The sequence below is a fragment of the Glycine max genome, chromosome 19, assembly GCF_000004515.6.
Source record: "Glycine max cultivar Williams 82 chromosome 19, Glycine_max_v4.0, whole genome shotgun sequence".
NCBI lineage: Eukaryota > Viridiplantae > Streptophyta > Magnoliopsida > Fabales > Fabaceae > Glycine > Glycine max.
Genome location: NC_038255.2, coordinates 45,234,412 through 45,356,340, shown reverse-complemented (window position 1 = coordinate 45,356,340; position 121,929 = coordinate 45,234,412). Strand labels below are relative to the sequence as shown.

The following is a 121,929-nucleotide window of genomic DNA, read 5'->3' as shown; positions in this document are numbered from 1 at the left end:
GTTATTGATGTATGTATAAAGTCAGAAAAATTGGTGGAGTTATTTAATTTCATCAACCTCCCCCTCATCATGTTCCAACAGCGGGAAGATTGGGACACTTCCGCACTTGCATTGCATGTTGTCATTATCGCGTTTTAAATTTCCATCCATCCATCTGCACGTGTTTGAGATCATAACCCCAAAATGCGCTTAATCAGTGTAGTTGCCATAGCCCACTATGACGAAATGGCCATGCCTTATCACAGATTTCTAGCGGCAAAATATGACCTACAAATACAATAATTTACTACTAGCCCATGGGTTTTGAATAGAAAGTAAAGTTACTTATCAAAAAGCGAAGGTGATAATTGCCTTTTTAATTTGGTTTGAATGATTATTTTGGAGACCATTATCTTAAGCGTGGAGTTGTTGGCGCTTAAGTGCCACAAGCAAGAGGTTGGCAGAGAAGAGAAGCATTTAAGCGCCAATTAAGAAGCAACCAGTTTGATTTTCATAGCGCCTAAGCATCACTCTAAGTGCACTTAAGCGCTTGTTTGCACGTGATGACTTAATTTGGCGCATGTTGTACCCTACTTAAGAGATTTTCATATTGTTGCTTTGCACTTTTTCGTTCTATAAAATTCTCAAACCCCTTTTTGCTTTGTAATAACCATGATAGTGACCTATAAAGCTCTCATGGCTTCTTCTCTTCAATTCTTCATTTCTCCATGGAATTTTTGCAACTTAATGGCTAGGAGTAGCTAAATCTAGAATTGTTGGGGTTGGATCTAGTGAGACTCGCTTATATATTGCTTGTGAACCCTAACTCTTCACTTAACATTTTGCTTTTCTACTTCCATGCTTAAATTGCTCCATGGCTTGACCACTCATGATATGAGTTGAGTTGATTTGTGATTGGATAACTCTTCTTAATGCTTGAATTGAAGTGGAACTGTCATTGAATTCAGACCTAGTCACCTAGGAATGGGTATAAATTTAACGACCTCCTTGTATGCTTATGATTAATGCAAATTCCTTTATTAACACCTCCTAAGGGATTAGGGGTTTAGTGGTGGAATTTGATTTCAATTGTCTAAGGAATTGAAAATTGATGAACTTTTGTGCATGGAGATATATCAAGTGAGTGTGTGAGTTGGCGTGATTTTATTATTGTTATGATACATGATGAATGACATCTCATGAAGTTCAACCCCGATTCCTTATTATTTCTTAATTAATTTTACTGCATATTACTTGTTCGATAAAAAGCCTAAACAGTTTTTCTTCTTTTGATTGTATTTAAATTTTGTTATTGAATCAAGGATAGAATAGTTTTAGTTTTAATCAAACCATCTTTGAAAACTCAATTCTTTATTCATTAATTAATTGTAATTGACAATTGTGAGCAAGTGTTTGATATTACTCCACTCCTTTGAAAAAAATAATACTTGAACTTTTTCTATTTTATGTTATTTGTACAATTTGGTTCATTGTCAAATATTATTAACAGAAGGCACAATAGGGTTGAAACTCTCAGGTCTAAACAAATCTTCAAGTTAAAGTGAAGGGTTGACTATTTATGAATCAACTAGTATTTCACACAAAGGTTCTCATTAAGTCATAGGAGTGTCACAAAGAATTTATACAAAATTTATTTAGATTCAGAAAAATAATTTTTGACTATATATAATTTTAGTTTATTTTAATAGTTTTTAGTAAATTCATTCATGAAAATAATTTTTAATTTTTTTTATAAATTTATAATCAAATTCCATAAAAAAAAATAATTTATAATCAAATGATTCAAATTTATTACACTAATTCTCATTTAATAAGAATTTATGAAATAAACATTTATTTACTCAAATACATGTTCTTGCCTCTTATACTTGAAGAACGAAGGATGACATATTGAAAAAAGGGAGATGTTGTTTGGTATGAACAATTTTCACAAAAATATTACAAATGAATATTAATGGTTGAAAACGTAAATAAAAGATGCAGAATAATGTAAAAATAGCATTTTATAAACAATTGGTTCATACTAAATTTTACTTAAAAAAACGTCAATCAAAGTAAAGGATAAAATGTAGCTTGTGCTTGAATTCAGCTTATTATTTATTTTTACAAAGTAATTAAGCATAGATTATAAATATTGCTTGAAGGGTTGAGCTTTTGTCTCAAATGATATCAACGATTAATAATTCCTCTCACATTTGAAATTATTTGGTACTGTTATATATGTGATGTATTTGAAGGGGTCTAAAGGAGGGTAAAAAAATATCTTGGAGCTGTGTACCTCGCCCATTGCCCATATCATTGTATCTTAACTTTCTTACTTAGTTGCTGTGATTACAGCTTGTTTATTTTATTTTTTATGTTGTTACTTAATAATTTTTGCATTATATATGCAAATCTCAAGCGATATTAGCTTATATGTATCTCAGCTTGCTGAGAATGTTACAAGAAAATAATTTGAAATTAATTTGGAATTCATTTGGTTGTTATCGTATTAGTTAGATGATTGGTAGATTAGCTACATTTTCTTTTGTATATGTAGATCATATACTAATTGTGATAACTCCTCTTATTCTATAGAATATATTCCGAATTTTTATCTTATAATTTTTTCCTCTACTTTTTTTACTTTGCCACAATTCAAACGCTCAATATCCATTGATATTTCTCTTCTCTTTTTCTCTTGACTCATTGATCTAAACTCTAGTGTGTACTGCATATATATGCTGAAGCCTTAGTTTTTCTCGTCTCTTCATGGAGTTGACTTTCACGCTTGAGAAAACACAATTCTCTAATTACAATGGGCATGAATTCAGTGACTTTGTGGAGGGAAGTGAATTTCCCTCATTTTTATATCATTAATTTAATTTGTTGGTCTATATATTTTGTCACTTGTTTTAAAAGATTTTTTTAATCAAGTTATTAACTCAATCTTATATTTTTTATACTTTAAAACCATAAAAGTATTATTAAGCATATAGATTAACTATTATATAAATTATTTCAGTTTAATCAAGTAGTCTCTAAAAAAACTTTACTGGTCATATTAGTCTTCAGTTTGAACAACATTCTCTCCAAAAAGAAGATACAGATGATGTGTAAATTAATCTACATGCTCAGTGATATTTTTTATAACTTTTAAATATATAAAATATACAAACCAAATTAATAATTAAATTAAAAATATTTTTAAAATAAATGGCAAAAACCTAGACCATTAAAAATTAATCTAATGGCCTAAAAAGGAGAAAAGTCACAGTGATTTCCCGCTTTAAAATCACTGAATCCGTTTCAATTTATAATGACCTTCCACTCATGTGAAGTATATACCACATTACAACATATGCGTGCATGTTACAATGACATTTGCATTGACTCCCACAATTATTTTTTAATTACTTGAGCATTTTAGATGAGTGTGGAAACCCATTGGTGGATATATTCACAGCCAGATCCCCAATAACAATACGTATAGTTATTTTTTTTTTATAATTCAAAAAATTAAAGACAAAACACAAAAGCCCTAGACCTAACATAAATAAAGAAAAAGATGTATCAGATTAATAAACATAAAGAAAAGAAGGCCATATTATAACTGTTTCTGATCATGTGCCTATTGCATATACTCCCATCGTTTCAAATTATATAACATTTTATAGAGAAAAAATTGTTACAAAAATTAGGTAATTTTACAAAATCAATATTGCATTAAATACATTTTAGAGAGATAAAGGATATATTTAAAAGTTACCTAGTGTTTTCTTTGAAATTCAACAAATTACATTATTTGATGTGTCAAAACCTTTAAACATTATATAAAAAGAGAAGTATTATATAATACAATAAGTCATATATGTAAAAGGACTTGCGGCTTGCCTAAAAAATAGATCCACGATTTTTATGGCTAATAATCATGTTAATCTTATGTTTGGATTAATACACCAGTCGAAGAAGAAAAAAATTGTAGCTTCTAAGATAAATATACTTTTGAATTCTTCCAACTTTAATTTAAACATGCACTATTGAGACAAGAAACATCCATGGGAATCATTGTTGGGCTGCTGCTTCCAGATCCTATAATTTTCTTTCTAGATCGTGTTAAATTAGCATTGCATTCACATCTGATATTTGATTTTTTTATTATAAAAAATTTAGGAGAATTGAGTCTCAAGGCTTACCAAGTCATGACATGTCTCAACCCGCAAGGCTCATTAAGTACTAATAGAGACACTTACTTATCGCTCACCAATAAGATTCATATATCGAAAGTAGAATGTGAACTCACATTCTTGAGATATGAATCCCGACGTTTGACTTGGCATTTAATTTTTTCTCTATTTATTAATTAAATTTATTTTTACACAAGAAATCTTATTAACTTTGGATAAAGAAAAGGGATAGGAGAAATAGGAGCCAAAACAAATACACTAGTGATTCACTTATTCACGTCTTGCGAAGCTCGTTCAATTAATTATTATATTTTAGACCCCTAATACTGAAACGGAGGCTTCCCCTTAATTTCCTTTTTTTTTTTACATACCTTTAATTTGATCTTATCCTAAAGGTAGGAAAAATACTGTTTAAAACAATTGAACAGGAGAGAGGAGGGTTGACAAGAAACCTATCAATTGGAAACAGGCAGGCTGACCTTTACCTTTTACAGGCCTTTTTTAAAGCCTTAATCTTGTTTATATAAAAGTCTGATCTGACCTGAATGTTTATGCAATCTGTTTTTGTAGAAAGGCCTATAAAACAAGGATGTGTAGTTAGCAAAATCCAATAAAAAATATTATATATATATATATATATATATATATATATATATATATATTATAAATAGCTATCAGGCTTAATAGGCTTTTATTAAGCCTGAGCCTGGCTTGATTGAAAGCCCATGGCCTACCTAACCTTTCTTTAAGCCTTAGTCTTGTTTAAAAGTCCGTTTAAGCAACCTATTTTATAGAAGGACCTATAAACAAGCCAATAGGTCTAACTGGGCCAACAAACCTTGATCCTTACATATATTATTTTTATTATAAAATTATTAATAATTATATATTAAATATAAATATATATATATATATATATATATATATATATAATATTATATATACTATTGTATAAACAAGTCAGTCTATCCCGTTTAATAGACTTTTTTTAAAGCCTACAGCTTGACCTTTTTAGTTAAAAAGACTTTATGAAAAGCATTAGCCTAGAGCCTAAATAGGTCAGGCCAAGCTGCAAGCCCTGACGGGCCATTTGACCTTTTTTCAACCCTACTCCAATTTTAGCAATTATTAATGGATAAATGATAGAAGGTAAAATTCACAAGTTTCTTAAAAGTTGAGAATAAAGTACACTAAATTATTTTGTAAGGGATAAAAATGCATCAAAAATTAAAAAGTTGAGGGAAAAAAGTGCAATAAGCCAAAATTTAAACACACTCCTTCAAGTAGACAAATTGAAGCTTTGAAGTTTAAACATTAAACTGGAAGACGTCAACCAATATCAGATAATAGGCCTTACCAAATTGGTGACGATTGAGTTCTCTGATAAGCATTTGGCATGAATGATGGGACCCACATTTCTACTTTCCATCTCACAGTTGACATCTGAATAGTTCATGTAAACGGCCCCTTTGAACATCCACTCGTTCCTTTCATGACAGTACGCATCTTCAAATAGCTCGCCACACAATACACACAGACACTGGTTTTCATCTGCTAGAACCATCGTATCCAATTGACTGCTGTCTGTTTTTTGTTCGTGTACATCAACAGAATCATTAAACCCAGACTCAGATGAATATTCTGCCTTGCCAGCAATCCAGTCACTAGACTCAGCATACCAACTTCTTGATGCCTTAATTGGACCATGTTCTCTTGTGGCATGCCACTCCAAATGTCTATTAAACAGTTCTTCTTGTTTAAGCTTAATACCACAAACTTTGCAATTATGAGGGAAATCATCCCATAATTCCCTAATTACTGATGGGTGGAATTCTCGAATTACATTAGGTCTAAAATCAAAGCCAACAAGATTTCTGATTTCCGTGCTAGTTGATTGAGGTGAGGCGAGAGAGGTTTTTGTAGCAGAATCTACCTCATCTCCGGAAGACGATACTGGGACAGCTGCAGAACCAGAAATTGATGTAACTGGTAAAGAACAACTGGTGGTAATTATTTCAGTTTGATCTTTGGATCCCTTCGGAACCTCACTTGGTACCATAGTTGGTGATTCTGTTTCTGCAGATATCAAACCCTTTGCAACCAATGAGCTTAAAAGGTTTGAAATTGGATTTAGTTTATTATTTTTGGCAGTATTTAAGGTCGGAGCTGAGGAACTGCTAATGTTAGAGGAAGCGGGTGGTTGAGTAGAAAGCCTTTGTGGTGGTTGTCCAGCCTTTCCTTGAGTGTTTTTTGGCAGTGTAGATGAGTCATTATGCAGAGGATCTAATGTGGTAGGTCTACCAGACTGAGTAGGCTGAACCCCAGTCTGAGATGGATGCTTCCTTGGATCCGGATCACAGGTAATTGATTTCTTGGGGATGACTCCACTCTTGACAGGTGCAGCTGACAAATTATTTGTGGTCAACTGTGCTGAAGTTTCTCTGGTTAAAGAAACTTTAGACTGAGACGGGTCCAGCTGCTTTTGCTGAAGCTTTGGTCGAAAAGAAGTCATGGAAGATAACGGGCCCTGCATGTCCTTTTCCTGTGATCTTCGCAAGTTACCAACCTGAACAATCGGGCGTAGCGTAAGGGAGTGATCTCTAATATGCTGAGTTATCGGACCTCCCAAAAATTGAGAGGTTTTGAGATTCTGGGGTAATTCTTGGTCAGCAAAATTTTGCATTGAATGAGGGTGGTGTACTGTTCCTGGCAGTGATGGAGACTGTTGCCGCAAAGGTGACTGCCAAGAAGGGGATTCAGTTTCCCCAGAATCAAATTGTTGTCCCACAAATTTGACCCTTCCTACTACCGAATTCGACATAAAGGATTGGTTCCCCTTCTTGACAGTCAAAGAACTTGCATTGGCTGGTAAGGCACTATGAGAGGACACAAATCCTTCTGAGTAGCCTGGCTTTAGATTCTGCAATTGCCACGATGATGGTGGATGGCCCCCCAAACCAGGTAATTGATTCTTAACAGTGGATATTTCTCTATTGACCTTTGCCCCAAAAGGGCGTGTAATTTGGAGGTGATCTTCACCTTCCTGCACATGGAAAAGATAAATCAGCCAAGTATAACCAATAATATATATATATATATATATATATATATATATATATATATATATATATATATATATATATATATATAGTTTCAGATGATTGTATTAATTTGTGATGCATCCATAATTTGAGGCTTTGTAATTAGGGATTAAGTGGTTTAATTATTAGGGTTTGAATGTTTTGGAACCGGGTTATCTTATAACAAATTAAATCAGGGTTTTTTTCTTCGTTTGTATTAGGATATTTAGAACTTTGGATTGCTCGGATTTGATAAATTAGTGTTTGATTTAATCAACAAAATTAGGCATATTATCTTAGGGAATTCAGGCAATCGGCCCTACAACGATTATAAAAGAACTTCTTTGATACAAAAGTTAAATATTAGGGGTAATTGCATGTTACCACACTAATAGTTCTATTGCACTAAGCCACTAACTACCAAGCAATTTGGCCCTTCCTTTAAAATATGATTTTCTGAAATGTCCCCATCTTTCAAGATAGGGATTGATTCTCATAATTAGAAGAAGCTTACACAAGTGACTTTTTAATGGGATAAAAGACTCTAAATGATGTTCTATCTGTGCAAAAAGTGATAAGCTTATAACAGTGGCGGATCCAGAAATTTTTTTAAGTGGGGGAAAAAAATAGTCTAATATTTTCTCAAACAAAAAATTGTATAAGCTTTATTAAAAATAGTAATAAAAAATTTAAAACAGTAAAATTAAAAAGGATAAAGTGAGTAAAATTAGTATCAATTTATTTTCTCTTTTATCTTTTACAACTATTTATATTCATCTTATTAAAAAAAATTATCTTGTGGGGACAAGACCTATTCTTTTATCGGGACAAAAAAAATATTTATTCAATATATTCAAGTAAAAGATTTACTTTGTGGGAGCAATTGCCCCCACACCCCAATGAGTGGATCTGCCACTGTTTATACCGTCTGATTAAAATTAGACACCATTAACTGGACTTAATTGTTACGTGAAAAAATTACTGGTGGGACAAGTGCTTTTCAAATCAGATAGAATTTTATTAATTTGGAGGACATGGGACACCATTCCCCCCCCAAAAAAATCATGTTAAATCAAAGAGGAATGCACTTCATTTTATAAATTAGGAGAAAGGAGAAAAACTGCAATTGGATGAATAAATGGCAAAGTGCAACTGACCCTTTCCTCAAGCTTACCAAATTTTCAACATCTGCCATCCATGTGTCCGTGCTCAAAGTTTTTGATACATTGGGTCCATGATCAATCAAACCATTGTCAATCTCATCCCACATGAACTCCTCTTCTTCAGAAGTTTTCCAGTTACATGACATCACATCGTTCTGTTTGTTAGTTATGCTTTGTCTCGGCTGACAATGTGCATCCAAATTCATGGACTTTGGTGCTTCATGATTAGAAAAACTATGCTTCAGATTGAAACCATTTCTTTGCCCAGATGTAGTATCTGCATCACCACCATCTGTTTTGAACCATGTTCTGTCATGTCCTAAATCAATGAGCTTACTTCCAGTTCTTCCAGCCCCTGAACCCAAATTACTTGAAATGACAGAACTATATTCACTGCCTCCGTATGATGACCCATCCATGCTCTTTTCAGGAACAGAATCATTAAATGCATCTCTATGTGTGTGCTGATTATTCTGCAATATACAGCACTACATTAAAAATATGACAACTGATAGAGTGAATAGTATAAAGAGGAAAAGAAAAGCTACTTCACATACAAGCATGTTAATCCTAGGATCCAGCCATGGTCGAGCAGCACTCAAAGCTCTATCTGGCCTCTCCAAATCCTCATTTGAGTTTAAAACAGCTTCAGTCATATCATTAACTACTCCTTTACTCTTCATGACATAAAAAAAGGACATGGCAAAAGAAATAAGTACAAGAGATGGTGGACCAAAAGACTTGAATTGTGAATCAGACTTTAAGATACAGTTACAAAGTGAAAACAAAAATCTAAAATATGTACATAAAAATAATATGAAGATGATGTTCAAAATATTACTTTTAACTAATGTCTAAAAAGGTTAATAGCACATATGTCACATGTCAAACCATAAACAGAACCGCAAAATCAGGATAATTCATGATTAAGAAGAAAAAAAAAGAAATTCAAATTAGTTCAATGAAAATTCCAATTCAATTACACTTATTGCAAAAATACTGTATTGTCTCATATTCAAGATTAAAAATGACATGTCTTCCAGTCCTGTTTCATCATCCAAGAAACACATGACTCTAAATTTCAGTTCCATCACAAAAGCTTCTGTATCACTGTCCAATCTTGACTGATTCCTATCAAAATGCATCATTTCAAACCTTTAAAGGACAAGTTTTGACATAATTGCACCTACCCTACTTGACTGCTGAAGACGCTGCCTTTCTAAATACTTGGGATTCACATGGATACTATGAGGTGGGCGTTGTGACTGCAAATCACTCCTGACTGTAGCAGATACTGAAGCTGAACTATTGACTGCAGGTGCAAAGCCAAGTTCCTTCTCAATCATCTGAAGGGACTGAGGAGGAAAGACTCCTTTCCAAGTTCCAAAAAGATGTTTCATACTTGAATGAACACAAGGATCAACCTGTCTGTAAGCCTTGCAGAATACCTAAAATGTAAAGTAGTAGTACCTAGTTAAAAATAGGTGTATAGAATTAGAAAACATATATTGCAGGAAAAATGCAAAGGGAAAATTTGGTTCCATTTCATTATAAATAGATTATTTATTTTTAAGGGAAATACAAGAATTCTTACAATCTCTTGATTCATGTAACTGACTTTTATCAGAATAGTTCAGTATACATTTTGATAACTTCACAATCTAAAGGATTCATCATATAAGCATATCAAAATAAAGGTATGAAGGTAAAGTGGTTAAAGATAATAAATATCTGACCTCAGGTAGTCTGGAAGCAAAATATTTTATATAATCCCGTCCAATGTTCTTCACAATACTGTCTAAGAGATAAAGAGATGGCAGTTTTTGATCACTCGGAACCTGGAAAGTCATGAACTCATTTCAATTAAACAAGACCTTTTTTCCATAATACAAAGACGCCATGAGAGAAATAAGATTTCCCTGACATATGAAAACAAGGGAAACAGCTGCAATCAACGATATCTAATCCAATTAAAAGTTAGTATCAAATTTCACCAAAAGTGGACTTTAGCACTGATTGAGATTGGAAACTTTTAGGGTTCACTTCTCTCTTGTAAATGGAAAAATCCATGTTTACCAGGATTCTCAATCCCCTGTGCATACCAAAACCACTCCCCAATGGTGCTAATTACCAGTTACACACGTAGTCAAAATACCAAGCTACCGTAATTTGGCCAAAGGACAGTATTTGTTTTTCTTTGTAACTCTGATTGGAAAACTAAATATGTTTTTCGTTCTTTTAAGGTGCAGGGCAGAGTGTACCACTTAAGAACCAATCTACATCTACAGGGCCAATGAAATGAGATGAAATTCAATTTGAACAAACTATGAATGCCCTTTTTCTGACTAGCATTCATTTCCATCTAAGTACAACACTAACCCAATTCATCAACGCATAGCATGACAAACAATAAAACTAATTGAATTGCTCTTTCTTCATTCCAAATCCATTACTATTCAATTCAATAAACTTGACATAAACAACTGCATATTTTGTTCACCTCTATAATATTAGCACAAACGGTGGCAGCAATTGCCTTGGCAGCAGACAAGTTCTCTCCAGCAATAATAGTCAAGTTGGTAATTATTGGCTTCGAATTGAAAGTGAGCTCAGCAAGCGCGGTCTTGTACTGAATCACAAGCTCTTGGTGCGGCGGAGGCTGCGGCTGATACCCTCCGCCGCCGCCGGAGTCTCTGTCATATGCTCGGAACCTCGTAGACGGCAACGTAGTAACTGCCGCAGGGCGTAGAGGTAATTGTCGGGCGCTGAGTTCCTCGATTAATCGAGGCTTCTTGGGACCGGGTTCTCTCGATCTGTCCAACGATCTCTCCATGTTCATTCGAATCAAATGCAAACGAATTTAAAACCCTAATCCTAACCTTTATTGGTTCTCGGGCCGGTTTTATTGGGGAGGGGGAATGAATCGAAGAGAAGCTCGGATTTAAAATTGTAGAGGGCGAATTGAGATAAACCCTAATCCTAATTTACATGAATTAATAAAAAATAAAAAATAAAAGAGAGAGATGGAAGAAGGTGGAAGGAGGTGGAGTGTTTATAAGTAGGCTGTGATCTTGGTTGGAAAAAAAAAACGAAGAAGAAAGAGTTCAAAAACTTATGATGGAGTTCTTATATTTTTTAACGGTTTCCTAAAGCTTGATTTTAAACGATAAAATTTTATTAAAGTAAAATAAACATTTTCTGATGAAAAAAAAATATCACTTTTTTGTGTAAAGAATATATCACGTTTAAATGTTTAAAATTAACCTTAAAATTAAATATTTTTAAAAATCTTTTTAGATTAGGAGTGTTTGGATAGGATTTAAGATGAAATAAAATTCAAATCAATCGTATTTAAATAAATTAATTTAGTGTTTTAAAGTATCTTCAGTCGATCTAAATCAAATCAATGTAATAATATTAATATTATGTTGTTTTGATACTTTAATTTCCAACATAACATATTACTTACATCCGACTTAAATATAATTAATAATAAGTTGTTTTCGTGCTAGGAATTTTATTACAGTATCAAAACACTAACATGATTTAAATATCCTCATGAGATAAGGCCAAAAAATTCCAACGTGTAAGTGATACCCAACTTCTTATTCGTGATGTCTTTGTTGATGGCCATTGGCGTTGGAAATATTTTTTCCTCCATTATTCTAATTGATGTTAAGCATAAGATGATGAACTTAATTCTTGATGAAAATAGTCATGGTGTGATCATTTCGGGGCATATCCAATCTGGTATCTACACTGCCAAGTCCACCCATGCAAATGATTGATTCACGAGTCTGCTAATCATAGTTCACTTACTGAGAGATTGTAGCAAGGAAACTCAAATATGGAGTCTTATAAATATGGATTCCAGTGTTGACTTCTTCATTGTGAATTAAGACATTTGGTTCGCAACTCAACTGAAACGACATAGAAATCTTTTTGCTTGTACTTGCTGGTTGGTTGATTTGGATATCAAGGTACGTGGAGATCTTTGAGAAACGCATTTGGTCTACATGGTACATTGTAAAAGTTACTCTAGGAATTTTATTAGCTTCCTCAACAACTACAAAAACTTCTTCTTAACGTCAAATATCTTGGATTCCACCTGAATATGATTTTGTAAAAGTATTGACAGAATTTCTCTTGGAACTAGCTGACAGGATTCTCAGTTTGTTGTGGTCACACTGCTAACATGACAACAGAGTTTATGACAATTCTTCATGGTTTACGTGTTGTATGGAATGCTGGTTTTAAAAAAGGTATTATGAGAAACAAATTCTCTCGTGGCTTGGAATTTAACTCGAGATACATCTGCTACCTGGCATCCTCATGCATTTATTCTTAATCAAATAAAAGCCTTCGCAAGGGAACAATGGCAGCTCTACTTTACTCATACCATGCAAGAAGGGAATCAATGTGCAAATTGGTTAGCCAAGCATGGATCATCAAGTGGTATTTACATGGACACTTTGGGAAACTTGTCCTCAACATATGGTAACATCGTTGTTTGCTGACGCTTCAGGCGTTATTTTTGTGAAATGATGAATGCTCAACATATGTGAAGAGTTTACTATCAAAACAAGATTACAGGATAATGTCTCCAAACACTCTGAATCTTCTCCATCCCACAAATCCTTACCAATCATTGTTGTCCTACATTCTAATTCTACCAAGCATCTCAATCTACCCTTCTCACGCCTCAACAAATTCTCTAATACATGTATTAATAACTCACAGGAACCAAGTAAAAAAAATTCTGTTCATCCTGACTCGGTTAATTGTCTGTTAGAAACAAATGTCTCTTATATCTTGCATTTCTCTCATATCTTTCATATTTATCACATGCCTTAACATTAAATACTAGATATGAATCCAACCATAAAGTAAAGAAACTAAGGAGAACAATATTCAAATTAAGAATTTGGTTCATGACTATTCGCATGAACAATATACAACTAATCTAAAAGAATGAAAGCTGGTGATTAGTGAATGAACACCAGTTACAAACCAATTTATTCAATAATTGAACCTCTGGGAACTAAACACAGCACAATATGTGCAGAAGCAGATGAAGCCCGATGGATCCATATTCTTATTATCTTTCTATTTCATCAAGTGTTGAATCATCAGTTGGGAAACTTTCTGTCGCTAAAAGTGAGTTAATATCCCACATGTCTGACATACCACTCGTGACTCCAAATTCTGGCACTTCATAATTGGTAGGATTTCCCCACTGCTCATTCCCAAACCTTGAAGGAGCGCCACTAGCATTAAAGCTGGTGTTCCATTTATCCTCTTGCTTGATGATTCTTTCAGTTTCAAGAGGTGAAAGCTCTGGAAATCCTGCCCCCTTGGTCAAATTGAAGAACTTCTTGATTTGAGCTCATGACATTTTTCCCTTTGAAAAGGGTATCTTCAAGTCCAAAGCTTGATGACTTTAACCCAATGGTGTCAGCAGTTGGCATTACCTCATGGACTGTGGCCAATTCATCTGATATCATATTCTTTGCGCCTTCACTCAATTCTTTTGCCAAAGCCTGAGAAAGGTAATTAGGAGACTCTTCAGGTGAAAATGGATACATTTCTCCAATCAGGTTGGTATCTTACAATATGCCCATCATTCAAAAAATCTGATATTCCTGTTTGGCATTGGTGCTGCTTGACAAACTTCCTTCTCACCTTAGGAGACCCTATATCTCTTTGTTCCTTCTCATGCGGAAGGTGGGTTAAAAAACTTGGCTTTTCAAATAACCTTGCCAAGAAAGAAACCATTTGTTTCTGTATCAGTTCTGCAGATTGAAGCCTCTAATTCACCTTTTTCGCACATTGAAGTGTTGTTCTCTGCTGTTGTTGCAACTCAAGCACCTCTTGCATCAACACACTCCTGTCCTTCCTTAGACTTTCTATCTCAAATTCAAGCCCAGCCTTACCTGCATCAGAATAAGGCACAATATAGCTACCAACCTGATGGGACTGAGGTGGCCCGCACCTTCGAATGTTCTTCAGAAGATGTCTCTTTCCTCGCTGGAAAGCTTCATTAAAAAACTCCCACTTATCTGTGTTAATCTTGCGGAATACCTGGATACAAATGCCAAGTGAATTAAGAATGAATGGAACAGAATAAATTTTGGTTAAGACACACCAGAGTTTAAAGTCATTAGGAGCAGATGAAAGAAGCTGTGTTGGAATTTGCAATCTGTGAATCCAAAACAAGCTTTACACAAACAAAAGGAAATAATCAAGATGGTAATAACATAATGTAAGTTCTGGCAGCATACAAACGCCCCACAGAAACATAGAAACACTGCCTGCTGAGGGTGAAATCCCTAATATAGTAGACACTCGGAGAGCATGTTGGACATTTTAGTGTAATTGATCTCTTTATTATGTTAAAATAAGAGTGCACGCTTGTTTTAATGTAATAACGAGATGCTCGGTTTAGGCAAATTTTGGAAGTTACATGGAAGTCAAATTTTGGAAGTTACATGGAAGTTATTTTTCAAGAAAAGACAGTTTTTTAAAAAGATAAACTTCCATCAACCGCCAACCGTTTTTTTTCAAAGGATAAAACTTCCATAACTTCCTTCAACCGCCAAAAACCACCTGTTCTTTGATTATAAATAATCATCCTGGTTCAGAAAGCATAACATGTGAAAAACTCACAAGACCAAAACAAAACTCTTGAATTATAATCTTCTGATTTTATCCGATTGAACAATTTTGGTTGAACCCCGAAATTTGATTCAATCTGAAAGTGTTTATACACGACTTCAGATTTATCCAGGATTATCTCGATTTTCAAAATTAACCAACAAAAGATTGAATCAAATCTTTCGAGATGACGAACGATAGTTCGAAGATGACAAGCAAGTTTGCAAAGTTGGACAAGTTTGAAGGGCAGGATTTCAGAAGATGGCAGAAGAAGATGCACTTTCTCTTGACAACATTGAATGTGGTGTATGTGCTGAGTACACCGATGCCGGTGTATATGGAAGGCGAAACTCTGGATCAAACAAGGAAGCGTTCGAAATGGGAGAACGACGATTACATTTGTCGTGGACACATTCTGAACGGTATGTCTGACTCTCTCTTTGATATTTATCAAAATGTTGAGTCTGCTAAGGAATTATGGGACTCTCTTGAATCCAAGTATATGGCAGAAGATGCCTCAAGTAACAAATTCTTAGTTAGTAATTTCTTTAATTACAAAATGATTGATTCGAGGCCTGTTATGGAGCAATATAATGAACTGCTGCGGATTTTGGGTCAGTTTACTCAACATGATTTGAAAATGGATGAATCCATTGCAGTTTCATCTATAATTGATAAACTGCCTTCTTCTTGGAAAGACTTCAAGCATACCTTGAAACATATGAAGGAAGAGTTGACTCTGGTTCAACTCGGCAGTCATTTCATGATTGAGGAGTCGCTGAGGGCTCAGGAAATTGACAAAGTCAATAATAAAACCGTAGTAGGTTCCTCTTCCGTTAATATGGTAGAGGAAAGTGGAACAGTTAAGCAAAATTACAATGCTAAAGGTAACAAACGAAAATTTCAAGGAAATAAGAACAAAGGTCCAAACAAATAGACAAAATTGTCATGTTGGAAGTGTGGGAAACCTGGTCATTTAAAGAGGGATTGCCGGGTGTTCAAAGGAAAGAACAAGGTTGGTCCAAGTGGGTCTAATGATCCTGAAAAGCAACAAGGTCAGATTGTAGTGAATAATTTTAATTCGAATACGAATTCAAATTATGTATCACTAATATCTGATGCATTCTATGTGCAGGATGACGACGTTGCTTGGTGGTTTGATTCGGGAGCAACAAGCCATGTGTGCAAAGATCGTCGTTGGTTCAAGGAATTTAGACCAATCGATGATGGCTCTATTGTGAAGATGGGCAATGTTGCAACTGAACCAATCCTAGGATTAGGTTGTGTGAATTTAGTTTTTATTTCCGGAAAAAGTTTGTATTTGGATAATGTCTTATTTGTACCTGGTATTCGTAAGAACTTATTGTCTGGTATGGTTTTAAATAATTGTGGTTTCAAGCAAGTACTTGAAAGTGACAAGTACATCTTGTCAAGACATGGTTCGTTTGTTGGATTTGGTTATCGTTGTAATGGAATGTTTAAATTAAACATTGATGTTCCTTTTGTTCATGAATCTGTTTGTATGGCCTCGTGTAGTTCTATAACTAATATGACAAAATCAGAAATTTGGCATGCTAGATTAGGACATGTTCATTACAAAAGATTAAAAGATATGTCAAAAACAAGTATGATTCCTCCTTTTGATATGAACATTGAAAAATGCAAAACTTGCATGTTGACCAAGATCACTAGGAAACCTTTTAAGGATGTTAAAAGTGAGACTAAAGTCTTAGACCTTATTCATAGTGATTTGTGTGATTTGCATGCTACTCCATCATTAGGTCATAAAAAATATCTTGTTACTTTTATTGATGATGCATCAAGGTATTGTTATGTATATTTATTAAATACAAAAGATGAAGCTCTTGATAAATTTAAAATTTATAAGAAAGAGGTAGAACTTCATCAAAATGGGCTAATCAAAACTCTTCGTACGGATAGGGGAGGTGAGTATTATGATCCGGTTTATTTTCAATCTACTGGAATAATACATCAAACTACAGCTCCCTATACACCACAACAGAATGGTGTAGCCGAAAGGAAGAATAGAACCTTGAAAGAAATGGTGAATTCCATGTTATCATATTCGGGTTTAAGTGAAGGATTTTGGGGTGAGGCTATGTTGACAGCCTGTTACTTGTTGAACCGAATTCCTAACAAAAGGAATAAGGTTACCCCATATGAACTTTGGCACAAAAAGACACCAAATTTGAGTTATCTCAAAATTTGGGGATGTAGGGTTGTAGTCAGGCTTACAGAACCTAAAAGGAAAACCATAGGTGAAAGAGGTATAGATTGCATATTTATTGGATATGCTGAACATTCTAAAGTATATAGATTCTATGTGCTAGAATCTAATGATTCTGTTGCTGTGAACTCGGTTATAGAGTCACGGGATGCTATCTTTGATGAACAAAGGTTTACATCTATACCTAGGCCAAAGGACATGAATTCCATGTCGAAAGTCTCAGTTAATATTGAGGATATACCTTTAACTAGTACTGAAACTAGAAAGAGTACGAGAGTAAGAAAAGCTAAGTCATTTGGTGATGACTTTCAACTCTATTTGGTTGAAGGGTCAAGGAATGATATTGAATTTCAATATCAATATTGCCTTAATGTTGAGGAAGACCCAAAGACTTTTAGTGAAGCAATGGCTTCAAGGGATGCTGTATTCTGGAAAGAAGCAATCCAAAGTGAGATGGATTCCATCATGCAAAATAATACATGGAAATTGGTTGACTTACCTCCTGGATGTAAGCCATTAGGATGTAAGATGATCTTTAGGAGAAAGATGAAAGTGGATGGTACTGTTGACAAGTACAAAGCCAGATTGGTTATCCAAGGCTTTAGGCAAAAGGAGGGTATTGATTTTTTCGATACATATGCTCATGTTGCTAGGATATCCACTATTAGACTGTTGTTAGCACTTGCTGCTATCCACAATCTGATGATTCACCAAATGGATGTGAAAACTGCATTCTTAAATGGTGAATTGGATGAAGAGATATACATGAAACAACCTGAAGGGTTTGTTATGCCAGGAAATGAAAATAAGGTGTGTAAACTGATGAAATCTCTTTATGGCTTGAAACAAGCGCCTAAGCAATGGCATCAAAAATTTGATGAGGTTGTGTTGTCTAGTGGTTTTGTTATAAACCAAGCAGATAAATGTCTATACAGCAAGTTTGATACTCATGGCAAAGGAGTTATCATTTGTCAGTATGTAGACGACATGTTGATCTTTGGTACCGACCAAGATCAAGTTGATGAAACTAAGGCATTTTTGTCTTCTAAGTTTGATATGAAAGATATGGGGGAGGCGGATGTGATCTTAGGAATAAAGATCAAACGTGGAAACAATGGTATTTCCATCTCTCAATCACATTATATTGAGAAGATATTGGAGAAATTTAATTTTAAAGATTGTTCTCCGGTAAGTACTCCCATTGATCCTAACCTGAAGCTATTACCTAATAAAGGTGTAGCAGTGTCTCAACTTGAATACTCAAGGGCGATAGGATCACTCATGTATGCAATGATTAGTACTAGGCCTGATATAGCTTATGCTGTTGCTAAACTCAGTAGGTTTACAAGTAATCCTAGTTCTCATCATTGGCAAGCTATGAATAGAGTATTCAAGTACTTAAAGGGAACCATTGACTATGGTTTGACATATACTGGATTTCCTTCGGTTATTGAAGGTTACTCTGATGCAAGTTGGATAACCAATATGGAGGATTATTCATCCACAAGTGGTTGGGTATTCCTCCTTGGAGGAGGTGCTATCTCTTGGGCATCCAAGAAACAGACCTGCATTACAAATTCAACAATGGAATCTGAATTTGTAGCTTTAGCAGCAGCTGGTAAAGAAGCTGAGTGGCTAAGAAATCTAATCTATGAGATTCCATTGTGGCCCAAACCTATACCTCCCATGTCTATCAGGTGTGATAGTCAGGCAACTTTGGCTAAGGCATATAGTCAAGTGTATAATGGGAAGTCTAGACACTTGGGTGTTAGACACAACATGGTTCGGGAGTTAATCATGCATGGTGTGATATCAGTGGAGTTTGTGAGAACTCAGCATAATTTGGCCGATCATTTAACCAAAGGGTTAAGTAGAGATCTCGTAAAAAGGTCGGCTGTGGGATTAGGATTAAAGTCCATCTGAAATCTCTTATGTTAAGATACCCAATTTCCATCTAATATGACATTAGGTGCTGAATTCAATGTGGAAAGCTTAACATGTAGAGATTGGAACACATCATCGAAAGTATCCCAAAAGGAATGTGTTCGGTTCTGTAAGTTAAGGAGGTTGAAGTATAACTTCTCAATGGTTCTTTTGAAAAATTGCATTTACAGGTGCAAGAAAGAAAAGGACTACCTATATAAGCATGAAGTTTAGCCGCTTCAAGAAGCTGGGACTTGGCTTTGATATGCTTATGAAGGATAGGGACACAGGCTAGTAAAACTAGTGTCGAGCAAGAGTAATGTTATAAACTATTGTGCAGATTATCTTCATGTATTCATTATGAATAGAAAGGGTTCAATCCTTAGTGACACCCTGATATTCGAATATTTGAAACGTGTAATTTGCTAAGATGAAATTCAATCGTCACGATATTTCATCTATGCAGTAGTTTGTTGTATGTTATGACTTTGGTGATTTGATCGGTAATTACACTAAAATGGGGGAGGTCTGTTGGACATTTTAGTGTAATTGATCTCTTTATTATGTTAAAATAAGAGTGCACGCTTGTTTTAATGTAATAACGAGATGCTCGGTTTAGGCAAATTTTGGAAGTTACATGGAAGTCAAATTTTGGAAGTTACATGGAAGTTATTTTTCAAGAAAAGACAGTTTTTTAAAAAGATAAACTTTCATCAACTGCCAACCGTTTTTTTTCAAAGGATAAAACTTCCATAACTTCCTTCAACCGCCAAAAACCACCTGTTCTTTGATTATAAATAATCATCCTGGTTCAGAAAGCATAACATGTGAAAAACTCACAAGACCAAAACAAAACTCTTGAATTATAATCTTCTGATTTTATCCGATTGAACAATTTTGGTTGAACCCCGAAATTTGATTCAATCTGAAAGTGTTTATACACGACTTCAGATTTATCCAGGATTATCTCGATTTTCAAAATTAAGAGCACTCCTTCTGCTGCCATTTCTAGTTCTAAAATCCACATAGGAAAATATCTGAACCATATTCTTATCACACTGCTCCATCAGTAGTAATAGGCACTACCATAGAAAAGTCCATAACATGGAAGTTGAGTTTTAGCAAGTGACAAATAAGAAAACACATCAAATAAAAAACGACTTTTGACACACTACTGTACCTGCTGAAACAGATCCAATCATTCGAAAATTAAGATACAATCAGAAAATTTATTACAAGTCACATCTTAAGCATCAAGAGAAACTTCGGATACACCAACAAAATGCCAAAAAAAAAAAATCCATTCCCAGTTGACAAAACATGTCTCAAATCACAACTACACATGGTTGATCTTCATCAAACCAGTTACAAATTACAAGCATCAAAATACATATAGAGTACCCACATAAGTATTTAACAGGCGAACAAAACTGGAGAAATTGTTATGCTTGAAATTCCTTGGCAAGACGTGTCTTGCAAACAGGGTACGATCCCACACCACGAAGCTAACACCGGAGGAGCCCCAGGATATGATCGGATCCAGCGACGGATCGTCGACGAGGTCGAATGTCTTGGAAAAAAGTGCCGGAACCGGGTTCCCTTGCAAGCATTCAAGTGGCCGTGGCAAACTATTTACCGTCTCAAAATCAGGACTTGAGGAAGGTAACTGGGAAGAAGACATGGTCGAGAATGCTTCAAAGGAAGAGAAGGTAAAGAGGGTAACGGCAATGCTTGATCAGAACGAAAGAGTGGTAGGGAACACAACTGGTCCCTCTGGTATGAGTTTAGGTTCATATTTTGTGGTGGGAAAACATATTGAGATTGAGATTGTTTCCTGGCAATTGCGTTTGTAAATAGAGAACGCAACGCAAGATTGTGTAATACTGCTCTAAACAGAGTACTAAAACTTCATTTTCGGTTTTCAGACACCTTCTCTCGTCTCTTTGGCTCAAACCTCTCTACCATAATAACGGAAAATTGCTCTCACTCTTTCCCCTCTGTTGCCACGTCTACAGCCAACATTGGATGGACCCATATTACTCTCATGGCCCATTAGCCCATATCTCTTTTTCTGAAACAAACCTTAGCGATGGGGGAATTTATCATATTTATAGCATGATTTTAACCCGTTAAAGATTAGAAAATATCTTTTTGCTTCGCACTTTATATTAGAACTTCGAAGATTTTGCTGCCTTGTTACTACTCATTTGGCACCGCTCGAATCATGGCAATGTCATGCATAGGTTGGATACGATTCCACATTAACAAGAGCTACTAATTTGGCTATACAGCACGAAATAACTTTCGAAGTGCACCTAGCTCAAGTAGCTTAAGTCTATATGTTATAGTTTTGTTTTATTAAATCCCAGTACCATACACAATCTTTTTTTCACTTTAATTAACTATTTTTTGTACTGGTACTTCCCCAAGAGATTTACTAAATAGACCTCACAAGCAATTCCGCTTTTCGTTATTTATTTTTAACTTAAAATTTTACTATTTTAAGTTTAATTTTAAAACAATAACTCAATCTTATATTATAAATTAAAATACAAAATTTAGGAAGTAAATATTTATCATTATAATTTTTTAATTAGACATTCTTAATGTTATCTCCTCGCTTTCGAATGGACATTTCACGTACTATTCCCACAAAATATTCTCTCTATCGAGTGTTATTAAACACGACAGGACAAGCCAATCTGACTGGTCCATTTGCAAAATTTCGTTAAACCACTTCATTTAAATTCATTCATATGTAAGAGACAAAACAAAGTACATGTTCCATATTTAATTATTTTAATTATAAATTTTACCGATCCATGCAGCTTAATCATTGACTCACTAGTTAGACTCTTGGTCCCTCTACCAAGTCAATCACCTATTTGATTTTTATAACACTGCCACTTATTTTGCTATGCTTTAGTTGCTTGTATTCAAAATGGTATCTCAATGTTGATGACAGCCGAATCTACTGATCCAACCCTTGTAACGAACTGTAAATAGCCTAATCTTTTTTGAATGGTTGATTCAGTCCCCAAAAGCGAGGACACTCTGGATTAATGGGGAATTAAAAACACGCCCCAAAAAAAAATCAAGTAGCCAAGACCGTTAAAGCTGCTTATCATTAACTGATTATAATTACAATGAGAATAATTTTTCATACAAATTTATGGATGAAAAAAATTATACATTTCTTCACAAAATATAGTATCACCTAACTAAACAATATTTTGTTGGAATAAAGATGGAGTATCCTGGCTTTGCGTTGAAAATGGGTATTCTTACTCCGAATTAGAACAGAAATGTACAACTGTGCCTCTGCAACCGAAAAAAGAACAAGTATTAGTTCGATCATTGGGGCTACGGCATGCACTAACTTTTACAAGCAACAACCATCAAGGACGAAAAACGTTAACACCACCAACCCCCTTAAACCAAACCCCTCTCCAACACCCAAAAATAAAGTACATAACTCAACATAAGCCTCCCAAGTCCCAATTAATTTTGATTGAGTTGAAGTTATGCTCAACATATTAAACTTTTTTTTAATTCATAGAATAAAAAATAATACCAAGAGATTTATAACACCTGCTCAATCAACTAAGCTAGACCTCTTACTTTGAAAAGAATGACTATAATAAAGGCAAAGAATGTAAATTACCCCCTCAAATCATAGGGGTTATGCAAAATAAAAGTAAAGAAAAGAAAACAAGTGCTTTTAAACTCATTAAAATCCTCGTAGCCAACCTAACAATGCTCCATCCACCTTACTAAAGAAAGGCAATGGCGGCACGGCGCTAATAGAGTGATGATTTTAGATTTACTCCGCAAATTATTTTATATGGACCCACACCTTAGTGAAAAAAGCATTAACAAATCCTCTCAAATAAAAATGTTTATCAAAAACCATGAATCCCAGTAAATTCTTAGAAATCTTTCTTGAATTGGATGAAAGCTTGGTGAGCTCAAAAACTACATCCCGTGTAATTATTTGAGGAAGTTACAAGGTCTGATTTTGGATTGAATTGTTGAAAGAGGCATCAGTGTCATGCTTTCCCCTAACTACAACACTATATGAACCTCTCACTTAAATAGCCCTTTTGTCCTTCCTCTCACAGACCATAAGTTGGTCTACCCTTATTGGGGATATTTGGCTTTCTCTCCTAAGCCATTAACACAGCAACCCAAAAATGTGAAGGCCCTCAAAATGTTTCATTCCAGAAGCATACTCCAAGCTGTCCACATTTGACTGCAAACATATTTGAGCAACTAAGACAAGGAATGGACATGTAAGGCCATTTTTCCGTGCTTTCCATTGGTGAGGTAGAAGAAACACTAATGGAAGGGTAAACATGCTTGTTTGGGTGACCACAAGGAATCATTTTGGTGAATTTATTAGCTCGTTTAATTTTATTTTTGCAAAATCCCTATGGAGTCAGTAATTCACACTCTAATGATAATTGTTAGAGATGTTATAAAAGTATAAAATCATTCCTGTCTCTTTACCTTAATAGCTTAAGCTTTTGATCTAATTAGTTCATGACATGGTATTCAACTTCTATGATCATGTGATATAAAGTTAAATCCTTCTCACCCCTATTCTTCTAAATAAAAAATGTCAAACTCAAACACAAGGTAAATGGGTCTATGCCTTGTTCACATTTCAAGTCCAACTGGCTCGTGTGAAGTGGGTTAGAGATGTTATAAAAGTATTGAATAATTTATGTATCTCTACCTAACAGTTTTAGCTTTCAAGATAGTTGATTCGTGACAAAATATTTGGAAGATAATCTCTCCACTCCCCACTTGAAAATTGATAATCATTCCCTTCACCACAAAACACAAATATTTTTTATAGAAAAAGACTACATCCAAACAGGATTTAATGCTAAGCAAAGTCATTACCGAATTTGGTACGCACCTGGGACTATTGAAACAGTGTATTCCTGTTAGACATCAAAACTAATAAAATCCTGTAGTATGTGCATGAATAACAACTATGATTCCAACCATTCAGGTCAGTAATGACATGCTTGGACGACCAGGTTGAGGCATAGGGGGCTTGAGCAATACTTTCAAAGAATCCATTATACTTGAAAAAGAAGGGCGTTTCCAGGGTTCACTGCAGAAAACCAAGGATATCAATAAAATTGATCAGAATATTGAAGCAGACTACAAATGAAAGAAATATCTGCACTCACTTGGCCCAACAAGACTCAATTATAGAGGCTAATTGAGGATTTAAATCACGTGGTATCTCAAGTCTTTTTCCCTTAAAGCCAACAGCTGCCACAACCTACAAAACATTACAGACTTGTGAAGACTAAGTAATACAAAATGCCCTGCATCTAACACATTAGTTTTTTTTTTATCAGCAAAAATAAATATATATATATATATATAGATAGATAGATAACTGAGTACCAGAGGTACTAAATTACAAAATTCCCTGCATCTAACACATTAGTGAATAACCTGATAGTCCAAAAGTAAAAAAAATAAAATAGAAACAAATATTGATGAAAATTTCAGTCAGTAAAATTATATGTTGATTTCAACAGCATCAGACATCATTCTGAAAGAGAAGGTGTGTCTCATAGGGGAGGGGAAGTCAATAACACCAATGATTTCAATGAATGGATAGCTGACATAGAGCTCAAAGAAATACCTTCTGTGGGGAGAAAATTCACGTGGTTTAAGCCAAACGGGGCCGCAAAGAGCAAATTAGATAGGTTCCTTGTATCCCTCAACTGGCTACTCAAATGGCCAGGCTGCACAAGTTTCACCTTGGATAGAAACTTTTCATACCACTGTCCAATTCTGCTTATGGCTAAATCCATTGACTGGGGGCCAAAACTGTTTAGGGTATTTGATTGTTGGTTGAAGGATAAAACTTTTGAAAAGGCAGTCAGAGAATGTTGGACAAACTTTCACCCAAGGGGCTGGGGGGGCTTTGTACTCAAAGAAAAATCAAGAAACTCAAGGAGGCAATGAAGGTATGGAACAGGGTGCAGTATGGAGATACATTCAACAAGGTACAAAGAATTGAGACAGATTTAAACAGATTGGAAGATGTCAGTATTAACAGGCAGCTGACCTCCCAAGAATTTATGACCCGCAAAAAACTACAGGAGGAATTATGGGCTGCAGCACTCTCACATGAGTCTTTGATGAGACAAAAGGTGAGAGTAAGATGGACTAAAGAGGGGGGCTGCAATTCACGCTATTTCCACTTCTTGATGAATTCTAGACGCTCAAATAACGCAGTCAAAGGAGTACTTATTGATGGCTCATAGGTTGATCACCCCTTAAGAGTGAAAGAGGAGGTCCGCCGCTTTTTCAGCAACAGATTCAGCGAACCTGAGCAGTGCAGACCAGTCCTTAATGGAGTCAGATTCTGTGGTATTGGACAACACCAAAATGACATGTTGGTGGGAGTTTTCAATGAGGAAGAAATAAGGGCGGCAGTATAGGACTATGGAAGTGAAAAAAGCCCTGGACTGGATGGACTAAACTTCAAGTTCGTTAAACAGTTCTGGGAAGTACTAAAGTCTGACATCAGCCGGTTCCTTGCTGAATTCCATGCAAATGGGATCTTCCCGAGGGGCAACAATGCATCATTTATTGCCCTGATCCCAAAGTTGAAAGATCCGCGAAATCTTAACGAATATAGACCTATCTCACTAATAGGCTGTGTTTATAAGATTGTGGCAAAGCTCCTAACGAACAGACTGAAGAAGGTGATGTCAGACATAATTGATGAGAGACAGTCTACATTCATAAGTGGAAGACACTTGTTGCATAGCGTGTTGATAGCTAATGAGGCAGTGAAGGAAGCAAATAGGCGCCCTAAGCCATTTCTGGTGTTCAAAGTGGACTATGAAAGAGCATATGACTCAGTCTCATGGGCTTTCCGATCATATATGATGAAGAGATTAGGATTCTGCCCTAAGTGGATATGCTGGATAGAGGGATGTCTTAAATCAGCCTCGGTTTCTGTCCTGGTTAATGACAGCCCCACAAATGAATTCATACCACACAGAGGCCTCAGGCAAGGTGAACTACTAGCACCTCTTCTTTTCAATATTGTCGCTGAAGGTTTAACTGACTTGATGAGAGAAGCACTAGATAAGAGCCTCTTCAATAGCTTCCTTGTGGGAAAAAAACACACACCAGTCAACATACTACAGTACGCAGATGACACCATATTTTTTGGGGAGGCAACAATGCAGAATGTGAAGACAATTAAGTCCATTTTGAGAAGTTTCAAACTTGTATCCGGGCTAAAGTTAAATTTCGCAAAGAGCAGTTTTGGGACAATCGGGAAGCCTGAGCAATGGGGGATTGAGGCAGCTAAATACCTTAATTGTAGAATCTTATTTTTGCCTTTCACGTACTTGGGTCTCCCTATTGGGGATAACCCAAGACGTAGTGAACTTTGGGATCCTCTAATCAGAAAGTATGAGATAAAACTAGCCACTTGAAAAACACAAACACATATCCTTCGAGGGGAGAGTGACTATCATTAATGCAGTCCTAACAACAATTCCTATTTATCTTTTCTCTTTTTTCAAGGTACCTTCAAAAATAATAGCCAAATTGGAAGCCATTCAGAAACGATTTCTATGGGGAAGGGGATCAGAGCATAGGAAGATTGCATGGGTCAACTGGAAGACGGTATGTCAACCAAAAGACAAAGGTGGCCTTGGAATCAAAGACCTCAGGACATTTAATTCAGCTCTGATGGGGAAATGGCGTTGGGATGTCTTTTACAAGCAGGAGGAACCATGGGCAAAAATAATCAACTCGAAGTATGGCGGATGGAGGGCATTGGAGGAAGGCACAAGAGGAAATCATGAATCCACGTGGTGGAAGGACCTGGTCTCAATTCAGCAACAGCAGCAAAACATAGTAATCAAAAGGGAAACTGTTTGGAAGGTGGGTGGTGGTGATAAGTTTAGATTTTGGAAAGATCCTTAGACAGACAATGTTATGCCATTAATGGAGAAATACCCAGGGTTGTATCACATCTCATGCCAACAAAAGGCAATCATTATGCATATGGGGAGCAACAACAACACCGAATGGGAATGGAAGCTCACCTGGAGGAGGGATCTTTTTGACTCTGAAGTAGCAATGGCGGATACTTTTATTGGGGAACTATCACAACAGCAAGTACAGCCTCATAGGGAAGATAACTGGATTTGGAAGCATGATCCAAGTGGATATTATTCAACAAAAAGCGGGTATGGCCTGATATGGGAGAGCTAATGGGGGCACACCAGAATTCTAACTTTGTGGACATATGGAAGCTAAAAATCCCAGCTAAATCAACTATGTTTGCATGGAGGCTAATCAGGGATAGACTACCAACAAAGATGAACCTTAGAAGGCGACAGGTGATGGTAAATGACACGATGTGCCCATTATGCGGACTTAAAGAAGAGGAGGCTGCTCACTTATTCTTCAACTGCAGCAATACCCTACCTCTATGGTGGGAGTCATTGTCTTGGTTAATCTAGCAACAGCATTGCCACAAAACCCAAGGGACCACTACCTGCAGCATGCAATCGGGATAGCTAAGGGAAAGAGGCTCACAAGATGGAAATGTTGGTGGATTGCTCTGACATGGACAATTTGGAATCATAGAAATAAAATAGTATTCCAAAATCACACGTTTGACGGAAGTAAAATGTTGGATGATGCTGTTCTCTTACTCTGGATGTGGGTCAAATCCATGGAGAAGGATTTTGCCATACATTTTAACCAATGGTCCTCTAACCTAGAGGAAGCATTCAGTAACTAGGAAGGGATGGGTGTTCTGTAATCATGTAACAACTACATGCGCATTAGCTTGGTTCTGTGAATACACTCGAACCAGCTACATACTTACCTCAATATATGTAACTCTAGTACCACTGATACTATTCCATATTAATAATATACCTATTTTTGCTGAGCAAAAAAAAAAATATATGTTGATAACATGCCATCATGAAACAGAGTAAAACTCCAAACTCATCTTGTTATCATTGGCCAGTACAATACATGCTTCCACCAATATACATCTCTTGCAATCATTTTCAGATTTCTATTACCAATACCATTAGCATTCTATTTGATGTTATATTATTACAGTCATCAGATCTTAAAGAATCTTTCATAAAAATCAAAGCAATATAATCGTATTGGAAAATCTAAGCATAAGCACACTGAAATATATCAAAGTTATACAACAAACCTGTGGTGGATTCAAATTACTCCAAGGCTGTTGCAATGTTGCGATCTCCCACAAGATGACACCAAAGCTGTAAACATCTGACTTCTCATTGGATGGCTCGTCACGAAGAACTTCTGGAGCCATCCACTCAGGCTAAGTAGAGAAAAAGGAGTTCAACTTAATTTGCAAAAATAAAAATGGCATCTGAAACAAACAATTCAAAAGGCTGATACACGTTTTGAAAGTAAACTTACAGTCCCAGCAGCTGACTTGGATGAGAGAAATGTATTTGCCTTTAGTCGGGAAAGCCCAAAATCACCAACCTAAAGGGAAGAGGTACAAGTAAATAAGGATCTGTCAAAATTCAAATTATTCCAATAATGCCCAAGCAAAGACCAACACCAACTCGCGTTAGGCATCCTTGTTGATTATGGAGATAATAGGGATGTGGGAAGAGAAAAAAGAGATATGAGAGTAAAGATTCAGAGAGAACAGAGAAAAAAATGGTTTCTATAATGAAAGATCAGTAACTGTTGACAAAAGAACACTCTCCTTTCCACAAGGACTAGCCTTGTCAACACCAAAGGTACAATACATAATCCCCAGCTATTGCTAAAAAGGTCTATTTATCCTCATTACCCCTAACTACCATGACTGCTCTAACAGAATGATACTAACTGTCATAACAGCATGATAACAAACTCTTTATTACTCTAGCTACAATTAATGGACCGTATTCCTCATTTGGTACACTTGCAAGGCCTTTGGCTCCTGCTGTGACTGAATCTGATCAACCTTCCTAACAACTCGCCCTCCCACAAAATAAAATTTGCTAAGACACTTCACATATAGTTTAAGAATTAAATTGATTTTTGTCAATATGTCAAATTTGAATCAAATGAAGCCCAGCTATAGCAGAATGTTGAAACTTCTATCAACCCTGCATAGACCAAGTTTTGCGATAGCATTTCTATCTTTCACCAGTTCACAAAAAGTTAAAAAAAAGATGATGGCTAAACAGTGTCACTCAACATGGACTATCTTAGTGCTTTCAAGCTAGCATACACAAACATGGCTTGTGATTGTAGAAGGAAATTTGTGAGTGCCGGAGAAGTGGAACAATACTACCAAAGGTGACTTATGGATTAAATGAAACTCTGAACAATTTTTCCGACACGAGAAAATTGCATTCTTACCTTCACTGTATATTTCTTGTCAACAAGAAGGTTTGGAGATTTCAGATCTCTATGAACAATGGGAGGATTGCGTTTATGAAGATAATTCATTCCCTTAGCCTGCACATGAAAATGACAAATTACTTAACCAATGGGTACAAAGGTTATGACATCATAATGATCATATTAATTCAAAAAATAAATAGAACCAAAAACAATAATATTTATTTTCTGAAAGTTTACCACATCATAAGCCATACTAAGCCTACGTCTCTCATCCAACATCTCTGTAGCGCCAGGTTTATGCAACAGCCTGTACAAGCTACCCCTGCACAGTTCAATCAAATCCTTTAGGTCTCAAGTATAAGATATTTTATAGCCATGAAAAGAGATCCCTCTTATAGGGGGGAAGGTAAAGGAACTGGTAGATGAGATATTCTTGCAAAACCTTGACAAATATTCCGTGACAATTGATAAATTAGGAGGCTTAGTGACTGCACCCATAAGTAAAACAATGTTTGGATGCCGTAAGCCTTTCATTATTGCAACCTAGCAAAAGAGGTAAAAATACAGCTCAAATCAATAGCAAGCAAAACTTAAAGTGCAATTGGTGTTTTTTCTGCACAAAACAAGATAAGAACTTCAGAGCATACCTCCCTCAGGAATTCCTTGAAGCGTTCACCTTTGAAGTCTTGTTCCATCAGAATTTTCACAGCAACCTCCTGCAGTGCTTAACATTTTGACAGATGTAAATACAACAAACTCAAAGAACACATGCAACAAGTAAGTAGAGAAAGGGGAAAAGATGTATTAAACAAAATTAAATATTAAGCACTACTCCGGCTTCAAACTTTAATGAATAAATACACACCCTTGCATACACCTTCCAAAAAAATTTAAAAAAATGCATTCTAAATCATAACACTAATAGTGGGAAAAAAAAGAAGACAGAGCAGCAAAAGTACAAGGACAGAAGTCTTCCAATTGAAAGCAAAAAAGAGCATTAATAAAATATGCCACCTTGCAACAATAAGGCTTCATTTATTTACTAATAAATGAAGCCTTAGGGTAGATAAATTGACTGCACCCATAAATAAAACAATGTTTGGATGCTGCAAGCATTTCATTATTGTAACGTAGCAAAAGAGGGGAATACAGTTCAATGGAAAACATGCATTCTCTTGGACAATGATTTTTTTTTAATAAGCCTGTGCCCTGTGGTTACGTTAGAAAATCGCTTAACAAGGTTTGGTTGTAGTGTGGCAATGAGCTATTCAAAAGATTGGCAAATGGGATGCCAATCAGCTACTAAGTACAAATAACAACAGGTTATGGACTGAGCTCTGCTGATAGAGCACAGCAGCCTTTGAATGGCAAGAAGTCCTATTTTAAGAGTATAATTGTAGCTTATAACAAGATCAATATGCAATCATTAGATATGGCAAGAAGTAGGCACGTTATTTTCAAAACTGCCCTCGATGATTTTATCATACCTTTATTTATATATAATCTATAAGAACTGAATGCTTTTGAAACAATATCTTAGAATATGGGTTTTGGACCTAAATCAGTCTTACAAAACCGGTTTGTAAGGTGAAGGTTACCCCCCATTTATATACTCCATTTTGGCCATCTCTAGTCAATGTGGGACTAAACCACCACCCTCAAGGTTGCAATTTAGGCAACCCCAAAGAGGCCATGACTAAGGCAGGCTAGGGAGTCCACAAGTAAGGCGGTTTTTCCAACACAATCTTTAACAAATATAGAGTAGAAACTGATTTTAAAATGTGATTATTGTACAGATATAGAGATGAAGAGGTCATTCACATATTAATATTCTAATTACACATGATTCAGGTGAATTTGCAAGATACAATGATAGAGATGCTGAAAAAACAACCAATATAGACAACCCATGGAAAAACAAACAACCATGAGTTAATCTTATTTTATACAGCACCAATGAAAGAAAAAAAGAGAGGGGCTTACCGAGCCATTCCACTCTGCGTGATGTACAGTTCCAAAAGAACCTGAAAATATAACAGACCAAATTTAATTAATGACTATTGATACCAGTTGCATATCATGCCAAAGGAAGCATGTAATGCTAGTAATTCATTAAATACGGTGTGCTTAACATAGGCTAAGTTTTTATTGGTTTACAATTTACTACAGAGCATTTTGTAGGACCATTGGAAATTATTGTGGTGATGTGATATTTTTCCTCTTCTATAGTGTATTTTATAGGGGAACAATGATCATATTTTCTTAGGCATATTGTTATTTGATAGTAACTGGTATTAATGAAATAGAAAAGAACTCAAGGAGGAGACATCTTTTACAAGGGAAAAAATACTGCTTAATAAACAGCAACACAGATACTGGACAGATGCAGAAAATGCAACAATAAGGGATAACAAACAGAGCTGATACAGGGACTCTACCTTCCCAGGCCTATGCCATAATGCCACCAATTCACTCCCACTGTCCCACTATTCTGTTATACCTCTCCAGTCTTCTATACCCCCTAATTCATGTTTCTTTTTCTGTCTCCCATCATTGCACAATGGATTTGGAACATCTCTTGTACTTGAGGAGAATTCATGGAGATGGAGTTGATTTCTTTGTGACCCAATATGTGTTAAATCAGTTTTTAAATCCCCTTAAGCAGTGGGTAGGCCGCCATAAGAATCGCAGTGTGTTCTAATTTTTACAGTTTCCACTATCACAGGAGAAAGTGACAGCCCAGAACTATCCAGTAAATGCACCAAAAGGGGATCGGAAAGAGGATAAGGTCTTGTTGGAGAAAAACGCAAGAGAAGGTCCACCATGATTGATTGATTATAACCCACCAATTATATTTTTCTTCTTGTGTCATTCTCTCTCAAACAGGACCATATCCTGTTATTTACAAACAGGAGGGATCCAAAATCCTTGCTTCTCCTCTCGAAATCCTTGATGTCATGTGTATATTATATTACACTCTCCCACCAATGTTTCCTCCTTACTCATAGCAGTATGCCTACTTCTCTCATAAACAAGTATAACTTTCCTTTGCCCAACACCCTCTAGTCCATTTTCCTTTTTTCTTCTCTTATACATGTGCTAGAGGCCCATTGTTATCCTACTGCTATTATGCGATAGGATAGTTGAAATGACTTTTCTTTGGTTCTGTGAACCATGACATCATTACAGAACCTCCCTCAGATAAGAAGAGGGATTGGAGTGTTTTATTGCATTAATTAGTTAACTTTTTATTATTTTCTTCTTGTCTTCTTTCCACTGCTAAGGTAATACTGCTTTCATACAATCAGATACTTGAAATGAGTCAAATGACTGTTGTTTGATACTCTGAACCATGACTTCTTTTAACAGATGCTCTCCCAGTCAGATATGCAGAGGGATTGGAAAGCTTCATTGTATTGATAAGCTCACTTTGTTATTATCTTCTTTTCTATTTTCATCGACACTACCACTACCTTATCTTCCTTTTTTAACCTTCACTATGCTCTCTCTCACTCTCAATGTTTCTCTTCTAAATGCCTACCTCACCCCACCCAAATCAACCAAAAAAAACACAAGACTTTAAATACTATGCAATTTATAGAAAAGCATAAATACCTGATCCAATTCTCCCTTTCAAAACAAGATCAGTCCACGATATGTCCAAATCCTCCATATCAAGGGAAAACTCTCTAGTTGGTTTGCTAGGAATCAGTAGTCGGGTCTGTGTATCTCTATGACCAGGACGGTTATGCTTTAAAGGCAATGAATCCCGGCTTGTCATGGTCGGCTCTACAGCATTCTGAGGAGGCTTACCTGATTTAAATGTTTCATAGCCTCGATCATGTGCACTTGAACGATAAGGTTGTGGATGCAGAGGAACGAGAGAACTTCTGTTGTTATCATTTGGAATTGACCCAGGGTTCCTGTCCCTGTACTGCCTTTCATACTGTTCTGGAATGGAGAATCCAAAATCTTTATAAATAAAAGGTACTGTAATAAAAAATTCAGAGTATCCTATACTTGCATCCAGTTATAAAAGTTATTCAGACATACACAGGTAAGTTCCGGTGTGTAGAAAAAACAGAATAGAATGTTAAACTACAACTAATATAAAACTTCCTACATTAACATTCATACAAGGTTCATGGTTTTTGGCATTATTCTAGACATTGACTAGCTCACATTTCACAAATTGTTTAACAGCAAATTGATCAAATGTTATATGTATTTGAAGAAAAATACTTCAATATGTCATTATTCAAGTTCATTGTGCGAAGTGCAAAGAGAATAATTGACATGTTTAGCCCCTCTCTTCATAAAACTAAACAGGAATTGGTAATGGCATTCAATAGGCTTGACCAAGTCACTTGAATTGTTCTTCCACTTCCATGATTGAGAAATCAAAATAATAAACTTGGAACATCATTCAATTTCAACATCTGCAGAACCAAACTCCTTTTTGTGTTTTACTTAGGCAGCCAAATGCTTGGGATATCTTAGATTGAAAAGAAGAGGAATTTGTAACATAATTACAGTCAACAAAAATACCAATGGGTGCTATCTAATCACTAGGTAAAAAAATTTAGAAAAAAAAACTGATAAAAACAGCAAAGGGACACAATTCAATTGAAATACGGAAACTGTAACACATCATTTAAGTTCATACTTAATTAGCAAGTTTGACAAATTGAATATGGAGAGCTAGCATAGAAATGATATCATTCATTAAAATAGAAATAAATAAATAAATAGCAAGGACAAGTTGATCTTAAATTTTTAAACAGTACAACAATAAGCACTAAGTAGACCAAGACACCATGATAGCGATAATATCACCAGTTCAGAATTAGAGTATCAGTCATTGAATATGAAAAATGAATGTCACCTGCAGAACTACTATCGAAGACAAGCTCAGCAGACATACAATCCGAGAAATATTGTTTGGCCAGTGACCTGAAATCAATGGTAGGTTCAGCTGGTTTATGTCTCGGAAAGCACAAGGGTGAAGAAAATGAAATGGAAGATGGACCATTGACCAAGGAATCAGGCTCGCATAAGCAACCCGGCTTCCCAATAAGATCAACCATGTATTCCCTGTAATTATATGGTTTCAGACAGGTGTCAGTTTACAGGATGTTAACTGCAAGGCTACAATGCATTCATAATTTTACACTTCATCATTCCATGGTCACGGTTCACAGCTCATGGGAAAACAATTCTTTGAAATTGCAGTCCTGCTTATAAGCAGAATAGCAGATGTGCTAAGCAACGAAACATATACCTGTCAAGTCCAAATCGAACAAGACATGAGGAGGCATCATCTCTTGAACAATATTTACAGCCCTTAGCAATTCGGCATGGCAAATCAATGGTGTCAGCTAGTACCTGAAGGTATCATGTATAAAGCATGTCATCGCAAAAACAACACAAAGGCCATATTTTGTATTCAACCACTGAAATTCCACCCCCCACCCCTTAAAAAGATAATAATAATAATAATAATAATAATTTAGTCAAAATGCATAATCACAGCCTTGACCATCAGATAAAATTGAAGTACTACTTTGAATAATACAGCACGATGCCTGCAAAGTCCAGTAGATAGACTTCCAATTGGTACAACGACAGATCCTAAGCAATCTCTTAGATCATTAATGCGCTCCCTCCATATAGGAAAAAGATCATCTTCCCATACAGAAGCTGAGCCCCTTGTTACAACAATAAAACATAGTTAGACTGGTGCAAGCTAAATAGTTCAAAGCCAATAAGGCCAAGGAGACTCACCCCATACAATTGCAAACCAGCTTCGCAAGCTGGTCTACAACATCAGTTGTTGCTATGCAGCAACAAGAAATGTCTTGTACTTTGTTTTGCAGTTCTCGTAAGCTAGGATCATTACGTCTATCCACAAAAACTACTTCAAGTGAAGAATCAGAAGGATTTATAGATTTTAGTGTCTCAAGCGAAGGAATTCGGCCATTTTCCTGAAGATTGGTGCACACAGTCCATACATAGGGATCCATCCCATGAATTAGATAAAAGCCATCAGGAATTTTGTCGAAGTATAATAGGCATCCCTTCACCTGGTGCACGTTATTAATAAAACAGCATATCAATTGCATGCCCACCAATGAGTGAAACAAGAATATCAAGATGGAGACAATTCCAGTTTACTCCATAAATTTTAAATTTTACATAAAATTAGAGCAATTCTTCTTTTTTTTTGGGGGGGGGGCATAATTAAGAGAGGAAAGGTTTTTTTGCCCCTATTTAACTTAATTCACACATCAACTTAACAACCATATTTTAACTTCTTCCCCCCAAAAATGATAACTAAACCCACTGACAGCAATTTCCACTTATAGTACAAAAGCACATTCAGTCACCCACAATATTGCCAAAATATTAAACACACATTTTCACGAGTTATCCAAATCCTTAAAATACAAAATATCGAACATACATTTTCAAGATTTACCTGATTCCTTAAAACAGTACATTTTTCAATTAATAAGAAGCAACAGGAACATAGTAAATATTTAGAACAAGCAATGCAAGCTTTAAGAAACACCATTTAAGGAACATAGTAACAGGATAATCTGCCCATTTGGGCAGAAGCACACAAAAGTAGTACAAATTTACAGTGAAAAGCCACAATTCAAGAAGTTAGTTTTCTGTTGTCAATGAAAAAATGAGACTAGTTCTAGTTGGTCGGTAACAAGCATGTTATGTCATCCTCAATATTGCAAAAATATTAATCACATATTTTCAAGATTGGCTCAACTCCTTAAAACAGTTAAAATTCCAATAAATGAGTTTTAAAAAATACGAAAGTGGGAAAAGGATTTCTTTAAGTAATACTAGTTTCAAGAAGCATCACATACGGAACAGACTAAGAGTAAAATGCCAGAATTCCAAGAGGCAATGTTTCAACTGTCAGTGCCACAACAAGTGGGAGTAGTTGATATTTTTTTCCAAGCATACCAAAAGGAAAAAATCTGACATACTTGCTTATCCTAGCAGACTTGCACATTGTAATTCAAGATCCAACTCCACCCTTAGCAACTAATGAACACAACTTCAAATAGGGTTTTTTTACTAAAGCAGTTCCATTCCCATCCAATCAAGTCAAATACCCAGAATCACTCATTCATGAACTTAAAATTCCCCACAAAATTTACCATCGTCAAAAATACCGCACACTGGTATCGATACAAGCTAGAAAATCCAGACAAACCTATATAAACCCAAAAATTTCCACACGCATATCATGATATCAACCATAGAACAACTGCAGCTATACCTGACAAAATAAATTAAATTTCTCCATGAGCACTTATAAGAGGGAAAAAAGGAATTAAGCTCCTCCCATATGCTAAAATCAACTCACGTACTTAACTTTTATAAAAACTCTTCATCTAACTTCACCAAAAGCTAAGGTGCACAAGTTAATTTTAGCTTATAGAAGAAGCTAAATTTATTTTACCTTCTCATTTTCAACTTCCCTATACGTGCTTATTTGAAGAAGTTTATCCAAAAAGAGTCTTAATTTTACTAATAAATATTCTCAAGCTACAGTCACGAGAACCAGAAGTCCAGAACTAGACTATGGCAACGCTCATTCACATGTTTTTTCGTTGGTTACTGGTTGAGCTGAATATACCGCATATAAGATATTAACTTAAAATGCAGAGTCTCAAGCTCACAAGTTCTTAACCATCACCGAAACTTAGCAACCCAGCCAACCACAATCGGAATAGCAATAGCAAGGAACAACAGGCGTAACTAATACTCAACTTACCCAAAACCTATGCGACACTGCCTCTGCGGAAAACGAGGATAAAGACCTCAACGCGGATTCGTCGGGCACGGGATCCAGAAAATTGGGATCATCAGCACACGTGGCCTCCGAGGAAAGCCGAAGAGCCAGTGCCAACTGTAATTGGTAACTCTCCTCCGTCTGCTGCGCCCAGCTCTTGCCGGAGGAACCTCCGCTCCTCGCCGCCGAATTTCCCGCAAACGTGCCTCTGAATCCGTCGATCTCATTCGCCGCGATAGCCGACAGAGTCGGCGCGTAGAACTCGCCGGAGAGAGAGCTCTCGCCGAAACTGCCCTCGCTGGACTGCCGCTGCATCCCGAACGAGGAGTGCAAATTCCCGATCCGATTCCCCTGTCGGTGTTCGACGCCGGAGTCCCAATCGGAGACTCTCTCGAACTTGCTGCTGTTGATTTGACCGTCGCCGGAGGAGCAACCGAACAACGGCGCCGTTAAGTTGTCGTCAGGAGTTTGACTGAGGAGGGTGTAGTTGCCGGATCTTCTGGCAGGCATTTCCATGGAGGCGCTGTGCACTGTGCAGTGATCACAAAACCCTAAAACCCCGCCAATGCAGAATGGTTTCGTTTTGTTTCTCACTTTCTGACTGGGTCTTTCTTTTTTCCTTTCTCTCTCTCTAGAATTTGATTGTTGTCGGGGAGGGCGAGGTATTTCTATTGGTGGCGCAGTTGTGATGGTTCGTTTTTTTTTAATTATATTTTAGCGGTTTGGTAACTTTTTCGAAGCGTGGCGCAGTCGGTTTTTCGTTCACACGTTGCATCAGCAGCACAGCAGGTCCCGCTGCATTTCCCCGCCGGCCTAGTACCATTTTAGCTCTCCTTTTTTCTCAAATGTACGAATGTTTGACTTTAAAAAAAAAAAAATTAACTAGTGAACAGTGCTTCTTTCGAACAGTGTATCTCCTCAATTTATAAATAAAAAAAATTAATGGTTACCATGAATGGTAATAAAATGAGTGTTGCTAGGTGCACCTGGTATTATTATTGGTGCACCCAGCATTTTTAAAAAATGGTAAAATTATCTCTGTTTTTTTTTCTTTATGGATCAAGTTGATTCGTAAGTTGATTTTTAAGACTTAAGGATCAACTTGATCTATAAGTCTTAAAAATCAACTTGCGGATCAAGTTGATCCGTAAAAGACTTGCGGATCAACTTGATTCGTAAGTCTTATAAATCAACTTGCAGATCAACTTGATCCGTAAAAAACTTACGGATCAACTTGATTCGTAAAAGACTTACGGATCAACTTGATCCGTAAGTCTTAAAAATCTACTTGTGGATCAACTTGATCCATGAGAAGCTTGCATATCATCTATATCAACTGTGGATCAACTAAAACCTATGCGGATCAACTTGAATGAGCAGGGTGCACAAAAATATTTTTAAAAATACACAAGGGTATTTTTGTCTTTTCATGTTAAGTGTGGGTGCATCAATAATATTGGGTGCACCTAACAACACCCTAATAAAATTCACTATTTCATTGTAGGTAAAAACAACTCTTCAATCCTATTTTCATTACCGTTTGCTCAATTTGCGGGATATTTTTAAGAAGGTTGACAACTAATGGTCCAAAGAGGACGCAATAACCTCGATATTGTGGGGCCTCCTGTGATCGGAAGTAGAGCTCTACGCAAGTTAATGACAAGGGGTGAACAAGTTTTCGAAGAATACGCGATAATCTCGGCGTCTTGGTGACTCTAGCAACCTGAGCGCGATGGCGACCAAAGAGCAAAAACGACAAAGCGACATTGACAAGGTTCCACAACAAGACACCAACCACATCGAGAGGGTGTGTCAAACCAAATGTCTGGTATGATTTTCTCTTCTTTTTCGTATTCATCACCGATTCAATAAAATTAAGAAATTTTTTCTATTTTTATATAGAATGGTCATTGATCATTTTATTATTATTGACAAAGATGATTTTTGTAGTTTTTTAATTTTGAGAAGATTGAAGAAGGTGAATAAAAATAATGGGCAAATGCTAGTCATTAATGAAGTATGCATTTATAAATTGTGATATATTCTTTATTTATGGGCTTCACATTTATTGCTCTAAAATTACTTTGAGAACTAATTACTTGTTAAGATTTTGTGGGTAATAACTTTAATTAAGTTGAAATTTTTTATAGTGTTTGATGGGTATTTTTATGCGTTTTTCTATTTTTCATGATGAAAATGTTGCTACCATTGAGATTGTTTTTGCTATAGGACTAAAATTGGCGTCTATAGAAACTAAATGTCGGGGAACTTTTGTATTGAAATGAATTTTTAGAAGGGTTTAAAATTACATCAATGCTGATAGGAAGCAAGAACCAAGACTTAAAGAAGTTAAACTTTTTGGTGGATTTTGTTTAATAATTGAGATGTGTATGTATGAAAGTTTAAGATGAAAATTTCATTGGGAGAAATGATGCATTGGAATTAAACTTTTGTATTGAAACTAGACTTGCATTCTTATAATCTCTTGTCATATTTAGTATCATAATTCAAAAGGAAAAAATATACTCAACATCTTATTAATAATAAATTATTAATTTGATCTCTAATTTTACAAGGTATTATCATATTAATCATCAATAAGATTAATAATGTCCAATAAAATGCACGGGCTTAAAACAATGCCTCTGGTAAAAACCTCAACCTTCTTTTATCTTTGTGTTTAGACTGTCACTAGTTCAATGATATGAATGGTGAAAAAAAAAAAAAAAGCAAAACTTCCATGAGGTGGGAGATAGAGAAGCCAATAAATCATGTGTGCCTTTTTTTAACTCGGAAGTTAGAGTAAGTAACGAGAAAGAAGTTGCAAAATGAAGCAACAAGAGTAATAAGTTTAATATGAATTAAACAATAAGTGAAGTAAAACAATTAGTTTTATTAAATCTACTGTAACTATTAATTTTAATCCAATTGTTATTACTTATTAATTAAAATTATGCATTTTTTTTATTAATGGAGAAGATTCACTCTCGTTTCTTGGATACATGCTCCATCTCTCAGGGAATACTACTCAATACATGATTTTGAATATATATATGTATATGCGTGAATACATGAACATTCATGAATACTTGATGGTATCCAAATTTTTTTATATAATAAATAAATGATTTTACTTTAACCATAAAAAAGAGTAAATTAGAATTATAATTCCTAAATAAACAAATACACTTTCGTTCCTAAAAGATAAACAAAATTAATTTAATTTCTAAATGTAAAAAGGTACAATAATTAGGTTATGTCGTATAACTTCAAGATAATTTTTTTCATAAATTTTATGATTTATTGTTAAATTAGTATTTAATCATTATGTTTTATCTACAAATTGATTCCACACAAATTATTTAGTTTAAATTCTAACAAAATCAATGAACATTTAAATTTATTTTTATCCACACATTTGTCACAATTTTTTTTAATCACGGGGCCATTGTCTAAGGTAGGGAATCTCATTCACTTTGGTGAGATTTTGTATGTTCTTTCTTTAACTTTTTTTAAAAGAATTTGATTTAGTTTATTTTCTTCTTTTTTTTACTATGTTATTGGGGCTGAATATATAGTATTTTTTTCCATGATTAAGCTATATTACTTGTTAAAAAGACAGTACTATAATTCTTAGAATTGCATCTAAATGTGTTATAAATAATAATATATTAAAGATTTGCAAAATTCATGAATAATGTCTATAGTACTTTAAATAGAGCTTATATTAATAGCAAGTTTAATTGATAATTATAAATTAATATAATAATAATTCTTAGAATTTATAAATTTAAACGCACCTCAATTACAAAAAAATATTTCATTGCATTTTAAAGATCTCGCTGGTAAGGAATTAAAATTGAATAAAAATATATATATTAATGATTTGTTAGAAGGAAAGTATAGATATAATTGTTAGAATTGAGTATAAATGTATACAAAATAATAATATATCAAATTAAATTGCATTTATAATTACTTAAATAGATCTTATATTAATAGTAAATTTTACCTCTAATTATAAATAAGTATAAGTATAATAATAATTCTTAGAATTTGAAAAATTAAATTTGTAAATTTTCTATTAACCACTAATTATAAAGCACAATGTATTTGTAAATAATTATTGTGATTGATTTACAAAAAAATCTGTATACATTTAGTTAATAGAATAATTAAATTTGTGATTTATTAAATATTTATTTATTGTGATTGATTTTGCAATGGAATCATTTATACAATAGAAATAATTAATATATTAATTATTATAAATCTAATCTATAAATTATATATTCTTAAAAGATAAATATATGATTTAATTTCATTTAATATTTTATTTTTTGAAAGGAATGAATATGAGATTATCACATAACATAGTTGCATAGAACAAAATCTTTTTGTTATAAAATAAATACATCACATGTTAACGTTAATTTTAACATAAATTTTTAAATCATAATTTATAACTAAATATTACAAAATTGAATTCTTATTAAAATGAAATTCAAATTATTTCTTTTATAAAAAAATTCTTTAATTAAATATTTAAATTAATAAATTTATTAGTATTTTATTCGATTTTTGGAATTGGTTTTTCTTTACAATTTTACATATTTATGAAGTGAATAAAAAAGTTTATTCCTTTCAAAACTAATTTGTCATCAATTTATCCATTCAAAAACTAAAACTATTGTACTAACTAAAAAAGTGACATCCATTAATAAAAAATGATCTCTTGAGTTAATAATAGGGCCATAAATATAATTAGTGCTTGAAGTATTTAATTTAATGAATATTTTTTAGCAAAAAATAAACATGATATTATTAATTAAAATCAACTAAATTAACCATATTTGTTCATCTTGATGAATTAATCATTTGTTTGTTAATAAAGATAGTATGATCTAAGTGTTTTTATCTCATTAGCTATCGACCAGAGTTTGGATGTCTGTCCATTTTTTTTATTTTTCATAAAATTAATTACATTAAGAAAAAGTATCAAATGTGATAGGATAAATATTAAAAAAAAATCTATCTCTCTTTATTTTATCATATTATACCATATATTATATTTATGTTTATTTTTGTACGTACGTTTATCTCATTAAGTATGGATCCAACTTCTTTGATGTTCCTTTTTAAGTTGTCTCTGTATTACAACACAACTACATGAACAACACATGTACAGGTGCAAAAAAAAAAAACAGTAAAAAAACCAATTTCATTAAGTATACACCATAGTTTAGATGACTAATAATTATCGTCTTTTATAAAATTAATTACATCTGAAGAAGTATCAAATATGATACGATAAATATTTTTATATAATGAATATTGTAATAAATTAATATTTTAAAATATATAATGATACTATAATAAACAAATATAGCAAATAAATATTTTTAATATCGTGATATAAGATTATTTTACAATTGAAATTAATATAAAGTTAAGAAAATCAAACATATATAGAGAGATAAATAAAAGAGGATAGTTTTAGACAATCAAGGGACGTAGTTTTTATTAATTGCAAAAGTAATGTGTGAAATACATTTCTCAACTATAAAAATGATATGGTTGGAATTCTGGTTGAGATGGAGAGGATTTCAAGTTTTAAATTTTAATTTATATTATATGTAACACTTTATTACTTTTATGATCCTCTTAAACCATTACAAGATTTTTGGCATGATTAGTCTTCACTCGCTTTTTTTTTAAAAAAATATTTGGAGGTTATATATTTCAAAATTGCTCAAAGTAAAGTATTTAAATTATGAAATTCTTAAATAACAGACTTATATATAAAGTTTATATATGTTGTTACTTTATGTAATATTATTCAAATCATTTTTATCTTTTTGATTGTAAATTCTGAAACATGCACATACTTTTCATACCTCTCTCGTTTCCGTGTATATTCAATTCATCCATGTATCCTTATTGCAAGAAGAGCCAAGAGCCAAAAGTTGTGCTTGTCTTTTTTTTTTTTTCAATGGCAATCACTCCCCACCTGTCAAGGATATTACAATACAAGATATGAAGGTGTTCAAATTCAAATAAAAACACTGTCAAACGTTAAATTGGCCCAACAAAAAATAAAGAAAAAATGCATATTTTTACAACTTGCTTTGATTTTGATTTCGGTGGTAAAACCAAATAGAACTGATGTTGCTTAATTACACTTTAGTTCCTCTGATATCACAATCATGAGGGATACAGTGTATAATTAAGTAATTTTTGCACATGTGTTAACACAACTAGTTGGTTATACTTGTCAAGTTATTATTTGATGTAATATTTGAAAATATTGTTAAATATTTTACAGAATACCAATGAAGGGACCTAAAAAACACATTTACAGTAGTATTTGAGAAATTCAATTTGCGCTTTTGGAATCCAATGAATCAAAATTGCACAATTATAATACTAAATAAACCAAAAATACAATTAAGTCTAACTTATTTTTCATCATAACTTTCTAGTTTGATTCAAAACTAAACTAACTAAATTCTAATAAGATTAGTTTGATTCATTTTGGATGATAAATTTTTTAAAACCTAACCTAAACCGATCAAATAAAATATGATTGATTTTGATTTGATCTTACTCTAAAGATGAACCATTCAAACCTTTGACCACCCTTAATAAGTAACTACAGGGTGGAACCATTGTCTTAAAAAACTAACCGAATTGATTGGTTCAATCGGTCTCGGTCCAACCAAGCCAATAAAAAATCAACCCAATGACTGGTCAATTAACTCCAAAAAGCCAAAATATCCTTGAAGTTGGAACCAATAAAAAACCAGCCAAAGTAGTGGAAAATCAATGAAAGTAATCTTGAATCAGAAAGATAATAATAACGCATTTAATTTTTTTAAATAAACATAAATTACCACCTCTAATCCTATACACAAGAAATAAATTATATATTATTTTCAATGTCCTAATTATCAGCAATATAAAATTACATTCTATGTTATTTCTTAATTTTCTTTAATAATCCTAATTTATCGGGAGTCAATTAATAACATATATACATTCATTCCCCATAGAAATTACAAAAACAAGTCCCACGTATTGTTTGAAAATCATTTTCTGATTTATAAATAGTGTCATTAAATATACCTAACACTTGAATAATTTAATTTTAAGCATATTTTTGAAACACAATTTAAATTTATGATATTTTTAATTAAAATTTATTAACTTAAATACTTTTATTTGTTTTCATAGATTATGTATTAATTTTTATATATAAGACCAAAGATAATATTTATTTATTATTGCTAATTTTTATCACGTAGAATGTATAATTAGATTTATATTAATTTTATTTTTTTCTTATAATTTTATACTATTTCTTTAATTAAAATATTATATAATATTAAAAATATAAACTTAATTACTACTATCAATTCAGTCACTGTTCAAACATTTTAAGGTAGAAGTAATTCACCCAAAGACAGAGTTACCCCTTTCCCGAGACGCAAACAAAATTAAAAAAAAAAAAAAGGGAAGGAAATGCATATGAAAATGGCCGTAAGGCGGCAAAAAAGGGGAAGTATATATGCTGCTGCACGTCTCGTTAACTCTTTTTTCTCTCGCTCGCATCTACATCGCTCTTCTCATTCTCTTTGCGAGCCAGTTTTCCAGTTTTTGGTTCTGGAAGCAAAGACTTAATGAAAGGTACTCTTCTTGATCTGAAACCTCTCTATACTTCTTGATCTGAATAAACTCTATACCTTCAGTTTACCGTTCATCCTTCCAATACTTCGATTTGATATCTGTACTACGTTATGATTGATTTGAGTTATCTGTTCATCTTTTTGGCGACATTCATGAAATTTTACTATACTACTAACAACGGTTAACAATTATATTTACAATTTGAACTTGAAGATAAGTGACCTTAGTTTGTTGCTATAAGATCTAGAATTTGGAGGAATTATAAATTATTTAGTAATGACATCTTTCTACAACTAAGAAACTGAATCGCGAGTTGAAAATCTGATTATTTCTACAACCGGAACTAGTCAATTGAAAGACATAAGAATTCAAATCTAGAACCAGAAGAATATTGATGAGTGTATCTTTACTGAGCTCTTGCGCAAGTAGCCTCATATCTCACCTAGCTCACATTCCTCTTTAATTTTCATGGAGCAAAAAAGCTCCTGTTACCATTATACTGTCTTGGTCCTAGTCCTAGTCCTAGTCTGGGAAAACTGCTTAGTATCCTAGCGTGACAATGGCATTGTTATTATACAGAGAGTACATGATGAATATCAAGAGCAATTGTTGGCCTTCAGGATCCTCCAGTCTCCCAATTGTTGGAAAGAAATTCTGGTTGTTCTGGATTTTGTTTAAAATTCAATCCTTGTGAATTTGGAGATGCGGACTCTTTTTTGGTCTTTTCCCGGTCAAATCCTCGCACACAGACAGATCCTGCAAAACATTTTTCACTACTTGTTTAGATGTGTTAAGCTATATGGTCACTTGCTTTTCTTGTTGATTATCCTGTGTTCCTCCTAATAGGAAAAATTGCCTTTTCATCATTGTTTTAGAAATAAACTCTAACTAAAAGAAGAGAAAGAAATGAAAATTGTTTGTAGATGCACTTAAAAGTAGTATGTCATGTATTCCTCCAAAAAAAAAAAAGGAATCATGATTTTCAGATTTACAAATTGGTATGAAAATAAGATGATTGAGATAGATATAAAACAGATACTGCAAACATTCTAATATGTACATGCCAATATTCCAATGTGAGAAGAGCATATGGAAGACCAAGTATTAAATGGTTGAATTGATGAGGAGAAACGTGGTTGCTTGCTACATTATTAAAAAAGTCCATGGTCAGAGTTCTTTGGCAAAAGGTAATTCCTACCAAGGAGAGTTCCTGTCAAGTATCAACTATGGTTTGAGGCTTTCAGTTCGTTCTGATTAAGGAGTGTTGTTGCTGGAATTAAACTACACGGGTGGCTTTACTAGTAAGTAGAAGTGTAGAACTAGAAGTTGCCATGTATACTTAACTGGGTCAAAAGTTGTCAAATGCCTCATCACTTGTGCAGGAAGTCAGTTTCTAATTGATTGGAACGGTGATGTCTCTGCCCTTGTTTGTATACAGTTATCTGATTATTTAATGTGCTACAGATTCAAACTTAAGTAGCATTTATAAAAGTGGAAGTGTAGCGCATATTGTGAAATGACTACATACTCCACTGTCCTTCTATAGATGAATTAGATATTTTAACCTAAGAGCAACAGATAGCTGGTGGCACATGATGATGCCATCCATCATGTGACGAGTGAATCAAATTGTGCAAGTGTGTTAGGTTTTATTCCTTTGACCTCTTAGTGTGTCTACAAAGTCTGCAAACTAATGAATACTATTGCACTGATAAAAATAGGCTGAACTAGGATGTCCAATTACAATAAACAGGATTACATTCTGGGAGCTAAATCTTACCTCTCCAAAAGCATTGTTGAATTTCTCGTGTTGATAAACCTGGTTGACAAAAAGCATATACTCAATTTATTGTTTGATATCTATTATAATAGGTTAATTTTTAAGAGTTTACCTTTGAATATGGATGGTATGGAGGTTCCAAAATACACTGTTCGCCTATCAAGGTTCCAGATCCAACTTCAGGGAACACTAATTGGATTAAGACTTGAGTCATTGTCTGCAAAAACCTGCTTCAAATGGCATGTTTTTAGTACTTCTTAAATTACAAACACACACACACACTTATTTATTTAAGGGAAAGAGATTTGATAATATGAGATTCCACACTATTTACCTCGTTGACTTGAAAATAGGTGCCGTTTAGCGGAAAGCTCCCTCTCATAGCTGTTCGACATGGTATCTATTCATGAATTATATTTGGTCAGCCTATTATAATACTTGCATTCATAGGCAAATTACTTGCTTCTCAACTTGGTTTTTCCACTATAATGTTATAATGCATAAGAATTAATAAACAATGCATGTTTAATTAAGCATTCATACCAGGAGTGTCCCTCGAACTATCTGTGTATTTGCTTCACGGAAACTGTTGCATGAAAAACATTCCTTCTCATTACAGAGCTGGTCACAGTCCTGAGAGCTGCATTTGCTTTCTGGTGGCTGTATAGAATCTGCTGTCTCCCCTGTTGAACACATTGCATTTGGCAAAATGAATTGTGAAACACCAGAAAACCAAAAGCAATCATATATTGCAAAATGTTCCAACTTATAATGCTGTAGAATGCCAACAAAAACTTTACAATGAATCCAATTTAATTTAGAAAGGGTATGGCGGTCAAGTTACTTTTGCCCACCTGGGGTCCATATAGCTAGAAGGTATTTGCCTAGATCATCAGGTTCTCGCTTGTTCCACTGTAGTTCACAACAAATTAATAAAATTATACATATATCAACAAACACAACTATGTTAATGAATGTAGCAACAACTAACCCCATTCAGAAGAGGATGTGAATCAGGGAGTTCATAACTGCATGAAGGGAACAGAATATCAGTATAAATTGTAAGAACTTTTCACTAATTCAGGATAATAGAGTATTAATTTTAATAACCCCATTCATTAAATAAGAATTTAAACTTTTTAAAATTTTTAATTTTTAAAAAATCAATTATTATAAAAATATATTAAGAAAAAGATAATAGAGTATTTATGTGACTTTTAATAATACTCTATGGACTGAAATATAAACAAAACAGATGTATACTACCGAAGTAAAATATAAATAAATTTTAATTAATTATTTTATATTTAATGATATCATCTTCAGACTATCATTTATGAATTAGAGTTTTGTTTTCAATATTTTTATGCAATTAAATATCAAGATTATTTTAGAAAATAAAATGACTTTCTTTTTTAGACTAATAAAATCAAATGACAGTCTTTCTAAACTCAACTCATGTATAAGTAAAAAGGTTATATGTTATGTTAATTTAAATATAAGTAAATATTACTAATTTTATTAAATTTAATATTATTATTTTTAGAATATTATTCATTTAACTTTTTTTTTATTTTTTTCATATTTTTTTATTTATGATAATAAATTTCAATGAAAAATATTTTTAAAATAATTTATTTTTTTTACTAAAAATTAATAAAATTAAATAATATGAACTAATTTTTATAATTAATAAATTAAATTTTTTATTCACATCGAATAAGAAATAATAACTAATTAAATAATATTGAGAAATAATGGCTCGTTAACCACCTCTGTATCGTTGAACTCATTAAACTCACCAGATTGGAGCATTAAGCTCATGCATAGGTTGTAGAAGTAGTTATTTATGAATGAAACATGTCTTATGTAGGATCAGACTTCTCCGTAACTGCATAATTTTAAAATTCAATCACAATATTGACACAGTTACATGGATGAACACATTAACTTGTTATGAAATCACATTGATATATTATAAAATTACATTGATAGTCTTTACTCGTGTCCTAGTTCGTCTAAGAGCTAGATTTGTCTCAATTATTGTCTCTTGCCTTATTCAAATTCAAATTAGCTTCAACTATTTCAAGAGTTTTGTTGTGCTTCTCGGGAATCAATGTCACTATTACCCTCTGTTGCATCATTTATTAAAATAATAATTTCATTATTATTTATTCTAGCAAAACAATAGCATAAGAAAATGACAACAGAAAAATCAATTTCTTCTTATATATCTCAACATAGCATTACTATATATCTCAACATAGCATTACTAGTGTTATGTTTATATCATTATTTTTTTTAATTTTTAAAAAGTTATATATTTTTTATTTTTTTATATATTCTATGATCTCATCATGGAGCAAGATAAGACATATACTGAATTTAGATTTCAATGATTATGAAATTGAAAAAAAAAAACCACCCCAAACCCAGTCTTACTTCTTCCCTATTTCTGTATGCACCTAAGTTGGATTAGGATGTAGTGGATAAGGGAGTGTGATACACACATTTTCATCATCGTCTCGTCTGGCCTTCTTCGCTCGGAATGGCTACCTTCGCGGTTGCAACAACACTTTCGACATCTTCTATCGCTCCCCTTAATGCACGACGTGGTTTTGGTTTTGGTTTTGGCTCCTTCCTTTCTCCAACCACAAAACCAAAACGCCCCTCAATCACCACTACCCTCGCTGTCGCCACCGACTCTTCCGTTTGTTTCAATCCCAACCCCAACCCTAACCCTAATCCCAATCAGCTTGTTCTCCCTTCCAACGAATCATCGGAGATGCTTCTCAGAATCCGCCACACGGTGATGTGCAATGCAATTTTGTGGTTTACCGAATGCTTCTGTATCTTTAGTTTCGCTAACAAGTTGCAGGCATGCAGAGTGCGCATGTGATGGCAATGGCTGTTCAAAAGCTTTACCCTGATGCAAAAGTCACAATTGGGCCTTGGATAGAAAATGGGTTTTATTATGACTTCGACATGGAGCCTTTGACTGATAAAGATTTGAAGAGAATTAAGAAAGAGATGGTAAGCAGAAACAGTCCATTAAATCTTTTCGAGGGGCCTTTTTTTATTTTTCTTAATTTCTTTTCATGCATCTCAAGCAAATTATACACTGCGTACCACGCGAATGCGATTCTTGCATGTTGTATGCAGGATCGAATTATTGGAAAAAATTTGCCACTTGTAAGAGAAGAAGTTTCAAGAGGCGAAGCTCATAGAAGAATATCGGCTCTGAATGAACCATACAAGTTGGAGATTTTGGAAAGCATTAAGGATGATCCCATCACCATTTATCACATCGGTAGTGTTCTTGTTCTTCTCAGTTTTTACCGTTTTAATTCTCTCATGCCAAGTGTATGTGTGTGAGAGAGCGACTATAGAGAGAGGGAATGATTATCTGTGTCATCTATGCACTTAGTTCATTATTGCTATGCTCATGTACTCACTTTGGTGAAAGCATAGATAAGAGTTGATATATGGATGTGATAACTTCATGATGTCTAGACTTTTTGTGTGATTTATACCAATCATTCGAGTGTTGTACAAGCTAGTATAAGAACAGCTAACATAAATTATTACAATTTAAAACACTACCTCATGCTATGGTGTATATGTTAATCTTGCCTACATTTTTACTGATATAATTATAACCTATAACTTGATTAAAAAAGTCTGCTAACGCATCCTATTGCACATATGATTGGTAGAATTATATACTTGCTAAGATTTCTCTCGGATCAAGTGAGAATCTGTCTCGATATGCGTACGAAAAAATTTGTGTAGACTTAGTAGTTCTGTAGCCACTGCCAATCTCATCATCACCCACACTTGTAACCGGTTCATTAGTAGTTTGAGCCATAACATAATACTTTGATTTTCTATTTGTCAATCTTGCCACTGCATTTTACCTACCCTTATTTTAATATGGCAAGAATATGTTTCATGTTGCCATATATTTAAAGTTGGTAATAATGTAGTGTGGTATCTGTTTGGTTACCCTTAATCAACTGGGGAGTTATATTTCTTAGTTGCCTCTAAACTATATGGTCACTGAGCCTAAGTATTTAGAGCACTGAACTTCTTCTGCATCTTTAACATGATCAATTAACATGCTTCAGCAGAATGAAAATGGACAATGTAATGTGTCTGATATTGGAACTGTGAAGATGGAAGTGTAAAGTAGAATAACAATGACGAGGCAAGGATATGCTCAGAGAGAGTGCTGCAGGTCTCACATTGCATTAAAAAGAAGTTATTGCCTGTGGTGTCTCATCTGTTTTTTTGTCTCATCTTGTATTCCTTTTTCCTTAAAGGTGATGAGTGGTGGGACCTCTGTGCTGGACCTCATGTTGATTCTACTGGACATATCAATAAGAAAGCAGTTGAACTTGAGTCTATTGCTGGTGCATACTGGAGAGGAGATGAAAGGAAGCCAATGTTGCAACGGATATACGGTACTGCATGGGAGAATGAAGAGCAGTTGAAAGCTTACCTTCACTTCAAAGAGGAAGCCAAGCGTCGAGATCACAGGCGCCTAGGGCAAGATCTTGATTTGTTTTCTATACAGGTAAAATTAACAGTGATGTTTATACTTCGTATTGTTCTGCTCATTGATTTTGCTTTCTATTTTTGATTTTATTGATGGAACAGATATTAGGGTTTATTTTTATTATTCCTAATTTTGTGGGTAAATAATTTTACTACATTCGTGCAGGATGATGCTGGTGGGGGTCTAGTTTTCTGGCACCCAAAGGGTGCTATGGTCAGACACATAATTGAAGATTTCTGGAAAAAAATTCACATGAAACGTGGCTATGATCTACTGTACACACCGCATGTGGCAAAAGCTGATCTTTGGAAGATCAGTGGTCATTTGGATTTCTACAAAGAGAATATGTATGATCAGATGAGCGTTGAGGATGAGCTTTATCAGCTTCGGCCAATGAATTGTCCTTATCATATTTTGGTGTACAAAAGCAAGCTTCATTCCTATCGTGATTTCCCTATCAGGGTAGCAGAATTAGGAACTGTTTATAGATATGAACTATCTGGAAGTTTACATGGCCTTTTCCGTGTTAGAGGTTTCACACAGGTTTGTTGTTATACATAGCTCATCGTCTTGTGAACTACTAAGATTATGTTGATCTAGTTTATCTTAAAATTTGTCCTCAATGTTGACTTCTACTTAGTGGAAAGAGTGCCCTTTCTCACTAGTAAGGTTGTGCATTTGACTGGAGTCTACAATTGTGCAAACCTCATGCACTGGGTCACCTTTTTTTTTCCCCTCACGTGGAGCCTTAATGTGCACTATTGTTTAGCATCTACAAATTGCTACATTTGGTTTCTTTTTTTTTTTTTTTGCAAATTGGTTGTTAAATCGCTTCTTGTTTGACTTCAATATATCGTTTTTACAGGATGACGCACATATATTTTGTTTAGATGACCAGATTAAAGATGAGATCAGGGGTGTCCTAGATCTTACTGAAGAAATACTATTGCAATTTGGTTTTGAAAAGTATGAAGTAAATTTATCTACAAGGCCTGAAAAGGCTGTGGGAGACGATGATATATGGGAAAAAGCTACCTCTGCTTTAGAAGATGCTTTGGATGATAAAGGTTGGACCTATCAAATTGATGATGGAGGAGGTGCCTTTTATGGGCCAAAGGTTGATATCAAGATTGAGGATGCTCTTGGTAGGAAGTGGCAATGCTCAACCATACAGGCAATTCTTTACTCATAATTTGTTCCTATATAAAAGCACTTATTTGCCTTCATCTAATAGCTTTAGGTTTGAAGAGATTCAGTCTTGAATGGATGACATGACCTGATTTGGGAAGTCTTATTTTCAGTTTTCTTTTTGTTATAGGATTTTCTGCTTATTTTGGCTACTGCACTTTTGGGGCTATTGTTGTCTTGTTTGGATGAATGAGTATATGAAAACAGCTTAGAAAACCCCTAAAACTATTTTGGGGTTCTGGCTTATGAAAATAAGCTGCAATAAAAGCTAGAGACAGCTTAGTTGATGGGTGTTGTTGTAATAGTTTTACTAAAATAATCTCATTAAGCTATCAAAATTAGTTGTCTATCCAAATGGGGCCATGTATTAGAGTTTATGTGACCAAGTGGTCAGGAGTATATCCTTGCTTCCCCTGGCATGGTGGCACCTGCTGCTCATTTAGAACTAGGTACATTTGGCCTCTACATTGTCCATTCTTTAAGCCCAAAGAATCTCCCATGAGGGAGGAAGTTACAGAATTGAAACTAATCACGTACCTGCATGGACTATCCTAAGCTTTTCTTAAATCTCTTAACTCGTCAGGGGTTTAAGGCTTGTGACTATTCTGTTTATTTCTTATATATTGGACATTGGTTACTTAATCTTGAATGAATCAATTTGCGGGGAACTATTTCTGTCTTGGCTTAACTTAAAATTCTTTTTAACTTACAGGTTGATTTCAATCTACCACAGCGTTTTGACATCACATATGTTGACTCAAATACTGAGAAAAGGAGGCCTATAATGATCCATAGAGCAGTGCTTGGATCATTGGAAAGATTCTTTGGCATTCTCATTGAGCATTATGCTGGTGATTTTCCATTATGGCTTTCTCCAATACAAGCTCGAGTTTTACCTGTTACTGATGCCCAGGTAATTGACTACTAAGAAATCTTTGGTGATTTGTATATTCTGATTATATGTTGTACTTCCCTCTGCTATATCTATAAGAAATAAAGTGAAAACATGATGCAATATTTATATTTAAAAATGAAAAAAATAAAACATTTTCTCAGTTTAAATAGCCCCATAGAGCAAAATCACCACAAAGAATGCAAAAACAGACAATATGATTTTGTTTGGCCCAAAACTAAGGTGTATAAGAGAAGAAAGCCTCAGAGGCCCAATGATAATGATAAAGGCCTCAAAGTGTATGAAAGAAAGAAGTAAGAAAGGAGGGGTCCAACTATAGGTGGACCATTCAGTTAAGGAGAGAAAAATAACAGAAGGGGACAACTGTTAATAAGGGGTTGGCTATGAATAGTGTCTAGGAGAGAAGGTATTTGGAAAAGGTTTGGGAAGCCTACTGGCTTGAGGGAGGAGTTGTTCATATCATTTCCTTTTCTTCATTTTCTTTGCACTCATTTTGTTTTCTTATTGCAAGTCAGATCAGTATTTGCTTGTATGAACTGTTCCATTTGAGGTTTTTCATTGTTCAATACATATATATCTCTTCCATCATTTTCTTGTTCCTATCAGATTGACAACGAGATGCATTTGTTAGTTAATTTTAAAACTATTTGCATATTTGTTATATTTATAGGACTGCCAAGTACCTAACTAGGTAGACTGATGTTTTTAAAAAATTTATGAGAACATGGTAGTGATAATGGGAATTATTTTTCTCTATTATATCTAATGCAGCTTGAATATTGCAATGTTGTGACCAACAAACTTAAAATGTATGGCATCCGAGCTGAAGTTTGCCATGGTGAGCGCCTACCTAAACTAATAAGAAATGCAGAGAAGCAGAAAATTCCATTAATGGTTGTTGTGGGCTCAAAGGAAGTTGAAACAGAAACAGTCACTGTTAGATCTAGGTTTGGTGGGGAGCTTGGAACCATGCCAGTTGATGATTTTATTGACAGAATAAAGTTGGGAACAGAAAACCCAATATCATTATGATGATATTTTAATTGGCAAAAGATGGTCATCTTATTTGTTTATGTAATGATTGGAAAAGAATGAAGGCAATAAACATTTGAAACATCATACTTTGTATATTAGACAAGTATTGAATAGTCCACGTCGTTGAAGAACAAAGGCTCTGGCGTTTGCACCAGGTAAGCATACGATTTGGCTCGATAATTTGTACTTGTATCAATGATTATGAAATATAGCTAATGTAACATCAGAATTGAATTGTAGTTAATTGCTATTATCATCACATTTCTGAAAACATAATCCCCATGTATTTTTATGTTTTACTCGTGTATTTGCTTGTGGCATTGGGAATTTTGTTTGCTTTTTCCCAAGTGAACGCAGAAGACAGTTAAAGAGGCAAGTTTCAATTCATCAATCACAGCCATCGTGAACCCACCCTCTCTCTTCTTCCCCACATATCCTCTATGTACACAAGTTGTTATTATTTGTTATAGTTGATAATTGCACAAGAAGAAAAGCAAATTTGGTTTGCTTTGGTTTATTTGTTATTATTTGTTATCTTTCTCCAACAATTGGGCTTTGATTTCTACTATTAAAATGAGAGAAGGTGATCTTGTTGATACTATAATTAGATTGGATGCTACTAATTAGTTCATTTGAAAATTCCAAATGGAAGACTTGCTATTTTGTAAAGACCTGTGTATCACGTTGAGAATAATGGTACTAAAACAGCAAATAAATCTGTGAAAGGATGTAAAGAAATAAACATGAAAAAATTGATAAACCATTATCTAGTAAGATTAATGCTAGACCAATTGACAAGTGTACTAATTTGTACAAGTAGTCAGTAAGTTAAATTATCATGTCCATAGAGAATTTGTTATACTTGGATGTTGCATATCCGGTTTGTAAATATTTTCAATTGCAGTGGAATAAAAGTAGAGCAACCCATTCATGTTTCAAATTATTTAATTATTTTTTCTAGACTTAAAAAATGCATAACAAAACAAACACAAAATTGTATAATAGAACAAATAAAGATAAAAATATCTAGGAGTATTCTACTGAATTTTTTCTTGATGCAACTAAATAAGTTTTTCTCTAATTAATATTAGTCTAATGTTCTTGTATATTGTCATATTACTCTAACTGTAATATTTTACATGAAAGAGTCTAACCCTCATATTTTCGTTTTTGATTCTTCAACAAACTCATTCTAAGCGAGTTGCACTATGCATAAGATGCAACATTTACTAGATTACTCCACACTATTCCTAGAAATGTAGACTTCTTACTATTCTATCAAGTTCTAAGGACTTTAAGCAAATACTTAAAACCTAACAAAGCATATAAATGAGTGATTAAGCCACAAATATGTAAAATAAACACTGATAGAAGCAAAGAACACTGGCAATAACATTAAATATACTTAGAAGTTTTACATCAAGAGTGTTTGGTAGAAAAACTCTCCAATAGTGAAGTGTTTAGCCCTTCATTAGCAAGGAGGGCTTAATACAAAGGTGAAATGATGTAGGAATCAAAGAAAATGGTAAGAGTGTGAAGAAAATGTCTTTTCTTCAGCCTTGGTGCCTTCTTCCTTTCTTCTCCTTCCTCTTCACTTCCCTTTCTTCTCAATGTTTTAAAGACTTTTGGATTTCTCAGCTTACGAAGGCGCGCTCAACGAGCATGTCTCACTAAGCGAGAGTAAGTGGTTGTGCGCTAAGCGGGTTTGTACGTGCTAAGTGTGAGAAGAAACAATGTCCTCGCTAGGCGGACTGGTTGTGCAATAAGTGTGTTGCTCTCTGGCTCAACATTCTCTAGGGTTTTGTTCTTGCTCGCTAAGAGGATGAGTCTTGCTTAGCCAATCTGGCTCGCTGAGTGAACCCTTAAGCAACATTTCAAAATCTTATCTTCTTCAGCCTAAAAACCTAATTAAGTTCAACATTAGTCAACAAAAAATGGAGTTTCCATTGTATAAACTCACACAAGAATAAATTATTTACAAATCTCGCAAAAGATACCACAAATTAGAGGTACATTGCTACTTTTTCTCCTATTTTTAATGCATTTAAAGTTCATGAATAACAATTAACAATTAATGCCCACAACTTGTGGAAAAAAATTGAGTGACTTGCTTGAGTCTAAAAATGCATAGAACAAGGCATTATTGATTTGGAAATTGATAAACTTAAAGTACATGGTACCTCGATTGGTAAACATATGAGCAGTTTTCATAATTTTTGAATCAACTGAATACTATGGAGATGACGACATACATTGTTGTTGCTTAGTTCATTACCAAACAACTAGGAAGCATTGGTGGCATTGTTGAGTTAGTCTGCTTGTAATGCAAAGTTAACTTTCAATGGTGGCATTGCCCACTTCATTCGTTGTCGGATTTTCATTTTTCACTCTAATCGTTGGAAAACTTTACTTGTCATTGTCCTCGTCCTCATTCAACATTTCAATGCCTTTCACATAAAAAAACACATTACAATGTCTTTAGACAAAAGCATTGTAGTGTCGCAATCATGTAGTTCATGCTCTCGCATAACCTTTCCTTGTTATTCTGATAGAAGTTAGAACTATGTTCCTAATATTGTAATTGGTTGATTTAAGAATAATTTTTCACTTCAATTGTCGCATAATTTTAATTAAAATCTACTCGGATCGAGAATCACTACTACAAATGACTCAATTCCATATTATTCCATTGGTTGTGTGATTGACGTCATTAAACCGGTCTTAAAAGTATGTTTAACTAGTGTAAACATCACCAGACACTGAATTTTTCACACTACCAAACACAACACTCTCTTGTAGTATTAGATTAAAATTAAAATGTGAAGACCAAATGTTACAAATGTTGGAATCAAACCCATGTAGGAGTAGAACATTCAAAGAGAGCAACATTGGCACTACACTAATTCAATATTTTAATACTTATAAACGACAAGCAAAATAATATATGGTGACCTTAATTATTTATTTTATTTTATAAAGGTTGATTGTGGTTCAATTAGTGATTTATTGATTCAACCATTTACCTCATACCATTTACCTCATTGTTTGATTGGGTAAATTGATGGTGTGAGTTTTAAAACTATGTTAAAAAGGATTCAATAATTACAAATAATTTTTTTAATAAACTAATATGCAAAATTTTAAATGATGTTTAAAAATAACTTAGTGTTTAAAACTATTTAAAATCATTTTGAATTTGTTTTTTTGGTGCAAAAATTGTTATCTATATAATGATTTTAAACTTTAAAATTTTCTTAAGAATTTTACATATAATAATCTTATAATTTTTTCATAATGTGCAATGTAATAATTTAGTGTTTTATTGTTAGATATAAGGTTACTTTAGTATCTGAAACACATAATTTAAACATTGTTAAAATAAAGTTATATACCTGTTAAATTTTATGATATAATTATATATGTACACTGTTAATAAAGGAAATACTCCTTTTGTTGTCAATAAATTTTAAACAATTTTATCATTTTTCAGATTTTATATTTTTATTACTCTCTTTTGATAATTTTCCACTATTCTCATCTTACTTATTTTTTATTAGTCTTATTTTTGTTTAACCTATAAATCCCTTTTTTTCTTTTCTTTTATTTTTAGTAGGAAAAAAAGACACTTCGTGTTTCTCTATATTTTTTATATAAAAAAAATAGATAGTTTTTGAAATATGAGTGGAATGTGAATTGATTGAAGAGAATAGTTATAGGGATAAAAAATAAATTTGAAAAGGTAATTTTATGAATAAAATGAGAAATAAATGTGCATACCAAAATATTTTATTCTATTTTTATTAACAGTATAGATTTAAAATACGAAGAGAGAAACAGAGTGTTTCTTATAATATTAATATAAATTTACCTCGTCATTATATTTATATAATTTTGTCCCACATATCTTAAAACTTAATTTTATCGGGTTCACCAGGTCAAAATTTCAAGTTAGGAAAAAAAATGTAAGCAACAAAATTTTCTTGCAAATTATAAAAATTATAAAATGTGTAATAATACTCATTCCAATTCTATTCATAAAACCCAAATCAAAAGTAATAATTGTTTTTTTTATAATATACAATTTATATTATCTTTTATATTAATTATTTTTAAATTAAAATATTCCTAATTATTAATATTGACGGACAACTAATTAGAAGATACAGAAAAATTCATATCAAAGAAAAGAAAAGAGAGAAGACTATTAATGATATGATTAATTTTGATAAAATATATAAATTTAAGATAAATTCATTTTTAATAATTATTTAAAAAAATTATGAATTAAACAATTGGATATTATAAATAGTAGGAGAAGTGTCTCTCTAAATTTTTAAAATGATAAAAAAATAGAAGTTAAATATAATTAATTAAAAAATAAATTAAAACATTAATATAAAGTAGTGAAAAATTAATATAAGTTAGAAGAAAATTTTGAAATTTAAATATAAAATTATCCCATACATCAAATGAAATCATTCCCATTATTAATAATTATGTAAGTTAAAAGAAAAATTTAAATTTTAAGAAATAATTAAAGAATAAAATTATGAATTGAAATGTAAAATTTTAATTATTAATAATTATAAATATAGATGAATGGAGGGAATATAAAAATAAAATAATAAATAATTTATTCAAATTCAAAATCTATTATATGCGGAATGGATCCCTAAATAAATAATAATAAATAAATTCATTCATTGATTAAATACTCGAAAGTGTTCCGTTTTTCTGGAAACTTTTTTTCTTCTCTCAACTCTCTCTCTCTGCGTCCATGGAGTTTTGGGGTAACACCATTTATTTTCAGTTCTCACTTCATTTCGTTAGCCTTGCCCTGTCTCTTCTGTTTCGTGTTTTCTTATTCTGAATTTTCCTTCTTCCGTTTTCTAACTCTGAAAATTTTGTTGATTTCTTTTTTTCATTTTTCGGGGAGGGAAGAGCATTCCTTTAATTTTGTTAGAATGTGTTGAACTCGTGCTTTTGCTATGTTTATTAGATAATCATGATTCACGTATCTTCGTGCATAGATTTTTTTAATTAATAATATAAATGTGTACTTTATTATATAAGGTAATTGTTCTTAGGTTTTGTATATTTTGCTTTCTGGATAATGTTGGTGCAAATGCGATCATTGTTTCTATAGTTTTAGTTACTCATTACTCAACTTTTACCAATTATCATCATCAACCATCATGCTTGTTATATGCCACCGGTGCCACTATGTAGTAACTGTTTGTTCACTTCGTAAGTCATTTGTTGAGTAATTGAGTTTGTGAAGAACTTCATCGTTCTACCAAATTTTTTAGCGTGTCTTTGAAGTATTTGACCCCAATGTTTCTTTTGTAAAGAAAATTTAGTATGTTCTTTTGTATTAAAATTTAATGTTGAGGTTTTAAAGATGGGTCCTGTGCAGTGTCAAACTATTTACAGTTGCAAAATTAATTAGATTTGTTTCCCTATTTGGGTTTATTCATCCTGTTGAAAGATATCTTGGGTTGGGGGTGTGGAAGTTGAATGAAGGTAAGTAATCATCATTTTGTCATAGAAACGCATCTTATGAGGACAAAAAAGTTGATAATCTAACAAGCATTATTATTAAATTAACATCGTATGCCTATTTATAATCCTTTTTAGGTGTTGAGGTGAAAAATGGAGAATCTCTCAAGGTTGATCCAGGAGATGACAAGATTATCCACCTTTCAAATGTATATCTTTATGACAAATAAACATAGAGTCATTCTGCTTACTTGGAATTGATAATGGTTTTGTTTGAATGATTAAATCATCTTGTGACAGGCATGCATGGGGGATGTCACTAAGGATATAGGAGGTGGACCAGTAGCCCTGTATGTGAAGTTTGGTAACCAGAAGTTTGTACTTGGAACACTTTCTTCTGATAAATTTCCTCAGATATCTTATGATTTGGTATTTGAGAAGGAATTTGAGCTATCCCATAACTGGAAATATGGAAGTGTCTTCTTTACTGGATTTAAAGCTCAACCTCAGTCGGAGTCATATCCTTTTTTAATACTATTTTACATTGATATAAGAACACATTTTCTCTTGACAGTCACTAATGCATTCTATAATATTCTCTCACATATATGCATATTACGTGTCCTTGACTTCATTCTTCTTTTATCATTACTGATGATGATGAAGATTCTGATGGTGAGATTCTCTTCTTGATTTGAGTACTATTATTAATTTGATACTATTATTATACAACTTACTTGCACCTGTTATCATCCTTGTTTCAGATATTGATGAAGATATTCCAGTTAGTGCAGTCAATGGTAATATGTCCATCTTATGTGGTATTGTAGTTATAATGTCATAAAGCAGTTTATCTAGTGTATATTGCTAACATTTAAATAGGTAAACCCGAGGTTGGCGTCAAACCTGATGCAAATGAAGCTAAACAGAAGAAGATAGCAGATCCAAGAAAGAGGGATGCAAATGGTGAAGATGACGATTCATCCGAATCTGATTCTGATGATGATTCAAGTGAAGATAAGGTATTTATATAATCTAGAAAGCAGATTTTATAATGAACTGCTGATGATCTTGACTCTTGCATGATTTGTCTGATGGTATATAGTGAAATGAAATGCTTTGAAGAATTTAAGTCCAAAATACTAATGATTGGCCTGAAAAAAGGCAGAATAATAAGTGTTGATTGTAACACAATGATGGCATTGTCATTGCTAGATATATGAGAGAAAGTAGATTGTTGGGCAGTGAAGCATTCCTTTGATGGTTCCTACAGTGATAAAAACTTGTAAACATAGATGAAATGTTTTTATGTGTGCATTCTGACTAGTTATTCCGATTAGTGAATTATCGATTGAAGGAGATTTTAAATGATTGATATTTAATGTAACCTAGTGCCCGGAGGCTCCTTGCTATGTGAAGGTATGGGTGAGGGTCATTGTACGCAGCCTTACCTTTACATATGCCAAGAGGCCGTTTCCGGATTTGAACCCATGACTAACTGGTGACCAAGGCACAAAATTACTACTGTGCCGTGCCTCACCCTCAAATGATTGATGTTTAAGTTTGTTTAATTGATTATTGATGATTATTGTTTAGCCCACAGCGAATGGCGACATAGAAAGTAGTGAAGGTGATGATGATAGCGATGATGATGAGGAGGAGGAGGGGGATGATGAATCTGATGAGGAGACAGCCAAGAAGGTATGGAGGGACTATAAGGTGTTTCATTTTTGTGGTTGGATTTGAATTTAACCTTCCCTTTTTTCCCCCATATAGATTGAAGCAAGCAATAAGAGGGGTATTGAGTCTTCTAAGAAAACACCTGTTCCTGTGAAGAAGACAAAGTTTGTTACTCCTCAAAAGACTGGTTAGTTGGTTATGTTTTTTTTCCTTCCAAGCTCTTTTCTTGTGACATTTATTTTTCTAAATCATCTATTATATTTTTCACCCCAAGTTTTGTTTGTTTTATTTTTATACTCATTTTGGGTGTGCTTTAAGATGTGAATATTGTAATTTAGATGTGAGGTTTTAGGGGGTAGTTAATAGCAGCATTTCATGCTGTTATCAAGTTGTCATGACTTGAGCTTGGTTCCCCCATGATGCTTTACTCATCACTTCTCATATTCTTGGAACAGTCCTCATTGCTGGCTATCATGCATTCACTGTCACTATTCTATTCAGAGGGGAACCCCCTCACTTTACCCCTTTTTTTTTACGTTGTGTCCCACTTATTTGTTTAAGGTGATTGTGATTTCATATAGCTTATGGTCAAATGTGTTTTAGTCATATTTGCTAAGTGTGACTGGTGATTTCTATGGATAAGTTACTGTTAATGGCATTACCTGGCCAAAATAGACACCAAATGGTAATGGGAGGGAGATGTAAACTATTGTAATAGAATCCCCCCTAAATAAGTTGTTTAAAGAAGCTTTTGAGAAGACCAAGGCTAAAAAGGATGCATACATCCTGAGTTGCAGGAAGATGATGAAAAGGAAAAAGTGCAAAAAATTATTAATATTTGAATTGGAATAAGAGTTGTGTCATCAAAATGATGCTCTTTCTGCTCGTGCAAAGAAATTGAAGGCACAGATTTATTTCTTGTATATCAGAAGTAACTATTTAATTAGAAAAGATGAAAATTCAAACAAGCATAGATGATGCTTGTGATAAAGAAGCAAGGGCTAGAAATGTTCAGTGCATAGCTTGATATTTTTTGTAGGAATGAAATATCTTTCAAGTTTCAATATTGTGCAATAAAAAAATTTCAAGCTATCATGAAATTGGAGTTGCACTATGTAAAGAGGAATTGGAGCAAAGGAAATGTTGACGGGTCACGAGTAGAATGAACTTTTGATGTTCATGTGGGAGATGTATATAAATTGTTAATGTGTAAGCTTTTAGAATAGTTAGTTAATGATGTGGCATGAGAGCCTCTATGAAGTGGTCACGAATTTGTTCCTTATCGCTAGTTTAACTGTGATTGTTTTACTTGTCTGTGCATGCATGTTGTGACCACAGTAAAACTGAAACGATATTATGAGATTTAATGATCTGTTCAGATAGCAAGAATGTTGTCCATGCTGCAACTCCTCACCCTTCTAAGCAGGCTGGTAAAGCAACTGCAAATAACAAGCTGCAGTCTCCGAAGTCAGGTGGAGATTACAGCTGCAAGCCTTGCAACAGGTGATTGGAGATGTCTTTTTATGTTGATTTGCCTCCTTATTTTCCTTATTTTCTTTTTTCTAAGTAATCAGGCACATCAATTCACGCATAATTTTTATATTGGCTTGCAGGTTATTTAAGACAGAAGATGCCTTAAGTTCTCATAACAAGGCCAAGCACAGTGCTAAGTGAAGTCTTGCTTTTTTGCCTGAGCAGTGACAGTGAATGTTGGTGTTTCTGGTGTTGGATGATAGTAAAAAAACAGTGTAGTTGATGTAGGAAAGCTGGTCTAGTGATTTTGGTATTCAACTTGGGTTTGTGCTAACTGGTCTTTGACCTTGACCTTGATCCCATGTCGGCCTTCTTTCAACCGAATCTGTGATGAAATGCGTAAATACTCCGTACAACTCATGAAATGGTATTCCTGACAAAAGTAAGTTGGTATTTAACGTTGCTAAGCCATCAACCAATGTTTCTAATTATTATTTGGATGGAGGGTATTTTTATTTTTTTATCACTTTCGTTCGTATATTTCCAATCATCAAGCAAATTTTTTAAGATGCCTTTTAAAGCTTTAAATAGTGCCATGTTTTTTTGTTGTTGAGAATTTTGACTATATATTAAGTAAAATAAGTATAATAATAATACATGTGTAAAATACGAGTAATTTATATCTTAGAAATTTTCCTAATATTCTATAAAAAAAATATCGATAAAGGTAAACAATGTTTTAGAAACAGAAGTATTCTATACATTTTACACAGAAAATTAGAGAATTGTTTTGTTGGAGGAGCATTTAAATTATAAAATTGTAAGAGGAGAATTTATAGTGCATCTCCTATTTTTTTCCAATTCTTTTTTTAATGTTTCACATTTGATCTATGGAGCATCTCCAATGGGAGAATTGCGTTCTTAACAGGAGTTGTTATTATCACCCCTCAAATTGTTACTCATCACTCACTTGAGTAAAATTTTAAAAATCCTTCCAACTTAAACGCATTTTCATTACTTATATTCGAAGTGGAAAAAATAAATATAACCAAGATACAATTTTGTTATACAATTGTAAGCAGAATCACGTTTCTATTATATATGTTTGAGATAGGATAAAATATGCAACAAAAATATAATTTCATTATTCATCACACATGTATAACGAAATCGTGTTTAAGATTATTTCAATTTGAATAAATTTCAATTTATAAGTAGCTCATCACAATGAATCCCACGCTATGGATAGGCAGGCACAGGTAGGGAATTTTTTTGATAAAAAGTAAAAAATAAATTGCTAATGCGTTTACTTAACAAAAAAAAAACCTTTAGCTATTCACATAGTCGAAATTCATACATCATTTCATCTGTTTTCCATCTAAATACCCTTCAACATTGGTGACATACAATAAATGCTCGACAACAAAATATGAAACATTCATAGGTGAACTTTATCAAATGTATCGCTTCATCCTCGCAACAAGTTAAACTCGCCGCTTTTTCCATTTTTCTTCCTCCCTTGCAGAACATTACAATTGAAGCAGAAAATTAAAACATTGATGCTATGGATGTTACAAGGTTCTATCACTAAATTGACAATTCCAAATAGAATAAAAACAATGGCAACTGAATCCATCTAACTCAGCGCAAACGACAAAGTCACAAACCAGATTACTTGCCACTCTTGATAGCAGATTTTGGGCCAAACCTCAACGTTGTTGTTGCTATATCTGATGATTACCAGATTCACTGCCATTTTGTGCAACACTCTGTTCTTGATAATCATCATTGCTTTTTGTATTGTTCTTGTTACTAGTTTCCCCTTGTTCCTTCTCCCTGTTCCATTGCTCAATTTTAGCTCTCCTTTCTGCACTATTTTCTCTGATCGGAGGACTCCTATCCCTACCCACAGGACTTCTACTTCGTTTCCCTCTATATCGAGGACTACGGCTTCTAGGCCTCCTACCATGGTGGCCATGGGACCTGTCAAAATCTCTTCTACCAGAACCACGACCAGAATGTAAATGCTCCCCATGGTTACGATTCCTTGGAGGACTCTTGCTTCTGCTTCCACTGCGGCCATTCCATCGCCTATTTCTTCCAAATAATTTCCTTCTCAAATCCCTGAAATTAAACAAGCAGGTTTTAAGCCAAGAACAGCCAAATTAAAATGCAAGTGCAACATCTTGAAAAGCATGAGAACTATGCAAAGAAATCAACCTGCTAATCTTCTTTAGGTGCATGAAGTTGCAATAGCCACCTCGATTGCATACATTTTCCTCATACTGCCTACAAGTAGCTTCTCGAAAATCCGTAACAGGAGAGAAATCAACAATGATGGGTCGACCTAGATGAATCATGAAGTTATAAATTTCATCAAAATAAAGTTCCTATTTGGGAATGGGGTCAACAGAAATTTCAAAAGAAGCATGTTATATAGAGAATTAATTTTCTACATATGATTATGTTCTGTTCCAGTCATCACACAATTCACAACAGCTTTGTGAAATCACATAGTATGAATTATACAATACACTTTAGAGGAGCTAAATCCAGCAGAAGGAACCTGGTCAAAATGCATTTTTCATCATATAAAGCTCAAGGCTCTGACACAGCTAAAAGAAGGTCCAAGAAAAATGGTTATGATAAAGACCTAATGCTAAACCAATAGGGTTATCTCCAATCTAGTGCCCTGAAAACCAAATGAACATTAACATTCCTTACACAAGAAATCAAAAACTGAAAAAATATCAAAAAATGGCTTTCATATTGTTATTCATGGATTTGGGTTTGAGTTTAACTCAAACCCAAAAGCTAGCCAACTAAGTCATGAGATAAGATTTTGGCCATATCACTAATCCATGTAAGATATCCAACACACAGACCTTATGCCGAGTACAGGACATCTTGAACATAACGGCTAACCCAATCCTACACACTAAAGTTTCTAGGACTGAAGGTCAACAACAGCCTGATAACAACTAGGCCAACATGTCCAACAACAACGACTTGTACAAGGTTTAATACCATCTTAAAATTTGAGTTTGAACCCAACTTAACCCCAAATGCTAACTCATGAAGTGAGGATTGCAAATTTTGGGCATATCACAAGTCAATGTGGGATCTTCATCAGTTATTACACATAGCTCTCCCCCTGCGATACTTTTACAGTTGCAACAAACAACAACTCACAACACACAAACAGAATCAAAATCACAAATAATGACAACACGTAGTCAAGGAATCAAGGCACACAAAACGAAATAGTTAAAAACCCTAAGCAAGGGAGTGAAAGGGCAAATGAAGGACCTGAATAAAACCTCCCAGTCAGATTCATGAGGGCGTTGGCTGCATGGTCTTCCTCCCTAAACTGAACGTACACATTTCCAACCTGCGCAAACAACGAAAGAAGCAAAATAAACAATTAAAACAATTAAATTTAAGAAAAATTAAAATTGCGTGAAGGAAGCGGAGAGAAAGACCATATGATCGGCGAGGTTGTCGCAAATATTCAAGCTCTGAATGGGGCCGTACTTGCTAAGCTCCTCAAAGAGATCTTCGTAGAAGTCGTCGAAGTGATCCTGGACCTTATCGGGGTCGAGAGATTGGGGCTGGGGCTGATCGGGGTTGGTGATGATGTTCATGTTCATGTCGGGCCTCTGGTACATGTTCGACAGAACCAACGTTGGGCTAATTGTGGGCTTCGTGTGAAGCCGGGAGCACCGGTCGCCGTGCCTGCACGCGCCGATCTTGAAGTAGAACGGACAGTTCACCCTGTCCTTCTCCGTCCCGAATATCGATGCCAAGTGCTCCGCCATCTCTCCGTTAGGGTTAGGGTTTCGCTTTGGCTTCCCTTTCCTTTCCTTTTCCTCGTGCACTCCGCGATGCTTATCCTTTTATATACTCATTAACCAGTACACTCCTGCTCTTTTTTGTTTTTTCTTTTTTTTTTTTTGTTTTTTGCATTTAGTTAATTAATTTATAATTAACTAGTAATTTGTTTTGAGTTTTTAATGTAGTTTCTCTTTTAAAAAAATCGAAATTTGTAGCTAAGTTAAAATTATTTTTATCGGCTGATTTATGTGTTACGTGTATAAATTTAGTTCAATTCAATTTAAATTAATGACACGTAAATAATATTCTAAATTATGGAACATATTTTTAATAGAAAATGTTTAAAATTTAGAAAAATATCCATGTATTGTTGTCTACTTATTTGCTACGAGGATATAGGTAGTTTTTGTTATATCCAAAGACTACATTAATCAAGAGTGTGTTTAAGAGAAAAAAAAAAAGAAGAAAATAAATGAATAAAAAATTATGCGAGTCTCACATTTTTTGCATTTTAATTTAATTCAAAATAAATAATTCATTTTTATCTTCTTAATCAAACACATCTTAAGTTTCTCATTATTTAAGAAGAAGATTCAAAATGTGAACTTCTTATAATATTTTTTTATGAATTAAGATTTAAAATCAGAGAAAGATGTCTCCTCTTAAAAAAGAAAAACCTTCAAATTCAAAAAATAATATACTTATATTTATTTTATTTTAAGAAAATGAATGGCAGTTCAAACATGTGATTACCACATGTGCAATCTCCTAAATAAATTTTTTCCTTATTAAATAAGTAATTTAAATATATTTGTCCAAAAAAATGAAGAAAATAACAAATATTTTTTTATTATAAATTATAGTGGAATATGTTGATAACATTAGGTGTATAGTGTTATATTTTTTATACAAAAATATTTTGATTTCTTAATGTGTGTCTTTAACATTTTTTCATTATTTTTTATCTTATATTTGGAAGTCACGTTAAATTTAGACTAATTTAAGTCGAATTGGGTAAACTCATTTAAAAAGGCTTTTCTAACACCTTTTTTTCCATTCATAATACTTTGTTCTAAGAAAACGTTTGTTTCACTTTTCACTCTTAAAAAAAGACGTTTGTTTCAAAATGTAATATTATATTCTCACGGATCGTGTTTTACTTATTATTCTTAACCTTTTGGTTGGCACTTAGTAATTTAAGAAAAAAAGTTATTTAATTTAAAAATATAAGTAAAAAAGATGTAGAAGAATGAAGTAAAAATCAGTTATATTCCTGAAACAAATATTAAGAATAATAAGTAAAACAAAAGTAAATATTTTATATTCCGGAAAATAAACAATGCCTAGTAATGTTATAAGAACCAGATATTCCTAAATTCACTTTTCGTTGATTATGTGATACCACAAAACACAATTTAACATATTTAAGAAAAATCAAATTCTCTACCACTTAAACCAATAAAATATCTTTAATTATTAGAGATTAATTTTTTAGTATGATTTTTCATTTCATCAAAAAATAAAGTTACTGTTGTTTGTGGTGAACTGAAACAAACTAGTCTGATAGGCTGCTGTTGTCTGCTACATGTCGGATGGACGGTTTCATCTCATCTACAAACACTATAACTACCGTGAGTATAATCCAGCATATTAAGGAGAAGATAGTGTAGCAGAAAGAGGGGATTTCTTATCTGTATGGCAATGAGAAGTGAGAGGTTGACGGGATATTCACTTGCCCCTTGTAGCTCCCATGCATGTTCCTTCAATGTTCCCATTAATGGTTAATGGCACGAATAGGCATAAGTACAAAGGGTTTTTACTGGGCTCGAGCGAACGATTTTATTAGGCCTGGAAATGGTCAACGCCAATGGAATTTTCAGTGAAACCTTTCCACTGTCTTAAAGTTGTCAACTATCCGGTGCTCAAGACCACATCATCCTCCTGGTATCACTTTTTAAGTAACCCCCCAGAGCACATCTCCAATGGACCACAAAGATTTGGAAACAGAATCTGGGAAACCATGGAAAAGTGATGCACTGCCAATTTACTTTACTATAACATCCAAGGTTTTATTTCAGACCAATAAGAATGACAATGCAAGTGTGTCAACAACCTTCGGCTTGACATGGATGAAGATAAAATATAATTTGTGCCTATCAAAACCAACTCTCGAGACAAAATAAAATTGGTCGCATCTGTCTGAAAATCGTAGCATTGGGGATATCACGGATCAAGGAATAAAAATAACTTAGCAACGAGTAAGAAATATTTGGGGATAGCCCATAAAATTGGAAATAAACTGTAAGTAGGCTTCAAGTATTAAAGCTAAATATCATTAAACACCTTTCAAAGTCTTAAGACATAACTGTCCTAGCTCTGTGAATCAGAACTCAAATTATTGGCAAGGTCTTTATCATACCAAGACTAATGTTCCAACTATCAACTTATATATCACACCAAAAACCGCGCACCCAAATCTCAATGCTCAAACTCGTGTGGATCTCCAGGTTTTTTCCACTTGAAAACTTTAGTAGGGTTCAACGGGGGTACGGAAGTTAGCTCCGGCGTACACTGCTTCAGCACCAAGCTCCTCCTCAATTCTCAAGAGCTGCCAAGAGCGCTCAAAACATTTAGAAAAAGGCTTAATGAAAACTAAAACTAGTGTAATGAATGAACAACACCAACCTGGTTATATTTAGCAAGACGCTCAGACCTGCATGGAGCTCCAGTCTTAATTTGACCCTGTTCAAGAAAAAGGAAGCATTAAAATGTTGAACTTGGTCATCGGAGTGGTAATAACCCAAAAGTTGAATGCAACAAGGCAATACCGTAGCCAAACCAACAGAAAGGTCAGCAATGAAGGTATCCTCAGTCTCTCCACTGCAACCAAAATATAAGAATGTTAGTACATAGAATGTGGTTGCCTTGTTAAAGATCTTACAGCTGTAGGATTTGTATTTTTCACTGCTGTCATCTGCGTTTAAAGACAGTTCCAAACCTTCTGTGACTGGCCATGACACCCCATCCAGCTTTTTTGGACATCCTGACAGCTTCAATACTCTCAGTCACAGAACCAATTTGGTTGACCTGTTCAATTAAGGTTTGTGTCAAGTTATGGTGTATATGCACATCAACATAGCTCCAACAACTTTTCCCTAAAAGATTTACATGAGTGGAATAAGAGTACCTTGAGGAGAAGAGCATTGCATGCTTTAGTATCAATTGCCTTCTGAACCCTCTGTGGACACAATGCAAAAAGTCAAACGACAATCCCTCTGGGCTCTCCAACAGAATAAAAACATTTTTTGATGGAGGGGGAAATTTTGTTTGATCAATATGCAAACCTTGGGGTTGGTAACCAAGAGATCATCACCAACAATTTGTACATTGGCTCCAACCTCAGCAGTTAGCTTAGCATAGTGCTCCCAGTCATCCTGGTCAAATGGATCCTCAATTGAAACAATTGGGTACTCTGACACAAATGACTTGTACAGATCTTTCAAAGCATCTCCAGAGATCCTCTGGGAGCCATCATTGTTCTGCAGGTCAAACAGAAAAGGCCAAGACATAAACAATCTAATCTAAATCTAATTATGTAACAATTGTATCAGTATTACTTAATACAAGATCTCTTCTACAGTAATCCGTTATGTATAATGAATATTCAAAATAATGATCAGCTGCAAATGAGTGAGAAGATAAATTCAGTTGGGGTAAGTGAGAATAAATATGAAGAGAAGGAAGAGTAGAGATTGGATTATTGGAAGACCCTTGCAGTCTGCTCTATTTCTACTTTTTCCTTTGCTATTTTTTTAGTGTTTACTGACTATACTGTTTTCATTTAATGTTGTTTCTAATGAGTGTGAGATCCTCTTTGCTATACATGTTCCTCCAATTGGGGATTTTTCTCATTTGCCTGTAAATAGATATCTGTTTCTTATCACTTTCCAATTAGACTAACAGTAGCAGAAATAAGCTAAAAGAGCTTACATCTTCCTTGAAGTTCAAATCGTATGTTTTGTCTTCCTTGTAGAATTCAGAAGCTGCAACATCCATTCCAATGACAACCTAAGAACATAATAGCAATTGTCAAAGTCCTGTAAATGAAGACACCTGAAATGCCAAAGCACCATAAACAAATTTTTGATGAGGGGAAAATACTAACTTTGCCTGTGTAACCAGCTTTGGCGATGGCAGTTTTCAGCAATTCCAAGCCTTCCTTGTTTTCCTGAACACTCAAAAGAGCTTATCAGTTACTGGCCAAAAAGATGAGCAGGTACCAGAGTTCCATGCATAAAAAGAAATGAGTTAAAATATTGACCTGGATGTTAGGGGCAAAGCCACCTTCGTCACCAACATTTATTGCATCTTGACCATATTTCTTCTTAATCACAGACTGAAATCAAAATGGCAAAACCCATCATTAACTGTATCACAGTCATACAGCTCTACAATCAAGTTGACAAACCATCAAGGAATGGAAGCATTCACAGATAAACACCAGGCCTAACAGGCTGTGATAACTTTATAAGCTAACTTTCTAGTAAAAGCACTCAATAATGGGGGAAAACCAAAGCTTAGAAACCAATAATGAAACGGCGTACTATCCATTGGCGTTATCCTAGTTTGGCAAGATTTAAAAATACATTTGGGAAGAAGTAAATGAATGTAACAAGCAAACTGACCTTCAAATTGTGATACACTTCTACACCCATCTTCATGGCTTCCTTGAACGAGGAAGCTCCCACAGGAAGAACCATAAACTCCTGCATATACATAACATTTCACAAATATATGAAACTCGTCTTGCTTTATCTCTCTCTCTCTCTTACACACACAGAGAGACAGAAGAAAGGTCTTAGAAAGCATGCCTGCATAGCAAGTTTGTTTCCAGCATGTGATCCACCATTAATGACATTGAAAGCAGGAACAGGCAAAACCAACTTTTTGTTACCCGCGATATTAGCAATATGCTGCACCAAAGGAGTGAAATGGCCATAGTGAAGTCATATATATGAAAACAACAGAAAACCTCAATATGACTGTAAGATAACACCTAGTTATTATGTTGATCTTGAATACCAAATTTCATAAAATTTAGATGACTATAAGCAAGCCATCAAGCAACAAATATTTCATTTTTTTCATCATCGCATATTTATATAAATTTTCAGGACAGCTTCAATTACACATAATGGATTCAATGAACAAGTTTCATTTCAGATGATTAAGTACCGCAGCTCGTGGGTAAATACCTTGTAAAGAGGAATTTTCAGGACGCTAGCACCAGCTTTGCAGACTGCAAGAGACACTGCCAATATGGCATTTGCTCCTAGCTAAAACAACAAAAGTAGCATTAGAATTATATGGATCACATTAAAAATGCAATTTTCAAAATATAATCAGCTATGCACCTTTTGCTTGCACCAACCCCATTCGTTAACAGTTCCATCAAGCTGTTGAACCATTAAGTTGTCAATAGCAGTCTGCTCAGTTGGGTCCTGATCATCATCACATGCGTAACACAAAAATTAGATCATGCCAAATAATCTTTAAGTAAAAGACCTAAAGTTACATTACATATTACAGGTTTATATAAACCGAACTATAATGTTAACCACATAATGAGCAAGTTCTAACATAAGCGAAAACTGAACCAACCTTGCCAATCAAAGCAGGGCCAATGACGGTGTTCACATTGTCAACAGCCTGCATGCAAAAGAAAATACCAGGTAAAAATAAACGATTAGAACAATCTAACGTGACGACCTTCCACACTATTTAGTATAATAACACGAGACTTACCTTTGATACACCCTTTCCAAGGTAGTCAGATCCTCCATCTCTCAATTCAAGGGCCTCATAAATCCCTTTAAATTAAAAAAACATCAATACAATTAAAATCGAGCAAGCAGGCTACCGTCAATACATGGGCAGTGGGAACTATATGTGAGAAACTATCTAAATTTCTTGGAAAATTTTAAACATAGAAGCTATCTTAGAAACTTATCCAAAATATTATTTGAGAAAACATATCCATCCAAAGTCCAAACTAATCCTACGTGCGTTGTGCCAAACGAACAAGAGATTGGCTTATAAAAAAAAAACACTACTAAAAATAACGTTTGTACTTTCTTAAATGACAATTTATACGCACGAAAGCAATTTCGGAATCTACAAAACGCGGTGGCAAAATCGGAATAGAGAGAAATGAGTGAGTGAGTATACCAGTGGATGCACCACTTGGAACAGCAGCTCTGGCAAAAGTACCATCGGAGCAAGTCAAATCCACCTATTATAGCAATCATCCATGATAAGTTTCAAAAAATAAACCAACACTAGACCTCATCAAATTTAAATTCATCCTTGAAAAAAATAGGAAAGAAAAAACTCTATGGAATAGAAGCTATCAAAAAATGAGTGAATAAAAAAACGAGTAATACTAACAGAAAAGTGATGAGGAAAGTGAATAATAAAGTGGAGAAGTATGGAAATGAAAGAGGAAGAGGAAGAATCGAACCTCGACAGTTGGATTGCCACGACTGTCGAAGATCTGGCGGGCCTTGATGCTAACGATGGTAGCCATGGACAGCGATGCAATTGAGATCTGCAGTGAGTGAGTAGTAGTGGTTGGGAAGAAGATGTGGTGAGTCTTGGGAGGCAGGACAAGTGTCTGGGATTATTTATAGGCCCGACTAAGCGTCGCTCACTTTTAGGTTTAGGAAACTTAAACATCATGTGATTTCTCGCTTTCAAAGTCACATGATACTCTATTAAAAAAAAAAACTTAATTATTTGTTTAGTCTTTTTTTAATTTATTTCTCTTAGTCTTTATAGTTAATATGCAGATTTTTTTAAAAAAATTTACATTTTAATTTTTAAGAGGTTTTTATCATTAAAATTTTTTAACTAACAAAATTAAAAAAAATTAACTGCAGGAACTTTTTGAAAATTACAATATAAATTTTAGAAACTAAAAAATTCACTTATTAAATTTGATGAACTAGAAGTCCACTTATTAACTTTGAGGATTTAAAAAAATAAGTTTAAAAACTATAGAAATTAAATGGATAATTAAACCAAAAAAATCAAACACTTTTAAAATAAAATAAATTTGACATGAAACTCAACTTTTTTAACTTGATTTTAAAACACTTTTATGTTTATTTTTAAAATTAAAAAAGTTTAAATATTTAATTTGAAAGAAACACATTCTCCTTACATTTGATAAGGAGTTGTTGTCAGAATTGACATTGATATCAATACCATAATCATTTTGACATTATTATTGTTGACATTATTATCATCAATATTATCATAATCACCACTAATATTATTAGCACTTTCACTATCATCATCATTGATATTGTTATTATCATTGTCATCGTCACCTTTAATGTCGTGCCACCATTATTATCGATATCATTACTAATTAATAATGATTAGAAGTGAATCTAACTTCACTCGAGGTTCAACTCAAATTTGATATGAACTTTCATTTTCTTTTTTAGCTCGAAGTTAATTTTAGTTCACAAATAATTTTGATATGAATTTTCTTTTTCTTTTTTAGCTCGAAGTTAATTTTAGTTCACAAATAATTTGATTTAACTTGTCCAACTTAAAACTAATCCTCTGATGTGTATATATTATTTGATTTTGTTTTTTTAATACATAAGATCATGAATCAAACTCCTAACATAATGCTTATGAAATTCAATCAACTATTAATTATGTTGTTCCTTGTTCATTACATGTGCGTGTATGTCAATTTAACTTATATACTAGTTGAGTCTTATTATATGTCAACTCATTTATTTAACAAGTTTAATTTTTAATTTAATCTCATAATAAATTTATTTAACTCAAAGCTCATTTTGTTTGGGAATCAAGTTCAATAAACTAATTGTTTATCTCAAACTATCGTGGAGTTAGTTTGATTTATTCTCAACATATGAATATCTCCAAAACAAAATACTTGTGGGGAAAAAATCATGTTTAGTATAATTTTTAAAATAATAAAGTCAACAATTTATTTTTATTTTAATTAATTAATTAATAGTGTAATTTTTTTTAATATTTTCATTCAAATAACGCTGTTAATTTATTACTTAGTTTATTGATTTGGAAAAGGTAATTAGTGAGAAAATAGTGCTTAATATCCATTTAATTTTGATTATATTCTTAATGATTTCAAAAACTCTTTCGTTTCTGACTAAAAATAAGGATAAATTATTTTGAATACAAAAAAAATTAAATATATATTTAGCTTGTTTGATTGATGGCTTAATTATTTGTAGGTTAAAAAGGTTCAATTATGGAATGCCTAATTACTAGAGAGAGAAAAAGGAAAAAAAATTACTCCTCTTGACATATGTTCATAAATAGTATATTTTGGTTTTTTGTTTAGTTTTTTTTCCTCTTGTTTTCTTCTTTCTACAAGAAAAAATATATATTTTTAAAAAAGTTAATTTCCTTTTCAAAGTATTTCGTTTAATGTGATAACTATTTTTCCATTCGGGTGCTTTTACGCTATGATTGTGATGAAAAATTGATGTTTGGTATCCAGATAGATTCATTATTTTCTTGAAATTAATCCAATAATGAGTGCTGAAAAATATAGTCATTATATATCTAAACTGGTGATTTTGCCGTTCTGGTAATGAGATATTTAATTTTTTTGGTTTGCTCTTCAATTTGCTTGATGCCCAAGAGAAAGTTAGCATTCGCAGCAGCCAACAAGTACATACAACTACAGCTCGTACACATTGTAGGGTAAATAATTTCGTGGTCGTGGATGCATGCACCACGTTTTAATTGTGCAAACTGCAAAGTTTTATTCAAACAAGTCCGCACTATGCAGGAGTACAAACATCTCGTACAGAAGCCATTCAAGTCAATTTGTGGTATTATTTTACATTTAAGAATTAAATATGAATTTTTTATTTTTTTAAAATTAATTTATCATGACTCACACTTTTATGTACCAATTAAACGACTTTAATGAGCATAAAAAATGCTCTCATGTGACAAGTATTTTTTCCATTCGGATGCTTTCACGCCTGATTATGATGAAATTAATCCACTGAGTGTTGAAAAATATGTTTATGTCTTTGTTTTTTATTCTAAAAATATGTTTATATCTAAACTGTTAATTTCGCTGTTCTGGTCATGGGATAGTTTACTTTTTTGTTTGCTCTTCAATTTGCTTGATGCGCAAGAGAAAGTTAGCATTTGCAAGTACATACAAAGTGAATATGTTAGGTGACTGATTTGATGGATGGATGCATGCATGGACCACATTTACACGGTTCTATTCAAACTCGCAAGCAGAGCGAGTATCACAACTAACAACATCTCGCACAGAAGGGACTATTCGATCAAGCTTTGATACATTAATATCAAATTTTACATTAAATAAACTTTTTTTAAAAATATCAGCTCAGTTTTATGTCAACAAAATTTTAATATTTTACATTGTAGGGATACTAATTTTCTGACCAGATAAAAATAAAACAAAATGCTAATATGCATTAAATTAAAAAACCTTGGTATTTAAAATGTGTTCCGTATGTTGATGGCTTAATAATATTTTCTTGAAACTAACTAAAGGAGTGCTGAGAAATATAGTTATTCGAAGTGGCGATTTTGCTGGTTTGGTCATGAGATGTTTTACATTTTGTCTTCGTCTTCAGTTTGCTTGGTGAGCAAGAGAAGTGGGCCTTTGCAGACAATATATGTGTTTGAGTTCTGAGGGTTAAGGGGGGGATATTTATATGTATAAATTAGTATTTTAAATTGTATATTGTATATAATATTTTTTAAATAATTAAAATTCAAATAATAAATATTTTTAGTATTAATTATATTATACTTAAAAATCATAATAAAATAATATATTAATATATAAAGTAGCATAGACTTTAGTCACGTCCATGTAAGTGTGAAGGGATGTGAGTAGAATTTCACAAACTTAATCATTTTTATTTATTTAACATTTATTAATAGAATCATATGTGTAATTTTTTTATATGTATGGTTTTATCATATAATAAAAAGATTACATGAAATTACTCACTCTAGTTTAATCCATACCAAAAAAAGATAGTTGTACCAAAAAAAACTATTCTAGTTTAATATTAATCTGTACAAATAAATTTGTGTTTATTTGGTTTTCATGATTATTGCCATTAATTACTATCAATCAGATTAAAAAATAATTAATTAAAATTACTAAGAAAATCAGAAAACGAAAAGGATTTATTGAGGAATATATATATATATATATATATATATATATATATATATATATATATATTCCATAAAAATAAAAAACAAAAACAGTATTAAGAATTTACAATAACTCACAACTCACACAACTCACATACATGTTTAACTAATTAAGTTGGAAGTTTCCTTTTGACAAATTATATATATTCTGTAAGATGAACTAGAGTTTCAAACTTAAATTTTAATGAACTTGTAAACTGAATATCAAAAGTGTTCCTCCTTTTATTTATTTCTATTTCAAACTGAGATTCAAAACAAAATTGAAGTAAAATTCACTTTACAGTTAAACCTAATTAAAAAGTAAACAATATTTGTTTTAGTTTTATTTTATAAACGGGCGTTGAGAGTCTCTCAACTGAAAAAATAGACATAACTTTATTATATGTGGCTGAGCCTGTGATGGTGTTGAAGTGAAAAATGCCCACCCGAGACGCTCATTCAAGACTTGTTGCAATATGTGTCACGTCTCACTACCAAAAGAAAGTATATTAGCCCGATTCTCGGTGTTAGTAACAACTCCTTATTTAAAATTGCACTTGGTACTAGTTCATATATTAAACATTTTATAATGTCCCAAATTATATATAAATTGAATTATTTTTACGACTACTATGAACCAATGTGAACGAAAAAAAAAAAATCGACTGCAATATTAGATATCAGCAATAAGTCAGCTTAAAAAAAACAATAAGTCGATGGTACTTGTGATGAAAAATACAATAAAAGAATCACTGCTAGAACAAACCGTCAAGTTGAACGACGCCTATATATAGTAATTTATATACTAATTATAATTATAATTTAATCAATGAGAGTAGGTAGTTATACCCAGTGTGATCCCTTCTGACGTACATTGTTGCAGCGTGCGTTTCTCCGTCATTACGCATGCCATTTGTTTTCATCGTTACTAGTTGAGTAGTTGTCAACTGATAATGATGTTTTTAATTTATATGACATTTTTTTAGTATAGAAAATAGGTTTGCATTGTTAATTTTCCAGAAAGGATTATAGTACAGAATTCAACATTTTCTTATCGCCCCATCGGATAAAACTATACTGTAAAAAAACACTATTAATATCGATTTAGTGGTGAAAAATTAGAGTATTCCTAATATATATGAGATGATGAGTTCAAATTTTAATATAATTATTGTATAAAAAAAATAAGACTATAAGAATGAATACATTGTTGGTTTAACTATAATTTATATCTATATTATATATAAATCTTCTTTCGTTTGCATATTATGTGAATACCAATTCTCATTTCTTTACATCTTTATTTTTATTGTCATTAAAGTTATATTTATAATTATAAATTGATAATATATTAAAGGTTAATAAATTAGTATATTATTATTAAAAGAATACAATCGTTCATATCCTCACGTCAATTATCATTAAAGGTTTTACCTTTGTTTCAAATTTGTCATTAAGGGAGGATAAAAAAAAAACAAAAACTTGAGGAGCTAGCATTGCATGAGCATCCCTACATTAAGGATGAAGAGGTAGCATTAAGAGAAAATATTAAAGTTTAAGAGGTTTGTGTGGTTGAACATTGGAGTGCGTTTGAAGAAAAAAAAACAGGATTTTACCGTTAAAGTAGTGACACAAACTACAATATTGATTTTTTCCCCTTTAAAAAAATAGTAAGATGGATATCATCCAACTTGTGAAATTCATGATTGGTTTAAGAGTTTTACTGTTAAATTTAACCCAAACTGGGTTAAATATGTTACTATTAAATTTCTTATTGTTTTTTTTTTTCATTCTGAATTTCTGTTGATTTTTTATTTATATGTAATTTTTTGTTTTTTTAATTTATATTCTTCTACACATTTTTTTATTTAAAATGTATGTTGATTTTATATTTAAATGTGATTTTTTTCATCATGATTTATATTCTTCTACATATTTTAATTAATTTGTTCTCAAATTTCGTGCAATGTTTTCTACCAATTTCTTGAATTGTTATGAAGTCGACTTAGAAGCTGGAGTTGTTAATTTAAATGATCCCTATGAAAATACAATGAACATGAAATTTAATTTGATGTTCAAGACAATCAATTTGTATCAATAAAGTTGGCAACATTTTTGCAACTTTTTATTACTTGATAGAGGATCATGCTGTGATGTTTCATTACATAAGAGAAAATAATTTTCATATAAGAATATTTGATACGGAATTACATGAAATTATGCATTTGGATTTTTGTAAGTTTCACCGCCTATAAATAATTTTATGGAAGATTTTTAAAAAATACTTAGATTGGGTTTGGTTCATGGAGAGGTATATTGATTTCTTTTTTATGCTATATTTTTTTTGTTCTTTCAAATAGGTTTATTCAATTTCTTTCATTAATTTTTTTTGTAGGAAATTTTATATTTGGGTAGATTTTTCTCGTATTTTTTGTTAAAAAATTGAAGTTAGCAACACAAAATTGAAGTATGTTGAAAAAAATTGATACAAGTTGAAGTCACAAAAACATCTAATATCAAGGCTCACTTTTTTTGAGTTTTTTGAAATTTTTTATGGATTTTACAAGTTTAATAGAAAACATGAAATTCATGTCGATTATGTTGAACACAACAATTTTGAAATGAGACTTTATGACCAACAAGATATTGAAATTTCGTATCCGATGTCCATAATGGATTCTAACTCTCAATCCGAAAGTGATGATGACGGTATATATTTTGCAAATGAACATGGTAAGAAGTTGGGGTAAGTTATTAATATGTATTTTGTTAGATATTATAAGATATGTTTAGAACTACTTTTACATTTCAAGTTAATTTATTGTCAATTTATATCTACAAATTTATGTAATTTTTAAAGATATTGAATTTAAATTTATCAAATTGCTGCTGCACTAATGAATATAACAATATTCTCCCACTACTAAGTCATTGACTTCTAACTTCTAAGGGTAGCACATGAACTAAAGTATCTGGCTTTGAACCAAATCCAAGCAATGACTCTCAAATATAATGGTTGTGTATCCCAACTCCCAATCCCTACAATGATCCAATTCCTTTATATATTATTAAAAATAATTTTCATGTTTTTTAATTTTTGTGAATACTTAAAAAAAATCCATAAAATAAAACTCAATTACTAAGTATATAATTATATGTAAAACACACAAAAATATCATTTAAGACTCTTTTATATGTAGAACAAACCATCAAGTATCCATACAAATATCAAGAATATTCATATTTCAATCTTCTCCATATAAACATTTTAAGAAACGATGTTGATTGGTCATTTTAGATCATCAATTATACTATGAACTAAACTAGAGTGAATCATAAAATATTATTAATATATAATTTTTTACTAAATTGGTGATGTTTACATCCTTTAATTTTTAATACAATTACTACTTCGGGTATACCTAATTTTGATTGTCTAATGAGACTAAACTCATCATTACAAAAATGGACAAATATGTTCTTGAAGGAAAAGTCATATCTGGATGGAAGTAAAGTGGGTATGAAAATTCACATACCTACACTGCCATTAACTCATTCAAATCTTAGAATTCCTTTCAATTTTTTTTTTAAAAATAGTTTCCTTTTATCTGTTTCATCTATAATGATTATTGACAAAAGTCAAGGTCAATCCGTGAAGCATGTTGAAATATTTATCTCACAATCAATTTTTTCTCATGACCAGTTATATATTATTATATCAAGAGTTACATTTAGAAAGAGATTGGAGATTTTGATAACTGAAGATGAAGACAATGCGTACAAAAAATATTTATTGTGATTTACAAATAAATTTTTAGAAATGTCTAACACAAAATGTGGATTATGATATTTCTATCTATTTAAGTTTAGACTTAATGAAACAAAGTTGAGTTTAATATTTTTATACCATTTTCATGGTTTTCAAGGTGTGCCATGAAAATTTATATTATTATTTTAATAAATTATGGCTTATATTAATAGAATAATATTTTTTATATTGTATTTGTTTTATAGTTTAATGTTGTCAATAGTTCTCTTATATCTTATATGTAAAATTGATTTTTAATTGTTTTTGTTCGATAGCATTTAACCATTTTTCCGAAACATATAATTTAATTAAATAATTAAATTTAATATTAAAAAAACTCTTATCTCTTACCTCACACAAGACAACTTAAATAGTTAAATTTAGACTCTTAAAAGAGGTATTAATTAAGTTTGAATTTTGTGTTGAAGTAAGATGAAATTTTTAAAAATATGAACAGTTAAGCTTTAGTGCCATCTTGCAATTGAAAAAATATGAAGGGATATTATAATGCTACTTCAAAAGTTCCTTTTTTCTTCCTTGACTTTTTTGATAATTTTTTTTACGAAAAAATATAATGTTGTTGGAATACATGTTTTCATTATTTTTCAAAAAATATAAATAGTATCTATGATAATATATAATGATAATAGGCTCCTTTGATTTTCATTTTTAAAACATTATTACTCTTTAATTGTATGTGGTGACTGATCCCCCTTTCTCCCGGTCACAAGCTCTCTCATTTTCGATTTAATCTCCTTTCTCTTTCTTTTAAGCTTTTTTTTTTTTACGCAATGCCTTTCTTTTTTTGCAGTAATAATAAAAATATTATTTTATGAGCAAAATAAAATTTATTATTATACAACTAAAATAAGAAAAAAATGAAGCCTTTTAATAATGTCTACCATACTTCTCCAATAAATTGGCCTTTTAATGATACCTTCCAAGTATTACCGGTGAATACAATGGCACCTATCATACCAGAATACAGTGAGGATAATTTCATGGGATTCAATGTTGGCAAATACTATGTCATTTTGGGAATTTCAGATCGAGTTAATTAAATGAAATTTCTTTTTCTCCTTTATTAGGTTTTTCTCTTATTTAAATGTGAGTAATTTATCTTTTATTAATGTTATATTTTTTTTTATTATAAACATTATTATTTTTTAATATTGCTTAAAGATTAAACAAAAACAAAACACGTTTAATAGTTTAAAATATCAAAAAGTTGAACATTTGTTAATGAAAATAAAATATTTAAAATTATTTTTTGGTCTCTGTATTTTAAATTAATAAATTTAGTCCTATAACTTTTTAAAATATGTAAACTTAATATTTAGTGACAATTTTTTATGGCTGTAAAGTTGAAAGAGGAGCTAAAGTCAAATACTTTTAAAAATCAAAGGATTAAATTTGTCAATTTTAAAATATAAACAGAATTCAAGGAGTGAAAAACCTATGCATGCCAATGTCACCTTCAAATCCTTTAAGATTCTTATATAAAGTATATTATGGCGCCCGTGAAAAAAAAAAGATTTGGTCTTGGCCCCTCTTAATGCAAATTCTGCACTAAATATAAGGATTAAAATCAACTTTAATAAAAAATTGTAGAAACAAAAACATTCTTTTATTTTTCCTTGTTTTTTTCTTCAAGTTCTCAGTTCACATGAAAAACAATGAATAGAGACATGTAGATTAGCCCAGCTTCATCTTTTCCATGCAGGCATGTAGTAAAGCTGACAAGGCTACGGCTATAGCCCATGGCCCATTGGTTCTAGGACCACAAATAGTTAACGTTTAGAGATTTTCTTCTTTGCACCCAGCATATTTTCTCATACACCCAACAGTAAGAGAAAAATAAAAAATACCTTTACATATAGTTCATACGATAATCCATATAAGATGTACGGATTACAGATTGATCATACAAATCCGTATTGCCAATATTATATTAAAAATATATTTTACGAAATAATTTAAAATTAATAGTCCATATAGATCTCCAAATTATGATCTTTGTGTTATTAGTATGACACTCTAATAAACTGAATTAATAGACTAATTATATTAAAAAATAATTAATATCGTTATATATAAAACTAAAATTTACAATATATATTTAATACCCATATAAGTTTACATAATTAATTTTGATATAATAATATTTTTTTGTACATATATAAATTCAATCCATATGATCAATCTGTAAGTCTCATACAAATTATCAATTCGTATAAACTATACATAAAGACAATATGGGAATTAAAGAAAAAATAAATGATATATTAAAAAAAACGCTTGGTGCATGAAGAAAATTCCTAAAGTTAATGATATCCTCATGTCAAAATACAAAAGTACCGGCCGAGAAAAGGGTATCAAAATAATAAGTTTTAAAATACCAAACACAACCGCCGCATATACAAATATGAAATATCATTGATTAAAATTCAAAAGAAACAAAAGGAGACGGATGTCCCAATTCATTGCCCCCCTTGGGCCTTGGATCCTCCACGCTAGCACGGCTTAAACAATGATGAAAATTGTCTACCGCTACTTTCCACCTAATCCTTTTGTCACCTAACCAAAATCTTTTTTTTTTTTTTAAGGTTTAATTGCATTTGTATTTCTATTTTTTCTTATTAAATTTTACATCCAACAAATTAACTTTACACATTTTACGTCTAATTTTTTAAGAATTTTACAAATTTTATCATTTATTATTTCTTTATTAATAAGTACAAAAGTTAGGATAAAATTTGTCAAAAAAAATTAAGAATAAAATTCACTAAAAAATAAAAAAAGTTAGATGCAAAATTTGTCAAAATAATAAAAAATTGTGGGAAAAAATGTAATTATGTTAGGAGTAAATTCAAGAAAGGTGAAATTTTTAAGTTTTTTAAAAGTTAGGGATAAAATAAATCAAATTAATTTGTTGAAGATAAAATTTACCAAAAATTAAAAAGTTGAGAGTAAAATATATAATTAAGCCTTTTTTTTATAAAAAAATTTGGTCCACATCATTTTTTAAATTTATATTATACAAATTATAATTTAAGATATTCTACTTACTTTATATTTAACACCATAAATTGTTTAAAATGATACTAGATTTGATTAATTTAAGTTAAAAATAAGATAATTTCTAATTAGTTAATAGCATAAACTTCTCTATATTAATAATACGTGAAAACAAAACTTTTATTTATTTTAAATATATAATTATAAATACTCTTAGAATATTAATTAATATTTTATTTTATCAATTTAATTAGAATATATGTAATAATATTTTATAATATTATGTTTTTTTAGTAGAGAATACAAGTATTTTTTTATGAAAAATATTATTGTTTGAACCGAACAAAATTATTATAAATGATGAAGTTTTCTTCTTAATATTAAACTCAATTATCCGTCCGAGATTCAAATCTGACATAATATTTTGTCATATATATTAAGATTTTTTTAGTAATTGTTTAAAATTTACAATGTAATGTAATTTTTAATTAAGTGGCGGTGTACTCACATTGTTTGATAATTAATCATTTTCCCCCACATATTTCGTTAATTATGATGCGATTATTGTTTTTTAAAGTAGTGATACAAAAAAATGTGTTACTAGCAAGTACTAGGGTGCGACTTGGCACAAAAAGAAGCACCCATAGTTTTGGGCTAACACGTGAGGCCTCCCCATACTCTTCATTCTTCACTCTTCACTCTTCACTCCCAACCCTAGCCAAACGCAAACCATTCATTCATTCAGTTCAGTAACTCACCTCACCATGGCCGCATCCATTACATTGTCCAGGCTCGTCTCTTCCACCCTCACCACTGCCTCTTTCTTCCCACCCATAACCCTGCCTTCCAAACTCTCCTCTCTCCGACTCCCCACCCGCCGCCACCCCAAGCCACTCAGATTCTCCTCCTCCACCATCACCGCCACCATCTCCGTCGGCGACAAGCTCCCGGAGGCCACCTTCTCCTACCTGGACTCGTCCGGCGAGGTGCAGACGACGACGGTGTCGGAACTGACGAAGGGGAAGAAGGCGGTGCTGTTCGCGGTCCCCGGCGCTTTCACCCCCACGTGCTCGCAGAAGCACGTGCCGGGCTTCGTGGAGAAATCGGGGGAGCTGAGGGCGAAGGGGATCGACACAATCGCATGCATTTCGGTCAACGACGCCTTCGTCATGAAGGCATGGAAGGAGGACCTCAAGGTCAACGAGGAAGTCCTCCTGTTATCTGACGGTAACGGAACCTTCACCAAAGCCATTGGGGTCGAACTTGATCTCAGCGACAAGCCCGTTGGTTTGGGCGTTAGGTCTAGGCGTTACGCGCTTTTGGCCGAGGATGGGGTTGTCAAGCTCTTCAATTTGGAGGAAGGGGGTGCCTTCACTTTCAGCGGCGCTCAGGACATCCTTGATGTTCTTTGAATTATTCTTCCTCTTTCGTTTATTCCACACTCCAGTTACTACTCTTTTCAATCCGGTTAGGGTTTCTTTCCTCTCATAATAACGTGGATGGATTAATTGGACCTCAGTGCTGTTACTGTTACCTGTGCCTATAATAATGAAACTCATGTGCTGGTGTTGAGCTTTTGTGGCCATTTGTTTGGCATTTTCAGGACCTTGTGTAAAGTTTATCAATTTTGGACTTCCTAGATCCTCTTCTGTTGGACAGGTAGGATTTACTCTGCAGTGACGCCTTTAATGATCGTTATGCTTTGACTTGTCTGATGTGTTTTAATCAATATGTTTTTCACTTGGTTGATTGAACAAAAAGTAACTTCTAAGATACGATTCCTCCTGATTTTAAAAAAAGTAACCTCATCCTCGAGATCACAATGTTCCTTTTCTATAAAAACATTCTCTGGTAAAGTAGATCACTTTTCAAAAACCTTCTAACTTGTGTATTCCTAGGTAGTTTCAATTAAGTTAAATAATGAATCGTGGTTAATTATCAGCTTAACGTTTTATAATTATATCAAGTAAAAGGAATTTGTATTCCTTTGAAACGATGTAAAATGGATGGAGGAAAAAAACAATATGAATGTGAAAACGGAACCCAAGTTTTGTGCCGTCCCATTTTGCACAAGAGGATAACCAAAAAACGATCTATTTGTGGTTCTCAAAGAATCTTAGAATACTTTGATTGTTGGATATACATATAATTTATTTAAATCAAAGATTATTCAATACAATTTACCCACAAATCACTCTGCTAGTATTAATGTTTACAAGACACCCTAACCTCCAGCAATAAGCACACTCGAAAGCTTTTCAGCAGGTCTACCAACCTCATGCTAAATTTGTTGTGCAATTCGACTATCACCCTTACAAAGTTACTGAAGTAATCACCACAACAAAATTGAACGCCGTTTCACTACGCAAAAGAGGCAGGATATGTGAAACATAAGTCTGGAATTATTCTTTGATGCTGAAACTTCTGGCATTTTCCTTTGATCTTTGTCATATTCGGACAAGATTGCGACACCATCCCTCGTGTATGCGCTGAAAATTTAATACCGTTTGTTTCTTTTTGGCAAATAAAGGTTGAATTTCAGCCTTACAAACAGCCATCAACAATGACATCCAGCTAGGAGATGCAGGTGATGGAGACCTACGATATTTCTTTGAAGTTGATACTCATGAAAACCTCCCTCAAACATATTCCTGCACTAAAAAAAAATAGGCTCCATTGAAATCGTGAACTTCGAATGTGCCTTAGCATGAATATATGTGCGTATAAGCTTTTGGATCCAGCCCTCTAATCTTCATATCATCAATGAAATGTTACTAAACACTCGAATAAAGTTTTGGGCATATAATTAACAAACGCCATTTCTTTTTTAAAAAGAAAAGCAATATCAAGCTTCGGGTGTGTTTTTATAATTAAACAGGAATATCCCCAAATAATTATAGGAGGGTGTATATATCTGACTCGTACAACCAGACAACAATTTATGTGTATTGCGTCTTTAAACAGACTGTTAGGAAATGTGTTAATTATTTATTCAATAAGTTCGTATCACATGATAGCTTATATATAAATATATATGAATTTAATTATGAAACTTATCAAAATAAATTAAGAAAAAAATTATTTCGATAAGTTTCACTAAAATGTTTATTGAAATAAGTTAAAGAAAAACTCGTAAGAGGCACGATTCATTTTCATATGTTCAAAGAAGTTTCACGCAAGCTTTTCTAAACGTTCAATTATCAATAACTAAAATCCACAGAGAACTCTGAACAAACAATTAGGACTGCGAATAGCCCTTACCTACCATTTTGAGCTTGTATTAACTTCGTCTTCTCTGGGAATCTGACTTTCGTCTCCCCTCCAAAGGGTTAACAACCCCCATTTAGACGTAACATCAACAAAAAGTGATGTTTGATAATGTAGAACAAACATATACCACATGCCCTGTGTTATTAGGCACCTGTCCTTATTTTCCAATCATATGCACTGAACAATGGGGCAAGGATTTTACCTTGGCATTTTTCTAGTTATTCAGTCCTCTACTGCTCAATTCTGAGGATACAATTTGAGCCTCTCGCAGCATTCCCTCCTCTCTTAGCCCGGAAATTAGCTGGTAGCACATACTGGCATTTAAAAGCAAACCCCCGTCTACCATTTCCCTATACCAAAAGTATGCACCATTGAAATCTTTTAAGTCACAATGCCCCTTAACCAGAATGTTATAAGTATCAACTTTTGGAACCAGTCCTTTAGCCTTCATATCATCAACAAGATGCTTCGTTTCAGAAACCCTTCTATCTCTAAGATATGCTAGAATCAAGCAGTTGTAAGTCACCTTGTCGGAATCAACTCCCTGATCAACCATCTGCTGGTGCAAAGACATTGCCTTAGGAACATTTCCATCTTCAGCATAACTGTAAATCATTTCATTATATACAAATTGATCTGGGACTAAATCCATTTGTAACATTTCTTGAAACATTTTCTCCATTTTCACTACGCCTTCCTTCCTGCATGCACAGATCAAAGGGTGAAAAGTCCCAACTGTAGGTTTTATGCCTAGCATCTTCATCTTATCATACCATTCAAGGCATTTCTGGGTGTTTACTGACTTGGCATATCCTGAGATCAGAGAATGGTATGTTATTACATCCGGGTTACATCCCTTGCCTGCCATTTGGAGAAACAAATCCTCAGCTTCCTTTACTCTTCCATTTCTTCCGAGTCCATTTATCAAAGTATTGTGAGTCACAAGAGTTGCGTCTATTCCACTTTGTATCATTTCATCAAAAAATCTGAAAGCATCTTTCAATTTACTCAATGAGCAACTAGCTTCAATGAGCATATTATATCTTTCTGCATTCGGAGAAACCCCACGACCTATCATATCTGCAAGCACAATCTCAGCATCAATAAGTTTACGATCTTTGCAAAGACAATTTATTAGAGAACCATGGCTGATGACATTAGGCTTTATCCCTGCCTTGTCCATTTCATCAAGAAACTCAAAACACCTGACAAAATGGCCCCTCTGGCCATAACCATTAATCAATAAGTTATAGGTTTCCACAGTCGGGGAAACACCCTTCTCTACCATTCTCCTAACCCATGTCTCTGCCTGGTCCACCTCCCCAGTTTCACAGAACTTGCTAATCAGAGTATTAAAAGTGATTCGATTAGGCTCCAACCCTCATTCTTCCATTTGTTCAGTTGTCAGTATAGCTTTCTTCAAGTCACCCTCTTGGCAATATGCATTCACCAATATGTTATATGAAATCTTGCTTGAAGTAACTCCATTTTCCACTAGTTTGGCCAGAACCTCTTCAGCCTTTTCAATTCTCCCAACCCTGCATAGTCCATTCAACAAAATACAATAAGTTTGCTCATCGATCCTTATTTCTTTTCCATCAAACAAACTGTCGTCACCAGCAACATTCGAATGATCATCAAACACAAAACTCAAAAACCCACCAGGCAAAAAACCACTGTCCTCCATCTCTAACAACACCTCCTTCGCATCCTCCACCCTCCCCGAACCACAAAGACCATTTAACAAGGAATTATATGTAACAAGATTACACTCCACATTTTGTTCCCTCATCCTCTCCTTGAAGCCAAAAGCTTCCTCTATATCACCCACCTTACAGTACCCATCAATGAGCGTGTTATAAGTAACAGTATTCGGAACCACGTTTCTCTGAATCGTTTTATCGAACAGCTTCCGAGCATCCTTGATCCTTCTCACTTTACACAATCCACCCAGTATCAAGTTATAAGCGAACACAGAAGGGCCCATTCCATCCTTTTCCATGGATTTCATCAACTCAAAACCCTTGTCGAGGTCCTTCAACATCACTGCCGCCTGAACAGCCTTTCCGTAAGTGACAGCATCGGGTCGAATACCAGAATCGACAACGTCGGCGAAGACAGGGAGGGTTTTCTCGAAGTGTCGGGAATCCACCAGGGTTCGGAGCAAGCGATTGACGGAACGGGTGGAAGGGATAAAACCGTCTTTTCGCATGGAAGAGTACAAGTCAGTGGCTTCGTCGAGCATTTTGGAAACGGAACAGAGCCATAAGAGGGTGTCCGAAAAGAGGGGTTTGGAGACGTGCGCGTGGAGTTCGGAGAGAGAAGAGAATGCGGTTTTGGTGAGAAGAAGGGATCTGAGGAACCTTCTTGCGGTGACCGTGCGACCGCGGTTTAGTAAGGTTTCGAGTTTTTGAACCTTTTGAAGGCGATTCTGGTATTGGGGATCGGATTCACAGAGTGTGAGTGATTGGGAGCAGAAGAAGCAAATGGAATTGTTGAAATGCGAATTGGGACGAAGACGGAGAGCAGAACGAGCTCCAAATCCCATTGTATGGCGCGCCAAAACCCCTTCTGCTATGTAATTCACATTGCTGGAACTGGAATTCTTCATGGGTAGCTCGCTTCCCAAATAATTTGGGTCATTGTTTGTGGGCTGTGCTTTCGGCCCAATTTGTTTCTGTACCCAATTTAAATCTAAACTTTTTTTTTCTCCTTAATCCTCCCGTTTATGTAAGAAAAGTTTTACTAAAAATTGTTTCCTTCCAAAATCAAACTCACATATTATCTTCAACGATTCAATTTTAATCTCATTTAAATCTAAACTAATATATTTAATTTTAAAAAATTGAAAATGCAACAGTTAACCAAATTTTTTAAAAATATTTTTTAATTCTTAATGTTATTATATTTTTTCTTTAAGTTAAATAACCATTCTTAAGTTAAGTTAAACAACCATCTTTTATCTTTTATTGATAATAAGAATAAATATAAATTAAGAACAATTTAAATGGTATAACATAATTAATAGATAACCTTATTACTTAAATATGTGAATAAAAGTTTAATCTTTCATTCACGTCAAAAAGAAAAAAACTATTGAGACTTAAAAGAGACTTAACCCAAAGACACCGTAGTTTACAAAAGAAAAATTCAACATAAGACTTACTTTCATTATATTTTGAATGAAGTCTTTAAATTTTGTAAGTGTTAAAAGATTAGAATAAGTTGACAAAAGTCCATATGATAAATTATCTTCAGTTATTTAAGTGGTATAAGAAATATTTTTCCAAAGTACTAATTCTTAGATGAAAATATTAAAATAAGTATAATTGCGTTATTTTTTTGGGATGATTTTTTATATAAGATTGTGTTAGTATTTAAATATTGTTAATGTGTTAATATTTTAAATAACAAATTGAATTATTCAATCCGAACCACAAACTTAATATTATTTTATTCTTTTTAAAAAGTAAAAATCTCTGTCATCTATACTTTATTTCTTGATAAAGTGGGTAGATGTAAAAATTATGATTGCATGACATGAAAATGACGTCAGTCTTATTTAGACTCTGTTTGTATTCTAAAGTCAACTCTTGTCTATTTCCATATTGTGCTTGCCTTTAACGAATACATAGAAAGGAAATTGCAAAAGGCTTCTACTAAATTCTGTCTTATTATGTCATTTATTTTGTTCAGTATTCTTGGAGGTTAGAAGTAGTAATTACTTCGTCAGCCATTGAATTTCCCCGTCAATTATTTCATCATATATAATCAAGCCAATTCAGTTATTAACTTTCTTTGGTATAACATTAACTTAGTTGTTTCTATTAGGAAATCTATGGCTTGCACTTCAAAAGACTCGTCTCTGCCCCCATACAACCATTCCTGTCAAATTTGACTAACACAGAAGAAATGCAAAATGAAACTGTGTATTTTATCCCATTTCTTGAAGCTGTTTATTTCTTCAAACAAATACAATGTAAAGAAAAGCAAAAGTTAAAAAAAAAAAACTACAAAATCTTATAAACAATCCATCCAATGTTTGCTCCCCGGAGGATCGATGCCACATGATTGCTGCGATCTTGTTCTGTATACTTACCTTTCATGAGAAGAATTTCAGTAATTTGCTTATATATCTTTGCGGTATATTCACAAGAAAAGTAACTCTTTGGAGTCACTGACTCTGATTATGCAACACCTTGAAGAATGACCACCCTTTCTTTTTTATAGTAACAAGCTGTGATTTTCCAGAACTATGTTGAAAACACTACAATACACGTTGACATGAAGGCACAGAAGCTGAAATAGCCGAATGAAGTGCCGAATCCTTCTTAGGAGTTGGGAACAATGGTGCCAACATATCCAAATGCCATGATGAGGAAGGCCAAAGATTGGATAAAGAGGAAGATGAAGAAGTGGTTTTTCCCAAACATAATATCATAGCAGCCACAAAAGAAGAGGTAGAATGCGACACCAAGTTCCAACAAGTGAATCCTAATGATATTTGAACACAAAAACAATAAATATAGGTTAGCAGCCCAATATCATATAAAATTTACTACTTAGAAATCAGTGAAAGTTATCAAATAATCGAGCCAAGAATACTCATTCATACCTGTCTCCAATCCTGAATCGAGGCTTTTTAGGTGCTTTACCTCCTGCTTTAGTCTTGAGAGCATCACCAAGTTTTTCAGTGACAACCCATTCGTTCACTCGACTTGCCTCAAGTAAACCAATAATCGTTGCCTTTGTTCGATGCAGAGACATGACATTCTCAAAGAGAATCCAGAAGACCATCAAATGGAGTGACCTGAAACATAGAAAACACAATGAATAAAGTCAACAAACTCTTACTTGCAAAACAAGTTCCTTGTCTTTAAAATTGGATCATGTGATTTGATAATAGAGCAAAACTCAAGAGAAATCAAGACCTTGGAGTTCCAACTGCATTAAGAATAGTGATGATGGAAGGGATATAGACAGCTCCCCACTTTGGGACCACAACCTCAGGCACCAAAACTGTTGCAGGTAATACAATGCAATAAAACACAAACGTGTTTATGTGTGCTACGACCTTCCGAACAAAGAAGAAGCTGTAAATCACATGTATCTTCTTCCACAATGACACTTTCTGCAATGGACATAACATACATATGAATTTGGAGCAAAAGTAGTCAACAAATTTTGTCCTGCTCCTGCATATATTCCTGATAATTCAAGGAAAAAAATAAATAAACTTATATACCTTGTTATTTATGATCTCCATGACCATTTTCCTAAAAAGATTGGCTGGACCACAAGACCAACGGTGCTGTTGGTAGCGGTAGGCCTTGAAAGTACTTGGCAACTCATTTTTAACCTGTAGCCAATTGAATAGCCCATATCAGAAACAAATTGATAGCACACACACATACATAAAGTATTATTAAGTAGAAGTGATATATCACAAAAAGATGATTTAAACATGAATTCTCACAACCATGAAGTTTTGATAATATTTAATTATAAGGATTTAGTTCTTCTAACTTAAAGATATTTTATAAAGTAAGAAAGTAAGTTTCCAAGATACTTTAATTCAAATCATCAAATGAAATATAATAACAAAGTTTGAAGAAAGCGAACCTTCAAGTCAGACAAGTATAAGAATTTCCATCCTTTGAGACTGGCTCGCACGGCCAAGTCCATATCTTCCACTGTGGTCCTATCCTTCCATCCACCAGCCTCATTAAGCGCCGAAATTCTCCATACTCCCGCTGTCCCTAATGTATTTACAAGAGTACAAAAAAATTTGGCTAAATCTTCTATTTTCATAAAAGAGCTAGCTTCCACTATTGCACAAAAATCCATGTTTTTTTTTTCATAAAAGGAAAATGGAAAGATTCTATTTCGATTTTTTTAATTGTATAAAGTGAAATATTGGTCATGCATATTACCGTTGAAACCAAAGAAGGCGTAAGTGGAAGACCCCACTTCTTGTTCCACAGTAAAATGGTAATCTAGTGACATCTCTTGCATTCGGGTCATCAAACATTCATCGGCATTCACTGGAAAATCACAAAATAAAAAAGATCAATAAATTGCCTCGTCAACAGCTTAGCTGGCATGAAATTTGCAATGCCATTTTTGTAATTATATTGATTTTGTAGGAGTTAAAAATAGATCCAGTTGTCGGTTAGTAGAGATAGACAGTGACTACGAAATAAGGTCCACCATTAAATTTGCACATGCAACTGCGGAAGCAGCACAAGACATGTAAGGGGGAAAAAAGAAGATGAAGAAGCGCAACAAGAACAATGATGACAACAACAACCACGATAATATCAACAACGGTGTTGTTTTTTACAAGACTGAAATACCCTTTGAAATATAATTATACATACATGCAGGTTTCAAGTATTGCCCACCTATGCGGTAGCAGAAATCAGCAATAATAATATTTGGACCCGCCAAATATTCAATTTGCTAACAAAAAAACAAAATAGTCACCGAAGAAAAAAAATTGGTACTACTCAGGGCCGAAACTACTCTTTATGTCAGTGGAGTGTCGCCCTTCACTAGTTCTCATTTTAGAATTTATAGTATTCTTGAAAGTCACCCATAGAACACACACTTTTCCAAAACATTATCATCTTCATTTTATTTTATTTTCTTTTATTATCATAAGATAACATACTCGGGAACACGGTTTCTTACAGAAAAAACCTTTTTTTTTTTATAAAAAAATGTACTTTGCCTTAATCATATGCACGGTTGTTTTTGAAACTTACGCTTTAATCAAAGCTTTTATAATCGTTATTGTTTCATGAAAGTTATATATAGCATGTAGTAAAATACATGGAACTATAGTACTAGTATAACTAAAGAGATTTTTTATATATAAAAAAGTATAACTAGATGCCAAATACTAATTTTTGAAACTCGGATTATACCAGGGTTCTTGACTGAAATTTCTGTGTTTGTTAAAACATTCTATTATGAACTTCTTGGTTACTCACTTATCCAGTCTACAATCCATTTTACCTACAAATTTAATTACCCGTTTCCGCATTAAGCAGTGGTCCAGTGTTTATGTATCTGACTTTTCGGCCACACAATGACACAACCAAACCCTTTTCAGCTATAAATGAATTCATTAGCAAGGACAATATACACATGACAGCCATTATTATTGTATCAATGGTTAATCATCTAACAGTTCACAGATGACTTTTCATGACAGACTGTCCCCAAAAATAATGAAAAGAGGTTTGCCAATCTGAATCTGCCATTCCCACTTTATTTTTTCTTTCTAGAGCACGGGACAAAACTCAAAAGAAATCAAACCACGGAAATGACAACTAAAAGAAAAAGGAGAAGTAACACTTCTCCATTATAGTTTTTGGAGGGGAGTAGAAACAGTGGGTCCCAGAGACACAAAGAAGTGAAAAAACGATAAGAAAAGAATACGTGGCCTAAATCAAAGGCAGCCACGAAATTTGAAGGTGGTAGACTATAGACTGTGATGTTACACGGTTGTTCAACCACAAAGTAGGGCCTACCCCACCCCAACCAAACTAGTTCTTGAAAACAAGTTCAAAACTAACAACCCACCGACAGTTTTTAAAACACAAGTTCTAAATTTAGGACAAGCTATCTAATCTAAGATACTAACTAGTCTAGATTAATGCAACGAAAGCCGCCATCAAGAAAACCAAATTCTAAATTAAGCAAGGGTTGTTGTCCTTATGATTGTTGATGTTGAATGTTAAGACTCAATAGAAAAATAATTAAAAAAATGATTACCAAATTTCCACCGTGCTTGAATGAGGGCTAATTCGGGATTGTGCACGAGAAATGGAACGGTCCGCCACAGGAAATCAGGCTCTGGTTGAAAATCAGCGTCAAAGATAGCAACACAATCACATTGTTTCACGTAGCTACGCTTCATGCCTTCTTTGAGAGCCCCTGCTTTGTACCCATTCCTATTGTCCCTAACCTCATACTTTATGTTCACCCCTTTGCTTGCCCATCTTTGGCATTCAAGCTGCACCAACTCCTGCATTTGTATTCAGTCACCAAAAAAATGACTCAGAATGATATCCAAAATTCGTAATCACATGGAACATTTATTTAGTGCTAATTAACCTTGATTGTTGGGTCAGTGGAGTCATCAAGGACTTGTATGATGATCCTATCTGAAGGCCAAGAAAGCCCACATGCTGCTCCAATAGACAACTGATAAACCTGCATTTAAGTAACAAGGGAAACTGATCGAGATCGAGGCTTGAAAGTGTTGTGCTTAATAGTATAAGTGTTAAAAGTGATGATGAGGGAAAAAAACTAAGTTATTGCCTTATTGGTAATAGTACCTCTCTTTCGTTGTACATGGGGACTTGAACAAGAACCATTGGGTAACAAGAGTTTCCCAACTCAATGTCGTCCTTCATTGGCTCCCACTTGTAACGTTTCTCTGGCTTTCTCCCAAACAACTTCACCAGAGTGATGACAATGCCCATGTAGACTCTCTCAATGAACATCATCACCGACATGATCAAGCACAGAAACACTGCTAGTCTCAGCAACGGGACAATCAGTGGCGCTTTGATTTGGTTCCACACCAATGCAAGCTGCATGGTGAAGTCATCTTTGGCACCTTGAAACGCTTCGGGGAGAATGGTACTGGAAGAAAAGCGATCCATTGGAACCGTACGTTTTGATCAAGCTTGGTGTCAGAAAAATAATAAAAGAGAGTTAACTAGTGAGGAGTGGGAAGCAAAGCTAGCTAGGCCAAGCTCAACAAGGTGAGAATGGTGGATCGAAAAGGGTTTAAAAGAATCACTTGGGTGGAATATATATGTATTTTTTCTTTTGGTGATTGTTATTTTGCTTCTGGGCCACGCAAAACAAAGGAAGCAGAGCTGGAATGTCAGTTACTCTAGCACATACACACCCCCACAAAGAAATTAAAGCTAGAGAGAAAAGGATAACATGCCAGATCTCAAAACACTTCACTTTTTTTTTTTTTTTTGCTTTTAACAAGCTCTATATTATGCCAGTGAGTGATTCTCCTGAAATGGGAGACCACAACACTTGTGTCAAATCCTGTTATCAAACCAAGAGAGAAGTAGAACACCGCATGTACCAAATGCGGAAGAAGAGAACAAAGGAGAACGTACAACAAAAGGAACAAACAAACCAACAAAAGAAAGAGAAAAAAAATGAAGGAAGGAAGGGCTAAGGGGGGGAGGAATGGGAGAGAATGTTTTTATTTTTGTTTTTAGAGGTTCTCTACGTGGGTGCCTTGCATTCTCTCTCTCTCTTGTGCCTTTTATAATGTGTTTAGTGTTTACCTTCACAATGCTTAAGGTCTCAGGTAACTGTTAAGTACTAAGTTCTGCAGCCACTGTGCGGCTTATATAAAATTGGAAACAGCTTGGTAAGGTAGGGTGGGAATATCAAAATATATATAAAAAAAAAAATTATGGAAAACACACGATGATTTAAGAACGTTATAATCATTTGCCTTAATTTTCCCGGCACATGACATTTGATTGGCCTAATACTAGATTAATTGCACATATTTTCTTCCGTTTTTTGGAACTATTTTAACTAATATAATAGTATTATTTCTTTCTTAAAAAAATAGTATTATTTCTCTTCTCCTTTTCTTTCCAACCCGTCGTCCTGGCCCACCATATTTTATGAGAGTTATGTGAGTCAAAGCTTATGCACAACTATATTATTATTGAATATTGAATATAAATACTTAATGGAAGACATTAATGTAAGAAAATATTATAACAATATTAGATTTAATTCTAATATATTCTTGATATCAAAGTTTTCGGTATTGTTAATTACTCATTCATTATCATATTATTAAAAAACTAAATAAATAATTATTTCAAAAGCCACACACTTGCTTTTAACGATGTAATATAGTATAAAATATCATTGAATAACCATATAATTATAAAGCCTTAACAGTCATATTGTTATGGAAGTTTTAAATGTGCAATAGTACAATACTTCGTTTTTAAACAGAAATATTAGATTCTCTTAAAAAAAAAAACAGAAATATTAGAGATGCGACTTTTCTGAAGTGAATACTCGGGTACTCACTTATGCACTTTGTGAGTACATTTAGTAGGAGATAATTTGTAAGTTTTTAAGGAATCTTAAATTAAGAGCTTTGGTTTTTCATATTTAATATCTATTTAAAAAAATATTTATTAAGATTGGTTTTTAGTTAGGTTTCACACAAAATTATTTTCGTGAGGAAATAAGAACCTAAGTTTTCCGGATTATTTTTTTTTAAACAGTAAAATATCACAATACTCTATTAAATTATTTATTATGATAAATAATGGAAATAGCTGATGAAATATCACTAATCTTTAATTTCTATGAAATTTATATAATTATTTCAAAAAATATTTATGACTAAATAAATAAATTTTATTAATCTTTAGAATCATGAGGATTCATGATTCTCAAAAATCTTTATTTTCAAGCACGAAAAATTTGTTCTTGTACCAAACGTCCCTTAAAGAATAAAGTTTACTCACAATCATAATGAGATCGAAATTCAACAATTGAGAATTGCGATAAAATCAAATATGTATATAATAAAATTTAAAATTTATTACAACTTTAACCATTTATTTTCTAACTAATCAATATTATATCACATTATCCTTTAAGTACAATCTCGCAAATTTAGAGAAATCGAATCTCTAAAGTTTTATATCTATTTTGAATACTTCTCCGTCCCTCAAAAAAAGATATTAAATTAATATAACGCTTAATTAAATTTCATAAATAAATGTGATTTATAAAAAAATATTTTAGTGAAAATGTTGGTGATAAATTACATATTTACATAAAGTTTATTTTTGTATTTATTATTTTATGTACATATTAGATTAATTTACTTTTCCTATTGGAAGTCAATTTTAAAAGATTTTTAGAATATTAAATTTTGTTTATTTAGTCTTATTTTAAACCGACAAGTTTTAAATTTTGGATGAGTATGAATTGAAAAAGATTGCATTAATCTTTAAAACTATTTCAAGTTTTAGTAAGTATTATTGTTAAAAACCTTGATTTATGTTTAGAATTGAAGGCATTGCAAGAAGCACAAGTAAAGGAAAATCATATTTTAATAATAGTTTTAAACTACATTAAAAGATTTTATTCTTTTTAAAATACAAGCATTACTTTTAAAATATTATATTGACAGTACTTGTAATTATTGATATTGTTAAAAGAAATTCTTAACATTAAAATTATTCAATTTTTTGTTTGAGATCATTTTTAAAAAAATCTATCATTTAATTTATAAAAAGTAAAATATATATAACTTAACTTTAATTTATTGGGAAAATTTAGTTTATCTTACCTTTATATTTTTTTCTAGTAAATATTTAGGGACAAATTATTTAAATTTGTATCTAACCCCACAAACACAAAAATAACCCTAAATCATGGTGTAATAACCGCAATTATTTTTTGTGCAAGCTTTAAAAAAGATTATATGAAGCAGGCATTAGAAGTTGGATGCATAGTATACTACATTAACTCACTACTATTTACTATTTTATAATTTTTTTAATCATAACATTGGTGAAAAAATATATTAATTTTATTTATGATTAGTTATTATCGAAAAATTTAATTGATTATTCTTAGTAGAATTTTTCCTTTTAATCATGTTTAATTTATTCATAAAATTTAAATTAAACTTTATTTAAAAGGATTGAATCCAATTTTATTTGAACCAAGGAATAATTGATAGAATGTTTACATTTTGAAAAATTGAAAACTATGCAAATTCTATTTTACAATTTTCTTATTTCAACCGACATGTATATAATAAACCTAACATATTTGTCCGTGTTTAGTTTTTAATCCGTAAATTGATTCACAGAGAGAAATAAAGTCTTGTAAAATTAGAAACTCTTTTTGTTGTGGCGGTGTAATAGCATGTCACTTTCGTACCCTTAAATGTCTACCGACCAAACTCAACGAATGACGAATCTCTTTATGGTCAGCGGCATCCTGCCCTTCCTTGAGTCCTTCCTAGTTCCTTCAATTCTGTTAACAACAGCCATTACTTTTTATTTTTCTTTCCAAAATGAAAATCACGCAGTATTAAACGGGCTTAATTTGTTGAATTTTTTTAGTTCTTTGGCACCACGTGTGAAATTTGGAACTATTGAATCTGGCATAAAGACGAAATGCAACAAAAACGATTTGTTATAGGGCAATTTATTTAAGGAAAATGAACATCATTACGCGATCTTTATATTTCATTCAAAATAAAGTGAACTTTGTATTCTGGGTTTTGTATTCGAATTGCAAATAAAAAAGGCGTTTGAATTAAAGTTGATGGACATATGCCACTCGAAAAGAAAAAGTCAATAATAATATGCTTTTACCAATTAAAATAAGGGAAAAGTGGGTGATAATGAGCCATAAAATATGTGTTAATAATCAAGTCTACAAACACAGGCTAACTATAAATTTTGACAAATATACTAACAGGTTGATAAAAAAAAAATTGAATTATCTTTTGCGTACACATTAACTCGTCTATACAAAGATGAGACTTTAATTTTGGTTTGATGTTTTATACTTCCAGAATTGAGTTTTTCTTCCTGAATAAAAAATGGTACCAGAAAAAAATGTAAGAAATTGCAAGAGTGAATACACCGACTGAATGAAGGTGTGATGAGAAAAAGTGAAACTGTCATTACAAGTATCCCCCAAGTGATTTTTTTTTATACTAGAGGTGCCAATTGCTTTAAGCTAAGCAAAGTAAAGAACTTAATACATTATGATACAATTGTTATGTCAACATACTTCATGTTGTGGGCCTTTGTATAATGAAAGTTTGAAGAACTAAACGTAAGTTGTTTAATGTATCTTTTGTAACAAATAAATTGTCATAAGGGAAATTAAGGGGAAACCAGAGGGAATAATCAATACTATCAATAGTCACAAATCTCTCTAAATCTTCACCTAATACACTTTCCATGGTCAAACAATATATAGTTTATTTTAACCGATGCGTAAAATTAATTATTACTTTTCTTATTAACTTAAAGGCACATTCTGATTAATCTCTACTAACACATCATTAACTATAATTCATTTTAGACTAATATCCATAGCATTATCTTTTAGTTTTAAGTCTCTCTCATGCAGACAGACAGATCATTATCTAAAAATAAAAGGATTTGATGATTTAATATGACGTTATTGTTATACCTGTTGTTTATTCGTGTGTATTGTTTTAAAATGGTTGTGAGGAAATTGTAAGCTATACAATGAACCTTTTGTATAGAATACACTCGAGCTTTTTGGGGAAGATATATAATCAACGTAAATAGTCAAAAGTTTCTAATCTTCCACCTACTACTTGTGCATTGAATAAATTAAAAATACATTTCCCATTCTATGGAAATATAAAATCATTTGGATAAACTCAATTTAAAATTGTGAATCATCTAGATTATCCTTGCCACATTATTATCATTTTAGTTTCACGTCTCTGTCTTTAACAGCTAAACAAAGCGTCGGCATTTGTTTAGGGCACCATAAAAACATATGCATTCGTATTTTAATTCGTTTAAATTCTTGGTTAAATTCTGGAAAAAGCCAAACAAAGAACAAACAACAAACAACAACTGTATGGTTGAAGGTACTTTCTTTAACTTTGTTTTCAAAGGCAGACTAAGAGAGATTCCCAATTTCTTTAAGCTATTGTCTATTAATTCTTTCTAATCTCTAAAGGCATAATAAATAAAATTAATGACCCATTCAGTATTTTTATATTGTTTGTTTTGGAACAAAATAGAAATTCTAATAACAAAACGAGCAAGTACATGTCTTCATAGGATATGTACCGAATATTTCCATGGGCTCTAGCACGTACCTTGTGCTATTGGTCCATTTTTTATAAAGTACAATTTTCTTTGCCTGTAAAAAAATGAGCAAGTGCAAGGGCCAACCTTGTATAATGCAGTCAATTGTTGAATTTATTACAACTTTGGAGCAAATTCAGTCCTGTGGGCTCCTACTACTAACGTTATGTCCATTATATATGTCATAATACACCATACTTGGGGGTGATTGATGTTCCCTATTCTAGCTATTTTGTCTTCAAAACGTTTCGGTAACACACAGAGACCCCATTTGGGTTCGGTAACGATTGGTGGCAGAACTTTCACATTCCTTGCAATATGCATGTGAATTGAGTGGGTGTGCCTTTCTTAGATTAGACATTGCACCTTCTTCACGACCCTTATGCCTATTCTGCAGCATATCATTCTTAGTCTTGAATCCCAAGGTTGTCCACACACGTCTTCTTCCTCACAGCATTGACTATCGTCTACTACGTGTTAGTTTACTTGTCAATAATTCAAATAGAAAATAAAAAAAAACTAATTTTATGTTTTAAATTAAATTAATTTATTAAATATGTATACTTCTTATTAAATATTTTTTAATTTCTTGATTTTTTTAGCAAGTATGAGCCTAGAAAAAGAAATACTTTCTTAATTCTTCTGTTTAATAAGCACAACAAGTGCACCGTAAGCACCAAAAAAGTGTTGAATTTCAATATATAGTTAAAGGGCAATACCTAATGAGTAATGATTTTTAGATATTTTATTTTTTTAAAATACTTTATTAATACTGATCATTTCTTTCTGTGTTTTTCTTCTTATCACCTATAATATTTATATTTTTCTCACTTTTTTCTACTTCATTTAAATATCTAACCAAGCTTGGGCATACCAGGATTGGTCTAGTGGTGGAAGAATTTGGATGGTTAGCACAAAATTTTAAGTTCAAATCTTGTTGTTATCATTATATACCAAAACAATTATATATTCTAACCATGCTTGCATTGGTTCAAAGCTCAGCCATTGTTGTGTTAATCAGAGAGAAAAAAAGACATTGTTTTGTGGTATAATATAATCAACTATATATATATATATTGTTGCCATGTTTGAATCAATCTTGATTTCAATTAATCTTTCGGTTGACAAAGCAAGACGCTTATACTGCATGCAAAATATTTTAATTTGCTGTTTATGCCAATGTACTTAATTTTGTATTGTAATAATAGTTTGTTTCCCGTGTCATTATTTAATAGTTATCATTTTTAAAAAAAAATCGACTACTATGAGATAAAGAATAAGGAGAAAACTTTATTATAGTCAGTTCAATATTCGCGTATAAGCTAATTAATGTAATTTGGTACTAAAGCATTGTAGAAGAAACAATAAAAAAAAGTTTCGAATTTGATAAATTGCCAACACGAGGGGCATGTGGTCCTGTGAATATATGTGGAGTACTACAAGCTAGTTTGAGAAACAGTGAAAGGTCTTGTAAACAGCTAAGCTAGATCAATTCTTTAGATACTTTATTAGTATGTATAGCTTTTATATGATCATATTCATATTCTATCTCATTGCTTATCATTTTTGTGATCATTGTTATTACTATTACCCATGCACGCTGACAGGCAATACTCCAATTACAGATGCACAGCTATTAGTGTCCACACTATGATGAAAGATTTATTGACTATTGTCATCTACGTATGCTCCACAGTGCTTTTTTGTTAAAACTTAAAAGTTAAACTTGTTTCTCTGCTTTGGATCGATCCAGTTATTCTATTTCAGATGGGATATGTAATTTCCTTCAACCAATCTGATAGCTTCTTTTTGCAACAATGAGGAATCATATCTTATTAAAAATTAAGGAAAACCGCTTTCATCCCTGACGCCTAGTGATAATATATTTATAGATACTTTCCTTTCTTTAAAGTAAAATATACACTTCTTTTAAAGTTATTACTTAACTCCTCAGCTGTCAATTTATCACTTATTACACCTACAAATATTATTTTTAAGAAGTTATATCAACATTTTTTAGTTTTATATATTATCCTTACATTCCACTATTTTTATTGGCTTAAATAATTATATGTATTTCTTTATAAGTAGACTAGAAAAAAGTTCCGTTAAAAACAATAAAATAAAATAAGCAAGTGTAAAATCACAAATTATATATCGTTGTCACAATAACAAGATATAAAATGTTAGAGCAAAATCAATTTTAATTTCATCTGATGTTTAACCTAATCCCCTTTACTTTATTATTGAGAAAGTATAAAATGGAGCCTTTTCCTATGTTTCTTTTCCTCTATAGATATCCTCTTTTGGATTAATCCTATGCAATTCAAGGTACTATTTGATATTAAGTATGGGCACTTTTCTTTTAAAAAAAATTGAATCATGGTTTATCATTTCATGGGCAGACTAATCCCTTTTTAGTTAGACCCAACCTTGATTGATACTTAATCCTTTTTGTTTTTGAAAAAAAAAATCCTTTTGTTTTAGAAGATAAAAATAAAGAGAAAAAATTTAAAATTTAAATAATTAAAAAAAATTGAAAGAAATAAAATCTTGTTTCTAGAAATCATTTTTTAAAATTTAATAACAAATAATTCATTATCTATTTTTTATTCCCTTAGTTTCTGATGGGTATCTTTTTTTATAAGACAATCTTAATAGTGGATATTTCTTCCAATAAAAATTTGAACCTTATTTGCCACAAGTTGAGATACGCCCCACATTTGAACCTCTTCCACAATAAACTCAACACCCGTTAATATAGTTTTGTATTTTTTATGAGTTTAATGCCTAAATATTGATAATGTAATTTTTTTATATTGTTCTCCATTCATAAATCACCATTTAAACTACTTTAAAATAATTATTTTAAAAGTTAACGAATTTACTATACATAATGAATTATGATTGAAAAATTGTATAAATTTTTTTACATTATCTTTCTATAAACTTTTTTCTCTTTCTATATCCCCTTAACATATCATAAAAGAATTGTGAGTGCATATATGCGTGTAGAATTATTTTATATTATCATATAATTATAAATAACTGATTAAATTATTTTAAGATAATTATTTTAAAAGTAAAAAAAATGATTAAATGAATATATAAAAAAATTACAGTGTATAATCCTTTTTCTCTTAAAATATTTAGTATAAAAAAGATATTAAAATATTGTAATGTGTAACTTTCCATGGTGTAGTGTTAGTCTTCTTTCATTTAATGTTTTATTTTTGTTTTTCTGTCATATCATAATGTTCAGTTAAGCTTTTAAATTTTTTTAATAAGGTCAACCTATTGTTTATTTTAAGAAAATAATTAAACCATTTTCTCTAAATTGACCCAATTATTTGTGCTATAACCAACTTTTTAAATAATTATTTGGATGCTACTATGATGCCGTCATCAGATGCGACAAGAACATTCTTGGGCTGATATAATTATAAAATTATAAATGTATAAAAAAACATTCATATAACTATATGAGTATACGACAATATTAATAAAATGTAATGTTAGTGAATGAATATATTTTGATTTTAAACCCTAATTTGGAAAAGTATTTTCTGATAGAGATCAAGAATGAAATTTAATATATATATTGATAATTAAAATAATTATTGACTTTAGACTTGAAAATACAAAAAAAAAATTAATTACTCATTTTATTATTCAACTATTATTATTTTACGATTTTATTATCCAATTTTTTTTCCGCACATCATCATATTTTTTGTTATTTTTACATATTTTATTATCATGTTTATAAAAAGATGTCATTTTTCAAAAATTAGTAATAAAGTAACATCATTTTATTTTTTAATTTTTTTAGTGACACACCAACGTTGGTAAAATACATAAATTAAAATTGAAATTTTAAGTGGTAAAAATAGTTGAGTGTATTAGAAAAAAAATCTAACTGGAAATATGTTGCATTCACGGACACAAAAATATTTTAATTGCTAATTTATAAATCAAAATATTTTTTTTATTATGATACTCTCTTTGTCTTATAACGAGTGTTATCATCATGTATACTTTTTATATAAGCAAAAAAAAGTTAGTAATTAATTGAAAGAGTATAATAATTTTATAAGATTAACCTTTTTATTATTAATTTATTTATAATTTTTGTTGTTCATTATTGATATTAATATTATGAAAAATGTAAATGAAAAGAGATAATTAATATTACATTTAAAAACTAAAATAATACTTATTTTAATAGTTATTTCTTACACTCTCACGTGACTCTTGTTATTATTTTTATTTGTAAAAATTAAAGTCATATACTAAAAGATTCATAACAATTCAAATACTCAATTCAATTATCTGAGTTAAACCCTCTTAATACTTGACTACTATGAGATAAAGGAAATATATATCCTCTTTTTGAAGAATATTACATTTATTCTTTTAATTAAGAAAGTTGAGATATTATTATATAGTATAAATATTTCACATTACCCCGCTAAATTTATACAAAAAATAGAAAAAATATTTTTAAAAAGTATTGTATCAAAAACACAAAATTCAACCAATTAAGATTTACTTTTTATTAATTTAAAATATTTTTCTCTTTTAATTTATGTTTTAGATGTTTTAAAATAATTATTGATATTTTAATTTCTCTCATATATCCATACAATATGAATATTTGTTACTGGTTAAGTTCTATTTAGTAAAAAAAGACATTCAGTAAATAATACTTAGTAAGGATTAATATTGCCTAAACATTTAAGTTAACAGTAGATCAGCACCATTGATTAACGTAAACAGTCACAACAACGTGATTAATCATCTACCTAATGGCAATGACTACAACAGATAGTTTCCTCGATCGTCTCAGGCACCTAAGACATGAAAGAATGCTTAACCAAATACAGTAAAGTTGAATTTGTTCCATTCTAGTGGCTGAGATCATTGCCTTGATATGAATTAAAAGCATGTTTAGAAATTTGGTAAAAAAAAAATATTATGGGGTAAAAGTGATTTTTATTTGTTGGATGTGTTATTGAGACATGAGCCACAACAATGTTAAGTGTAAATCAAATATATACTAATGGTATCTTTTTTTTTTTTCTCTTAAGAATGTATCTTGTGATTTTAATTTCCGCACACTACATGTCTGAAGTATAATAATAATAATAATATAAATTAATTAGGTAAGATTATTTCAGTTTAATGGGTGATATCGATTTTTAATTAAATATCTGAGGAGATAATTTTGTTTCTTCTAATAATCTTATCAAACTCGATTTGAAAGCCTTCAATTAAAGATGCCCATAATCTCAACAAAAATAAATAATCAAAAAATATAATGAGGGGAATAAACATGACACGCGGCTCCACAAAGACATAACCTTTTACAAAAAAAGGTCAATATTTTTTTTAAAATTTAATTTATTAAACTCTTTGTATAAGTTTTTTATATTATTAATTAATAAGGAATTATTTTTAATGCGGCTTTTAAAGTGAAAAAATCACTTTATATAACAATCTATTATTGGATAATAATATAAAAATTATATTATTAGGACATTCTATTTCATTTATTTTCTATTTTTTAAAATGAAATTAATTTTAGAATTTAATTGAAATACATTAATCTTCTAAAGATTTTATATGTTAAGATTGAATCATATATTCATATATTGTTATATATTTGAAAAATATCAATTTTTATAATAATTAATTTTAAATTTATATTTAAAATAATTTTATTTGATTAATAGAGTTTTTTTTACAATGATAGTTTATTAAAAATATAGAATTAGTTTTAGAGAAAGTCCATAAAATTGTATCCACTTTTACTTGTTTATTTTATACGTAAAATCCGTTTTTACTCCCCTTATTCCTCAATTTTCAATTTTTTTTTTCTCATACACATTCCTTAAAGGTAATTATATTCGATTAAACATTAAATATTAACACTTCTTTCAACAAGAATTCTAACATTGGTTCATGACTTGTGAGAAACTAACCTCTTCAACATACTCAATTCTTGTTAGTTCATAATTTCAATATTGAGATCTGGCCTTTTTGAAACACTTTAACCCTTTGGCCGAACCAGATGGTAACACGAGACAATACATTGAAGTATTTCATGCGCAGTTAGGTCTTTACTAGGCATGTTGCGACAACGATTCTGTTTCTTGAAAGATGACTAATTGGAAGCTAGACATGTGGTTCAACACTTAATTTCAAATTAGTAGGAAAGACAAATCAAATGTGATGCGTCGCAAGCAACCATTTTAAAAAAAGCCACGAATTTCTTTCCCATGATTAAAAATTAATACAAAAAAATCCCCTTATTAAGGCTTAATAATTAAAACTTTGTAATTAAAGTGCCAGCTAAAATTCAATCATTAACCTTTCTAGCTGGTTCTGCAATCCAATCATTTTCAAGTGTCAAGCCTTTTGCCCCGTTTAGCAAATTTCCATTTAGTGGCAAGCACAAGGTGACGGTACAACCACATTGAAAATTCCGTAACATCTCGAGGTGACCATAATCCTCGACAGGTCTCTTTTATACTTCACTTCATGTGTTCAACCGTTCAAACTTCAAAGTTCTTGAATCACAAGTTTTACGTTGAGTTCATGTTGTGAACAAGACCTTTGATTAATGTAATAGAAAGCTCACCTGAAACTGATTATTTAAATCCTAGGAACTTCAATAAATTCTAGATCCATTTAACCGGCTTTTAACATTGATAGTTCTGCTGTTCAATTTGTCATCTACTACTCTTACACCGCACAACCCAAAACGTCCCTAATACGCCTGCACCTAAACCTAATGACAAAGGAACTTAATTAAAGAGGAGAAAACGGGAGAGGGTATGCGATATATAACCCTATAAATGATATGCTTTCTATATTAAAGGTTGCAAGGGATCCTTAGTTTGGAATATTAGGATTTTATTTTGAGGTTTTGAAACTTAAAATAATTAAATCCAGTTTTTTATACGCATAAAGTGTAATTTATGGTATTTGAATAATCTACTATTCTTGATTAATAGATACTGTTGAAGAGGAAAAAAGAAAAATAACATATTTTTTGTCATTAGCACATTTTATAATTAATTATGATAATCACTGCATGATAGAATTTAAGGAACAATTTCGTTTTGAGAAAACGGTTTTTAATTTCATTTTTTTTAAATAACCAGTTTTCCATATTTATATTTTCATATGTATGCACTTCATATATTTTTTGGGTCGTAGGTAAAAGATTATGGATGTACTCCAACTCAATAACTGTCAAAGATTAATTTCGCTTACAGTAATTATTGTTGGTCCAACCGAATTTTATTCACTAAAAAAATCAAATATAATTTTTTTTGCATTAAATAGATTAACACAATTGTCTTCTACATATGAACACATTTGAGCTTTAAAATATTAATGAACTGGATTTACCTTCAAATTTTAAAATCTCAAGAAAGAAATATTGACCAACCAAATTAAAACTCATTAGAATATTAAATTATATTATAAGATTAGATTTTTTTTCCAAATAAATACGTTGTTAAAATTATTTGAGATTAATTATGTTGTAAATTATGTTAAATGAATTAATGACGTGTGTATTGAATAAATGCTAATAATTACTTAATTACAAATTAGTTTTTTTATAAGTAATTTTGTAACTAAAAAGATTAGAACAATAAAAGCGAAATTTAAAGAATTATATTTAAGTAAGCCTTGCATGAACTATTTATTCAAATTGTTTAAGATTCCAAATTTTTATACACGGGCCTTGTCGTCCCTCACACGATTAAGTTATCGCATAATTGCGCATGAGATTCCATCGTATCTGGGACTTGGATAGTTACGGGCTTTGAGTTCTTCACTTCTTCCTATAATAACAAGACAAAGTTTAAGCAATAGTGTCCGTCTAACAGTGAAAGTTCTCTTCATCTAATCAATGATGGACTTTTTTTTAGATGATTGCTAAAAAATGAAAGGTGACGAAGGAAAACTAATCAAAATTAGCTACAATAATTTTGTTAGGAGTAACCTGAACTTCGAGTTATTCAAATTGGTCAGCAAGAAATTAAAAAAAAAAAATGTTATATACAATTTTTTGTACTATATTTTAAATTAAAAAACCAAAAAAAAAGTATAAATTAAAATCACTAGCCAATATGCAGCTAATGAGTAATGAAATATAATGACTGTGCCTCGAGTCCTCGACAAACAGTGTTGAATTAACAAAAATGTTGGTCCAGCAATTATTTTGAAGCTGAAGACCCAACGCCAGAAACCAAGCCCAATCTAACTACTAACTTATCTATCGCACGGATGGTGGGCCATTTTACTGAGAAACCTTAGATGAGCTTAGAACCGGTCCATCTTCTTACGGTTGTACTTGTACAATAAGTCAATAACTAACAAGTTTTGAATACATTTTATTTTTAAATTTAAGCAAGTTATAATAAAAATTAAAAGAGTTTAATTTTCATGCATGATTTTAAATAGTTTTTTATGTCAATTAATTGAAAAACATTCAAATTATACTTTTTAAGTAGTTATTTAAAAGTAAAACTACGTATAAGACAAATATAAAAACTATTTACAATGTTGATGTATTTAAATTAAATTAAAATTAAAATATAAATTGATAAAATATAATTATTATTTTTAAATAGTTGAGAAATCATGTATATAAAGAGTTGAAAACGTATAATAAAATATATAATGAAAATGTTTTACAAATTCAAAACTATAATATCAATTATACTTTTGTTTATAATTACTAATGTATTTAATTTTTATTGTTATCCAAGTCAGGTACTACCCAAGCCAATAGTAGTTAACCATCCATTAATGGAAATGCCCACTGACTTTAGACTTTTCACTATCCAAATATTATTGACGACTAATGGTGGTCCAGCAACATGATAAAATAGAGATATTTTTTAGTCTAAAATACATTAGTTAATATTCTTTTATGGGTTAAATATATTTCCGTCATCGCAATTTAGTATTTGTTTATTTTCATTCTTGTAAAATTATGTTTTTATTTTTAGTCATTAAGACATTTTAAATAGAGTTTTCAACGGTGAAAAAATATTATCTAAAGTGTCATAAGAGTGAATAATATAACAAACATAGTTTATAAAAATTAAAAATAAAAAAAATAATTTTCCAAGAAGGATTAAAGTTAAAAAAAATCTTAAATTATAAAGACTAAAATGATATTTAAGTTTTTTTTTAATATGTAGTAACCTCTAATATCCTTAAGTGCGTGTTTATTTTTCCGTTGAGAGAACTTGAAAGGATGTTCAACCAAAATCTAAAAATTCTGGTTATTTCTACCAAAACGTGCATTAAAATGTGTGGTCTCCAGCATGCCTTAATTTGTTATTGGTGGATATTGAGGGACCCAATATATAAATTTCCAAATTCCAATTAAAGGGCAAGAATTAATGTGGCATTGTAGACTTGTGTGTGCGGCATAAATAAATTTCCAATATATCGCAACGTTAGTGTTGTTTAAGATTTCCGAAGTCAGGACCGAGGAAGGAGGATGCCATGGGTTTAACTCATCTTGGAATACATGAATTATGGATATTTCCAAGAAGAAGAGAATAAGGTTAAGACGGGTAACGTTTTAGATTTGGATCAACGAGGGTGCATTAAATCATTCATAAAAGAATATTGGAATATGATGCGCCCTATTTCCACCTCTAGGTGTACATGTATATAAAGCAAGTATAGTACTAATCTTTGTTTCATCAAGCATCAAAACAAAAAAACTTCTTTGTGAGTATGGCAGGAAAGAACAAGAGTATCAAGTTTAGTGATTCTGAAGACGAGTATGATTATGAAACCGACGACTCGGGGACTGACTTGAATCTTCATTTGGAGAAACTGAATCTTGGACCACGAAAGAAGTTGCTTATTATGAACCTTAACGGGTTACTGCTCCTTAGAGTTCATCGTTGTTCTAAAAGTGAAATTCCGAAGTCTCGTGCAGCTGATGGGCACTACAGAGGCTATCTTGGTATGTAAATATACAAATTCAAACGTATATAAGATTCTCATTTACGTAGGTTACTGCTAATGCGTAAGTTGCTTGTTTTCGTTATATTTAAGGTATTATTTTTTAAAATCATTGTTGTAGTTTTTAAGAGACCATTTAGTCAAGAGTTTATGAAATTCTGCTTGGAAAGATTTGAAGTTGGTATTTGGTCATCTGCAATGGAGTAAGTAGCACGCTTTTTAGAATTTTTTTTCTCTTTATTTTCTTTTCTTATTCGTGTTTTACTGATACAGTTTTCGCTATGAAAACAGGCACAACATAGATGCTGCCTTGAATTATGCCATTGGATCTTTAAGAAGCAAACTGTTATTTGTTTGGGTGAGTGGCTGTTTTTGTAAAAATAAATAAATGTAAATTTTTTTTCTGTCTCATTATTTTTCTTATTGTTTGCTCATTAATTTTAGGATCAACGTCAATGTACTAATTCCGGCTTCAAATCCTTAGAAAAAGCTTCGAAGCCTTTGTTTTTCAAGGAATTGAAGAAAGTTTGGGAAACTGTGAAGAAGGGAGGTCCATATTCTGCTTCAAATACTCTGTTGATTGATGACAGACCATACAAGGCGTTCCTCAATCCTGTAATATATATATATATATATTCTACTTTATTTAATATTCTGTTTTTACATTTAACAGATCCAGTTACTTTTGAATGCAGCCTAATACAGCTGTATTCCCTCAGTCGTATAAGCCGGATAATTATGCGGATAGAGCTTTAGGTGAGATGTTATATTTTGTAATTATGTAAGGATTTATTTTTATTTTTATTTTTGTTTTTTTCGTTATTTCTGTTGTTTTTCAAATGTAGATCCAAAGGGTTTGATGTGCACGTACTTGAAGGGTGTTATGGAGTCTCCTGATGTTCAGTCTTACGTGAAGGATCATCCTTTTGGAATACCTGCAATTTCTTCTACGCATCCAGATTGGAATTTTTACTCCCCAGTGAAAGAATGTGTTGACAAAAAGAGAGGGGATTGAAGAATGTGTCTTGGGATTAGGAAATTAAGAAATTGAGTATCTTATCTCTCGTTTTTTTTTTGGTTTTTGTTATGCTTTAAGTATTTTGGTTAGTTGAAGTGTTATGTGGTTTTCAATGGACGTATGTTTCACTTTTTATTCGATTTTCAAATTTTATGGTTCTATTTATTTACTTTAAATTTATATATAAATTGAAGTTGTTTTTGGTATTCAGAATCGTGGGTGTTGATTTACTAGTGCATAAATTTGTATTAATTTTATTGATTAATTTGTATTTGTATTAATATTATTGATTAATTTGTGGCAGTTAAACCATAATTTATTATTTAATGAAAATTGGAACAAAACTCAATGTTTCAGCATAAATTAAACGAAAAGCTAGAGAGAGAAAGATATCGCAGTCTTTCTTTTTGTGTTTAGAAGAATATAATAGTTCAGCATAAATTAAACTGATAGAGAAACTGAAGAGTGAAAGATCGCTGTATTTTTCTGTGTATGCCTTTGTTAGGTGCGAGAACATGTTTTAAATGCTCGTGATGTTATGTGATAAATATTAAGTCAGCATTGAATTGTGTTTGGCAAAAGAAAGCAACAGAGTAAGAATTAAAAAAATATGAACTAAATAAAAAAAATTTCTTATTCATGATGTTAATTTATTAAAATTGTGATATTATTTATTTATGCATCCACTGTTTTGATTGTTGGATTTATTAATTTTTGTTATTGTAATATTTGTTATTTATGCATGTACTGTTTAGTAACATCCTATCCCATCCGTCATTAATTACTTGTCTTTTTTCCAAGTTACTTCTCTGTTAATCTACCTTCCTTTTTTATTCTTTGTTGGTAGTGTTCCCAAGAGATTGTCATTTATGAATTGGAATGTCCGAATCATTCATTCTGCAATCAATAGAACTTTAATCATTTATTTAAAAAATAAAAAAACCCGACTAAAGATAATTTTTAAAAATTTCTTACATATGGAATTTTTTTTATCCATAGTTTTCATGGTTACACATAAATCAAACGTGATTAAATTTGTTTGCAGTGATGAGACACTGAAGTTGTCGGATACAAAGGTAGTCCAAACTCCTCATAGATATGGATTTGTTTTATCCGTTGTTTTCTGAAGTTGTCGGATACAAAGGTAATCCAAACTCCTCATAGATATGGATTTGTTTTATCCGTTGTTTTAATGGTCACACGTAAATGAAACGTGAATAATTTTGTTTGCAGTGATGAGACACAGAAGATGTCGGATACAAAGTTAATCCAAACTCGAAATAAATGAAACAGAATAAATTTGAATTATTTTTTATCTACAATTGTTACGGTTTCAAAGTATTGATGTAAGATCACAATAGTTACAGATTTTGATCGAATTATCTACCATCTAGTTAGTAAATTATTGGTATATATATTCGATGAAATAGATATTTGATATTATATAAAAAATAGATAAATAGAAATATTTTATTTCAAATTTTTGTCCAATGCAACGTTCTTGCTGATTCTAACTTTAGGAATATTTACAGCCTTTTTTTAAAACCTATTTAATCATATTTTAAAAAATCGAATTTATTGTATTTATTTGAAAAAGGTGTTCTTAATAAATAAAAAAGTAGCTCATAGTTTTTGAAAAGTTATATAAAACAAATTAAGTCCAAATCAAAACCCAAACTTAACAAGATTGATTAAACATAGATCAGCGAACCCATACACGATTACACGAAACAAATCAACCGACGATGATGGTTAATTAGTTAACTTGCAAGCGAGGATCAACGTCAACTCTAGCAAGCCCATCGTGTTCCTGAGCAACCTTGGACACTTCCACCTCCCCAACAACTAACTCCGACGCCTCTTCTCCGTTCTCTTCCCAGTCCACATAGTTGGGGTCTCCCTCGTCCATGGCCGCCGGCGCCGCCATGAGTTCGCTATTCTCCACTGTAGCAGGGCCCTCCCACGTGAACTTGCCGCCGTGGCCGGACTTTGGCGGTGGCCGGCTGATTCCGATGCCGTCGGCGGGGTGGCGGTCCTGTCGCTGGACACCCTTGTTGATGAGCTTCTTCTCGACGTACCTTATAGTGTCGATGTTGTGAGTGCTAAGCTCTGTCTTCTCCACCCTCTTTTTCCCTTCCTCGTCGTGGCTCACCGTTCTTATCGTCACTGTCTCTTGTTTGTCGTCAATGGGCTTCATCTTTATGGTTTGGTTTGATGTTGATGTTTTCTCTCCTTAACTCTTCAGCGAGGTTCTTCCAAGCTTATGATGCTATGGCCTAGTAAGTGTCAAGTGCATGCTTTTATAAGAGCTTCGGTGTTTGGCACATTCGGTGACTAGAATATAATGGAAGTGGAGGATATGTTCCAGCCTTCGAGCTCTCGTGGTTATGCTAGAAGTCTCTGCCACGTGTTGCAGCTCTGGGTTAACAAGTGTGGGCTTTTAAGCTTGATAAGGTTAATATCTGCATATTTTTTTCCTTTCTTTCTTTTTTTATATAAGATCAAATTATCTAATTTATAAGATTAAAAAAATGATTAATTTAATTATAATAATAAATTTATTTTAAACTTATATTTTTTCAAAATATTTTCGTTATTAATATTTTTTAATGGTTTTGTAATATATTTTTTCTTTTTTATAAAATATATTTTTAATTTAAAAATAAAAAATATTATAAAATGAATAATTTAAAAAGAAGTTAATATCATTCTAATAAAATTGTATTTCTGGCCCTTTTAGTCATCTTTAATTTTGAGTTTAATTCTTATTTAAATTTATTTAAGAATTTAATTATCTAACTATGTTCAATTCAATAAATGTAATTCCAAGTTCATATTTAATGGATGTATTACGGTCATATGATATGTTTTGATGGAATATCATAGTTAAATGATTAAATTCGTAAATAAATTTAAAAGGAGATTAAAATTAAAACAACTAAGAGATAAAAAATAATTGTTTCTTAAGTTTTATTTTATGAAAAGAGTATCTTTTACTGTGTGGATTCATTGAGGTTCAGGATTCTATTTTCCTCCTTCAAATTTATCATAGATAGGAATTTAATCTAATGCCACGATTCAATCAATAGTTTTAACGATTAGCTAGACCAGGCTAATCCACTGCATGCAAATAAAAACCTCATGGAAGGGGTAAGATATTTAGTCTTGAAGACTGACTTTTAGGTTTTGATGGTATTTCTTGTTTGTTAATCAAAATCAGACAGAGGCATGTTGTAGCTTCTGTGTTGCATGGTTTGTTGGCTGTTCTGAAGTGAAGGAATTGAAGACATTATTAGAAAGCAGTTTCTTGAGGCAAAGGTTGCTTAAAAATTCACACGGTGAATAGATCCTTTTATATGTTACGAGGAAATTATAAGCCTGAAGTATACATACATGACTTAAAAATGTTTTGTGGATCAGATGGATGGGCCTTGTGGTCACTCTTTAACTGTTAATAAGGTCCATTAGAAGCAAACAATGAAATAATAAAAACCGAGAGTGCGACCTCACTAGTGAAGACAGGGCTGGTAGCAGGGTAGTGACCTCACTCTATAAAAAGCACAATTTTGAAAAAGAGAGGGGTTATGAAATTTGAGGCAAAATTAGAGATACTACATTTTCCATCCACTGAAGATTTGCACCTTGTTATCTTTAAAAAATAAAAAAGATTGCACCTTGGGAAAGTATTTTGGTACTTCTATAAAGCCATTATTTCTTTCTTTTGCTAAATTCACTTAGGCTATGGAGGATGAAATCTATTGGAAATCTCTTTAAATGAACTCGGTTATCCAATACAAGTTTCTTCTAATTCACACTTAATTAATCTAGTAAGTGTTAAATGCAACAAAATCACAAAATTAAGATTACACTCAAATTCAATGCTAAATCTAACTTATTAAAATCTCAACAATGATATTGAACAAATATTTTAAATTAACCAGTGTCTTCAAGTTGAAAGTGTTAATTGATTAAAAAGAATACATAGAACAATGTATGATTGCTTAAATGAGTTATTTATCTTAATTTTATAAATCTTACAATACTACATAAATTAAAAAAATTACATAAAAATATATTTGTTAGGATAAAAAGTGAAAAGTCATGTCTTCGATCGATTCAACTTAGATAAAGTAGAATACAACTTTTTCGGTATCAACTAATAGTAAGAGGGAGAAAAATGAGAGTCTCATATTATTAAAAATGTTGATGCTAAATATAGCACTACATGAGTACAGTTTTTTAACGTAACAGCCATGTTAAATATTCTAGTATACGCCGCGAAGTTCTTTCCTTCACTAATCTACCTGTTTTGTTTTGCTGTAGTAGTGCTGGAACTATCTTTGAAAGTATCAATATCATCTTGTCATTTGGGACAGTGTTCCAAATCTTATTGTCAAGTTGACCGTGTTCTTATTTCCTAGCTAGTTCTTATTAGGATGCTACGCTGTAAGTGTAGGGAGACGTAAATACCATTGTTGCTTCTCTGTGCATGGTTAATACAAATATTGTTAGTAATATTTAGAATAAACTCAAATAATTCTCTTATAGGTTAACATAGAAACTTGTAAATTGAGTAATTCCAAATAATTGTACCCTGTTACATTTTTTATATATTGATAAATGAATTGTCCACGAAGCATACCCAAATGCCTTGCAAAGTTGCAAAAGGAAAAAACAAACGATTACCATTAACCAGCCAATTAACAGCGTTCCAATGCAGATAGGATTTTTTGTTCTCATGCATTCAACAGCCACAGTGCGTACGTTACAGGCATGCACTCCCTTAAAATTCACCAACTGTGACTGACAGAATGAGACGACGGAGAAGTTAAAGAAAAAGAAAACACGCGCTCATACGTACCAACTACAACAAACAATCCAACCCAACAACCCATTTGCATTAATTGGTCCCACTCCCACCACCCAATTCAACTAAAAAAAAAAGATTAACATTATTGTTTAGACTTTTTTAAAATTATATTATATATTAGTAGCATAAATTATATTATAATTAATATATTAGCTTGTGCATTGCACAAAATAAATGTTTATTTTAGACATGCAACTAGCTATCTGATTTAGTGATATCTTTGAAAATTTAGTATTATGATAAAATTGATTTGTGAACTTTTAAATAGAAGATTTTTTTATAAATATTTTCATTAGTTAGGAAAACAAGATTTGAGTGAGATGAATAAGAGAGAGACACACAAGAAACTTATCTTGATAAAATAAATACTATAACAAGTTCAAAATATAACTGATATCTCTTATGCTAAAGTATTGTTTACACAAGTCTCTTCGAGGCTCTATAAAAAATTCAAGTATTTTATCTTGAAAAATATTTTTCAAACTCACTTTTAATTAGTTATTTAGAGGAAAACAAGAAGGGCGTGTAAAAAAAAAAAAATACTATTATGAGTATATAATAAATGTTAAATGATAGTTTTTTTTATCAGGGGAAAAAGATAGAGAAAACAGCAGAAAAACTAAAATTGGATAAAGTATTTAGGAACTAATACAATTAAATTAAAAAAATGAATGAAGGAAAAAAAATGTTTGATAACGTCTTTAATGTTTTGAATGTTACGGTACAATAGTTGTCTTACTGTGTAGTTATTACTTTATGTACAAAACAATCTATCTTTTTTTTTTAATAATTTTTTTTGTATTTATGTCAACATTTTTCTTTTATTTTCACATTACAACAATATTACAACTTTTTTTTATCTTTTGTTTTACTGCTTTTAATTTGCGCATTAAATAATGTATAAACTTTAATGCTTCGGCGTATTAAATAATTGATTTTCAACAAGAAAATTTGAATTTTCAAGAGACAATGTTTTGGACAATATTTATGCAATACCTTTGTAATTTGAAACTACAAACTATTCGTGATTATTATAGACATCATTTAGTTATCCGCACTTACTTTATCAATGAATAAATCTAATCTTTTAAATTATGCCATTATAACATATTTAATATTTATAAACATTAGATGTCTTTGATATCAACATTTGTTATTATTAAATACCAGTAGTACTATAATTTACTTTTCTTTATAACATTCACTTTTTTTTTTTTTCAACATGAATTGGTTGAAAGCTAGTAATTTTTAAAATGAAACTCATGCTAAATCGAAACCCCAATGTTAAGGAGGTAAAGTTAAAAGGGCCAAAGAAAGAGCAACAGTGGCATCTCAGCATCCAGCATGAGACACATTCAAATTGAAGGAGCAATAACCAAACCCAATCAAGCCTGAACTGTCAACGTAATATCCACTTCCCCCGAAACCCCACATACCTCGTTTTGACCGAATTCTCTTTCTCTTTATCCTGTTCCCCACATCCATAAATCACTCACTCTTCACTCCTCCGTTACGGTTTCAGCTTTGTGATCCCTCTCTTCTTCTCCTCTCTCTCCCCCCACGCTTCAATTTCTTCTCCTTCAACTCAATGCTACTCCAAGGTATGTTGTTGTTTCTCTCTCTCTCTCTCTCTCTCTCTCTTTCATGTTTTGTTTCATGTCTTACTATGACCAATGCAAGACGACAATTGGGGTTAGGGTTTTTTCTTCTTTTCTTTTTACTTTATATTTTCAGTTTTCATAATTATGCAATTATTACTGTCTTAATCCATGACATTGTGTGTTTCACTGTTTTGACTTTCTAATTTTTATTAGTGGGTTTGGTTGCATACAGGATACTGAGTGTGCATTAGGACTGTTGATTAGGTTAATCCATTGGATTGGGGATTTAAGTGTCAATGGGGGGTGAAACGGTGAACGGGTCATGGTTCAGTGTTTTGTGGCCAGTCTCTCGCAAGAGTGCATCAGATAACAAGGCAGTAGTTGGAGTTTTGGCATTAGAAGTTGCAGGGTTGATGTTGAAGGTGGTTAATTTATGGCAATCTTTGAGTGATGCGGAGGTATTGAGTCTGAGGGAAGGGATAGTGAACTCAGTTGGAGTCAAAACACTGGTATCGGACGATGACGATTACTTGATGGAACTTGCATTGAACGAGATACTGGATAACTTTCAATCTCTAGCACGGTCTGTGGCTAGGTTGGGTAAGAAGTGTGTGGATCCAGTTTATCATCGTTTTGAACATTTTGTTCATAACCCGGCTCAGAATTATTTCCAATGGTCTGGGTGGGAGTATAGGTGGAAAAAGATGGAGAGGAAAGTGAAGAAAATGGAAAAATTTGTTGCCGCTATGACACAGCTTTGCCAAGAGGTTGAGGTGCTAGCAGAGGTTGAACAGACTTTCAGGAGAATGCAGGCAAATCCGGAATTGCACAAGTTGAAATTGCTTGAGTTTCAGAAGAAGGTCATGTTGCAGTGCCAGGAGGTGAGGAATCTGAGAGACATGTCTCCATGGAATAGAAGTTATGATTATGTTGTCCGGTTGTTGGCAAGATCACTATTTACAATCCTGGAGAGGATCATACTTGTCTTTGCAAATAATCACCCATCAACTGTTCAAGAACAAAATGATTATCAGCATATGAATGCTAACAATCTTCTGCGAAGTCATTCCTTTTCTGTTATACATTCTTCTGTACATCCTTCGGAGCATGATCTCTGTGGCTTCAATTCAGGACCTGTTGGGGGGAGGCCAGTATCAAAATCAGGCTTTTTAGTTGACAAAGGCAGAAGAAAAAAGAAACTGCAGCAAGCTCGTCACGAACCAGCTTTATTCAGAAACAACCTGCATTCAGAAAGCAAGCAGTTAGGACATATTGTAACCTTCAAAGGTTGTATGTCTGCTGCAAACAATTCTCCTGTCATACAGAGCTGTATGCAGACAAATGGTGGTTCCATGAGGTTGACTGATTGTCATTTGAAATCTATTGATAAAATGAAAACAGTGGACAAGTTATCTCCCTCCAACAGAATTAGAATATATTCTAAATTATCCATCAAAAACCGGTTAAAGGCATCCTCACTTACCCTTGGTGATGCGGCTCTTGCCCTACATTATGCAAAAATGATTGTATTGATTGAGAGGATGGCGTCATCACCTCACCTTGTGGATCTTGCAGCAAGAGATGATCTGTACAATATGCTTCCAACTACTGTAAGAACTGCTCTAAGGGCTAAGCTTAAGCGCCATGTGAAAAGTAAATCATCTTCCAATGGTCATGATGCAAACCTTGCTGCCGAATGGAGTCCGGTGCTTGCACAGATATTGGATTGGTTGGCTCCTCTGGCACATAACATGATAAGCTGGCATTCTGAGAGAAATTTTGAGAAGGAGCAATCGATTTTCAACACAAATGTTTTACTTGTCCAAACTCTTTACTTTGCAAATCAACCAAAAACTGAGGCTGCAATAATTGATCTTCTTGTAGCTCTCAACTATGTGTGCAGGGTTGATACAAAAGTTGGCACAAGAGATACACTGGATTGTGCTAATAGCACTAGATCTTTTAATGGTGTTCGTTTGAGAAAGAATGGAATGTACAACGAATTTTTATATACTGACGTTGACACTTGACAACGTCTGGAGGTTAATGTTACCAGCGCTGTATAGCTATCATTTTCAAACGGGAGGCTTTGCCGAATAGTGGCTTTATTTTTAGTGCGTTGATTCTATTCTTAGGCAAGTTACATTTGATCGAATCAATTTAGTTTACAAGGTATTTACACAATGCATAATGAATTTTCTTCATTAGCAAATTTATGATGTAAAAAATAATACGACTTTTTAGTCAATTGCCTTAGTTAAAACACTGTTTAAAATAATGCAGTTTTTGAAAGACAAAGAACATTCGAATGCAACTTGCTTGATTTTAATCAAACTGCTGAAGTACTGGTTAGATTTTTTATTTTTTTTTAGGGAAGTACGTACTTGTTAGATCTTAGTATTGCTTTATTATGCTCCTTTTCATCTGCTTCCAAGTTCCTTCTATCAAAAGCTTCTCACACTGATGACTAAACTCCCTTCCATTGGTAGCATAAGATCAAATTTAACCGTGAAACTATGCATCTCTCTCTCTCTCTCTCTCTTTTTCTGAGTCTTGCAGTCTCTGTTAAAAATAATGAAAAGCATATTAGATCCATTTTTTTAACTAAGAAAAATTATCTCTATAATGAGCAATAGAAGTTTCACGAGATTTTTTTTATTTAAGTACCTATTTAATAACTAAAAAATTATATCATAATATTCTTTAATTTTATTAATTTCTTTTATTTATATTTTTTAAAAAATAATTTTTCTAAAAATAAATAAATTAAAAATCACGTTGAGAATTCAGTTTGGAAAAATCTGAATTCTCAACGGCTTTTACAAAAAAATAAATAAATTAAAACACAGTATAAATTTAGGTTTCCAATCTGAATTTACACAGGTAAATAATAAACATGTATATTAGTAAATAATGAAAGTATTTGTATATTTTAGTAAAAATAAATAAAAAATTCTTGTATGTTTACGAATAAAAAATCCAACTGATACCTCCTTTTCCTTTTGGAATCCATTTCCCCCACACAAGTTGTACACAAAAGTGCACCCAATCCCAAATATA

The 121,929-nt window shown here is 32.5% G+C and overlaps 13 protein-coding genes across 20 annotated transcripts; 5 read left to right on the top strand and 8 right to left on the bottom strand.

Moving 5' to 3' along the window:
• Window positions 1–3,310: 3,310 nt before the first annotated feature.
• LOC102662278 (polyadenylation and cleavage factor homolog 4-like) lies at window positions 3,311–11,513 on the bottom strand. Of its 4 annotated transcripts, none has more exons than XM_041012421.1 (7): window positions 10,910–11,513; window positions 10,146–10,247; window positions 9,600–9,857; window positions 8,967–9,086; window positions 8,421–8,897; window positions 5,524–7,209; window positions 3,311–4,742 (listed from the first exon to the last, which is right to left on the bottom strand). In XM_041012421.1, the coding sequence occupies exons 1-7, from the start codon at window positions 11,246–11,248 to the stop codon at window positions 4,716–4,718; spliced, it is 3,009 nt and encodes a 1,002-aa protein (XP_040868355.1). In that variant the 5' UTR covers window positions 11,249–11,513; the 3' UTR covers window positions 3,311–4,715. The 4 variants fall into 4 exon arrangements, with proteins under 4 accessions (XP_040868355.1, XP_040868357.1, XP_040868356.1 ...); XM_041012423.1 differs by having other exon boundaries at window positions 9,600–9,879; window positions 10,910–10,925; NM_001371754.1 differs by having other exon boundaries at window positions 4,409–4,742; window positions 8,421–8,882.
• A 10,862-nt stretch (window positions 11,514–22,375) lies between these two features.
• Window positions 22,376–38,344, bottom strand: LOC100810555 (serine/threonine-protein kinase CTR1). The gene is made up of 16 exons (XM_006604555.4): window positions 37,440–38,344; window positions 35,423–35,721; window positions 35,202–35,346; window positions 34,920–35,023; window positions 34,524–34,732; window positions 33,254–33,589; window positions 31,622–31,662; window positions 30,286–30,354; window positions 30,081–30,181; window positions 29,876–29,960; window positions 29,654–29,752; window positions 28,712–28,780; window positions 28,479–28,610; window positions 24,439–24,533; window positions 24,159–24,359; window positions 22,376–22,555 (listed from the first exon to the last, which is right to left on the bottom strand). The coding sequence occupies exons 1-15, from the start codon at window positions 37,971–37,973 to the stop codon at window positions 24,251–24,253; spliced, it is 2,427 nt and encodes an 808-aa protein (XP_006604618.1). The 5' UTR covers window positions 37,974–38,344; the 3' UTR covers window positions 22,376–22,555; window positions 24,159–24,250.
• A 6,657-nt stretch (window positions 38,345–45,001) lies between these two features.
• On the top strand, window positions 45,002–54,888 carry LOC100784904 (threonine--tRNA ligase, chloroplastic/mitochondrial 2). Of its 2 annotated transcripts, none has more exons than XM_006604554.4 (9): window positions 45,002–45,143; window positions 49,394–49,732; window positions 49,810–49,956; window positions 50,086–50,233; window positions 51,246–51,499; window positions 51,647–52,024; window positions 52,347–52,655; window positions 53,382–53,582; window positions 54,354–54,888. In XM_006604554.4, exons 2-9 carry the CDS (start codon window positions 49,472–49,474, stop codon window positions 54,612–54,614), a joined length of 1,959 nt encoding a protein of 652 aa, XP_006604617.1. In that variant the 5' UTR covers window positions 45,002–45,143; window positions 49,394–49,471; the 3' UTR covers window positions 54,615–54,888. The 2 variants fall into 2 exon arrangements, with proteins under 2 accessions (XP_006604617.1, XP_040868574.1); XM_041012640.1 differs by having other exon boundaries at window positions 45,066–45,143; window positions 47,543–49,732.
• A 4,430-nt stretch (window positions 54,889–59,318) lies between these two features.
• On the top strand, window positions 59,319–63,689 carry HDT6 (histone deacetylase HDT1-like). Its single transcript, XM_003554369.5, has 10 exons — window positions 59,319–59,407; window positions 60,255–60,325; window positions 60,417–60,634; window positions 60,769–60,791; window positions 60,881–60,916; window positions 60,999–61,138; window positions 61,713–61,817; window positions 61,893–61,983; window positions 63,176–63,299; window positions 63,410–63,689. The coding sequence occupies exons 1-10, from the start codon at window positions 59,395–59,397 to the stop codon at window positions 63,468–63,470; spliced, it is 882 nt and encodes a 293-aa protein (XP_003554417.1). The 5' UTR covers window positions 59,319–59,394; the 3' UTR covers window positions 63,471–63,689.
• A 993-nt stretch (window positions 63,690–64,682) lies between these two features.
• Window positions 64,683–68,150, bottom strand: LOC100783847 (splicing factor U2af small subunit B). The gene is made up of 4 exons (XM_003554368.5): window positions 66,752–68,150; window positions 66,579–66,660; window positions 65,490–65,616; window positions 64,683–65,393 (listed from the first exon to the last, which is right to left on the bottom strand). Exons 1-4 carry the CDS (start codon window positions 67,085–67,087, stop codon window positions 64,994–64,996), a joined length of 945 nt encoding a protein of 314 aa, XP_003554416.1. The 5' UTR covers window positions 67,088–68,150; the 3' UTR covers window positions 64,683–64,993.
• Window positions 68,151–69,359: 1,209 nt separating this feature from the next.
• Window positions 69,360–73,799, bottom strand: LOC547752 (enolase). Of its 2 annotated transcripts, NM_001250400.2 has the most exons (17): window positions 73,624–73,758; window positions 73,332–73,395; window positions 72,909–72,973; window positions 72,765–72,812; window positions 72,518–72,604; window positions 72,359–72,439; window positions 71,975–72,076; window positions 71,789–71,869; window positions 71,425–71,499; window positions 71,269–71,331; window positions 71,094–71,171; window positions 70,448–70,642; window positions 70,291–70,341; window positions 70,102–70,190; window positions 69,932–69,983; window positions 69,789–69,845; window positions 69,360–69,711 (listed from the first exon to the last, which is right to left on the bottom strand). In NM_001250400.2, the coding sequence occupies exons 1-17, from the start codon at window positions 73,687–73,689 to the stop codon at window positions 69,631–69,633; spliced, it is 1,335 nt and encodes a 444-aa protein (NP_001237329.2). In that variant the 5' UTR covers window positions 73,690–73,758; the 3' UTR covers window positions 69,360–69,630. The 2 variants fall into 2 exon arrangements, with proteins under 2 accessions (NP_001237329.2, XP_040868362.1); XM_041012428.1 differs by having other exon boundaries at window positions 69,421–69,711; window positions 69,789–69,983; window positions 73,624–73,799.
• Window positions 73,800–84,741: 10,942 nt separating this feature from the next.
• LOC100783307 (peroxiredoxin-2E, chloroplastic) lies at window positions 84,742–85,834 on the top strand. Its single transcript, XM_003554367.5, has one exon. It carries the CDS (start codon window positions 84,960–84,962, stop codon window positions 85,605–85,607), a length of 648 nt encoding a protein of 215 aa, XP_003554415.1. The 5' UTR covers window positions 84,742–84,959; the 3' UTR covers window positions 85,608–85,834.
• A 510-nt stretch (window positions 85,835–86,344) lies between these two features.
• Window positions 86,345–90,150, bottom strand: LOC102660535 (pentatricopeptide repeat-containing protein At5g12100, mitochondrial). 3 transcript variants are annotated; one of them, XM_006604552.4, is made up of 2 exons: window positions 87,457–90,150; window positions 86,345–86,846 (listed from the first exon to the last, which is right to left on the bottom strand). In XM_006604552.4, exon 1 carries the CDS (start codon window positions 90,074–90,076, stop codon window positions 88,847–88,849), a length of 1,230 nt encoding a protein of 409 aa, XP_006604615.4. In that variant the 5' UTR covers window positions 90,077–90,150; the 3' UTR covers window positions 86,345–86,846; window positions 87,457–88,846. The 3 variants fall into 3 exon arrangements, with proteins under 3 accessions (XP_006604615.4, XP_006604613.4, XP_006604612.4); XM_006604550.4 differs by having other exon boundaries at window positions 86,345–86,851; window positions 87,461–90,150; XM_006604549.4 differs by having other exon boundaries at window positions 87,461–90,150.
• On the bottom strand, window positions 87,680–88,753 carry LOC121172636 (pentatricopeptide repeat-containing protein At5g12100, mitochondrial). The gene has a single exon (XM_041012908.1). The coding sequence runs from the start codon at window positions 88,751–88,753 to the stop codon at window positions 87,680–87,682; it is 1,074 nt and encodes a 357-aa protein (XP_040868842.1).
• A 1,228-nt stretch (window positions 90,151–91,378) lies between the features above and the next one.
• On the bottom strand, window positions 91,379–96,827 carry LOC100782772 (glucomannan 4-beta-mannosyltransferase 9). Its single transcript, XM_003554366.5, has 9 exons — window positions 95,814–96,827; window positions 95,590–95,688; window positions 95,248–95,500; window positions 93,399–93,509; window positions 93,088–93,224; window positions 92,711–92,824; window positions 92,397–92,596; window positions 92,081–92,275; window positions 91,379–91,959 (listed from the first exon to the last, which is right to left on the bottom strand). Exons 1-9 carry the CDS (start codon window positions 96,141–96,143, stop codon window positions 91,797–91,799), a joined length of 1,602 nt encoding a protein of 533 aa, XP_003554414.1. The 5' UTR covers window positions 96,144–96,827; the 3' UTR covers window positions 91,379–91,796.
• Window positions 96,828–110,837: 14,010 nt separating this feature from the next.
• Window positions 110,838–113,018, top strand: LOC100809489 (uncharacterized). The gene is made up of 6 exons (XM_006605177.4): window positions 110,838–111,381; window positions 111,502–111,583; window positions 111,672–111,738; window positions 111,825–111,995; window positions 112,076–112,136; window positions 112,226–113,018. The coding sequence occupies exons 1-6, from the start codon at window positions 111,147–111,149 to the stop codon at window positions 112,393–112,395; spliced, it is 786 nt and encodes a 261-aa protein (XP_006605240.1). The 5' UTR covers window positions 110,838–111,146; the 3' UTR covers window positions 112,396–113,018.
• Window positions 113,019–114,065: 1,047 nt separating this feature from the next.
• On the bottom strand, window positions 114,066–114,709 carry LOC100808941 (uncharacterized). Its single transcript, XM_003553532.5, has one exon. It carries the CDS (start codon window positions 114,593–114,595, stop codon window positions 114,155–114,157), a length of 441 nt encoding a protein of 146 aa, XP_003553580.1. The 5' UTR covers window positions 114,596–114,709; the 3' UTR covers window positions 114,066–114,154.
• Window positions 114,710–118,560: 3,851 nt separating this feature from the next.
• On the top strand, window positions 118,561–121,003 carry LOC100808409 (protein PSK SIMULATOR 1). The gene is made up of 2 exons (XM_003553531.5): window positions 118,561–118,869; window positions 119,102–121,003. Exon 2 carries the CDS (start codon window positions 119,166–119,168, stop codon window positions 120,897–120,899), a length of 1,734 nt encoding a protein of 577 aa, XP_003553579.1. The 5' UTR covers window positions 118,561–118,869; window positions 119,102–119,165; the 3' UTR covers window positions 120,900–121,003.
• The last annotated feature ends 926 nt before the right edge of the window (window positions 121,004–121,929 follow it).

Coding starts and splice junctions, on each gene's coding strand:
- LOC102662278 (XM_041012421.1), bottom strand. CDS start 11,248: ATGAACATGGAGAGATCGTTGGACAGATCGAGAGAACCCGGTCCCAAG. Junction 9,087..9,599: donor GTCTTCAGCAGTCAAGTAGG/GTAGGTGCAATT, acceptor TATGTCATGAAG/AGTAAAGGAGTAGTTAATGA. Junction 8,898..8,966: donor ATCCTAGGATTAACATGCTT/GTATGTGAAGTA, acceptor TTTTTAATGTAG/TGCTGTATATTGCAGAATAA.
- LOC100810555 (XM_006604555.4), bottom strand. CDS start 37,973: ATGGAAATGCCTGCCAGAAGATCCGGCAACTACACCCTCCTCAGTCAA. Junction 34,733..34,919: donor GTTCGATTTGGACTTGACAG/GTATATGTTTCG, acceptor ATATAATTACAG/GGAATACATGGTTGATCTTA. Junction 28,781..29,653: donor ACAAGAAATATACAGTGAAG/GTAAGAATGCAA, acceptor TCTTCCCTTTAG/GTTGGTGATTTTGGGCTTTC.
- LOC100784904 (XM_006604554.4), top strand. CDS start 49,472: ATGGCTACCTTCGCGGTTGCAACAACACTTTCGACATCTTCTATCGCT. Junction 52,025..52,346: donor GTGTTAGAGGTTTCACACAG/GTTTGTTGTTAT, acceptor TCGTTTTTACAG/GATGACGCACATATATTTTG. Junction 52,656..53,381: donor GGCAATGCTCAACCATACAG/GCAATTCTTTAC, acceptor TTTAACTTACAG/GTTGATTTCAATCTACCACA.
- HDT6 (XM_003554369.5), top strand. Junction 60,792..60,880: donor TGATGATGAAGATTCTGATG/GTGAGATTCTCT, acceptor TCCTTGTTTCAG/ATATTGATGAAGATATTCCA. Junction 61,984..63,175: donor TGTTACTCCTCAAAAGACTG/GTTAGTTGGTTA, acceptor TGATCTGTTCAG/ATAGCAAGAATGTTGTCCAT.
- LOC100783847 (XM_003554368.5), bottom strand. CDS start 67,087: ATGGCGGAGCACTTGGCATCGATATTCGGGACGGAGAAGGACAGGGTG. Junction 66,661..66,751: donor ACAACCTCGCCGATCATATG/GTCTTTCTCTCC, acceptor TTGTTTGCGCAG/GTTGGAAATGTGTACGTTCA. Junction 65,617..66,578: donor GACTGGGAGGTTTTATTCAG/GTCCTTCATTTG, acceptor TGATTCATCTAG/GTCGACCCATCATTGTTGAT.
- LOC547752 (XM_041012428.1), bottom strand. CDS start 73,689: ATGGCTACCATCGTTAGCATCAAGGCCCGCCAGATCTTCGACAGTCGT. Junction 72,440..72,517: donor GGGGTTGGTGCAAGCAAAAG/GTGCATAGCTGA, acceptor TTGTTGTTTTAG/CTAGGAGCAAATGCCATATT. Junction 71,500..71,788: donor AAGTGTATCACAATTTGAAG/GTCAGTTTGCTT, acceptor TTTTGATTTCAG/TCTGTGATTAAGAAGAAATA.
- LOC100783307 (XM_003554367.5), top strand. CDS start 84,960: ATGGCCGCATCCATTACATTGTCCAGGCTCGTCTCTTCCACCCTCACC.
- LOC121172636 (XM_041012908.1), bottom strand. CDS start 88,753: ATGGTAGAGAAGGGTGTTTCCCCGACTGTGGAAACCTATAACTTATTG.
- LOC102660535 (XM_006604552.4), bottom strand. CDS start 90,076: ATGAAGAATTCCAGTTCCAGCAATGTGAATTACATAGCAGAAGGGGTT.
- LOC100782772 (XM_003554366.5), bottom strand. CDS start 96,143: ATGGATCGCTTTTCTTCCAGTACCATTCTCCCCGAAGCGTTTCAAGGT. Junction 95,501..95,589: donor CCACTGACCCAACAATCAAG/GTTAATTAGCAC, acceptor ATACAAATGCAG/GAGTTGGTGCAGCTTGAATG. Junction 92,276..92,396: donor AATGCAGTTGGAACTCCAAG/GTCTTGATTTCT, acceptor TCTATGTTTCAG/GTCACTCCATTTGATGGTCT.
- LOC100809489 (XM_006605177.4), top strand. CDS start 111,147: ATGGCAGGAAAGAACAAGAGTATCAAGTTTAGTGATTCTGAAGACGAG. Junction 111,382..111,501: donor GCACTACAGAGGCTATCTTG/GTATGTAAATAT, acceptor TCATTGTTGTAG/TTTTTAAGAGACCATTTAGT. Junction 111,739..111,824: donor GCAAACTGTTATTTGTTTGG/GTGAGTGGCTGT, acceptor CATTAATTTTAG/GATCAACGTCAATGTACTAA.
- LOC100808941 (XM_003553532.5), bottom strand. CDS start 114,595: ATGAAGCCCATTGACGACAAACAAGAGACAGTGACGATAAGAACGGTG.
- LOC100808409 (XM_003553531.5), top strand. CDS start 119,166: ATGGGGGGTGAAACGGTGAACGGGTCATGGTTCAGTGTTTTGTGGCCA.